Source organism: Strix uralensis, chromosome 3 (assembly GCF_047716275.1).
Source record: "Strix uralensis isolate ZFMK-TIS-50842 chromosome 3, bStrUra1, whole genome shotgun sequence".
Taxonomy (NCBI): Eukaryota; Metazoa; Chordata; class Aves; order Strigiformes; family Strigidae; genus Strix; species Strix uralensis.
Window position 1 is genome coordinate 13,465,195 of NC_133974.1, and position 144,179 is coordinate 13,609,373.

Here is a 144,179-nt window from a genome sequence, read left to right on the forward strand (position 1 = left end):
ACTGGCAAGCTCAAAAGAGGAACAAAAAAGACTTGGAGTCCACTGAGAATGAACTGCTTCCCTACCTCTGATCCAGAGTAGGGCAAAAACACACTAGTGGTGTGCTTGCTGCTATGAAAAGGTTAATCCACCTAGGACATCCCCAGATAAGTCTGTCAGAATATAAGCCTTAATAGCAACTGATTCTTGATCAAAACTTCAGTTGAAAGAAACACTTCTATGATCAGCATTTCAGCAAATAATACCCTTTAAGCTACATCTGATGTGATGCTGAGATTTGCAAACTCATCTCTCATCACTGTTTGAATGAGTAGAGAAAGACACGATTTAAACTTCTTTATGAAAGTCAAGGAAGAGAACAAGGAAGCGGGATATTAAAAAGCAGCTCAAGGTACTGAGGTGATCAGACTTCAATTGTCAATATTAGAGCTTCTTTTGAGGCATTCAAAAATCCAATGAAATTCCTACATGTGATTAGTCAAACTCTTCTAGAAAGTAGAGATGGAAAGCGCACCTCTTCTTTTTGAGAGAAAATGCTTTTCTTTTGTATAGGTCTTGTCTGACCTGATTTCTATATTTGACAACTGTTTGTTTTTTGGCTCTGAGGGGGTTGCATTTTGAAAGGAGAGAGGTGTACAACTTTATGGCTCTGTCTCAACTGTAGGGTTAGATTTTAGCTACCTTAGCTATCACTCTGGCAAATCTACATTTCATCCAGAGCTTCCACTGAGAACCATGATTGGATTTTCTAATATAGGCCTTGAAATGTCTATGTGTTGCATCATGTGGCCTTTATTTGTGGGTTTGTGTAATAAAATGCTTTTAAAGACCACAAAGTACAACTATAATTACTCATTTTAATTTTTTTTTTTTTAATTTTAAACTTTAGTAGAAATCAATTTCTTTAGGCTTAAATAGCTTTTTGGCGCAACTGTAGTATTTCTGTAACTGATGACATTGCATGTTGCAAACTGTCTGTGCAGTGCTGACACCGGCAAGTCCAAATGCCAGCCAATAGTATGCACAGTAGTAGCCCTAGGACAAGGATAGCAAATGAGTATGTATCTAATTAAAGTTCTCTAATAGGATTAATCAGTTGACATTTTGCCACATAAATCAATAGTTGGATTTTCCTCCCATCACAAAGCCTCCTTTTTGCTGAAGAAGCTATTCACTCTTAGCTAGAAAGTCAATGTTTTAGGCAGATGATTGATTTGCCCTACATTTTATGCATTCGGATTCAAAATGAAAACAACAGATGGCTTTCTCTACAGTCCTAAACCTAGATTTGATTGGTGTAATCCACTCAACACTGCTGGAATTCAAACCCTGTAAACCTAGAATGACCTATGGATCTCTCTTCTGCCCCATCTCAAACATATCCTGTCCAATTTAGCAGGTACAATATCAACTGATTTAGACCTCCAGGAGGAGTATGGTAAGACAAGGACTATTCTGTCACTCTTAATAGCTGCCACGACACTGAAGCAATGGGCAAAGTAACCTCACACTGGGTAGAATCTCATTAAGAATGACCAGAAGAAACCAGGCCACTCTCCAGATTACAGCCTTCATCAGCTGGACCCTCCAATTAGTGCACGTTACTCGGAGCTGTTACTTGTTTGAATGGAAACTCTTGGGCTGGGCCTGAGAGGATTTGGCTTTTAATTAGGTAATTATAAATCCCTAATTGTAGGCTGATAATCTTTCCAATATCTCTTCTTAACTTTGGCGCCAACTAGACCAGATGACTCGGATTTATCCTCATCCTTGAGAAGAATGAGATTTTTCTTCCAGAGATAAGAGTTGTTGTCTGTAGATCATGAGTGATTGGGTGTAAAGATTACTAGTATTTCTTAAGCTGCTTAGACAAGGCATTAAAGTTCGTTTTTTCTTAACTGTAAATAGTGAACATATTATAATGTGTTTTCTATAGGTGAATCTGAATCTGTACAACTGCAATACCAAAATTTGTAGAAACATTAGTATCCATGTATAGTAACTGTTACATTAAACAACATGATTTTTCCATGTAGAATATATAATTTCACAAAATGCAATAAAAATCTATTCTAAACAAGAGGAAAATTGTACACTTTATATATATAATTGAAATATCCTGCTGTTTCTTTAGTGAAATCTGGCACTAGTGAAAGATAACAGACTGTTACACTTACTCAGGGAAACTGCTCACAGGAGTGAGCTTCAGGAGTCAGTAAATTCAGAACATCATCATAGAAAATTAAAAAAACACCAATTTCACCTCAAAATTGAGTTTAAGGAATATCAAACCTACTTAAGAATCAGCAAAATTCAGGGAATAATCATGGAAATAAAAAGGAGAGGTAAGAGTGATTTTGCAAATAATATTAAGGATTACTGCTTAGAAAAAGTGACATAAAGAGAACTCATATTGAACAATTGGGCTAAATAAACCTAAAAGTAAATGAAATGTTTATTTTTTGGTCACATGAACTATATTTGTTTGCATAAAAACTATAAATATTTGTTTGGTTTTGAAAAGCCTTTTGCGTTTTTTCCTGTTCAGTTTTTTTCTTCAACCAATAGCTGAAAACCTCATGATTTGGCTTGGTGAATACTTTCTGATGCAAACCTGATGTTGTTGCTGCTGTAGCATACAGTAACTTTAGATTTATACAAATTTATAGGACATAGATCTTATATGCAAGGCCTCTGTGTCAATCTCTATGGCTAATCTGAGGACTTGACCAATTTCAGCATAAATACACCCCAACAGATTATGCTTTTTAATTGTTCTCTCAAATACACAAAAAAAGTGCTTTCAAATGCTGAGGAGCCTAATAGGAAAAAAGATTTTACAGTCATCTCCAGATGAAAGCTGGAGTAGGGAATGTGAACATCATAAACTGTACATGAAGAAAAGAAAAGGCATAAACAAGAGAGAAGATAGAAGTGTATGTGGAATTTACTTCCTCTAAATCAGTTGTGTACCTTGAAATTGGGAAATCCAGCTCCTAAAAGATATTACAGTTTTACAACCATTTTTGAACTATGGGATGAAAATGCAGAGTTAAGGTCAGTAAACAAAATAAAAAATATTGCAGAATTAATTCACATACACTGTGGGTGTTATTTCATGTTTATGACCTCTCTTTGGAAGCTCATCCAAATCACCAGGAAATCATTCAAATGAGGGAGTCAAATTTTTCATAGCAGCTCCCTTTGGATTTAATTGAATGTATGGGAATGAATTTGAAGGCAAAGTCTGGTTATAAAAACTGCATTGCATTGGTGTATGCAGATATAATTCTTATTAATATGGATAGAAAGCTATAGTTGTTTCATAGACAACCTAAAAAAATTCACAGGTCCCCAGAATGAATCAATTTTGGGAATAAGAATTTTTAAATGGTTAAGATTCTTTTATTAGTTAGGCTTGAGCTAGGTTTCTGGGTGCCTGAATTCACCAAAACTCACTATCTAAGTGCCATGTATATGACTTTTTAAAACCATCTGTAAAGAAATGTTATGAACAGAAAGGTAAACAGAAGATACCTTTTCACACTTGGAAGAATCTACACAGAATGCTTTGGGTTGGAAGGGACTTTTAAAGGTCATCTAGTCCAAACATCACAAGGTACATAAGGGGTCACCAGTTAAAAGTTTACATTACATTTGTAATATCTACTTTTTTCATACCTCTTCATGCACTGTTTTAGATTAGCATTTTATTCTGCAGAATTCTTAGAAGAACTAGAACATAAAATAACGACTGGATAGGTGCAGTCTACATGCCTCATTTTTTGTAATTATGTTCATTGACCGATTCTTCTGTATAAAACCTTTTCTTTCTGAAAATAGAAAATAGTTTTAAATAGGTGGGAAAGATTATGAAGTGCTAAATTCTTTTGTAACTCTTTTGATATCCACCCTGATAGCCAGCTTACAGTAGCCAAGAAGCTGGCCCATAATTAAGAAGATGCAAAATCTACAACAGTTCTCACCAAATTATTAAATGTGTTATGTGCAAGGTTGTTTCCTGATCATTTCAGAAGCTTTATTTTATTCTTTTTCTTTTTTTTTTTTTTTTTTAATCAGTTTTGGACACAATTTCCTCTGGTTAACCTGCCTCTTAGTAGAATGAAAAAGGCATTGTCCTCTGCTGGAAGAATTATGTGATGAGGAAACCACTTCTGCAGGAGACAAGCTTGTGGTCAATTTTCTCCCTGTGTACAGAGCAAAGAAAAAGCTTTCTGTAAAGAAGAATTTAAAATAGGGCTTTCATGAATCATTGTTTGCTGGACATGCCAGGGAAATCTAAATTAAGGAAGACATCCTTTCACTTAGTTAGGGAAAACCACAGTTCATAATTCTTTCAGAAACATACAATGGCAAACTTTGTACTATTTAGATACTGAAAGCCAAACCAGATTAGATTAAAAACTGGCTAGCTATATTTTATAATTCTCCAGGAAGTGCTTTTTATGAGAATTGGAGGGGAAAAAACTTAACTGCAGTAGAACTTATCAGGAATTTTTGACTACATGGATTTTCATTGGAAAAGATTAATGTTCAAAACCTAACTTTTTATAGAAAAGGGAAGGTTTGGAAGGAATTACTTTTGGAAAGCTTCACGGTGTCAAAAAGAGATTTCAGGCTTTATTACAATTAGACAAAAACTGCAGAGATCAAGAGCCTGGATGATGTCCCATAGTCCTGAGGCACGGGAAAACAGACTTACAGTGTAAAACATGTATGGCATGAAACATGAACACAGATCTGCTATATTCCAGGTGAATGTCCTACTAAAAGGGTACATATTCTATGTTTTGTTTGCTCAAACAATGTTATTTTTACAGTAGTAGTTCCCTGATCTGAGAAGGCCAGAACAGTAACTTTCTCTCTGCTGTTTCATAAAAAGAGAGGAAAGTAACCTAATTAATCAAATCATCATCATTATTAACTATTAGTAATAGTATAGCTGAAGTTGTTAACTATGTCCAAGGCTTCTCTAAACTGTAATACTTCACTAGCTTACATCTTCCTACAATTAACTGGTCTTTCACCATTCCTGCCACTTTAACCTGGGAAATTATTTATTTCTTTGTTTATGCTGTGAAGTTTGAAATGCAAGAAAGATGAACATAGTTGTCTGAGGGAAAGATGTTTACCAATATTAGCCCAAAATAAAACCAAGATCCGAAGGAATACATCATGAGAATTTACATCTAGATCTGGAACCAAACTTTACAGAGGCTCCTGGAGGAACAAATTATAAAGCTCTTGATTAATTAGAAGTCCTCAAACTAGAGTTGTTTTAAATTTGAATCAATATTATAGCAATGCAATCATAAGTCTTAGAAATTTTTGAAACATAATAAAACCATGAAATAAAGTTAAACTTTTTTTTTTATTGATAGTCTTCAAATTTATTATTATTTTACTTACATTTGAACTTCATAGTCTGAATCAGAAACAAGTATTCAGAAAGGACTGGCAGGACATGAAAAAGACATATGTATCCCATTATTAAATTTTGATGATTCATTATAATTTTTTATTAGCTCATCCATCCCTTAACTCCAACCTTTAGTATTGTTCTCTGAATTGGCATAAAATTCTGCAAAACTTGGAAATATTACTAGATTTTTACTTAAAGGCAGGCAAACTTTGGAACGCATTTTATTTTCATTGCATATGTTGAGTTCATTCATGGCTATGACTAAAATTTTGATAAGATGCAAGTCCATATGGATGAGAAACTAAGGGGTCAGATACTTGCAATTTCATTACTCAGCTTTAAAAATACTATACATCTCTAATTACTTTCCTTTGAACATTCTTGCTTGGCAAACAGTCCCCTACACAGAATGAGTCAAGTATAAGAATTGTATTATTACATCCACAGTAGTATTAGGGTGTAAGAGAAAAAACGTTTGCAGAGAAAATTAATTGAACTGTTGCTACAGAGGGGAAAAATGAGGGCTTTGAGCAAGCTCTTTTTTAATGCTCACATAGAAGCAAGTTAAATATGTTCTAAGAATAATAACATCTCTATTTTAAACTTAACTGTGGTAGTCAATTAGCCAGTTGGAGAGAAAAGGGCAGTTATTATCAGCAGGAATATCAGCAGAAAGATAGTGATAAAAGCTGTCAGCTCTGTGAGTTACAGATGGTGACATAAGAGTTCTCTCTTGCAGAACTACAATGCAGGGAACATAAAAATGTTTGCATATGCCATGAAAATAACATCTCTTTTTTAGTCCATAATTTTTAGAGACATCACAAGCATTAATGCCAAAAGCCATCTTTTGTAGATGTTTTAAGTATTAAGAGGTTAAAGAAAGACTAGTTATTTTGGAAAGGTTTTCTTCCATGGTCCTTCACTAACTGTCTTTGTGAGCTTATTTAAATGTTAGCTGTAGTTTCACACATGATTTTAGATGTATTAGCTGATGGATGTTACATTCTGGTATGCACAGGTTTAAGTTTGCTGGATTTAAATAGTTCTTTCAGTGCTGGGGGCATTTTTTTGGTGTCTATAGACAGGTAATGGTAGGATTTGCTAATACAGAAACTAAGAAATGATCCTGAGAGATCATAAGGTAAGACTGTCATCACGCAGATTGAGCTCTTTACTAGGAAATCGTGAGTTTCCAAATTCTTTTAGTCATTATGGTAAGCATTGGATTTCTCTGTGGAAACACTCAACAGCCAAACCACAGAAGCTTTCCTTAAATTCCACCAAAGCCAGTTCACAGTACTGAATCAGGTCTCAAATTGGACCTAGATATAATCATCATAATTAAAAGCTGAATTCATAAACAAGGGACAGAACATAACAAATAAAGGCCAGAGAAACCATGATGAAGCAATAGAAAAGTGTGTTCTCAGTGCAGCAGTCCTGTTTCTGACATGCTTTTCCTACTGGTTTATATCATCCAGCTCCTGGGAAATCAGGTGCTTCCTGCCAATTGAAGATCATTAACACTCTGAAAACAAACACATGGTTTTCTGTAGATTCTTGTTAGCATATTAAGGCTCTTGCTGTATGGGAATACATTTTGATCTAACCACAGGCAGGCACTTCAATGTGTCTTTTTAGCTTGAAAGAGACAAATGCTTAGTTTATATCAGATTGTAAAGAATCGGAATAACATGGAAAAGAAGAAGAGGGACAATAATGAAATTAATCTGATATAGCTTTGGACATCTGTAGTAGGTGATGTCTATATATAAGCTAATATCCTCCATGAATCCTTTTATCATAAATGAAGAGGAAATAGGCACTTTTGGTACTCTAAACAGTTAGCTCAGATGTCAATTCTTACAGTGTAAATGTTTACATTTATTCAGGTGAATCCAACTCTGACATTATAACATGTAACCTTTAAATTATGATGTCATGCTGTTAAGTCTGAGCTGATTTCTAGAGCTTCAAATCAGTAATGTACTTAAGCAATAGCCTAATTTTAAGCATATGAATAGTCCTATTGAAGTTGGTGGGATATTCACATATTAAAGATACACTTCAGCACTTTGCTGAATCAAGGCCTATGTGAGTAATGTGCCACATGTGGTTTTTCTTGCAGTAACTCTGTTACATCACTTTACCTTTAGGCAGTAATTTCACTGTACAGTGGAATGAATGTTTTCAGAAAGCTCTCTTAAATTTTTAAGATTTTGGCATTTTTAGAGCAGATGCTAGTAAATTAGTAAGACTTGTATTCTTTCTTATGCTTCATAATAGCACTAAAATCTAATAAAATATAATTCAATGTTTTGGCTACCGCATTAATTGAACACTAAAGCTGTTTCCATCTCTTAGTAAGGGCTCAAAATATCATTAGAGACATGCTAACTTTTTTTTCCATGTTTCATGTAAAAATACCAAAGTAATAAAGATCTTTTCAACCATTTTGACAGCTCAACATACCCATCACTCATCTATGTCATTGCTAATCCTTGAAACCGTAGATGGCCCTAACAAGTCCCAAGTGTATCTAAATTTTTCAATGGTTTTGTAACTGTCCTTCACATACAATTTATACAATCTCATTGAAGAGACCCTAAAACTGGAGTGTATCTTAAACTGCAGATTTTTTACCTGGATCAGTCTCCCGGCTCAGCTGAAAGGCGTGCTTGGTTATAGTGAACTGCAACCTGAAGTCAGAAACTGCAAAGAAGGAAATCCTGCCGCTGAGGTGTTTGATTCTCTGTTTTGATCTCAGTGGACATCTGAGCAGAACAGAATATTCTGGGCTCAGCAGCATACCTGGCCCCTTGGATCAGGATGGAGGAGCACTACCAAGAACAGGTCATCCTAGCCCCACTGCTGCAAGGGAGGTGCAGGCTGTTCAGCCAGACACAAATGAAACGCAAGCCTTAGATTTCTGACAAATTCCCAACATGGCCTTTGATAGGGTAAAACCTTGGCCTCTTCTCCAGCAGGTAAGAAACACTGTTTTGGTTGTAGTTAACATCAATATCAGTCAGCTGCCCAGTATATTAAGATCTTCTCAAACAGGCCTCACTGTGAACTATTTTTATACCAGGTATCCTGTAGCAGTCTTTATAAAAATAAATGAACTAGTGACATTAAGCTGAAAGGTAAGCAAAGGTGCTGAGTGTTAAACATATTAAGAGGGGAAAAAAATCTGTTAATCGTTTTATTAATGTTTTCTTTTCTGCAGAAATCCTTGAAAATGCTTGTAATTCTTTGCAGCTGACAGGCTGTTGATTTTGCAGAAAGAAGAGCTTTTTGAGTCCCTTAACTCCAAGTCACAGTTGTTCCTTGTTTTGACTGTTGGAGAATTAGTTCAATAACCTCCCAAATAGTAAGTGCCTATGCTCTTATAATTACATAAGAAGGTCTGCATCTGAGAAAAATTACAGTCAAACAACTACTACATTGAAACACAAGCTTAATGAGTTACACTGAAGCTGTGTAAGGGACTGTCAAATTCATTTTGCTGCCATATGAATTTTTACAATGCTGTTACTTCACTTGTTTCAATAGATTTAGTCCCTATTTGAAGGATTCACCTCTTTCACACACTAAGTGGCACTCAAGCATTCCCAGGCTCATGGGAAGTGGCAGCCATGGGTGAGGCTTTGGGTCTGTGATCTACTCTGTCCTTTTACTGTGTCCACAACAAAGTCTATGAGGCCCAGTCCCCAACTGTCCACTTGGTCTAGCACTAGTGCTGTCTTGAGGACTGTCATGGTGGTACCTTTTTGAAACTCTGGTGGGGAACTTCCAACTTCTATGCATGCCTCTGATGCTCATCTCCAAGCAGACTGGATATTCTCTACTTTGGGTGTGTACCTACCAACCACAGACTCCTGGTCCCCAAGTCCACCAAACGTGTCACGGACCAGCAGCTTTTTGAGTTAAGCCTGCCTGTTCCTGTGCCCTTGCTCACTCTTCAGAGCACATGGGGCGCCAGGATGTCTCACCCAACCCTACTGCCTACACCACAACATGACACCTGCTAGGGGAAATACAAGCTCTCAGGGAAGAGATGTGTTTCAGACCACAGGTGGAAACAGGAGCACATTCCCTCTGCAATAATGAATAGAAAGTTATCCAGGGACACCATTCCTACCAAATTCCTGAGGCTTTTTGGCTTTCCTAAACAGTGTGTGGAAACACCTGATGCTCCTGCTCTTGCCAGACACCAAGACTGGGCTTAACTAGCAGTTGGCTTCATGTGATCTGCAAGTAACAAGAGCCAGTCACCATTTTGCATGGTCGACCAGCTCCCCACCACTGAGTCTTTTCCCCTTGCTCTGATGATTTTATCTTCTCCTTTCTCTTCACCTTCCAAGGCAGTGAAAGGTGTACTGACAGCTCAAAAGTGAGTAAGAGAATTTATCTTTCCCTTCCCACCAAGAGTCATTGCTTGGCAGAACAGGCAATTGCATCTAATATTCTCACAGTAAAAATGAATGTGATAAATTTAGGTTATATTTTTAAATACTTTCAATCTTGTTCTTGTTGTCTTTACATTTATATCTTACTAAATACATCTCCAAATTTTGGCATGAGTGTTTTTGTTGAAGTGCTAGACAGGCTGAGGTTCCTGTATGAAAACACCTATGACATTTTTCACCGGTTTATGTTGACAGAATCATTGGCAGCTTTTTTTCTGTGGACCAACTTCTTCTAGAGACACTGAAAGAACAGACTCCAGGGTTTCAGGTTACAGAGGTCATATCACACAAACAGCTTTCATACGTGTCCTAGGTTGTCTGAAAAGCAGTGGCCCTTAACATACTGCTCTTGAATGAAAAAGGCTAGATAAGCCTCAGCCTTCCTGGTGATAAAACAAACAAACAAAATTTAAAAAGCACCATCAAATCATGTTTATTGTGCAGTGTGAGTGTGCTTTTTGTGTTTATCTGAAGACAATGTTAAACTTCCATAGTGAATTGTGTTAAGAAAACTTTTTAAAGGTAAGCTATCCCCATAAGGTCAAGTAGTTAGAAAAATCAGATATGTTATTTTATCCTCTAATTTCTATGAACCACATACAATAGTCAATCTTTCAAATGTACTATGGTCTTACATGCATTTTCCTTGGCTCTGTCCTCATTCTTGTTATCTGATCATTATATTATTCTGTGAATCAGCTGTGGATAGGCCCTATTATCAGAGGCCATGATCTTGACTTGATGAAATAAATTATGAAAAGGATGATAAGATTGAAACAGACTTGTACGATCATGAAATTCAACAAGGCCAAGTGCAAGGTCCTACACATGGGTTGGGGAAATCCTATGCACAAATACAGGCTGGGTGATGAGTGGATTGAGAGCACCCCTGCAGAGAAGGACTTGGGGGCATTTGTGGATGGAGGATTGACTATGACCCAGCAATGTGCACTCGCAGACCAGAAAGACAACCATATCCTGGGCTGCATCAAGAGAAATGTGGCCAGCAGGTCGAGGGAGGTGATTCTCCCCCTCTACTCTGCTCTCGTAAGACCTCACCTGCAGTACTGTGTCCAGCTCTGGGGCCCTCAGTTTAACAAGGACATGAACCTGTTGGAGCGAGTCCAGAGAAGGCCACAAAGACAATCATGAGGCTGCAGCATCTCCCTTATGAGGACAGGCTGAGAGAGTTGGGGTTCTTCAGCCTGGAGAAGACAAGGCTCCAGGGAGACCTTATAGCAGCCTTCCGGTACTTAAAGGGGGCTACAGAAAAGGTGGGGAGGGACTCTTTATCAGCGAATGTAGGGATAGGACAAGGGGTAATGATTTTAAACTGAAAGAGGGCAGATTTAAATTAGATGTAAGGAAGAAATTCTTTCCTATGAGGGTGGTGAGACACTGGAACAGGTTGCCCAGAGAAGTTGTGGATGTCCCGTCTCTGGAAGTGTTCAAGGTCAGGTTGGACGGGGCTTTGAGCAACCTGATCTAGTGGAAGGTGTCTCTGCCTATGGCACAGGGGTTGGAACTAGATGATGTTTAAGGTCCCTCCCAACTCAAACCGTTGTATGATTCTGTTCTATGTTTCTATGATCTTTCTTTTTTCTATTTCCCTAACTTTTCTACTGTAGATCCTTTTTATTTGTTCTGAATTGAGCATCATTATGTATTATTCAGTCTCAGTTAAAAATATACATTATACCAGAAGAAAAGTATTTTCAAAAAATCCTTCTTTTGCTACTTAAAGTATAATTACCTGGTCAGTCTTAAATCCTATATTCACCATAATCTCTTCTACACTCCCAAATTTCAGAGAAATTATTGGGTTAATTCAGGTCACTGCCTTTATAAATTAAATCTGAGAGGAACAGGAGCAGTAAAGGAGTAAACAGGAATAAAGTACAGAGCAGACAGTTACAGCAACATATAGGAATTATGGAGGGTTTGCCAGAAATACCAATCTCATGTGGAGACAGGAAGAATTACCACAGGGTACATATCCTCACATGGAGAAGAATGGAAGAAAGACTTCTTATTTCCAGCAAAGAAGAGTGGAAGACAGAATATTAAAAAAAAAAAAAAAAAAATCTAATTTTAACCCAGGGTTGAACAAGGAGATGCTCAAAGCTGCCAGCAGCCCTGAGGTAGTAACTGCATGGTTTTAAGATCATGCCACCATATCAGTACTACACCTGTTTTAACCCCCAACTCCCTTATCCCCATATCTCCCCGTGCTCTGTGGAATTCATGTTTTCATGGCTAGTGGGCATGGTTAAAAGCCAAACTCTGCTTCAGTTTATGTTGGCATCTCTCCACTTCACAATGAGAATGCAAAATCACTAATAATCCTCCTATGACCTTTCTGTAGTTCACTGGACTTTTGCAGTTGAGATCTTCTGCAACTGGCACTATGGACTGAGAAGGATTTAGACATTTTAACTGCTTCTGGTAACTGAGGACAAATGAAGGTGAGAATTCCCTGTGGAAATCATCATACTTAGGGTGGTTAACCTTGACATAAAACCAAAACAAAAATGTGGATGGTGGTGATATAAAAGATATGAGCTGTGAGATGAGGCTAGCTTAGAAAGCATAATTCCTTTGGGGAGAGATTGGGCTCAGTTTCTGCTTAGATAATAGAGATCCACTCTAAACATGGCATTAGTGGCATTCAGAAATCGAACACTGCCAAAACGAATGTAAAATGCTCTCAACATACAGTTAGAATATTTTTTAAATTAAATTCAGCACAGCATTACCTCACTAGTTACAGGATATTTTGGGGCTACACATTATCTGTACTTAGTTATACCAGGTTCAAAGTGAGATATGCAATGTATTTTATGGTCCTTCTAGAACTTACACAGTATGTACTGATGGCTGGAAATGGCATTCAATCTGTTTAGAGAGGGCTATGCCTTTTTGATAACCACTGCAAAAACTTTAGTGAGTGCTTTGTTTCTCAAATACAGACTGAATTTGGAATTTAGAAAGTGATCCCTGTTGTGTTAACTCTATTTTATTTTCAGTGAATTCAGGCAGCTTTGAGTAAAGCTTCAGAGGGGAAACGTTGACTATTCTCTTGAATCTGAAGAAATACAAGAAACAGGTAAGAGAATCAGAAAAAGAGATAAAATCTGTTGAAATTGAAGGGGATAAAAATGCCTTTCTAGTATCAACAATGGGTTTTGTTGTGAGCTGAACCTGAATGCAGGATGCAACCACATCTATTTTGGACAGTGAGCTTTAAATGACCCAGGTATCAAGACTACAAGTGTCACCCAATTGTGTTAATGCTTTCTTTGCCTGCCATTTGTTTACACAGGTTCCTTCTAACTTTACCACTGTTATTGGTCATGTATTCTTACACAGCCACAGAATGCAAACTCTTTGATAGATGGTTCTCATGGTGCTTAGGATGAGAATACAATGGGCTTTATCTCTCCTCAGTGTTCTCTTTTCTAGACTAAATCTAATGGCTATATTTTCCCTAATATTATTTGATTCTAAGTATCTTTTTATCTCTCTTCTGTTTTTGACTCTATCCAATTGGTCTACCTTGTTTTTATAGCAGGGTAGTCAAAACTGGACTCCAGCTGAGGCCTTATGTGTGCCGGATAAAGAATAATTACCTCCTCTGTGTTACTTGCCACAGCCTGTTACTTGTTAATAGCATCACATTTTTCACCTGGATTTAGTTTGTGATCGACTCTAACCTCCCTTCCTCAACAGTTTCTTTTTTCTAGCATGCTGCCTAGCTAGTTTTTCCTGATTTTCTATTTGCGTATTCAATTTCCTCTCTCAACTGTTGTCCTTTTTTCCTCCATTTCATAGTGTTGCTTTTGGACCATTTCTCTAATTTGTCAGGATTGATTTGAACAGCAACCACAGGCTCCAATATGCTTTCAGCTCTGTGTGACTTACAAATGGCATGGGTAGTCTCTCTACTGTCATTCACATATTTAATGAAAATAAGGAATAGAAGAGGGTGCCGCAGAAATATGTTGTCAATTTGTGAGAGAAATGTTGATGACAACTCTTTGAGTATGTTTTTTTCAATCAGTTGTGCATTTATCATAGAGTCATTTCTTCGAGATATTTCCTTCTTTGGCTTAGGAGAGTGACATGCAAAGCAATGTCATAAAAACTTACTAAACTCAATTGGAATATGTTACTGCTTTCAGTTTATCTGGCAGATGTTTCCAAAAGGGAAGGAGGTAATATATATGTGGTTTTTACCTTCTCTTTGCTCTCCATTTCTTTCTATTTTTTCTCATTTATGCCATCTCTCTGTTTCCCTTCCTCCTCAAACTCATAACCCAGTGGGTTTTGGTGAACTGGCTCAAAGAGAAGTGATATTAAATGCAGTGAAGGAGATAACGCATACCATAACACAATGTAGCACTTCCATAATGAACAAGAGGAGATGAATTCAGCTGATTTGTTCAAAATAACATTGAATTCAGAGGCAAACTCTGCCACCTTTAATCATAGTACTCCGTACTTCAAATAGTCCTATTGACTTCAGGGAGATGGGTATCTTAGCATGCTTTGCAAGAGCCTTGAGCAAACTCTGATACGAAGAATCCTGAGTAAGTAACTTCTGCATTTGCCCAGAGAACTGTGGCTGTGCAAGTGTTTAAAGGGAAAGCAGAATAAGAAAAAGACACTATGTAAAACAAATGTTTCTTGATATTCAGGAATACTTGCTTTTGATTTTTGCCTTATTGTGTGGCATGTTTACATTTTGTCCCATATATCATGTTTAGTACTGATTTACCTATCTCATAAAAGAAATGCTTTCTGCAGAATGCAAGATGATTCTGTGGAAATGCTGCTACAGATGATCACAGTGACCAAGACTTTTGTAGGTGATGGGACACACAGATGAATAATGAGACCAACTTACAATGAATGATGATAGTTTTGAAAAAAACTATTTAATTTAATGTCTCAAGATTTGGAAAAAGGGCTAGTCTGAGAATTAATGAAAAGGACAGGCTAATGCCAACTGCAAGAGTTTTCAAACTGTAGCTCTAGTTTAGATGGACTTTGTATCTGAGCTGGTATGACAATTCTGCTTCAATGTCCCCACATTAAGCACTATGAAGAATATTATTAACAAAACCATAAATGCCGTATTTTCTCTCCAGTGTACAAAAACAGTAGCCTAGAACTAAACTAGTTTGCGTGACATAGGATAAGCCAGTCACCTGAGCCTCAGGGTCTGGATCCTAGCTTTGTTATTTCCTTGCAAATAGCCATGCTAGCTACGGGCTCTGTGCTGGACAGCTGTGTGTGCAATTGCAGCCCCAGCCCCAGCACTTCTGCTTAGCTGTAGCAGCTGCACAGGCTGTTGGAGCAGCTGTGTATGATTCCTGAATAGGAGTCCGGTTCCCTGCTTTCTTGAAGAGAACAGTTCAAAACTGACCAGCAGTTCATCAGGTAAACTAGAGATAATATGGAATGATTAGCTTCCCTCATCCTCAGAAATTTTCAAGAAGAAAACGAGCAAGAAAACAGTTCAATAAATCAAGACATGTGACTTCTCTGAGGTTTCAGTAGTATAACTAATATCAGATTATGGCTTGGTCTTTGTTGATAAAGGAACTTTTTTTAATTTCCAAGGTTATCAGTGTTTTAAATGTTGTGGAAAGGAAAGGGCCAAGGTAGCTGCATAAGTATTGTCCCACATTTTGACCAGATATATTTTAAAACAGAGTCTAAAAAAGACTTGCATATTTAGTCTCTGTGAATAAACTTTATTTTCTACATGGCAATAACAGAAATGAATTCAAGGGAAATTACTCACATATGTCAAGAAGGTAATGTGCCCCTTCACTTTCAAAGGGTTGGCATCAGTGTAAATTATTGCTTACAGGTGTTAAGTAACCTCTTTGATGTTTTTTTTTTATTGGCTGACTCACATTTCTTAGGAAGATAAAAAGCCACTGTAATAGAGCAGTTATTTAATTAAAAAGAACTAAGGATTTTTACAGTAAAGAAATGGGTGTGGATAGGTGATTTTTGTTGAATATGCTTGGGCCAAGACTGAAAACATTTTACCGGGTATTCTCTTTACCTTTCATTTCCACATTACTATTTGTATCACGTGCTTGAATGTAAATTTTGTTTGAATAAAGAATATTACACTAACTTTTTTTGTCATTCGGTTAACACAAATAGTGATATTTAGAAATTATGTAGGCACTTTCTTATGATTTTAAGCTCCTCGTGCAACGTAGTCCTTCAGACTTACTGGTTTGAATCGTGTCCTAGATACTTTGCTTTCTGCAAGTTCAATGAAAATGAAACTTCAGTCAAATGTAATACACATGGACAAATTCCAAGAAGATTCTTGCTGCTGTATTCTCAAAGTGATCATCAAAAAGGCCCAATTTAAATAACTTCCTTTTCCTCCAAGCCCAAAATTTGTTAACACATTTGAAAGTGAAAAAGGCAAAAGTTAATTCTGTCTTCTTTAAATACCAGTAATTTCCCTTTGAATTAATTGCTTTCCTTTGTAGTGAAGTAAAGTTAGATAAGAAAATCTCTTCTTGAATTTCATACCTCCAAAATATATTTGCAACAATGCCTGTGATTCTTTGTAAGAAACTTTACGATGGAAAACTATAACAAAAATAAGTTTTTCTCTCCCCTTCTCTAAGATAATATCCTCCTTACCCCAAAAAAGGAACATATAAAGTCCTGCTGCTGGTTTGCACTGCAATAAAGCACCCAGACACATAGTTTTATCAACTGCTAGTATGCCTTTAACAAATCACAATTAAATATTAACAGCCGTGGAGCAGCATGGAGGGCTCTGCAATCCTTTGAAGGCATATTTGCCAATTAAACAAAGTCTGACATTAGAGTAAAGGTGGCAGGGATCCAAACCAGAGAAATGAAAGTCAACCACTTCAGTGGCATTCATTAGCTCAACAGACATTCTTTGTGTGGCCTGTTTCTTTACTACTGCCAAATCCACACCCTGTTCAGGAACTTACCCAGGCTCAGATAAGCTTATTATGGAAATAACACTTTGTCACCCTTTACAACTTGCTTCTTGTTAAATTATCTTTTATCTTCTTTGTAGTATTTGTCACCTCTCCTTGGGTGCCCCCTGTGTGGCCAAATGGTATTGTGTTTGATTTGGAATAATCAGGTTCCAAAGGTTAATTGAAGTTAATAGGATAATATTTTAAAGATTCCCTCTTCAGTATCATCACACAAGAGTGGTTATGGAGAGATATTTGGGCATATAAACCATGTTTTTTTGTTTGGCAGTGTGTGAATGTTTAAGTGGTCATTTGGGTCATCTGGTAATAGGCACTGATGGGGGTGAGAAGGAAAATTTGGATGGGAATTCTTTAGCCTGTACACGGCCTTCCCAAAATTTTGTTGTGACTTCAAACCCTGTGCTGAAACAGCAAAATGCTTAGTGTTGCCTCTGCATACTGAGAACATGAGGGGGGAAGAAGGACCCTTTCCACTACTCCTTTTTCTGCTAGCTGAGAGAAAAGCTGGAAGACCTTGGTGTCAGATGCTGAGCACCCTGGAGTCATGTGAACCTGAAGTGTAGATCACCCATGATACCTGCAGACTGCACACAAGCTTGTGTCCCCTTTTCTTCATTCTGCACCTTCATAGTTACCTCACTAACAGGCTCTCCTTCAAAGAGTTGGTCTAGCTATTATCTGTGCCTGGAAGAATATCCACACAGAGAAAGTGATTTCTGGTTTTATGCCATGAAGAGATAAAGATGTAGCAAGAAAGAGTGGAATTTAGTCTCCTCAGAAACAGTTAAAAGTGGTAAAAGCAAAACTGAGTATTACCATCCCCACCAGATCAAGACAAGTCTTGGGCTATCACGGCAGGGAGTAGGAAGAGGGATGGTGCTAGGATGGTGAAAGAAAGGAGGAGAACACAGGGCTTGTTGCTCCTAGCAGAAGGTACAGAAGCAGCCCATAAAAAGACTTTCTCCAGAAGTGGTCCTACTTCTGCAGCAATAGCTAGCTGTGCACAAACCCTGACCCCAGCTTTAGCACAGACACCAAGAGACCTGACCTGTGTCCGTGGGTGACAAAACAGGCACCAGGGCTGTTTTTCTGCATCCATATGCATATTTTACCTATGCATATCCCTGTCTGTTGTTGAGATCTACACTTCAATACAGAGTTGTCCAATCTTGCTGTGCTATACACACATCTTTGCCAACATTCTCATCTGCAGTTAAATACCTTTTTTGTTTTCTGGGTTGAAACACTGCATTTCATTTCACTCATCCTCCCACACAGACACAGGGAAACAAGATATTTATCAGTAACTACAAAAGACTATAGACCCAAGTGAAGAGAGAAAAGCAATTTCTTGGGCAGATACTTACTTAAATGACCATCATATTTTGAATGGTTCTTTGTATTTGTCATATTTAAGCTGATGCCTTAGTCTGTGTTATAATATGTATCTGTTGGTTCCCAGGATTTATAATGACATGGAACCTTACTGACAGAGAAATTTAGAGATTTTATTTCTATATTCTATATTTATTCGTGTATATACATCATGAATATTCACTGTAGTCACACTAACTGCATTTTCCATAGACACATAGAAATGCAGTTTTCACTGAAGCAAGAAAGAACATCTCAGAGTTGTACTGGTGTGCTTAGGCTTCATAAGCAACACTGAAACATGTCTCATTCAACGATATTACTGCTCATATCTCACATACAACTTCAGATTCTCTTTCACTGTTGTAAAAAAAGGCCCTATTTAGCATAGCATACACTGGAAAATTCCTCTCCTAGAATACTCACTTAAGAGTATTCTTCTCCTCACATATTTCTCACCAATACTCACATAGGAGTATTCTTCTGCCTGAGACAGATATGAGAGAAAGGGAATTAAAAAATGAGATTTCTTTGTCAACATCAGGAAGAAAACATCTTTCTTCCTTGCTCCAGTAATGTAGGCTTCCTCCGAAGTTGCTGAACCAGTGCCTCAGCAGGTGTCTATCTGCCTTGAAGCTGCTGGTGTTGTGCAAATTTGCAATAGTGAGGGGTTTTGCTTCTAATCTGCTGATTTTGACATCACCCTTACTGCTGATTTAATGAGCCTAGTGTCATAAATAGGATTACAGACCCCAGAGGTCTAATTCTCAGCTCCTGAATACACTGAAGAGTAACAGTAACTATGGTAAATAATTACCTCAAATCAAATCAAAATTACAGCTTTAAAATTTGAATACCGGAAATGTTTGTTCAGTGATCTGTATGGTGGGAATCACTCATCTTTTAGCTCCCAAAGGAACAAAATGGCACCCAACGAACAAACATCAACATACAAACCTTTGCAAACACAGTATAGAAGGCAACACTGAAATCAGCTGGAACCAGCTGAAACCAGTGGTTTTGCAGTGGGAACGTGGTTGAACTGTGACTATTCTGTTCCCGCAATAGCTTTTTTTTTTTATCTTTTGGACTCGGGTAAAGTCAGAACCTGATTCTCAAAGTATAGATGTACCATGCAGTTCTCAGAATGTGATGGGAATTAAATAAATGCTTCAAGAAGCTAATCTTTATCAGGAGAGTTAAGTCTTGTTCTGTGCTTGCTTTATGACTAATTTTCAGATACTGCCTGATTACCAGGATGCCCACAAGGTGTATTTGGTCACCTGGACAATTATAATAAATATTCTGCTTTTATGTCACTATTCACATGTATATTTTAAATCACTGTTTGTAAAGGAGGATATTTTATAAAAGTGGAGAGCCAGTGAAGTAATTTGCTAGTAACCTGCGGAGGTTAGTAGAAGACCAAAAGATGGGACTCAGACCTCCTGTCTCTTATCTGGTATCTTCAACCCCATTGTCTCTTACAATCACCAGCCAGTTTTCACCTGTTGTAGATTGGGCTGACATTAGTGAATGCAATCTGCTTTAGGATACATACATGTAAATTATTCAGGGTATTTTCTAGTATTTATCAGCAATGCTAAGTAAATGACGTTCCTAGATGTGATTAGCTCTGCATATCCCCAGATACCAATGCACATATGTAAAATAGATGCAGCTATATATTTTAGCATACACAAACATGCAGTCATGAGTGCATAAAAACACTTCCTCTCTCACACAGATATGCATACGCATATACCGCTTGTGGCAGATAAAAATAAATATGCCATAGGGAGGCTTTTTAGATGAGCATGTATTGTGCTTGCCTTATCAAATTGATGAATATGATTATAATTTGTGCAGTACTACAGAACTGTATTCTAAATGAGATTAAATACCATAAAGATGCTTACAAAGATTCTATATAAGACCAGTTTCCCATGCAGAACAGCAGAGTTAAACCAAAGGAGGCAGGAAGTAGCCAAGCAGGAGAGGGAAAAAATGCACAGTTAAGCAAAAGAGTTGAAAAATTAGGCAGCAAAGGAAAGAGAAAATTGAAAGCTGCTTATATTTACTGTAGCTGTTATATGTGTTCTGCTTATTTACATAAGGTCTATGTGATTATCTTCTCTGCTGTTCAGTAAGAACAGTCCTTACTGTAGTATCTGCCACAACACATGGTACTTTTTTGTTATCTCGTATATGCAGCCCTCTTATTAAAGAAACACACTAACCAATATGTAATGTGAACTTTTGACCATTCACAATGTTTGGAGACGAAGAATTTATTCCACCATTAGCAGCTGCAAAGGGCCAAGTTTGTATTCCCAAGTATGCAGATTGCTCTGTTTTTATGTTAGGCTTTGCAAAATTTTTGTTTGTTCTTTTTTTGTTGCTCTCTGTTGTGTTTGAAAATACAGGTTCTCCATTCTGGACTTTAATGCAGTTCTGAGACCAAATATTACACTCTATTACTTGCAAACCAAGGCCTTTTCATGAAAATGATGGACTCTCTTCTGGGCCTTAATTTCCTCAAACGTTGTTTACTCACCCTGCATGCCTAAATCTCCACCTTAAATGTTCTCCAAGTATCAGCCTTCAATATTCACTTGCTATGGAAGAAGCTGTCCACTTTGCCCTCTTTCTGTTGTACTGGTAAATGGGATGTATAGCCGATTCTCCTCATCTATCAGGGTGGGTGTCATTAAATCCCATTTATATTGTATCTGGTATTTTGCTCACCTACAGGAAATCCAGCACCATACTCGAACTTCTAATCCTGAGAGTGATAGCTCTTTGATGACCCATCTTTCATTTTATTCATAGCAGGCTCTGCCCAGTGCTGTAGACAGAAGAGGACAGGAGTCAGCGCCTCTGCAACAGCGGTCTCACACAGCACTGGGTCAGTTCTGGGTCAAATAACTATTTGTCGTTCCACTGAATCTTATTATTTATACCTGTGTTATACTGGGACTATTAAATCCTTGTTCGTTCTTTACAGAAGCATCAATTTGACTTCAGATAAATGGTTTCACCCCAAAGGAAAATATCTGTCAGATATTGGGTTCTTCCTCATTCATTGTTTCTAACTTTTACCGTAGGTAGGAATGTATAGTATGGCATGACTCATATAAGCACTTCTAAATAAAACATGGATTTTTGTCTGGTAAGGTGGCTTCATAGCTTTCAGTTTTCAGTTGATCTAATTTTCTGAGATTTTTGTAAACAAGACAAAGCTGAAATTAGCTGGGAAGAAACTTTTTCATAGTCCAACAAAGAAAATTATGTTCTTCTATTTGACAAGACAACTTGTTAGAAAGAAAAGCTAAACTTCTTAGTAGTGACTCACCCCTTTATTGTTTGTCTCTAGTCCCTTTTTAATTACCATTCACATCAGGGTACTTTAAATGCCTTTTTTTTTTTTTTTTTAACATTTCAAAATCTTGGTGTGTCTGGACTTCTAAGGAGGGATCAGTCAAATTATATTTTTCTAGTAATTTGACCAGCTAAATACCAAATACAAGCACACGAATAGCTATTAAAAGAAGGAAATGTGAGCCATTGCTCTGGAGTTAAAATCTTTTAAGTCAAACTGATTTTGTAGTCACTAAAGACAATGGTATTGCTTCAAGATCAGAAACTAGTGAAAACACAGAGAAACATTTTCCTGGTCAAGGTTTTTTTAAGGTTTTTTGCCTTTAAATATTCACAAGTTCTCTAAATAGCTTACGAAGTTCCCATTAAAAATCAAATCCTTGACATAATTACCAGACATGTGCTCCCATAGAATCTAGCTTTAAGATGTGACCTAAAAAGGTGCAGGTGTTTGTTATTTTTTCCCTAATCAACAGCTGATTAAACACTTGTTATTGTACCTGGGCACTAATTCCCAAAACAGGGTTCTACCTAACCATCTAGTCCATATCATAATCATTATCATTCACCTGAGCTTTCCTTGCGTAATGACACCTACATGTACAATTTTGATTTGAAAAGTACAACTGTATAGCAGTAGTCTGTGCTCATTCAGTTACCACCAACTTTTACCCACAGAAAGGAGAATGAGTGTGTGCACTTCTAGATATGTTAAAAATAACATGTACATTTGGTGAGAACAGCAGCATCATATGCTTCTAGGTGGGTACTCAGTTACAGATTCATACAGAGAAAATAGTGCTCTATCTTTCAAACCATTTGTGCTTTGTTTACTCAAAAGGGCTTTCTAATTTCTTTTTTTAAGTTTGGCATAGTTGTCACTTGAAATATACAGGAATTGTGGCTCAGATCCCATAGGGAATACATAAAAGACTCCAACACATCCTGTGGTGGCAGAAGACTCTAAAGCTGGTTTAAGGATTTCTTCTTGGCAAAGCAATTCACACAGATATTTTAAAACAAAACCAAGTGCTAGTCTTAAACCATCTTAAGACCTTCATGCTACATCAGATGAAGGAATTTTGAATTCACCAGTGACAGAAAATTATTAATAGGTTATCCGTCATTCCATCATGAGCAAGAGCTCTTTGTACTGTCTCTTAGACTGCTCTATGTGGGAGAAGAAACATTTCACACTTTCATGATTTCTTCTCGTTTATTTCCCTTCCTAGAATGCCAGGACCACACTGGCAAAATGGTACTGAGGCACTAGAAATTAAACAGTCCATTGTTTGAAAATGGGGTTGGAAAAAACAGAGCAAGATATGGTTTAGTAATTAGGTGCGGGAAATATTTTATCAACAGTGCAAGAAAAAAGGAAAGATTTTACCAGGAAAGATAATAGGGTAATTTTTATCACACATATGACAAAGCAATGTGGGATAACCCTGGGAGATGTGAAGCACTGCAAAAACACACAAGTGTAAGCACTGAAAATCTGCATTTGAGAGGTCTCAGTTATGAGGTCATTAGTAACTCAAAATGAAGAACTCATAAAAGCTTTGGGTAAATGTTTACTATTTAACTAGCCTGTACCTGGGCTGGTCTTCATCACATGTGTCTGACCACATATGCATTATTAAATTGTCTTTTCCTCCTGATGGCCATCTTCATGCTTTCTGTAAGGGGCTAAATCTATATATCTTTTCTGGTATCAAACACAATAGAAGAATTAACCAGACTAATTGCTCCATTAGCTAAGAATGGCTGTGTATCACTATCCAAGAAATCAAGAAAAAGCTCACTACCCAAGAAATCAAGAAAAAGCTAATATTCCTTCAGTCCTGTCCATGTCTGAACAGGCAAGTTTTCCTATGTTGACTCAAAACTAGTCTCAGTCTCCTGGTAGTGCCCTTATAACCAACTTCCCCCCAGAATCCAAAGACTTGGGTGTCCTGCAAGCTGCCTAGCAGGTGATGGGAGTAACGCCACCAGATAGCGAGTTGTCCACAATCCTCCAGCTTTTGTTCTCGATTAATGAAAACATTCTTGGCAAAAGTTTTTGCTTTAGTTCACTTGCGCTCATCCAAGAATTCCAGTTCATGTGGCACAATGTGAATGCCCCCAGCCATTGCTCTTAATCATGGCCTTGCTTCCAAAAAACAACAAAATAAAGCCAGAGTCCTATTCTGTTATTCCTGGCTGGAGTGTACTGTTGGTTAGCCAGCTTTGAACACTGATTTTTTCAGAAAAATGTATCAAACTTCTCAATGAGTGCACTCTAAAGCATTGGGTTTTGTGGATTTGGGGTTTTTTTAAGTAGTAGTAGTAATAGTACTATTTTCACTGGAGGCTATTCCATCAGAAAGAACAGTCTGGACAACAGTGTTTTCCTACAGTTTCTATGACTGACCTTGTTCTAACTAGCTTGAGCAAGGGCAGCTCTAGATTGACAGTGAGAAGGGTTGTTTTTTCTTCAAAGCTTTCTTTCTAAACAACAGTGTAAAAAACGCCCAGTTCTGTTCCTTTTCTGCCTCAGTTTACCTCAACTATAAAATGGAAGTGATCATTTCTGTTGTAAAATACTTACAACTGTGGATGGAAGGCATTACAGAAGAACTAATTACTGTTATGCTTAAACATTCCAGCATTGTGATTAAGTGATTTTTATGCCTTGATAATTATATTTCACTAGGGAAGAGTGGGCAACCATCCATCAAACTTCCTGGCTGTGACTGAAATTCTAAGCTGACAGAAATTTTGTGGTACAGTCATTGATAACCATGGTTATGAATAGCTCTGAAACAAAGCTGTGAAAGAATTCACAGCCTCTTCAGACTGACATTATTTATAGCACACCCCAGGATGAGGTAAATTTCAGTCACGTACAGCTTGTTTAAAAGCTGAGTAAATTTTTATCAGTCTCCTGAATGCTAACAGATGAAAGACTGTGTTCAAATCTTTAGGCCTTATACAGTAGATAGCATAGCAAGAGCTAATTGGTGCTGCTGGCATTCAGTGTCAAGGTTAACATGAAATAAAGCTGTTTTACAAAATTATTATTTATTGTTTTGTACAGATGGATTTGATTTGTAGTTTGGAAGTTTCACAAAGCATCTGTAGTACCCAGAAGAAAGTAAAAAGAGTAGAATAAATAGAAAATGTAATAGGTACACAGCATGGTTGTAGAAATACATCCACTTCAGACAGCTTAATTTTAAGAACAGCTTCTGAAGTCCTTATTTGGCATTCCTTCTTACTAAATCAATGTTGAGCAAGGGCCACATGATTTTACTCATAATTAGGTAAGAGCAGTTTGTTCCAGGTTTGTAAGGAACATAGGCTCATTTTACAACTTCTTCCTTTCATGTCACTGGGATTTTTGAAGAGCGAAGATCTCAGTAAGCCAGAATTAGCAAAATGTTGGCCAAGGAGTAGTCATATCTTGGTCTGACCACAATATGGCTAAAATAGGCACTAGTCCTGACACCCCAACTTCCATCCATGCACATGTACACTGTTGTCCTTTGCTGTGTCATGACAATATCAGACAACATCCCATCTCATCCAGAAAGCCCTTTTGTTGACCTTGATTGTCTTGTGGCAGAATAACACCTTTGAAAGTCTCTTTGGCAGAAAATAGAGCACATTTTGGTTCCCAGGAGGACAGATGCAAAAACCAGGTTAACCACTGACGATAGCAGCAGTCAAACCAGCTATTGCATATTGGTGTGAAGTAGAAAGACAAAACACTGTTCTTGCAAACCAATGCCACAGCAATGTGGCACTGAAGTTGACTTCAATATGACTAAATCTGCAGTGGAGGAGTGCATAACCTTTTACAAATGTACAGAGTTGTAGCTTTCTGTGCAATAAATAATGAATGACTCAGGCCCGAACTTAGCCATTGTAACACAAGCACTCTGTTGTTGAAAGATTGGGAAACCTCCACTCCAGTGGCATTAAGATTATTTCATAAAGCATCTAAGTTCCCTAGATATTGAAGAGGAAGACCTAGATGTCTAAAAATAGGATTCACCATGACTAGCACACATAAAGAAGTGGAGCCTCAACTAGCAAATAGAAAATGCCTGAGAGAAAAAAAGCTCTGTTTATTCACCTCCTCTCCACACTTTGCCACTGGCAGCTCTGTGGTAGGTACTTATGTGAAACAAGGATTCAGAGCCAAAAGCTGTCTTCAGGTTCCAGGTATCAGCTTCAAACATTTCCACAGAAATTACTGTCTCACTTTCTTTCGAAATAGGCAATCAGTTCATCCTACTCTTTCCAAACTAATCTAATGGTTAAAACATTTACCTCCTCAGCCTAAAGCATTCAGAGCTGCACCTCCTGCTCCCCTACCCAGCAGGTGATGGGTAAACACTAGGGTGAGGGGAGCTGTGTTTGCCAGTTCTCCTCCTGCATCTGGGCCACTCTGCATCGTGGGGCAGAGGCCCCACGGTGAGAGCTGCTTCTGTAAGCCCACAGATAGAGGACAAGGCCTGAGCAGAGTTGAAAGGCCAGGGCTTCCTTCTTTATCAGGAGTGCCCTATCCACAACCTTTAGACTCAGTTGTGTATTGAAGCCCTGTCTAGTTCACGTGGGTTATTAATATGGGCAGCATGTAACTCTTAAACATTAAGTTAAGTGAACTAAGATATTTATTGCTATCCTTTATATGTGAGCATTTGTCATTCTATACCTCTGACTAACTTTAACAAGAGTTGAGGGATTCACATTGAGAGAAGAATTAAACATTTTCCAATTAATGACATCAATGCAGCCCTTGGCACATTTTCACAAATCACTTTTCTGTGCTACATAGTAGTACTGTATGGAGAAATAAGGGCAAGCTTTACTCCTGGAGTTCAGCTGGCTGCCCTCAAGACTGCTTGGAAATGAGCTGGATAATCCATCTCAAGAAAGAGTGCATGAAATAATAGCTTCTATAGACAGTGAAGTTATAAAAGTTATTTATTTCTCTTATAATAACCCTAGTTCATTGGAGGGGGGTGGAGGAAAAAAAAACCACAACTGAAAAAACCCCAATCCTGTACAATAAAAGGCTCACATTGTGGATTGCTGTAATTTCATTTAACATCTAGACACCCATATGCATTTACTGCTTTGCTGGGAGGTTTTAAATACCCTGAGCTAATTATAGGACAATATTTTCCAACTTACAAGGGTTAAATTGAAAGCACTGCTAATGAGATACTATTCCTGGCTATTAAACTGAAAGAAGAAGGGTCTATTTAATTATAAAGTATGTTAAAAAAGCATAATCATCTTGTAATGTAACAGCTCTCATCTGGTTTATTATTTTTGTGCACATTTATAAACACTGCCTGGCACATTATTGAATTGTTTAACATTTATGTGAAAGTGGTTATTCTACAGAATAACACTATTCATACCATGAGTCAGTCTTTATTTCACCAAGAATATTTCATATCTACAAGACATATTTTGTCTTTTATCAGAAGTAGAAAATAACAAAATGTGAAGGAAGTGGGAAAGACAGGCGGAACTATTAATCTTGTCTGCCAATACCTCTTTATGTTTTCATGTGGCCATTTAAAATACTAATTCATTTCACTTTAAAGAGCTATGAAGAGTACTGCAACTAGCAATTCTCAACAACCTATGAAATGAACTAAAAAGTAAATTATGTTCTTTTTCTCATTCTTAGTTACAAAACCATTTATAGTACAGGTTGCTCTTCCAGAATGACTTGTTCAGTAAAACTCACGTTTCTAAAAAACTGAAATGTGAACAACTTTGAGAACTAATTACTGAAAATATGCCAAGAGTTGCTTGGATGTCAGTTATTGGAAAGCTTTTAGTCCTCTTTTCACAGCAGCCACATGACTTTTGTTAATTCTTTGCCTTCCTTCAGCTGGCAAGAGCTGCTGGGAGTTGTCAGGTGGCTGTACCCAATGCAAGGTCACTGTGAATGGAAAGGTTAGCTGTGATTGAGATTAAGGCAACTGAGATGAGCCATGGAAAGGAAGAAGGTGGTCTCTGTTGTTTGGCTGATATGCAGGTACCATGTGGTTAAAGGCAAGGCACAATAACTTGAAAGTTTCAGAGCACATCACTGTGTAGGGTCTCTGGCAGACTGCTGGGGACTTCTTGCTGTGGCAGTTGTCAGCAGATAAATTGGAGATGTTTATGCCTATGGGTTTAAGGACTAGTTTGTTAAGTTAATTGCAAACTTAACAGAGGCCTTTCTTGAACTTCTTGAACACCCTGAACTCTGAAGTAAGCAAAGCTTTTGACTGAAGGGAAACTGTACACATCTTGCAGTAGATCAAGGACAGACTAAAGTATATATGTTACAGTGGGTACTGGGGCATTATATATCACTTCAAGAGGGTGAAGTATCTTAACTCTTTATCTCCTGGATTTAGAAACTGAGGTTTTATTAAACTAGATGTTCTGAAAGGTCACAAGTAATTACCAGCTGTCATTGGCTCTCTCAACAGCTTTTTGTCATAGAATTTCCTTGACTGTATAATGGAAAAAGAATGCAAATATAAGAAGTAATTGTTCATAGTTATCTTATGGGCCTACAGTTTGAACCACTATTCTGACCAGATATAACTGGAAGATACTATTTATCTTATTGGAGCAGAACAGAGATAAGGGCCATAATTTCATGTATGTAGTTGCTCATAAACATGCTGGGAGGAATTATAAACAGTTGTGACTATTCCATTATCTGGAAGTCAAGCGTTTGAAAGAGAATTGATGTGTTCCTCTCCTGTCTTCCAGCATCTCCTAAACCATACAGGTCCATATCTTTTTATCACTATTTTCCAGCTGACTTTCATTGATTTCTTCTCTTATTAAGCCACTAATTACCATTTTAGTAGCTATTGGCATACAAGATCTTGCTCCTTCATGTCTGAGGCTCTTTGATGCTGTCCACATCTGTTACTTGCAGCAACTGACTAGTCACTTGGAGATGGGATAATTCTTTGATCATCTTGTCTGAACTTGCATATTAAGAAAGAAGAAAAATCTCCCTAAAAAGCCTGTCCTGTGAACAGAAACACAAGGAAGTGTTACTCTAGATTAGCAAGTCTAGATGTTCATGTGGGGAGACTGGAAGAAGAGCTAGCTCTTGCTAGATACAGTCCAAGCTTTCCAGATCCCACTTTATGCAAGGAAAAAGAGGATGCCTAGGACTTCCTGGCAGCTGCCTCATTTTAAAAAAACCCTCTTTTATGGAAGAATAAGAAATGGAGCAAGTTGCAGCACAGTCCTCATATACTTTTAATTACATGGGAAAGGAGAATATATGGTTAATATTTCCACTTGAAATCCTTTTACTTATTCTATTTCCAACATATGTCATTTGCTTTAGTGCTCCTTACCTTGGTTTTTCATTTCTCTCAAGCTGTTCCTGCTGTCTGAACTGTCTCCCATCTTCTTGCATCTTTTGCCTCTAACCTAGCCCACAGGTTTGTATCCTTTTGTGTGATCCCCATCTTGAAAGTATTTGCATGTGGATTGTAGTCTCTTTTTGAACATAATTTGGGCAGTTTTATGCTATAGAGTGATTACATTTCCCCATGAGGAAAAGAAAACAAAAAAAAAAAGTGCTAGAGGCACAGAATATATCTACATTGAGCAAGTGGTAGGACAAAACTTAATAGATGTGTATCTGTGGAACGAAATAGTACCGAGGACCAGATGTCAGCAGTGAATGTATTTCAGGGCCTTTATTTTGGACTAGTTCTAGTCTGACTGTACAGTTTAAATACTTGTTACCTGTTGAAGCGCATTGCACGTTCTCTTGCAGTACATCTTCCAGTTTAGTTTCACCCAAAAAGAGCACAGTTTGCACACTCTGAGACCACTCAGTAATGCAAACCAAAGCACAATAACGGGGAAGATGAGGAGGGTCACTTCAAAAGCATGTTCCTCATCCAAGCTAAAACACTAATGCACCTGCACCTGTACTGAGGCAAGATATTTCCTCTCCCTTCCCTCTTCTCCCCTAAACTCTGCTTTAGTAGTCAGATGAACCTGACACAGCCTGCTCCTATTCCGTTGATATTGCATATTCCAGTGGAGCACCCATCTCTTAGGGAAAAGGATAGTATATATTTCTTTTGGCAACTCTGCCTATGAACATTCAATGTAATATGTTTTGTTTTGCCTAGTCTTGTTCCTGTATGGAAATGTGGGGGTTTTTGTCAATATCATTTTTAGTTTGGCTCATATTTCAGTGAAATAGAGAAAATACATGATCCTGTTAAAGCACTTCTCTGGGAATCATGGAACCATGGCTTTTTTCCCATGTGCTCGAGTAAGTTGCTTTATTCATTTGGGTAAAGGCATTAAAATCATTTATAAATTTAGGTACTATTTCAGTAATACTAAGACACATTGTTGATTACAAAATCATTATTATTATGACTGGTCAGAAAAGATGAATGGTGTTTTGCAAAATATGTCATGTTTTGACATTTGTTATAATTGCATATTCCCTAGAATTTTGCATTCCCCTTTGAATTATGAGAATTTGCTTCAGGTCTGAGTTTCCTCCTATGGCTTTTTGAGTGATATCACTGGCTTCAAAGATATCTTCCCAATGAGACAGATATGTTTCTGTGACAGTGTGAGCATTTTAAGATTAAAAAAAAAGTTCATTACAAAATCAGCAACGAGGATACATACAAGGGGACTTCTGGGACCACTGAGTTTATTTTCATGTTTCTGCAGACAAGCATTTTAGCAATAATCGTTTTCCTAAACCAATTTAGCATTATATGTGGTTCAGCTTTTTGTTCCCATTACTGGCATTGGAAAACTGCTCTAGACTCTCATTTATTTCTGGGTGAATTAATTTTTAATCATTTATATCTAGTCATTCTCATGCCACACTGTTCTTCCCAACTTGATATTGAATTGCTTGATATATTAATGGAAAACTTTGTTATTTTCTTGCAGCCTGTCAGCCTTCATTTTGACAGAATGACACAGCAAACCAGCAAATGAGGAAGAACATACTGTATCATTTTATAAAACAGCACAAGTACTTACCTATCTTAGCTGATTTAACTGAAGATCTAGCTTACCTTTTTCACAGGAACAGCTTGTTGGTGATGTAATCCTTTTGTAATAAATGTATGTCTGAGTCTTTCTCCTCAGTCATTTCTAGTTGATGAATATCTGGTTTATAACAGAGACGCTTTTTATTAGTCCCTACAATAACTTAAGCTGCAACCTGGACTATTGAATTTAATCTATTACTCTGATCCTTGACACCATTCTGCTATTCATCCTCCCTGGTACTAATCATTAACTCACCTACTTCTTGGGCACTGAACCTTTTGATGATGCTTCTTTCAGCACCACCCACTGTCATCTTTCTTTTAAACAATTCATGTTCTATTTTATAAACCCTTATCTTCTTCTTTACTTCAATCTCTTCCATTATACTTTAAAAAATTGCTTACAGGAGTAGTAGAAATGTTCATTTTTTTAATGCACTGTTTGATCACAGAAAGCTAGAAGAACAGTAAGGCATAGACAAGCCTTAGCAAATCCATGTTGCATTTGATATGATTTTTCCATTTATATTTAACTACAAACATATCCAAAGCAAGGTCAGGTTTGATCTTGTACTGGGTACAGAACTTTCCTCTACTTAAATACTAAGTGCTAACTTGTTCTCCAGTACTACTGTCAAAGACTTAAAAAAATTATTAAAAATACTTGCTACCAGATCAGCAACTTCAGAGTTCTGGAAGCTGTTCACACATTGTTGTACTAATCTCCTTGATTTCTGCTTTTAAATCAATATTATAATTTCTACTATTTCCATGCCAATTTCTATACTTTCATTCACATTAAACCATCAGACCTCTGATTCCATATTCAGCAGAACTGTGAATGTTAAAAATTAAGAGGTAACATTCATTTAGTTTTTCAGCCACACCTTGAACTATCTCTACCTTTTAACCAATACTCACTTCATAAAGAATTTAATTTTTTAATTACCTTCTCTTAGTTATTTTCTCCTGTTTTAACTGCAGTTTTTTAACTGGGTTTGATTCCTGACAGTTGTCATTATGCTCCTTCATGCTTTAGCTTCAAAATATTCATAGAAATGAATCATAGAATGGTTTGGGTTGGAAGGGACCTTAAAGAACATCTAGTTCTAATCCCTGTGCCATGGGCAGGGACACCTTCCACTAGACCAGGTTGCTTAAAGCCCCGTCCAACCTGGCCTTGAACACTTCCAGGGAGGGGACATCCACAGCCTCTCTGGGCAACCTGTTCCAGTGTCTCACCACCCTCACAGTAAAGAATTTCTGCTTTATATCTAACCTAAATCTACCCTCTTTCAGTTTAAAGCCATTACCTCTTGTCCTATCACTACATGCCCCTTGTAAAAAATCCCTCCCTGTCATTCCTGTAGGCCCCCTTTACGTATTAGGAGGATGGTATAAGGTCTCCCTGGAGCCTTCTCTTCTCCAGGCTGAACAACCCCAACTCTCTCAGCCTGTCCTCATAGGGGAGGTGCTCCAGCCTCATGATCATCTTCATGGCCTCCTCTGGAGTCACTTCAACAGGTCTATGTCCTTCTTATGTTGGGGACCTCAGAGCTGGACACAGTACTGCAGGTGGGGTCTCACGAGAGCAGAGTAGAATGGGAAAATCACCTCCTTCGATATGCTGGTGTGGTGGTTTAGCCCCTGCCGGGGTCTGAGACAACGCGGCCGCTGCCCCTCCCCCACAAAGGGAGTGAAATACAAAGCCCCAAGACTGAAATAAGGAAAGGTTTAATACAACAGTGCAATAGCAACACAACAAATAACAACAATAACAATAACAGTAATAGTGATAGCAGTGAACAGAGCAAAATAGCTACCAAATACAGCAGTGGGAAGCACGATGTACAAAACCACGAGTGCACCGCGCTCTGCGCCAGGAAAATGTGACCTGCCAGGATGTGACATCCGAATGGTATCTGAATAACCCGGCTAGAGCTCCCCCCCACTGCTGGGGAAACTTAACCCTATCCTGGTTAAACCAGGACAGCTGGTCACAATTTTCTGATGGTATAGTTGTCTTTCTGGGCTGTGAACGCACATTGCCAGGTCATGTTGAGTTTCTTGTTAACTAAAACCTCAAAGTCCTTCTCCATAGGACTGCTCTAAATCCACTCATCGCCCAGCCTGTGCTTATGCTTGGGATTGTCCCAACCCAGGTTTAGGACCTTGTACTTGGTCTTGTCAAACTTAATGAGGTTCACATAGGCCCAGCTCTCAGGCCTGTCAAGGTCCCTCTGGATGTCATCCCTTCCCTCCAGCGTGTCAACCACACCACACAGCTTGGTGGCGTAGGCAAACTTGCTGAGGGTGCACTCAATCCTACCTTTGTCACTGACAAAGATGTTAAACAGTACTGGTCCCAATACCGACCCCTGAGGAACGCCACTTGTCACTGCTCTCCATTTGGTCTTTATGCTGCTGACTGAAACTCTTTAAGTGAGACCATCCACTCTTTTCTTTACAAAGCAGTCCTTATTTTATTTTGTTTTGTTTTATTTTTCCATTTCTTATAGAATCTCTACTTATTCTTAAATATCTTTTGTGATTTTGTAAAGCCCAGGTTTAAAAGCTTAGAAATTAATCTTCTATACCTAGGATAGGATTACTTTGTAGATTTTGTACCTTTACTAGAGAAAATTCCCAAGCTTGCAGTACAGTGAAGTTTATATGCTCATTACTACAGTTGACTTAGTTAACTAGATAACTTAATTTGTCCTTTTGAAATTGAGAACACTAGTTACAACTATACCCATGAGTATCTTTCCATTTAATTTATATCAATCAGACCAGGATTGGCTAATTTTTAATAATTTCCTGTGACTATTTCTGAAGACCATGAACTTTCAAAAACTAAAGCTAAAGTAATCTTACTGTTGTCTTTGTGCTTATTTGTTTTTCTTGTAAAGTAAAGGGCTCAGAAACAGTTGAGTCTTGTCATCATTAACACCATTTGTCTTCCTTGCTATACGTGGAAAGAGAAGTCATTTATGCTACAATTCCAAATACTATTTAATGACTTTATACATTATTCAAGTTCATCATTAGGTTTAGAGGCACAGAACTTGTGCTACAGCTCTCTCCAAGAATGATGCTGACACAGGCAGGTTTTACTGTCTTCTCAGTGTATGTAGTTATATTAATATTTCATTAGTCTAAGTCAATATAAGAATGTGAATATGTTGATCTACCTCTTCTTGCTTTAGTTATAGCTTTCATGAGCAACACATATCCTTAAATACCTCTGTTTCAGTCATGTTTCCTACTTAACAATGTCTTTCCTGTCCTATAATATTTGCTGTCAGTTCTTCTTTAGTATTTCAAGTTTCTCCACTGGCTTCTACAAACATTTCTATTATTTCCTACTGATCACACCAGTTTCTCAAGGAGATGAGGTAAATTCTTTTGCTAATGATATTGCCTCAGATGAGCACTTTTCCAGCAATATTAATAGTGTTGTTTGGGTTTTTTTTCTGTTTGATATTTGTCCCCCACTTTCTGGCATTCTTTTATAAAAAGCCGTAACATTGACCAGCTCCATTACATACATTAATGGAAAACTCATTGAGTTGTAGTTTCTAGACTGTTTGAAAAACATGCAGATAGAATATATGACAGGGAGGCTATAGAAAATTGCAGTTCTTAATATAAAGGAAGCCAAGCCTAGGGCAAAGCCTGAAGCTGCCCAAATATATGCCAAGAACCCTGACATGTGCTGAACACAGTCCTTTCTCCTAGTCTACAAGTTGTGGAGGGGGCTTGGAGGAGGATTAGCTGTCCGGGGAGAATGGTGATGACCACCCTGAACAGAGGGACTTCACCATTTCCAGTCTCGTTGGCCTGAAGGTACTGTTCCTGCTCAGCAGTGCTCTGTGACCTTAGTGGATCACAGAATCTGGACAAGATACCTGATTTAAATAGCTGCTTGCTGCATACTGTACTTCAGCATACATGGTATGAAATACAATACCCAGAGAAATGTTAGAGAAGAAAAATGAAATCAAAAGCTAGAGGCACAATCTGCCACTGCAGCCAGTCCAGTGCCCAGAGTACGGGTAGATATATTAACTTTTTCCTCTGCTTACTCAGTGGTAAAATACAAGTAGCTACTATGGCAACATCACATGGTACATTTGTTATCTCTGAACGAGAATGTGTTGAAGGAAGTAGCAGATCAGTATGCCATGTGTGCTTTCATTTTCTGGAATGTTTTCAAGGGAAAACATCTGTTCAGATATTTTTCCTGGGATTATAGCTTTAGTTAAAAAAAATGTGAAGAGGAAGGGATGCAATCCTCTCTTTCTCTGCACTCTTACCCTCTATAAAATTGCAATCTTTCTAAGAAAGTATAGCCCTTGTATCCTATGCCATGCTGCTTTCCCTGAGTGGACTCTATTATTTGGATCTTCAGTAGTTTCTTTAAATGAGTAAAAAGCTAAATAGTCCTTTGAACACTTATGTAGGGATGTTGTGGGTAAGTGGGAATGAAAGGTATGGCTGGGAGGTTAGCCAGAATCTTTCTGTACTAGCTGGAAGTATTATTTTAAGATGCAAAAATTTTTATATACCTACTTACAACATTTCACAGAAAAGATGATCTGTGGTTAAAGTATTGACCTGGAATTCAAGAAATATGTATTCCATTCTTGGCATGGCTACTCAGGTGTCATCTATGATGCTAGGCATGCTCTTTATTATTTGTATGGTTCAGACCTTTCCCATACAATAAACACATTCTTATTTTTGGATGGTAAACTCTCTGGGTTCTTTCCACTTAACTTCAGACATCTGCAGTATAGACATTTACATCTGAACAAGCTGTCTAGACTTCCTTTATAGTCAACGGAAGAATGTAGAGACTTAGGATGCCATTCATCTGGACAGTTTTAGGCATCTAGGTTAGACTAAGATAAATTGCATCCTAAAAGTGCCTTTTTCTTTCCACTAATCAAGTCACAAGCAGAAATTCAGATTTCATGTATCAAAATTTGGACAGATAAATCCTACCTTTGCAAAAAGTATTATCTGTTTACGTGTATTAGGAAGTATCTTCACTGACGTGCCTCTGTCGCGGCTGTGGTTTCTGTGTGATACTTGAACACAAGCTACAATCAAAAAGTAAACTGTAGGAGGCCCCAGTGTTCTTTCTTTCTTAGACACCAAGGCAAATTTCAATCAAACAGGCACACAGAAGAGAAAACTGGTTGAGAGAGAAAAAAAAAATGTTGGCCCGAATCCCAAGCATTATTTTTTTTAAATACTAAAAAATAATATTTTTATAATTGCAAAATATTTTTAGAAATTGTTGTTTGAAATAATAGCTGTAGCACTGGTCAAGTATTTTAAAGGAGAAAAAAAAAAACAACACAGTTTTCTTTACTAGAAGATGCCTGTTATTAGAAACTGAAATGTCTTCTGCTGTGAAAGGTTTTCAGTTTCATGCCAGGATGTCTAGCTGAAAGGCAATTGACAGAATCTGATTGACAGGAGAGAAATGTTCAATTAGTTTCTCCATTTATGGGTACATACTGCTATCTGAGAAGACATAGTGTCCAAGATGACCTGATGGGGCAGGCAGTCAGTACAATACAGGACCTATGAGAACTCGTGTCCATCTGGGAGAGCACCTGGAAACCAGGTGAAACACACTAGACATCTAAGGACTGAAATGCTTAAGTATTCACAACTGAGCTGGGCACACAGAGAAGGGATAGTCACAGTTCCTACGTTAAGAATTGTTTTTTAGATGCTAAAGTAAAGTAATTCATCTCTCTAAAATCCAGACACATACTGTCAGAATATTATTCAGAAGAGAAAGCTAGGTGGGAGGTTCTGAGTTGCCTTATCTAGGTTTTATCTCTTCCAGGCAACTGTAGCAAGTTAAAAGGGCAAGATCTGGAAATCCTGCACTTTGAAAGACCAAAGTTAGGATATGACTCATTTTGCACTTCCACTGAAGTCAATGGGTAGAGGTACTTCTAACATGAAATACAAAGCTTATATAGGCAGAGGAAGATGTCCTACTCTGGAATTTCATTTATTTTTCTTTCTGTGTCTAAGGTTAAGGTGACATCATTCCATACCTATGTTAGTAAGAACCCTCTCACAAATAAAAACACACCAGATAAGTAAGGGGTAAGAATCTGAGGTGAATCTAAGACAAGCTTAGGACAAACTCTATCCATTTCTTTCAAGTTTTTAATCAAAAGCTAAAATGTCATCCAGAAGCAAAATTTAAAATTTTCTGAAATCTCAATAATTATGAGATACATCAAACATTTGCTTGCACAGTTTTGGCACAAATATGCAGTAACAAAGGCCAATTTTGTGATCGTTTGTAACTAATTTTCAGGCTAAGGAGCTTCAAGTTTCACTGGAGATTTGCATCTCAGGTTAACTACATCCATATCTGCACTACAAGAATTTCGATGCCTTTAACTGAAGAAACCGAAATAGAATTAGTGAACAAAACCAAAAGCATAACTTAAATTCCCAGCCTTTAACTTTAGTCACAATGGTTTAGAGAGTGCATCTGCATGGTATCTCCATTGACTTGAAAGGTATTGTAATGTAAACAATCTATGAAGAAGCCAAAGGAGTTATCTTCTAAAATACGTAGGTTCAGTTTAATAGTAATTAGGACAAGAGACAGTGAAATAAACCTGAAATAAACCTGAAATAATAAATAATATAAATACAAAGAAAAACAGTTTTAAGGAGAAAAAATAAACTAGAAAAGCAGGAAAGCATAGAATGGCTCTGCCCTTGACTACATTCTCAAAGCATTTAAGATGTTACGGGACAAAAAGACTCAAGATTTTTCATTACTGTATGAGCTGAAGGAATCTGGAAATACATGCTTACTGTCCCTAAAATGTAGGAGATAAAGAGACATTAACTGTTGCTACTGGGAAGGACCACTGCCCTCACAGCAGTAGATGCTTCTCTGACTTCTCCCTTTGGGACAGTAGCAGCTAAGTTTGGCTTTTCAGGTTCTGGCACAGGAAAAGCTGGAAATGAGACTGTGGCTGTTTTGCCACTGTCGATAACCCTCTTCCTTAAATGACTGCCTGCTTTGCCTCTGCACAGAGCCAGTCCTGGTGGGAGGGTTTAGTTTAGTCTCAGTACAGGAAATACTTCAAAAGTCCCTTGTTAGTCTTCTGCCTTTGATGTCAATCTCAAAATTCCTACCTTTCCTGAGGACTGTCACATGCTGCTGCACATTAAAAGCTTAACTTTCTGTCAGCCTGTGAATATCTGCAGGATCAGATCTTTCCCTGGTAAATGTTAAAAGAGGAATTTTCTCCTGAATCATTTTACGTTTTTGCATACTGTGCATTGAAAGAATCAGGAAAGATTTGTTGATGGCAACGAGGCTTTAGCTGAAAGATGCTACGTTACCCTTTGCAAAGCTTCTGGAGTGGGTTGACATACAGAGATTCAATGCAGACTGAAGTTTCATGTCAGACAGAGATACTGTGAATCAGGTGAAAATTGGGATGGAACCTAGACAGAACAAGCATAAACTGCCTGAAAAAATGGGAGAGCTGTTCTCTGTAACTCATCCCTATTCAGTTCTATAGATGGACTGTATAGCCTATAATAGACTTCTTTTATGGGATCATGTAAAAATATCCCTGACAACAGATGGACTTTGAGTCAATGAAAGCTAATTACATTTTACAATTCTATAGACTTGCAAATTTGTTAGGATGAGGAAGGATTTTGGAACCCTGTGCAATGTTGTTATTGAATCTATATTTTGAATAGCAACCTGTCAAATTATCAGACTTATGTAAAAGCTAATATTATGATTGTGTTCTTCCTTGAGAAATTCACTTTCTTCCTAACCTGTAATCAACACATGCCTGTAATTCCCATTTAAACAATGATATGCAGTATTACAAGTCTTAAAAGTCAGAGTGTCCATTTCTGGGGAGGTAATATTGTGTATATGGCATATTTAGTCTCTATTAGTTTAATTAGGATAAGTGTCCAACACTGGAAAAAAATGTCAGAATATAAGAAATGCTCTAATGGGTCAGATCAACAGTCCTTCTAACTGAGTATTCTGCTTCTGACAGTGGCAATATGACACACTGTTTTGGGAAAGCACATGAGCCTAGTCACACACTAGTCCATCTCCCATCAAAATTCATTTATAAGGAATGGAGAAGACACATCTATGCTTGATCCTGTCACCACTGATTTATGAATCTGTTGTCTATGAATTTATCTAATCTACTCTAAACCTGTCAAAACTGTCCTCTCCCACAACCTCCTATGGCCATAAGTTTTAGAAGTTTAATTAGCTATTGCATAAATACTTTCTGGATAACAGTTCTACATGCCATCAGGATTTTGCAGAAGTTTATTATATCCCTTCCAGCCTTTTCCTCTTCAAACAAAAGTGTTCCAACCTTTCCAAGGTTTTCTTGTTAGACAGCTCTTCCATCACCTGCTTTTCTCTGTACTCTTTCTAATTCTACTATGTCCTTCCTGAGGTCGCAAAATGACATACAGCACCGAGGAGGTAGGTGCACCTGAGATATGCAAAATGATGGTATCTGGGTGGTTTCCTTCCAACGATATCTGATGTCTTGCTGGATATTTTTAACTGCAGCTGATCACACAAGATCTATTCGAACTATTCGAAAGATCTTAATTTCATCATCAGATTTGGAGATTTTCTTGTTCACTCATGTTTTCAGGTCATTGATGAAGAAGTTGAATAAAGCAGGTTCTAGAACTCATCTCTGAGGGACCATACTGTTTACTCTTCTCCAACCTGAAAAGTAACCATTAAGCCTTAAGTCTTGCTTCCTATCTTTCAATTCACTTTCAGTCCTGAAAAGAGCTCCACCCTCACGGCAAATGAATTTTCTAATTAGCTTTAAGTTTCTTTAATAGTTTTTTGTCAAAACCGTTTTGAAATTTCAAATATATATTGTCCATTTCATTCCCTTTATAGATTAACACCCTCATAGACATGTTAATTCCCTGGCTGCATGCTCTGAAAAGCTTCCAGTCTAAAGAAAAACATAGCTGTAACTGTTACCTTAAGAAGCTGAAACACAATGCTTCTCTTTAAAATTTCCTACTTGCTCATTTGTGACTCAGTCGGGACCATTTAATTATAGTAAGTTCTTCAAGGCAGAGCCAGGCTTTGTGCTCCCTGTTCCTACAGAACCAAAGACAAAGTTCCAACTCCCAGTTGGGACTCTTAGGAACAGCAATAGTACAACAATATCTAAATTTCATGTTAGGCTTTTTGACAGCTGATCTCAAAGCATTCATCATTTCCCTTTCCAGGGAAGGAAAACCAAAGGGGGCAAAGCACTCAAGTGGAAGAAGCAGGAGTTCAACCCAGGTCACCCAAATCCTAGCTGCACTACCCCCCTGGACTGTCTCCTAAACTCAGGGATCCTAAATGTAAAGGTGCATTACCATTTTGACCACATCTCCTCTCTTCTCTTTCCATTAGCGGTGAGCTGAATTAAATTCCTGCACTTGAAGAATTAAAATACTCAAATTTTGAGGAAATTCAGGTTTACATGCATTTCATAATTTTTTTCAGTTTAAGTTCATCCCATAATTTAAAGACATTTTGTTACTTAACAAGTTCCCAATCTTTACATTTTCCCCATCCTCAAGCTTCCTGTTTACTTGGCAAGCCTTCTCACCCCCAACACTGAACAAGCTTTTGACTGCTTCACACTTAATCAGCATTCCTTTATTAAAAAGCTATTAATTAGCTTCTCAGTGGCCCAATCTACTAACTATTGTGATAATTGTAAGACTTTTAGAGCTTTTCCCCCCACTTTGTTGACAGATCAGTGAACTTAGAAACAGCACCACGAGGAATGCGGGCTCATCTTTGTTTCAACATACTTAAGGTGCTTTTATCTGAAGGTTTGCCTTGAACAAAATCCTGTTCAAATTGTTTTAAGCCCCAGATAAACCTCTCTTTCAGATTATGGTTTCCAACTGAACTCCCGTGCACTGAAGAGAGGGCACCGAATTCTTGATTGTTTCAAGAAAACCTTTGAGTAATCCCTTGAGCTTGCCTACAGGGCTTGGATTTCCTAATGGATGCTTTGATGACAGGAGATAAGAGCCAAAGGTACCTTTATTCTCTTAGAAATTGCTCCAAACAAACAACCTCGATGATTAAAGCTAATAGAAATACCTGGAAGATTGATAGCTTGCAAAGCACTGCTGAGTGAATGAATAACTTCCCCTTTAGTTCCAAAAGCTAATATTTGTCCACATTTGCTGCCTTTTAAGAAAGTGCAACGTTTTTTGTATGCAGAGTGTTGATCAGGAACAAACAGACACCATTCAGCTATTATTTGAATTTTAAACAAAACCTCCCTACTTCAACTATTGAGGCAGCATTCTGCATGGGCCCAGTTATAATAATTCAAACATGGCACGGGGAGGGTCGCTGGAGTAAAGTACATATAAGTGTGAACATGATACTCTTGTAAAAGTCTTTAATGATGTGAATGGGCAGTGCACTATGGTATTCTATACAGGGGTTTTAAATTGCACAAAGGGCCTGTAAAACTTCTATATCTGTTCCCAAGCAATACACCTAGCAGAGAGTTGAACAAATGGAAACCAAACTCTGCAGCAAATAAAAGTCTTAAATTTACAATGCTGGATTATAAAACGGCGTCTTTCAACAGCAGCTCTGACTTATTTCATGTTCTGATGAAATCATTGCTTGCGAATGCCAAGAAATTCAGCTGTAAACTTTTGGCAATAAGTAGACTCTCCTTGGAACTGCTGGTTTTGAAAACATCTGTAAGTAAGGAATCCACTGCAGAACCAATAAAAGTGGCTGAAGAGACCAAAACTTTCACTAACACCTCGTAAGACAGGCAGTGCACTGAGTGCCACCAAGCCCTGCTCCCTGGTATGTGGGTTATGAACATACCAGAGTTCATTTCCAAAATGGGGGTTTTATGGTTCCTAGTGTCACAGAGCATGCAGTCAGGGAGTGTATCACATAACAAAGCAATCTAACAATAGAGCTGCAAATAGTTGAACATTTGGTTTTGAAGTGATGTAGCCCAGGGGTGGGGTGTTCCGATATTGAAAATTCCTCAGCTTTCTTTCAGACAACAAAACCAAAACCTGAAAAGGATCTGCTCTGAGTGAGTGGTTTAAGGAACTTCCCCTTTTTAACCACATTGAGGAAGGATCCGAATTATTTTAATTTTCCTTAAAGGATAATGTAGTATGGGGTTAGGAGTCACAAGAGAAGCCAGGAGGTTTCAGGGAAAGGAGGGTATGGGTATGTTTTGACAGTTGAAAAGGAAATTGTGAGCCGCTGTTGACTCAGAGCTTCCTTCCCTTAGCCCAGCTCATCATCTGGCCTTTTCAGTTCAGCTAAAAGGACCTAGTGAAATGGAAACAGAAGTGTGAAGTCAGATTTAAAATTATGTTCAATCCTCTGACTGAGGCTTGGGTTTTCAATAGCCTTTAACATGTCTTCTCCAGAATCATCCTTGGAAGAAATTCTGATATGGAGAAGGCAGAGATTTAATTTAACTCCCCCTTGTTCCACTTGTCCTCCATCCTCCCGACTACTTCAATACAATCTGTGGTCCCTTCAGAGGACGAGGGTTCCTAGACAAGCCAAGAGGGGAGCTTGAGATCCTGTGCTCTGAGCTGTGCTGCTCTGATTACATCTGAAATTTAGTGATCAAATCCTTTCTCCGTCCTCTGCATTGCAGGGAGGGCAAAGGCTGCCTGTCTTCTCTTGTCTCTCCCATTTGCCTGATCCCTAGCAAACCATAAGTCCCCTGCAATTGGAAACAATGCAGAGTGCAGCTTGTTCACTGATGCCTACCCAGCAGGAGGGCAACCATGGTTCTTTCTGCCCTCATGTCAGTGCTTGGCAGAGAGGTGAATGAAATCCATTTTTTCATTACTGTTCTCACCATTTAATAAAACATGATGAAAACAAATTAAAGATCTTATTCAAGGGAGTCAAAATAAATTTTTTCATACTATTTTGATGACTGGATTGATGGGGCCACTGCATGAGAATTTTTTTTTTCTGAAACAGCTTTGATTTCATGCTGAGGGACACAATTGCACTTTTAAAGAGTTCTTTTTCACATAGAAATAAAGGTAATGTTTCATTTACAGCTTCCGGGAGATCAGGTTTAGGTAATTCTTCTCTTCTACCAGCATGTCTTCACAGAGAAGGTGTTATGGCTTGTAACAAAGACTGTCGACTTGGTAACATCTGAGGTTATTATGTGGGACTTGTGGGATGATGATAGCCTGGATGATCAACAAGACCTTTTTCCTTTCACAGCCCCTTAGAGTACTGGGACACAGAACTCACAGCCATCTGCAAAGCTTCTGAGAGCACAATTCACCAGCCAGGCTACAGACAGAGAAGCTGGTGGAGAATGGGGGTATGACCTCCACGCAGGTTTTAGGGAGTTCTAGGTAAGGCAAGTCTCAGGCCAGTTGTCCTGGGTTGGGGGGGGGGGGGGGGGTCTTGGTAGCGGGGAAGGGGGCTACAGCAGTGGCCCCTGTGAGAAGCTTCTCGAAGCTCCCCTGGCTCCAAGTCGGATCCACCTCTGGCCAAGGCCAGGCCAATCAGCAACAGTGGCTATACTGCTGCAATAACATATTTAGGAAGGGAAACCTGGGAGGAGTTGGAGTTTTGAGGAGGAGTTGAGAGGAGGACACCTGTGTGAACACTGAGGTCAGTGGAAGAAAGGAGGAAGGGGAGGGGAGGTGAGGTATGCTGGTGCACCCCCTCTGCAGCCCATGGTGAGAGGGCAGGGCTGCCCCTCCCTGCCACCCATGGAGGTCACCAGAGGAGCAGATGGCAACTTGCAGCCCATGGAGGACCTCACTCTTCATCAGGTGTCTGTGCCCAATGGAGGCTGGGACTCTGTGGGAAGAAGAAGCCCCCACTGTTGTAGTTCGGCACTGGGAGGATTACAACACGTGGGAGGGACGCACTCTAAAGCATCTTAGGAAGAATGCAATCTGTGGGAAGGACTCACATCTGAGAAAGATCATGGAAGACTCTCATATGAGAGAGGAATCATGCTGGAGCAGAAGAAGAATGTGAAACGTTCACACACATCCCCCTCCCGAGGAGGAAGAAGTGTCAAGACTGACTGTAACCCCCCCATTCCCTGCCTCCTGTGCCACTGTGGGGTAAAGAGGTAGAGAAATTGGGAGCAAAGCTGAGCCTGGGAAGAAGAGAGGGTGGAAGAAGGTGTCTTTAAGATGTGATAATGCTTCTCACTACCCTACTCTGTCTGTTGTGTTGTTGTTGTTAGTGTTTGAATGAAAGTGATGTTCTTTTTCTTCCCCTAAGGTATCTGTCTTTTGCCCTGACTTTAATGGGTGAGTCATCCCTCTCTGTTCTTATTTCAATTCCTGAGCTTTTTGTTTTATTTTCTCCTTCCCATTCCTGAGGGGGAAGGGGTGAGTGAGCAGCTGTGTGGTGTTCAGTTGCCCTCTGAGCTCAAACTCCAACAGTGCAGAAGTGCTCTTCTCCCTTGTGTTATGCTAAAACATGGCAATTCCTTGACTTTGGAGGATGCTCAACATGACAAAACAAATCTTACCCCTCTGAATTTATGCCCCTCCAAAGGCTTGTGCTGGAGACATCTGAAGTAATATCTGTGGTGGTCTTTCAATCAGGCACTGGGTCATACCAGGTTAATCTGACCCATGACTCCCTTCATCCCCAGAGGGGAAAAAATTAAAAGTCTATCATGATATACAGTATTCAGTCAGTAATTAAACTTTTCATAAGAAATCCTAATATAAGTATCACAGAATCACAGAATCATCTACGTTGGAAAGGACCTTGAAGATCATCCAGTCCAACCATTAACCTAGCACTGACAGTTCCCAACTACACCATATCCCTCAGCGCTATGTCGACCCTACTCTTAAACACCTCCAGGGATGGGGACTCCATCACCTCCCTGGGCAGCCCATTCCAATGTCTAACAACCCGTTCTGTAAAGAAATACTTCTAATATCCAGTCTAAACCTTCTCCGACACAACTTGAGGCCATTACCTCTTGTCCTATCACTTATTACTTGGTTAAAGAGACTCATCCCCAGTTCTCTGCAACCTCCTTTCAGGTAGTTGTAGAGGGCGATGAGGTCTCCCCTCAGCCTCCTCTTCTCCAGACTAAACAACCCCAGTTCCCTCAGCCGCTCCTCATACAACATGTGCTCCAGACCCTGCACCAGCTTCGTTACCCTTCTCTGGACACGCTCGAGTAATTCAATGTCCTTTTTGTAGTGAGGGGCCCAAAACTAAACACAGTAATCGAGGTGCATACACTGTTCAGTGACAACAGAAGTATTAAAATATTACTTGGCTGGCAAGACTTTATTGTGATATGCTTTAACTTGTGAATTCTGTTTGTTTCCAGTCTCCTGTCTTCACTTATGTAGTGAGCTAGGAGCAGCCACGCTGACCCACTGCCAGTATTTCTTAATTCTTCTTAATGAGGACAACCTCCCCATCAAGTCTGATCCTGAAAACCTACATAGTTTGTGAGTGTGAAGAAGATTAGACTAGTGTTTTAGAGCTGTTATTATCAATATGAAATACAAATGAATATGGTTTCTCAACCCAAATGCTTGTGCTGTGTAAATGTTTTTCAAAACCTGCATCTCAAAAAACCTTAACATTGATTGAAATAAAAAGTTATTTATAAAGGAGCAAGCTGAAAAACAAAAACTCAAACCAGAAGTATTTTTTGTTAGCATACTTCATCATGTAAGTAAATACAGAAATAAGGATATGATTTTGTGTCTCATGGAAATTAACAAGTGCTAGTCAGAATGTAATTATTCAATTTAATTTTATCATACATTTTTAGAATTCAGCATCCTCTTTCTGTTTCACATAAACAATAAACAAAATTGCTTGTGATACCTCAGAAACTTGACACAAAAATCATTCCACGTACCAACAACCACACTAAAGAAAGTGAGAAAGAAAAAGCTGCATTCTGGAATAATCTATAGCTTCCTGGTTTGGTTACTCTTCTAAAACTGGTGGCTCAAATCCTTGATCTGCCCCTTTCAAACCCTAATGTAAATGCTGATTTCCTGCATCAGGGTACTGTGTCTGAAATCATTGCCTTGCTGGTTCTTCCAGGAGCAGAGAAACAGAATCTTTTTTGAAGCATGTCTGTAAAAAATAGTATATTCTCAACATCAGCAAAAGTGCAACAGCTCTGTAGCTACAGCTAAGCTTGGGAAAGGGCTGAAGGACCCTCTGGAGCTTGGGATTTCTAAATATGAGTTTTTCAGCCTTTGAAGACCCTGACTGTTATTTGTGATGATAGCCCGCTCTCTCTGGACATACACACCCAGTCTCCTCCTTAGACAGAAAGATGAAAGGTGAAAGCTAATGTTCCTTGATATCACAGATACTTTTGCAGTGGTGCTTGTCACACACACTTACAAAGAAGTATCCTTGCTTCTCTGACTAGTCAAGTTCCTAGACAACTCTTGCAAGTACTTTGCATTCACAGCTCATCTCTTTTCTAGTTTTGCATCACACTGTACGTAGTGTTGCTGTCATGCTGTGGTCTGTAGGGTGAAGTGGATGGCCAGAGCTCACTCACTTCCTGTTCCAGGCCAGAAGTGTTTCCTGCACCCCAGATAATCCTGTACTCCTTGCAGAAACCAATTAAGGAGGCATTGCTGGGAGGGAAAGGCCTTTGACACTCAGTTGATTTCCCGCATTTAAAGCCACCAGAGACAAGTAGGTAGGGAAGAAAGTATAGCAATAAATCTGTGTTATCCCATACAGAGAATTCTTGATGAAACCCCAGTCCATCACAAAGAGAAGGCATGAGAGATGAATAATAAAAGAATAAGCGTTATTCTTTATCATAATCATTATTCCAGTTTATGCGTGGGGACATACTAAGTCCTCAGCTTTTGACACTACTGATGTCAACTCTTGGGAGCTGAGGTAGGCCACTGCTGAGGGCGCTTGAAAAATCCCACCCTATGAGTCAAACAAACTATATTAGTCTAGTGACCTGCGTTTGAACCCCCTTGCCTTTTAAAAATAAACCCCTGTACAAATCCCAAAAGCAGCATATGGTTAGTTCACATCATGGACTAATAATAGCTTACATCATCTTATTTTTAAAATCAGTCCTTTTTTGAATTATGGGAACGCCAAAAATAGTGTTGGAAAATTCCAGAGCCTACCAATCCTATAACTTAAAAGTGGCCAATCCTTTTTTTGAACCTATCTTTTTTTTAAAAAAAAAGGTAAAGAAAAGAAAATACAAAAAAAAATCCCAACCTCTAAAACTACAACATTTGTCTGCCAAGTTTCAGCCTGGAACACATTTTTACAGCACTTATAATCCCCTGAACAAACTAGGTTTATAATGGAAGTGCTGACAGACCTTTAGCTATTCCAGCTATCTTAATAGCTCAGCTGTATTTATTTTTCATTACATTTAAATATAATTGGTTGAGGTTTAACTCTAGTTCAATTTGATGAGAACTTTTTCATTTAAATATCAGTTCTGGGAAATAGGTCCTTTCTCGGGTGCCTTTTGGGGTTATTATGAACATAATTTGGGGTTGCTGTTTAGATTTTTCTTACTACCCCATTTGTGTGGATTTCCTTTTAATTCAAAGTGCAAGGGAAAAATAAACATTCTCATGGAGCATAAGGTACTCAGTTATGGTTTGAATCCAAGTGTGAGGAAGTTTCACACATTCTGTTTCGGTCTCAATTAAGAATTATTTCATCTGGTTCGGCATATCAGTGGAAAAGCAATGTACTGATGTGCATGGATCCTTGATGCTGTCCTGAACTTCTTTTGATAAATCTGAGTGTGGGCAAAGGGAAAAGGGGCAAGATGTGAAAAAAATGTGGAAAACTGTGTGTCAGAGATTGCTGGTGGGATAACTGTGGGATTATCTTAAATATGAGGCGACTGTGCTCTCCAGATTGAAAAATATTTTTTTCTGGGTGAAATATGACCAAGATAGAAGACCTCTGAAATTGAGAAGTAGGAAGCAGGGAAAACAAACTCAGCAGAATGACTTTAAAATACCAAATCTAGCCAACTATTATCCCATAAGGAAAAATATCTTCTGAAGTGAGAAATGTAGGGTTTGAACTTTGTTTAACTATTGTCATACATAAAAGGTGACGGCAGTGGAGATGGAGTTAATATCACTGAATATTAAGTAGAGGGTAGAAGTGTAAATTTAAGGGGGAAACAGTACAATATATCATTTAGAGGAAGCATTGCAATGACTCAGTCCAATATTTTTCATAATACAGGATAAAGAACCACATCCACTCTTCCCCAAATGAAGACTTTAGCCTTTGTTTGACTGTAGTCTTTTCCTAAAAGATTTTATTTAGAGAAGGAGATGGATAATCTACTGGGGAATTTGTTCCAATTGGTCTCCTTATAGTGAAAAGAGTATTCCTAGGTTTTTTATCTTTTTATGTCTTTGTCTGCATGAGTACAGAGTCTTCAGTATTTCTTTTCCTTATGATTACATGATTAGTGATTAAATGCAAACAACATTTTATTTGTTAGTTTACTGTTCTATAAAGTAAATAGACTAAACTCCTTAAATCTCTTGCCAACAAAGACATTTTTCCAAGCCTTGAATAATTTCTTAGGGCAAGGACTAAGGTGACTTTCTTAGCTATATTATTGCATCAGATGTTCATATTGATTTGGTTATATCAGTGATTTGTAAAGCTTTTTCAGAAACACTGCTCCCAAAGACACAATTTTGCATTTTGTGGTAATGGCACCATTCTTTGCTCTTTGAACATGAATCTTCCAGTTGCCTGTACTATGTCAAGAAAAATGCTTGCCTACAGTAACTTTATCAAGCAATCTAGATAGTGTGGTACATAGTGGTTTTTCATTACCAATTTCTGAATTATCGGCAATAATCAAGAAGAATGTTTTCTTTCAGATAATTGGAAAAATATTGACTTGCAACTGGATTAGGAACAAATCTCTATAGAAACTAACACTTTCATAATTACCCATTCAGAGTTAAAATGGAATATATTTGTCTACAATTTAACTTTTCTTCACGTGTTAGGTGTAGGGACTTGTAGGGACAAGTAGTATATCCTAGAATGTGAAATGAGAGAGGCCATTGGGAGCTGGGTTGGTTAGGTAAATCAAGGGAGAGAAACCAACAGTATCTGGGTAAAAACAAACAAACGAGTATTCTTGTATTTACTCATACAATTCCAAAGCTTGCAGAACCTTTCTGCTCAAGAATAATGACAGTATTTGGTGACAAACTGATATTCCTCTTAGTGACAGTGACTTTACTTTCAGAGTGGCAGTGTGATTTGAGAGTAAGAACAAATGAAATGCTAGGGTTCTTCAGCTTGGAACAGAGGTGATGGGGAGCATGAGAAAGATGTAAAAATCACAAGCAATATGAAAAGGTGAACACAGATCAACAACTGCTAAGCATTTGAAGAATATGAAAGCTGATAGGTGAAGGGGAATTGCAGAATAACTGAACAGAAACAATAAGTCAAAAAGAAATATTTTATCAATAGTACATGAGCAAACTATGGGATGCATTGCCATAGAAGGGTGGTTGTGGAGGCCAAGAGTTTAAAAACATTAAAAATTTGATATTAACAGAAGCAGTTATTAAAAACAAATAAATTTTCCACTCAGAAGTGTCTGGTAAGAAATTTTAGGGAAAGAGTTTCCTTCTACTCCTCTTTTCTTACATCTGCCAGAGATGAGATGGCTAGATGGTCTCTTAGTATGACCCACTGTGTCAATTTTTGAAGTCTTATGTATGAGAACTTGGTACTTAACCTTTGATGAAATCTCTTGCACTTCGATACATCAGTGAAACACATACTATACCTGACAGACAGACAGAAACAGAGCCAGCTGTTCCCTAGTAATCACTAAGGTTCTGTGTTATCTAATGGAGTTCAGTAAGATCTGACTCATGAACAAAATCTATTGCAAATCAGGATATATATGAGTCTGTAACCAGATAAATTAAGCCTGGGCATCTAACATATACTGTGCAGCTGACCAGAATGCGAAATAAAGTTAAACTACAGAGCTTCCAGAGTACACTATATGTTTGGTACAGGAAAAAAAACCCACCTTAAAGCTAGTCAATAATACATAAGATACAATTTTTTACAACACTTACTATCACTTTGTTGGCAGGAAGCAGAAAAGAGACATTAAATCATGGGCAAAAGAGGAAAGAAAATAAAGAGATGTTGAAAAGAAAATAATGAATGGAAGAATTGGTGTTAAAACAGAATGAGTCTGTATTGCATCCACTACGCTTATATCAGCCACTTGGTAGCCACACAAAGAGTGAATTTAAGCAATTACTAGAGTCCCCTTTCCTTGGCTGGATTTACTATGTTTGTGTTCTGCTTATTAACACACCCAAGATTTAGCCCGGGACCTTTGTGATCTGCAGTCAGCAGTTCTGCCTGGAAAGCCAAAAATTAGCCTATGCCTTGCCAAGCCAGGAGGAGCTTTGTTAAACTGATCTCAGCTGGTAGTTCCTTTTTTCGTCTGTGCTGATGCTTGCCTGACATCAGCTCTCAGAAAACAGCAGAAGAATCAGCAGAGTTGCATGTGGCTGGGCTGATCCAGCAAGCAGATTTCTGAGCTGGGTAGTGATGGGAGCTGTGCCTGACTCACCACCCATCCGTCAATGGGGTACTGAGGCTGCCAGAGAAAGCCAGAGCCTAGGGCAAGATATGACAGATTTCCAGAACTGGAAAAGAAATTTTAAGTCTTGATGTAGTTCAAAAAGACCATTCAGCTTAACTGGGTTTTTTTGTTTGTTTTGGTGTTCTTTTTTTTTTTTTCTTTTTTTCATGGTTATTAAGACAAACATTAAGTCCAAGATTGTTTTATTGTTAGGAATTTTTTTTTTTTTTTTAAGTCAGCTTGTTTCTGGAGCCAAGAAGTATTTTTAAATGTGCTTCTCATTTCCTATCTGGAATATAGTCAGTCACAGTATTATCACTACTTGATAACACATTAGTAGAGCTGTTTGAAGCTTATAATTTCTTGCATTGTGATAGTTGGCAATATTCTGACTAAAAAAATAAACCACTTTTTTTTTTTCTTTCTCAAAATATACCTCCCTGTGGCACCAGCAAATTACTGTCCAAATAGACGTCAGGGCTTTTTTTTTTCCATTTTAAGAGCTTCCCATTGTTAGAGAGTCACACTAACATCCATGATGCCAAATACTTCACTCAACAGAACTACTTGTGCAGAGTTTATGGCTGCAGGGCAAGTGCAGTGTCTGGATTCTCCCAGGGATTCCAGGTCTGCCAGGTTCATAAGCAACTGACTCCTCATCCTAAGAAATTCTTCCCCTCCAGAATCTTTTACATCCTCAAATACATATTTTGAAACATCCAGGAGAACACCTGGGATAGTTGCGTAGAACTGTGAAATCCATAGTACATCTCCATTGCATTTTGAGTGACCCTGTCTAAGGCCAAATTTCCACTCCAGCCAGCCAGTCACCTGTGCCAGCGTTGTTCATGCTGGAGCTGGCAGAACTGCAGGGCTCCTGCCACCTTTAGCTGTGGAAATCAAATACCTCAGGCAGGCAAGTGCAGAATGTTGGCATTCTTCAGTGTCACTGATGCTCGAGCAAATGATGACACAGTTACTAATTCAGACCATTTGACTGTAGCTTACTTTCCTTTCTAATGCAATTCTGATGCAATTTCATAGCTTTCTGGGAACTAGCCAAGCAAAGCTGGATTATGGCCCTCACAGCAATATAGCACTAAAAAAATTTTCGCAAACATTTTAGTATTTTCATGTTTTCAGGCATCAGATACTGCAGAGGAAAAATATATCACTTTATTTGTAGCACTCTCAGTTGAAAAAAAAGCTAATAGAGTACTGACTACACAAAGCTACTATGTTTTTCATACTAAAATGTATCATTTTAGCTGTGGCTGAATCTTGAAACACATTAGTTAATTTATCAATTATATGTTGATCTATTTAGATAGTATTATAGTATGCTTTAATTTTTCTGCAGTGATCACCATGCTGTTTTGTGTATCTTCATATTTTTAATTATGAGAACTTTCAAAGATTTTTTTTTCTTAGATCCCATGTAAGATTATTTTAAAATAATTTGATCTACTTCCATGCTGATGCTCCTGACAGCCCATTATAAGTAAAAGAGAAATTCCTTCTGTAAAATGTACATTAAGTCTTACTGTCAATCACTATTATCTTTTAGAATCTATATCAAATCATTTTCCTGTTCAAATGGGAAAACTTTTAGTGAAGATTTTGACTTGTGTTCAGACTATTACTGTTAGCAACTTGAACAAGTGAATGTACTAAGTTATATTTAGATCATATGTTACGTCATCTGCTGAGTCAACAGATTATTCAGATGTATCCAGGTATATTCAGGTATATCCCATTCTTAGCTTTCAATAAATATATAGGATAAAATAATCTGTAGCTACCAAAATGTTGTATATCTTACCTGCAGTCTGTAAGCACAGCTTTATGGAAATACATTTCAATTTATCTTTTTCCATTTTAGTGGCACTAGGACTCATTCCATACAAAATGTATAGAAAAATTGTTTTCCAAGGGCTGTACCTTTATGCTAGCATACACAACGTTGGCTTGGGGATATGAGGCAGAATTCAGCAAAGATAGCTCTAATGCAAACATTCACAAGTCCCACTAGAGGACTGAGCGTTCATAATAGATCTTCAGTTCATAGTTCTTTGCCTCATGCTTGCCATATTCTTCAGTCTTCCAACACTATTTTTAATGTAGAATTTGAGGCAATTTCCATCACTATCCACCACTATCAAGGAATTTTCTACTTTATTACTACTCTCTTATCAAGGAATTTCATACTTCTCTCTGTCTTTGTCCCAAGCTCACAAGGAGTCCATTTCACGTTCCAGTTTCAGCACATGCTTTGAAGCCGCATTACAACTCACCAGCAGATTCTAAAAGCTTCAGTCCTGTAACTATGGACTTCTGGAATTGGATGAACATTTTCAAAGATCTCCATTAATGCCTCCACCTAGAAAGTGCGGATCCTTACAAAAACAAGTGGTTCAAGTCTGTTTTCCTGGAGTCCTACATGCAGAATGCACTCAACTTTTAGTATGCCCTTTTAGAAAAACTCTGCTGAATGAAATTAATTGCACTGTTGCCTTAATGAAACTTTCTATATTGTTCTTTCTTTTATGTTTTTTACCTGTTTTATAGATGTCAAAACAAAAGCTGAAGACAATTTCACATTTTAAGTTATGAAGTCTCAAACAGGAAACTGCATCCAGGCTGTTTATTTCAGCTACATAATTCCATCATTTCTAGGATACATGCAAAGAACATTTTGTTGCTGCAGTGATGGTGGGTTTGTTTGTTTGTTTGCTTGCTTGTTGTTGTTGGTTTTTAAATTTTGTATTTCCTGAAAACATCTGTTTTTATTCCACATTCATTCTTTCAGTTAAGGAGTTAATCAGCAGGCTTAATGTTTAGGTTTGATGGAATGATGCAAACACCTTTTTTTCATGAGAAAAATTAATGAAGTAAAGGCTGTCTGAAAAAGAAGGAAAAAAAAAGGGATGTGTGGTCATTTTTTCTTCTAATAGTCTTCAGTTACACAGAAAGCTGTTGCAGAGAGGAAAGGAATAAACACTTTTCTATGTCCAAGTAGCTATAGTGAGAAGTAATGAACTTACAGTGCCAGCAAGGGAGTTAAACTGGATAGAAGGAAAAATATTTTCTAATGGTAAGGCTAATTAAGCATTAGATGGTCTAGGAAGCCCACAAAACATGAATTATTGGACATTTAGAGAACATATTGGGCAAAGTGTGATATGGCTACCATTCCTTCTAATTTCAGCACAGAGAGATCTGATAAATGACCCCTTAAAATTCCTTTCAACTCCATTTTCTATTATCCTATCTTTTTTTATATTTTGTTCACATTTTATATATTATTTTCCAAGCTTTTGTATTGACAGTGCTTTGAATTTATTCCCAGATTGCCCAACATGAAATGGCTTTTTCGCTTACCTTAACAGATGAACCAACTGTAAGCTGAATAACTCAATTATACTATAAATGTATAATACTTTCAAGTAACACTCAACTTCCTGTATGATTTTGCAGCCTATAATCCAGCATCAGATATTTGGGCAGAGTGAAGTGAATCAGTTCACCTTTATTTCCCTTTCTGCAAAATAAATAGCACAGCAATGCTTTCATCGTTTTGAGAAATTTTCAAGGTGTGAATTTTCTTTTTAAATCTGAAGTGAAGGTGAAGAAACAAATTCAATATCATGTGGCAGCATTCAAGAAACAGTTCTGCCACTTATCAGCCTTGAGAGGCCTTAGACAACCCTTTTTTTCTTCTTTTATCTTGTAGACTGCAAGCTTGCTGGGGCAAGAAGAGTCTTACGTTGTTTACACTATACCCAACACAAAGCAACCTAATTCTGGGATTCTGTTGCCCATTTTTCCAATGCACTTTTGCACTATGGAAATAAATGCTTAACGACATAGTATCAAGCAACCTGAGATGAAACATATTCAAAATGCAGCATGTTGCCAATATATCGCATTCTCAGAACAGCAGTAAAAAATAACATCTCTTTCTCTCCTTTTCCTAGAATTTAATGCATTCACTGACTGTGTGAAGCAGCTGTACAAGGATTTGAGTGTTCCCATAAAAACTGCCAGGAAAGCCCCCTGTATGGTTCGCAAAGAGCAGTGCTGAACAACTGCTGCTCTGCTGACTGATGTGCTCTGTGCTATGCCATACACACAGGCCTGCGGACACAGGTTTTAAATCTGATGTAAGCAGAAATCTCTGTGACATGAAAAACCTCTATCGAACAAAGCCTGCGTGAAAGCAAGTTACCACTAACTTTTGCTTTGCCATCTTCTGATTCATGAAAGCAGAATAGCAACAAACAGCTTTGTGTCATTACTTGTTATATCATGCAAACGCCTTCAGCACTACAAAGGACAAGAGAAGGCAATCTAGAAGAGACATGAGATAGCTATAACACACTAGGAAAACTTGAGAGTTCATTTAGGCCCTGATCCAAATATCAGAAAAGTCATTAGGAATCTTTCCACTAAATTTTCTCACAGTCTTTTGAACATGTGTATTTTAAGGTATATTTGCCTTTCCTTCCCTAGCCAAACATAGAGTGCTGTTGGACTCTGCAGGGAAAATTATTAATCACTTTTCTAAAGATGATAACACAAAGCTAAAGGAATTCTGACCGTTATACCATTGTTCTAACAGCAACATAATGAATTAATGTAACTCATTAATTATTGTAACTCATTAAGAGTCATTAACATGTTGTGACACAAATTTGGATCCACATTACTGCATAAGATATAGAATAATTTGAGTTAATTCATTCTTTGGTCCAACTGAGATAAAAATCAAGACCACCAAGAGATTAGAAAACTTTCCGAGTATTAAAAAAATTATTTCTATTTTGTTTTTATAGTTCTTTGAATTTTTGCACATCATCTGCCTCTAGTTGGGTGGTCATTTTCTTCACTGCCTCCCTACTCAACTGCTGCTTCATGCTAAGGAACTTGCTAGTGGTGCACTCTTCCCTCAGGCACAAGGGTCAGGCAGCTAGGCAACAGATATATTTGTAGAGAAGGCTGCTAGTTTGTTGCTCTTTTGTTCCAGCATAAACCAAACATAAATATTTAAATTTAATTAGAACTTTTTTGAGGGAGGAGCAGAAGAGAAAGCTATATTATTCCACCAGCGTTCACTTCAAACTGAAAGTAAAAAATTTTGTCAACTGAAAAATTCCTAGGAGTTTTGAGTTGGAAATATCAAAGAAGAGAAAATAGATTTTAAATTTAATTGAAGTAGTCAGCATAATAAAAACATATTAAATATAGAATTTTTTTGTTTGTTTAGATTCTCTTGAGCAGGAAAAATAGTCCAAAAAAATGTTAAAGCAGCATGACCATCTTTTCCAAGACTAATATTATTTTAGTGTTGGAAAAATTTATTAACATTAATAATACTTTATTATTGATTTAAAATAGCTTTTAACCCCCTATTTACAAGTCTAGCATTATCAGATAATTCTCTCCAAAGAATTCCACTGACTGAAAACTAAACATTTCTTCCTGTTTCTCCTTCAATCTTCAAACTTCTGTCCAAGAAAATCATCAAATTCAGGCTATTTTATACTAAAGGAAAAACCAAGTTCAAGGGTTGAAAATTTTTTTATCTAATTTAATTTTTTAAATTAATTTTTAATTTTTTATCTAATTTGAGGGATCAGTTCATGTGTTGAGGTGGGAGGGAAGGGACTAATGACCACAGTTCTGATAAGATAGCACTGAAAGAGCTGATAACTTTCAGGTAAGATAGACCCAAACTTTCCATCTGCAGGAAGAATTTCTGGTCATTTACTGAAAAGTAGTTGAACTTATTTTCCCTATTTCATACACAATAAGATGAGGCAAGGTTAAGCATTTACTTAAAACCCTGGGAGGTCAATAGAAAGCATTGGATCTACAAACTAATACAAGACCACAAAGGTGGATTTACAAGACATTTTCTTCTCTATATTAGCTGTCTATTTGCAGTCTTACTCTAAGGAAATATGATGCAGCCTATGGTGCTTTCTTCAAGACATAACCTCTTTTGCACTGACTGTAAGGGAGAGTATGTAGGAAGTAATTTACTGAAGAATAACTAACGAATGGGAAGTTTATAAGGTATTTTACCATACAGACTTATTTGTCTGCAAGATCTTCATAACCTGAACCAAAAGGAAAGTCTCCAAAGACCAATTGCTCAAACATTAAGGTCAAAAGCTGGAGTTAAATTAAACCTTTGCAAAAATATTTTCATTTTAACTCCAGTTTGTTAACTAAAAGGGCTGAAAACATGAAGAGGTAATTATCAGTGATTCAAAAGCTATTGCTAATGTGGTAATTTATAGTTGTGTTCAAGTGTCTCTTTACCTTCTTTGCTACACAAATAAGGTTATTTCCAGAATCCTTCTAACCTAATTAAATCTCCTATTATCTCTCAGCCAAGCATAATTCACAGCCCATTTTACCAACATCAACCCTGGCAAGCATTACAAGGATTGTGCAGTGGAAAACCTTTCAGTGGAAAAACTGGAGAATCTCAGCTTTCTACATTCAATTATCTGATATTTTGATGAATTTAAGGAGAGAGAGGTAGAGACAGAGATCACTACGTGATAGGAGGTGGTTGGATATATTGTTAATCAGTCAAAGACAATTACGTTCAGTAAAGGTTGACACAGGTAAAAGATAAAGGCAAAAAATGAGGTAATGTGAGAAGAAGAAGTAAGGAATAGACTTTCAAACCAGGATTGTCACTTAGTCTTTGTTCTGGTTATTGTTTGGATCCTATATGTATGCAAATTGCTACTATCTAGGGATCTATACAGGATATTTTATTACTGATGCTTGAGAGAGACACAGCAAAAAGTGCGTACCTCCACAGAAATGGAATGAACATCTTCCACATCATAGGCATTTCGTGTACCAACTGCCATTTCTTTTTCCTGTCTATGCAAAACTAACCAAAAGGTGTAATCCTTCTGCTAGCTGGTATTAGCAGCAGCCAGGAAAAACTGTGTTTACTTTCAGAATCCCATCTCAAGAATACCCCATTATGGGAAATGAAAAACAAATAGCCTTTTCTTTTCCTAAGTGGTTCTTCCCTGCATAGAAGCACACTTGAGTATATTGGAAAGAAGAACTAGACTGAAAAGAAAGAACAGAAACAAAAAACTGTGGGGAGCTCAAGTTTATTTATGTAGTCAAGAAACCTCAAAATAGTTCACAAGGACTCCATTTGATGCCCATCCTATCAGTACCTCCTTGAAGCCCTGGTGTACAGTAATTCAAGAGCCATTCTCCATGCCCATCTTAGCTACCCCTCTCACAGCTGCCCTCCCTGTTCTCCTAAACATGGCTTCAGAGTCATCAGACCTCTAGGTCTTTATACCCTTTGTTTAAACAGACACATCATCCCTTCTACCTGCTTATCAGTCCGGCTGAATCTACTGGTTGCTGCTAATTCTAAAGAATGAGAGATATAAATTAGGCAGATGTCCTTGTACTTTCAGAGTATTGCACAGGGATTGTATTATATGTCAAAATGAGACCCAAGGACTACACTGTGAAACCAATTTTGAAAACCTGACAGACCAAGTCACTTCTCCACAAGGTTTGGCCGTGAGCAGCTGTGCATTTTTAAGAGCTTTTTATTAAGTAATTGTCATTGCATTTAGTACATTTTAGACATATATCTGAAGAAGCAGCAGCAAAGTTCAAATCATCTTTGGTTATGTAAGAACTTTCAATGATTTGGACCTTAGAGCCTGGAGCAGGACCAAAGTGAGGGAGGGAGGAAGGCTAGATGGAAGGACCCACTCCTTAGTTCAACCTTTTCGCTACTGCCACACAATCAACAAAATAGTATTCAAAAAGGAGAGCATCCTTCAGGCATTCAAAGAGCTGTTTCTGGGAGTACTGGTGAGGACCCATCTTTCCGTATGGTCTCTGTGCTGAGGCAGGCATTGATTCTCATTAATTTTAAAGTATGTATTTTGTAGGGTTTTTTTCCAGAATTCTTTCAAACTAGAGTACGCTTTCTTAAAATGGTTGGTGGAGAGGAAAAAGAGGGAGTACAGAGCATCAAGCTGTCAAAATGACATGTGGACAGGGAGAGGACTTAGCTTACCAGTGCAACTAGTTCTGTAGCCAAAGGGAGAAAGATCGAGATAAAGGATCTTTTTCCTCGCTGGCCTGAGGCCCTGGAAGTATGCTAGGAATGCTGCTCTCCTTCCAGAGGAGCTGATTCAGTTTCACTTGTGGTGGTTTAGTTCCCACTGTCATCACTCTCGCAGTGACAGTTGCTATAGTGAGTGAGAAAGTGCCTTGCCTGGTTTGGGGTACTAACACAAAAGGCTGCCTGTCTCCTCTGCAATTTGGCAGGAGACCCTTTAGTGCAGGATGATGTGTAACTGTGCACTTACTTGCTGCAGACCTCACTGGAGCTTACCAGCACATTCCTGGAGAGAGCAAGCAAATACAAGCAGTGCTGACTGACTATTTTCCTTAGAGGAAACCTACCACAATATCTGCACTTGACCTGTGTGTTTTACCAGCTGTTTCTCCAGCATTTTATAGACTTCACACCTGTTTTGCAAAAAGAGAAAATATTCGTTCATCTGAAGGAAGCATAAAATGACTCAGCTGGCCACCAAAGGTCCCCTTGCTTGAAACTTGACCCATATTTAAGAAGTCAGCAGTACAGAATGGCCCTTGGGATGCAATTCAGTAGAAGACTGCACTGATCTTTTTTTGGGATCCCATCTCCCAAAGTGGAATCTAGGACACTTTATTTTACACCATTAATTTCTCTGTACAGCAAGAAACCTAAAAAAAGGCAATCTAAAAAGATACAGATTTTAAAAAGGGCTACACAAAGACTTCATGCAACCATTTTGCCCTAGCTAAGGATAGAGACTTCCCCTCTGCTGTGAGGTTAGATGCATCCATCTACTCAGAAGCCAAAAAGTGCAGAAAGTTACTCCAAAACATATAATAAGAATTTTTATTTCATGTAAGTAATTTGTGCTTTTCCTTTCAAAATACAGTACACTAGCCCTGCGTAATATAGTGTTTTAGAGACTGGGCCACTTCCACCTACCATGAAACCCCAGTTTCTATTCCTTCCTTAGACAGGCGAGTTCAAACCTGTATTCTCCCACTACCAGAGTAGCACAACCACCAAAATAAAGGTTTCTCATGGGAGGAAATAGGGATACTTTCTCAAAAGATGAATCATTTACCTGTAACGCTGTGGTCAAGGCCAAGATGCACAGATTCAAACATTCTGAGATGGACACCAAACCTGAAGTTAAAAAGCTGATACTTCTTTTCACAGTGGAAATGAAAGGATTGGCCACCACTGCTTTTTCTGAGTCTGCATCTTAGTATGTTCTGAGAACGTCTCCACATTAAGCATTTCAGAGAATTTAAACTAAAGAATATTTTGTTTCTAGCCTCTGAAAAGACACAGGTGCCAGCCCTGAGTCAAATACTCAAACCTGAGGTGTTGAAGCATTTTTAAGTATATATAAAGTGCAATTCCAAGAAAGTCAGATTTTTTTGTTCTTGTTGCAAATTGAAGTGCTATTAACATTTATTTACCTCTGGATTTGGGCAACAACTAGACAAAGGTGTTATTATTCTCCAAGGGAGACGTTAGTTGAAAAGAACTTGAAAGCTACTTTAACACCATTTTTTGCAAATGGAGTCCTGTCAAGCTTGACTCATTTTGGAACACCTAACACAGGTGCTCCTGAAAATATTCTGCTTTTCTGGTTTTGTGTAGATTGCTTCAAAGAAAAAAAAAAAAAAGTAGAAAAAGCAGAAATATACACCTTAATTTTACAAATACCTGACCCAAAATGGAACAAAAGAATGACCTCATGCTTAAGGCACTGAACTGTTATTCAGGAATGACCTGGAGCAAGTCATTTAATCTGTCTATGCCATGTTTCCATAGCGAAGGTGTCTTTTTCTTCCCCAGCAATTTAAGCAGTAAATTCTTCACTAGAGAGTTTTACTTTGTGCCTTTGCATCTATATTACAGCAGATAGCTTCCTTCTGCAAGAGCTTCAAAGCAGAACTTCAATATAAAGATATATCAATAGAATATAAACATAAACATAAACAAAACTTCATAATTTTTATGATCAATTCTGGGGACAACAGTTTAGATTTTGGAAAAACAGGTTTTCCTCTGAATATATTTTTGGAGATGCTGCTTTAGATATATCAAATACTGTAGGATACAGTTTCATTTGCACACATCTCAGTTTCCTCCAGTCTTAAATGAACACTGCATAATCTAGAAGGATGATCTAATGTCATCCTCATTTGGTGACAGTTTATCATGGGCTATATTCCCTGAAAGCATCATTATTGGAGATGTTATTATTACTGCTTTAGAAATTAAATTATTTCCAAGAAGAAGCTATACATATAAAATGGAATCAAAGCCCCCTTATCTTCAGCATTATTTATGTCATAAATTATCTCAGGGACCCAAATTAGAATGTCAAAGGAATTTGGTAGTGGAAAACAAAGGAAGTGCATGAACCTCCCTTAGGACAAATCTGATAGCTCATACTTGCATGTCAAATAGACACTGCCCTTACCATGTAACAATCAAACCCCGGATCCTCAGCTGGTGTAAATTATCCTCTCTCTACCAGTGGAGGCCTGGCAGGTTACACCATCTGAAGATCTGGCTCACTTGTAATTTATAACAAGCTGCCATGCCTCAGACTATGCAGCACAGTGTCTTTATCCTGGGGTTGTCACGACAGTCAAGATAGCTTTTATTGAAATATGGCAATTAGGATTTTTGTGCTTGGAAACAAAATTTAGTTGTTTAGCTTATGTCAATAGCAAGTAAATAGACACTTTAGAAGTTTCATGGTTTAGCATAAAGAGCAAAAATAAGGTAAGTGGGCAGGAAGGTCATAAAACACTTTCTTCTCTTAAGGAAAGATTATTATTTCTGACCATACTGAAGCAAACTCCATTGTGGATCAAGTCCTCTGCCAGTGTATCATCTAAGAGGAACTGCATTGAATATTTTATTAATAAAATCAAAACTCAAACAAAAATTTTGTGACATAAATTTGGCAACATTTCTATTTCCACATTGTTTCACAGTGAGTCAACTGGAAATTATGCACAAAGTATGGTATTTGTGAGAGCAAAGGAAGAATGAGATAGGCAGCCTGGCATGCTTTATATATCTGCTATTACCAATAAGAACAGAACATGCTGCAGAATAGGCAGGACTTGTAAATCTTGTTTGCCATGCAAGAATGGGGAAAAATAGGGAAAGGTAGCAAGAGGCATTGAACCTTATTCTGAGCAGCTATATTCTATCATTTTCACTAGAGAGAATTAAACATTCAACATAGTGGCTTGCAGGGTATTATGGTGCCTATGAGCTATGTGCCCAGCTCTGAACTCCAAGGGTTAACATGGTCATGTTAGCTCTGTACAGGTAAGTTAAGGAAGGCAAAGCCCACAACAGCCTGTGTGTTGTGTGCTAGAACACATCAACCAGCCAACAGAAATTGACAAAGGGAAGAGTAAATCTGAATTCTGCTTCTTAGAGGTACTCACTTCCCTTTCTTGGCTCTGAGTTTATCTCTGAACTTAAGATTTGGAACCTGAAACCCTCCTAGAATGTCTTCATTTGGAGAAATATCATGATGTGGCCTTTTGCTCAGTAGTCTAAAGGTCAATGTCTTTGCCATAAAAGTGGGATATTTGACATCCATGTCCTCTTCAACTTGAGTGGGTTTGAAGTTCTTGTCAGGTGAGTACTGCCACCAGCTGGCTATGCAGTTCCCTGGACAAAAATGCTCTCCTCACCCTCCAGTTGAAGATGGACCACTCTGTGTACCCTAGAAAGATTTCCTGAATGCTATAAGTAGAAACAGGTGATATCCATCTGTCCCAAAATGAAGCAAACTCTTCACCTCTGATTCTAATACTCACTATGGAATCAAAGGAAAGCAGACTGCTAGGAGCAAATGTGTAAGAATGAAAAATTGATACTGTGAAAAGGAAACCAAAATTCAGAACTGTGAACTGATGAAGTTGGGAAATCCAAGCAACTGGAACCCCATTTCAAAATTCTGCAGGAAGATTCCTATGGAATTATAAACCTGGTAAGAGGATTTCATGAAATGCTACTGTACAAGGCAGCAGAAGGCAGTGGTGTCTGGAGCATCGAGTAGAGTTCTAGTTCCACAGGTACAAAACAGATAAATTCAGAAAGAAAAAGACACAACGAAGAGCTACCAAGATGTAAAATTAGAACACCTTGCTCTGGCTGATTTGGGAAAAAGGTATAAGACTGTTGGTTCTCTAGACATGTCAATAAAGTGAATACTGGGAGGAGGAAAGAGGGATTTTAAGCTAACAGTGTTGGCACAGGAACAGATGGATATAAACTGCCTAGAAATAAATTATGCTGAAAACTTCACTACTGCATCAAAGGAGCGAGGTTCTGGAACAGCTATCCAGCAGCAGTCGTAGAGGCAACTCCCCCAAATCAAAATAACAACAACAAAATTAGTTTTTAAGAGGACTTTGATCACTTCATAAAAGGATTACCCACCATAGTTGCCTCAGGTAACAGGGCATGGGTTTCCTTGATCCAAGAGGTCCCGTTCAGTCTTGTGTTACTCTGAATTTAGAAGTTGTTACTAAAATAACGTAAATACCTTAAGGTAATTTGAGTATTTAAGCAAATAGGTAGATACTGTTCCATGTATTTAAGACCATTCATTAGCAGCACAATGGTTATCCCTTATCTGTATTTAAAAGGAAAGGGTTTTCCATTTCCCACTGTTAGTCTTTCCTCACTGTATTAATTATTAATGTCTGTGTTTTAATTCTTTTTCACTTTTCTTAAATGTGTTGGATGCCAGCTTGGTTTGCTCAAGAGAGATGGATGAATTAGCTGCTACAATTTCAGCTAGAAAGCATGTTCTGTAACAGATTTGTATTTTCTGTGGATCAAATGCACAGAGCTCAACTTGCAACAACAACAAAAAATCAGTGGCCAGCAAGTTACATCTGAATCTCTTGTCCGCCATATAGAACTGGCATATTTTCTTTTGTCAGCAAACTGTTTTTCAAGCCTGTAACACCAATAGGCACAAATTACTTTTGAGCTTAGAGAAAGCTCTACCCTTCTGCACCCTGTTAGTGCCTAAAGGCTTCAGTAACAGCTTTATGACAGTGGAAATACATCAGTAAAAAATGACCCAAACCCAGCAGTGTATATACTGGGTGGCTGCTACACATGCTTACCAATACCTTTTATCTGAAAGTCACTGATTACCAGCAGAAACAATGTGGGAAGCACACAGAATGTAATTAGATTACAATGCTTCCTTGTAGTTGGAGTTTCTTGCAACCCCTTACCATTTTTTGTCTTCAGCAGCAAGCTCACTGGAATCACATTACTGTGTAACATAGACACAGTTCACTTCAGTCATAAGCAGCTGGATCTTAAAACCTCACATTGGCCTATATGTCCACAGTCCGTAACCATATTTATTTATTTGTTTGTACTAGAAACTTATCAGCCACTTTTCTAAGATTTTCTCGAGCTTCAGAAAGCTAAACATAATGGGAAAATGCATGAAGTCTACTACCGGGTTAATTTTACTTCAAACTGCAGTAAACTCACCTCCATGTGAAGAAAGATATGATAATGGTAGTCATCTCCTCTCACTTATGTATTGCATTTCAGTTTTACAGCAAGAAATTACAACCATAATGGAAGGGAATGGAGGTTGTCAGGACTGTGAAGAGAGGGAAAATGACTGATTCATAGGCCTTCTAAAAAACTGGCAGCAACATACCACTGGTGAGCCTATGTTGTGCTTTAAAACCAGTACAGCCTATGAAGCTTCTCTTCTTATTTCACACATTTAGCACCCTTTTGTAATGTTTACACATTCATAGGTTAATGCTAGGTTGGAGGAAAATATTATAACTTTTCTGTATTTTTAAAGATATTTCTATTTGTCTGCATTCTTCTCAGAACCAGTTATTCATATAATTTGTAATGTTATTTTCCAGCAGACAAAAAAATAAAACAGAAATCCCATAAGAATATTTCTGTCTCATTAGAGAAATTGATATGAACAGACACATGACCAAAACTGAGCTAACATTCTATATAATATTTTTGAATAGTTGATCCTTAAGTGATCCTTAAGATCCTTAAGTTTGAATTCCAGGTTTTCAAGCAAAAATCAACATATGTTTATCAAAAATCCTGAGCTGGTGTAGAAGGCCATATTCAGAGCCTCTAGCTACCTTCAAGCCAGCTTCCACAAATAACAACTTTACACTGGTTTCATTTGTGCTAATTTGTCAGGGCTGTCTTAATTTAATTTTATTTATGTAATTTTAATTTTATTGTCTATATTTTGTACAAGTTTCTTAGTGATTAAGAAATACTGGTAACTATTCTGAATTTCCTTGTAACAACAGATTGCTATCTACAACTTTCTAGAAGAAATTATTGAAATTTCCTAGGTCACAGGAGGTAACTCTGTCCTTTAACCTTTTATATAAAGGGTCAAATGCCATTCTTGAAATTCAGGATTGTTGTATCAGCTATTCCTATCAGAAAGATGTGTTGGGCAACTCTGCTTTGATGATTTTAAAGTATTTCTTGCCTCTTGGCTGATGTATATTCATTTTTTCTTGTGACAGCACTGCCCTTTAATTGAAATAGTTTCATTCCCCCAGTTGCTGCATTTATGATTCTGTTGAATCAACAGTTACATTACCTTTTCTTTTCCTTAATTTTATTTAATGGAACAAACCAATTTTCTCCAATAACTACCTATCCTTCAAGGAATCATTCCCTTAAGATTTTTACAAGACCTGCTTATGTCAGTGAAAAGTAGTATTTGACCATTAACCACAGAACAAAGCCAAAGTTTTCTCTCAGAGAAAGATTTCCGGTCATGTTACAGAATCACAGAATCATCTAGGTTGGAAAAGACCTTGAAGAGCATCTAGTCCAACCATTAACCTAACACTGACCGATCTCAACTATACCGTATCCTTAAGCGCTATGTCAAACTGACTCTTAAACACCTCCAGGGATGGGGACTCCACCACCTCCCTGGGCAGCCCATTCCAATGCCTAACAACCTGTTCTGTAAAGAAATACTTCCTAATATCCAGTCTAAACCTTCCCTGGCGCAACTTGAGGCCATGAGCTAGGAGATGGAGAGGGTAAGCAGAATGAGGTCAGCACAATTAAAGAGGAAGTGGTCAGAGACCTGCTACACCACTTGGATGCACACAAGTCTGTGGGACCGGATGGGTTACACCCAAGGGTGCTGAAAGAGTTGGCAGATGTGCTCGTCAAGCCGCTTTCCATGATTTACTTGAAATCATGGCTAACTGGGGAGGTCCCATTGGACTGGAGGGTGGCAAATGTGACACCCATCTACAAGAGAGGCAGAAAGGAGGATCCAGGAAACTATAGATCTGTCAGTCTGACCTCGGTGCCAGGGAAGGTCATGGAGCAGGTCATCTCGAGTGCCATTAAAAGTCATATAATGGACAACCAGGGGATCAGGCCTAGTCAGCATGGGTTTATGAAAGGCAGGTCCTACCTGACAAACCTGATCTCCTTCTATGACAAAATGACCCGACTATTGGAAAAGCTGTGAGTACTATCTACCTGGATTTTCGAAAAGCATTTGACACAGTTCCCCATAGGATTCTCATAGAAAAACTGGCTGCCCATGGCCTGGATGAGCAAACGGTCTGCTGGGTCAAGCACTGGCTGGATAGACGGTCCCAGAGAGTGGTGGTCAATGGAGCTAAATCCAGCTGGCGGTCGGTCACAAGTGGTGTTCCTCAGGGCTTGTTTCCATTTAACATCTTTATTGATGATCTTGATAAGGGTAGAGTGTATCATCAGTAAATTCGCAGATGACACCAAGTTAAGCGGGAATGTCAATCTGCATGAGGATAGGGAGGCACTACGGAGAGACTTGGATAGGTTGGATCGGTGGGCCAACGTTAACGGGATGAGCTTCAATAAGGCCAAATGCCAGGTCCTGCACTTGGGCCACAACAACCCCATGCATCGCTACAGGCTTGGGGAGGTGTGGCTGGAGAGCTGTCTGGAAGAAAAGGATCTCGGGGTTCTAATTGACAAGCAGCTGAACATGAGCCGGCAGTGTGCCCAGGTAGCCAAGAAAACCAACGGCATCCTGGCTTGTATTAGAAATAGTGTGACCAGCAGAAGTAGGGAGGTGATAGTCCCCCTGTACGCTGCACTGGTGAGGCCACACCTGGAGTATTGTGTCCAGTTTTGGGCACCTCAATACGAGAGAGATATCGAGGTGCTGGAGCGAGTGCAGAGGAGGGCAACGAAGCTGGTGAAGAGCCTGGAGAACAGATCCTATGAGGAGTGACTGAAGGAGCTGGGACTGTTTAGTCTGAGGAAGAGAAGGCTGAGGGGAGACCTCATCACTCTCTACAACTACCTGAAAGGACATTGTAGAGAGGTTGGTGCTGGTCTCTTCTCACAGGTGATTAGTGACAGAACAAGAGGGAATGGCTTTAAACCCCAACAGGGGAGGTTTAGACTGGACATTAGGAAAACATTTTTCACAGAGAGAGTGGTTAGACAGTGAATAGGTAGCCCAGGGAGGTGGTGGAGTCACCATCCCTGGATGTGTTTAAGGGTCATTTAGATGAGATGTTGGGGGATATGGTGTAGGGGAGAACTTTGTAGAGTAGGGCTGTGGTGGTGCAATTCTTACCCCTCCCTGCCCCTCCTTGTTGGGCTGCTTGGTGCTACGTGTGATTCCACCCACATCCCCTGAGCTATACACCAGTCTGTGGAGATAAGGACTGATAACATTAACGAGCCTGGCTCCTGCCCCTCCCGATTGCTCAGAAACAGTTAAAATGGCCCATCATCTCCTAAGGGCCTGGCACACCTGTGCCTGGGATGTGGTCAAATGGGAACAATAACAGAGTTGCACATTCATGAAGTTCTTGTGCAACTGCTGGAAGGCACCAGATGGTATCTGACAGAAGTCAATTATCTTGGACCCTATAAATGGCGACCACAAGGGAGACCCTTTGAGCTCTCCTGGATCACAGCGGGCCTGTGACCAGCATCTCCCCTGAGCTGGGATGCCTCTCAGGTACCAAAACCCTTAAGGTATTGTCTGCTGCCAGAGCTGATGGAAGGCCAGGGCGAAGTCCACCCGCTCAAGTCTCAATTATTGCCCGTTGAGGAATGCCAAGGCATTGTGAGTATTTACTCTAAACTTGAGAGGGAAATTTTCCTTTGAGCTAGCTTCTCTTTCACCTGTTCTTTCTCTGTTTATTTGTGTGTGGGTACGTACTTCATTCTACTGGATCCAGATACTTTTGTTTCTTTGTGTGTGTTTGTACGTTTTGTGTTCATTCTACTGGATCCAAATACTTTTGTCTGTGTGTGTGTGTTTGTATGTTTTGTGTATGTGCATGTATATATGTATAAATTAAGGTACCATTAAGTAAGTTAGTGTGAATCTTGTCATTTTAGAATCTGTGAATAAGTCGCTTTCCTTTCTTTTGGCATTTCTGTATTAATTTTTAATAATAATAAATTGCTGTTAGTTATTAATAAATCTAGATTTATTACTAAATCATTACCGTGTCAATACTTTCATCCGCGACAAGGGCTGATGGTTGGATTCAATGATCCCAAGGGTCTTTTCCAACCTGAATGATTCTATGATCTCCCCTCAGCCTCCTCTTCTCCAGACTAAACATCCTCAGTTCTCTCAGCCGCTCCTCGTACGACATGTGCTCCAGACCCTGCACCAGCTTCGTTGCCCTTCTCTGGACACGCTCGAGTCATTCAATGTCCTTTTTGTAGTGAGGGGCCCAAAACTGAACACAGTAATCGAGGTGCGGCCTCACCAGTGCCGAGTACAGGGGTAAGATCACTTCCCTGTCCCTGCTGGCCACGCTATTTCTGATACAGGCCAGTATGCCATTGGCCTTCTTGGCCACCTGGGCACACTGCTGGCTCATGTTCAGCCGGCTGTCAATCAACACCCCCAGGTCTCTCTCTGACTGGCAGCTCTCCAGCCACTCCTCCCCAACCCTGTAGCGCTGCTGGGGGTTGTTGTGGCCCAAGTGCGACACCCGGCATCTGGCCTTATTGAAACTCCTACAGTTGGCCTTAGCCCATCGCTCCAGCCTGTCCAGGTCTCTCTGCAGAGCCTCCCTACCCTCGAGCAGATCAACACTCCCACCCAATTTGGTCTCATCTGCAAATTTACTGAGGGTGCACTCGATCCCCTCGTCTAGATCATCAATAAAGATGTTAAACAGGAGTGGCCCCAAAACCGAGCCCTGGGGGACACCACTCGTAACCGGCCACCAACTGGATTTAACTCCATTCACCACAACTCTTTGGGCCTGGACATCCAGCCAGTTTTTTATGCAGCAAAGCGTGTGCCCATCCAAGCCACGAGCAGTCAGTTTTGCCAGGAGAATGCTGTGGGAAACGGTGTCAAAGGCCTTACTGAAGTCAAGGTAGACAACATCCACAGCCTTTCCCTCATCCAATAAGCAGGTCACCCTGTCGTAGAAGGAGATCAGGTTTGTCAAGCAGGACCTGCCTTTCATAAACCCAATCTGACTGGGCCTGATCATCTGGTTGTCCCGCATGTGTTGTATGATGGTACTCAGGATGAGCTGCTCCATCAGCTTCCCGGGCACCGAAGTCAAGCTAACAGGCCTGTAATTTCCTGGATCATCCTTCCGTCCCTTCTTATAAATGGGCGTCACATTGGCCAATTTCCAAACTGTTGGGACTCCCCGGTCAGCCAGAACTGCTGGTAAATGATGGAAAGAGGCTTGGCGAGCACCACAGCCAGCTCCTTCAGCACCCTCGGGTGTATCCCATCTGGTCCCATAGACTTGTGTCTATGTGATGCAGTAGGTCACTGACTATCTCCTCCTGGATTGTGGGGGGGTCATTCTCCCAGTCTCTGTCTTCTGGCTGAGGAGGCTTGATTCCCTCATTATGCTTGATTCCCTCAGTACAACTAGTCTTCTTATTAAAGACTGAGGTGAAGAAGGCATTAAACACCTCAGCCTTTTCAATATCGCTCATTGCCATGTTTCTTCCTGCATCAAGCAGGAGATGGAGGCTCCCCCTGGTCTTTCTTTTGCTGTTGACGTACTTATAGAAACATTTCTTGTTATCCTTGACTGCTGAAGCCAGATTAATTTCTAGCTGGGCTTTAGACCTCCCAATTTCCGCCCTGCATAACTTCACAGCATCTCTGTAATCATTGTGAGTGGCTAGGCCCTTCTTCCAAAGGCTGTAAACTTTCCTTTTCTCCCTGAGTTGCAGCCAAAGCTCCCTGTTTACTAGGGTGGTGCCTGTTTAGCCAGGGTGGTTCTCCCAATGCTTTCCAAGCATCAGGTTAATGACCATGTAGAGGAGGTGAAAAAGTGTTTTCAGTTGATATACACTTCAGGATTGCCTCAAAAATGAATTTATGAATACTGAGAACTACCCCTAGAAACCCAATGACACGTGAAGCAAACCAGGATAATGGAGTGTATTCAATTTTGTAGATGGCATCGAACTGAGTTGGAACAACTGATGTGCTGGAGGGCAGGACTGTCTCAGGTTCGGATGGATCTTGTGTACTGGTGCAGGTTAGCCAGAGAGACTGTGAAATCCCCATCTTTAGGGTTTTTTACATGTGACTGACTAGAGCACTGAGCAACCTCTTCTGACTTTAAGAATGAGGTTGGTCTATATGATATTCTGCGTGCCCTTCCACCTGAAACTATTCTATAACCACATTATTAACTTGGTGGGATAAGATCAGAAGTTGTGCTGGGTTTGTGTGTGTGGTGGGGTTTTTGTAACAGGAGAGGGGACTACAGCAGTGGCCCCTGTGAGAAGCTTCTTGAAGCTTCCCTGGCTCCAGGTCAGACCATCCTCTGGCCAAGGCCAGGCCAATTAAAGACAGTGGCTGTACTGCTGCGATAATGTATTTAAGAAGGGAACCTGGGAGGAGGAGTTGGATTTGTAAGGAGGACACCTGTGTGAACACTGAGGTCAGTGGAAGGAAGGAGGAGGAAGTGGGGGAGGTGTTGTCACGTCCCAGTTTCTCGGGATGATGACTCAGATTTGCCAGTTCCCAGGTCAGGATTAAGGTGAAACTACACCAAGGATTCTTCAATTTGCAAAGCTCAATTTTTATTTGCTCACAACAGGTAATTGGCATGAAACTTTGTCAGTAATCTTTGCAACCTCTGCAACAGACATTAAATTTATATCAACTAGTGGCAGATCTTATAACATGCCCCAAAAAGCCTTAAACATGCTCCAGCAAGCCTTGCTTTATATGAGGGCATACAGAATAAGAATGGGAGAGAAAAGGGGAGAGAAAAAAAGAGAGAGAAAGACAAAAAGGAAGATTTCACCAGTCCTGGTTCCATTGTTGGTCCAGCCAGCCCAGGGGTCCAGTTCTGGTGAGGCACAGCCAGGCAGGGCTTTGACTTGTGTCCTTTTATAATTCCTTGCCCCTCCTCCAGGTGAGCAGTTGGGAGTCGTCTGACTAATTAGGCATCATGCGCAGTGTATGCTTCTAGAATTTCCTTGCTTTTGGTACATGCACAGTTTGTACCTTCAGATTCTTCTGAAAATGAATGGGTGGGCTTGGGGATCGTTGGGGAGTTACTCCCCCCTCCCTGCAGGTGTGACCATTGTTTTGACCTTTCCTTTTGGCACAGGCATTGTGAAAACAGCTTCTCTACTGGTTCTTCACAGAGTCACCCTAGATAGGGAAGTTCAGCCTCCAAAAAGTGTGGTCCCACCTCCGGAGGACCCCGTCCTCTTGCCACACCTCCCTGCCATTGCCTGCACAGCCCCAGTGTTTCCATAGAAAGCGTTTCCTTTGCCAGTGTTCTTTACCAATTGGTTGAGACGTTAACTGATGGTTTCATCAGATCGCCACAGGTGTGCCAGAGTGGAGATGAGACACTCCCTTGCGGCCTGTGGTGAGGTGGCAGGGCTGCCCCCCTGCCACCCATGGAGGTCCATGGTGGAGCAGATGTCAACAAGGAGCCCATGGAGGACCCCATGTTAGAGCAGGTGACTGCACCTGAAAGCGGCCAAGATTCTGTGGGAAGAAGCCTCCGCTGTTTTAGCTGGGCTCTGGGAGGATTGCAATGGGAGGGACCCACATCAGGGCAGCTCAGGAAGAGCGCAACCTGTGGGGAGGACTCATGTTGGAGAAAGATTGTGGAGGACTGTCTCTGGTGATAGGGACACCATGCTGGAGCAGGGGAAGAATGTGAGGAGTTCCCACCCAGAGGAGGAAGAAGTGGCAGGACTGACCATAACCCTCTATTCCCCGTCCCCTGTGCCACTTGGGGGGAAGAGATAGAGAAATTTAGAGGAAAGCTGAGTCTGGGAGGAAGACAGGGTGAGGGGAAGGTGTTTTTAAGATGTGGTAAGGCTTCTCACTGTCCTACTCTCTCTGTTAAGTGTTGTTGTTGTTAGTGTCTGAATTAAATTTACATTCTTTTTCTTTCCCTAATGAGTCTTTTGCCCATGACCGTAATGGGTGAGTCATCCCTCTCTCTCCTTATCTTGATTCCTGAGACTTTTGCTTTATTTTCTCCTCTCATTCCTGAGGAAGGGGTGAGTGTGTGTTCTTAGTTGCCCTCTGAGCTCAAACCACAACACAAGTCTAAACATATTCTGATTTTTTTTACTTTGGGTTTTGTGAATTTCTGGAAGAATTTTTTTTTATGGATCTGCCAAACACACAACAGAAACAACTTAGTTTTCACTGAAACAAGTTGGAAAACCTGAAATAGATAAAAGCTAGATGAACTAGAAAAGGCATAGTTTTTGCCGAAGGAACTGGCTGAACTGGATTTTAGAAAAACTCTCCCAGTCCTGTAAATCAAATTCAGAATGGAACCTTTCTTCATAGAATCATAGGATATTTCAAGTTACAAGGGACCCATAAGGATCATGAAGTCCAACTCCCCACTCCTTGCAGGACTACCTTAGTCATATTAATAAGAACATCCGCACGCTCCTCGAACTCTGACAGACTTCCCTACTGTGACCACTTCCCTGGGGAGCCTGTTCCAGTGACTGACCATCCTCCCAACGAAGAACCTTTTCCTAATGTCCAATCTGAACTTCCCCTGATGCAGCTTCATTCCATTTCCTCATGTCCTACCGCTGGTCACCAGAGAGAGGAGATCAGCACTTTGAAGTTTGACTGAATATGACTAGCTCCTAGACCTCTTTCTTAGCACACCTTCACAGGCAACAGCTAGTTTTCATGCTATTTCAACCCATCTCTTAAATTAAAAGGTATTGATAAAAACAGATGAATTGCATAGCCTGTATTTGACAATCAAAGAAGTTTTGTGCAAATGTAAGTACCTTATAAGCACTTAGGCTTTGGGGTGATTCTATGAATTATATCTTTGTATAATTCGTAGTTTGTTATCACTAGTCTGTTTGATCTCTCTGTGTGGAAGTTTACCAGTAACTCCCTGAAATGCAAAATGCAAATGAGCTCCATTTTAAGAAGAAATGCAACTGAAGCAGCGCATTATGACTTTCCTAGAAAGTAAAATATTCTGGAGGTAGTTTTGATTCTGAAAATGCAACCAGGTAATCATAAATTATAGAACTTTCAAAAACTTCCCCTTTCATTTGCAGTTCTTTTTATTTGTAGTGTTGCAAGCCTGCATATGTCAGTACAGCAAAAACCAAGAAGCCTCTGAGGATTTAAGCAGTATAGTATATTCAACAACAGTATTTCAATGTGGGGAAAAAACAGGCACTTTTTACTATGGTACAAAGGAATAGAGTGTGAATGAAATAAAACCACCTTAGAAATAAGAAACTCTAAAGACAGAAAGGAAAACCATTACTTTTGAATAAAAAAAAATTCTAAGTAATCTTTAATTTTAAAAGCCCTGGCATCTATGCACAAGGGTTCTCTGTTCCCACATTTGCCTAGAATTTATTTGCAGTGGGAACACTGCAATTCATTAGTATTATCACACCACTATCCTAACTAATGAGAAATTTTGATTTTCCTATGACAAGGACTGCAAATAAAAAGTCAGAAGATTGTGAACTAAGTCTCGTTAGTCAGATAAAAACATGAATTAAGGCTTCTTACTTAACTTTAATCAGAGCTAGAAAACTATTAGCCTAAACTGTCAGAAATCATGTGTTTTTTGTTTGTAATTTGATTGCACTTCATATATTACTTAAACTAAGACAGCCTCAACTTCATATAATTTGCTGGAGCCACACTGCAGTATGCAGCAGGAAAAAATATACAGAGACGAACAAAAGAAAGAGGACTACAAAAGACTACCAAAGTGGAGAATGTTTGAACAAGTTAAATGTAAACCAACACTACAGAAAAACATAAGGCTAATATGTTCAAATATAGGTGAAGTAAATATCTGGTATCATGAGCCATCAGATGTGTAAGGTTCTCTTTCTGTAGTTGGGGCCTGTGTCTGCAAGAAAATTTTTTCCACTGATTACTTATATTTGAATTACTCTTGAACTAGGAAAACGTGACACTCATTCTTTTTACAGCCCACACCAGTACTATTAGTTTTGTGCATTTTAGCATAACTTCTGGGGGCAACAACCAAGGCTCTTAGCACTTACTGTAAAGTAAGTCATCCCATGCATTATTGCCTTGAAACCTGAGGCAGTCTTTTCAATATACAAACACAGAAAGAGCAAAACCATGAGATGTCACCAACTCGGAAGGCATGCAGAAATGTGCCCTGAAAAGATCACTGAAAGATTGTGTTAGAAAGTCAAGCAAATTTTTATGTGTAGCCTCTCTAAAGCCAATCTGTATGAGCTACATAAATATCAGATACGGTCAAACACATTAGAAAAATACTTACTGTGAGAGACAAGTCAACAGGCAAAGACACCTACCTTGTGTAACACATTCAAAATTCAAAGAGGAGATTTCAAACCCAAACTGCATCAGTTAGTCCAATAGTAGATATACTGACTTTTAAAAAATCTTTGTTGCAGGCCTAGTTATCCCCAAAACGTTTTTATTTTCTCTCCTGCTTGCCCATCTTTGCCCAGCATAGAGATGGAATAGGCAAAGCCGCTGCTGGCCAAGTAGTGAGGACACATGAGGAAGCTCTGAGCCAACTCCAGACCTGAAATGAGCTACAGGGTCCTGGCAGCATGGAAGCAGCTACAGTTGAAGTCCTCCTGCTTATTCGTCCCATTCCCTTGAAGCCATTTTGGTAAGCTGAAATTGTAAGGTATGATTTTCTGCTAGGAAAATATTTGTATTAAATATACAGAATTCTTAAAGAATTTGGCATATATTTACACAGAATTAAGAAGTGTGATGTCTGCTCTGTGCTCTGTTGCATGTTGTGTCATTTTAACTTAGAAAAACAGAATTTCTACCTAAAATTGCAGATTCTGTTAAATGATTAGAACCAGTTCATTTTCTGCTATTGTAGATTATCCCTCCTAGAGAGATCTATGTGCAGTTAGTGTCCGGAGCAAATATGTGGCTTCTTTGTAGAATTCCTGTGACCTTGAGGAAGTATTTTGTTTTATCACACAACACAATGCTCTGAGCACATGCTAATAAAACTTCCTCATAGACAGACTGTGGGAATCAACAGCATTAAATACCCGAGGCACTCAGTAGTCTGGTGATTAGGGCCATATAAGTAATACATAGTCAATCTCCCTATGGTTAGAATGTTGTCAAAGTGTGTGCTCCGTGTATCTGTGTCAGATGTGACATTTTCCTAGTACCAAATTATCTGGAGACATTACAAGCAGAATTGTGGAAGGATCAAAAACAGCTCGAGTGGCTCACCCAGTCCCTTGTTGCAAGATAAAATGGCATGCAGCTGACACAAAACATCTCAAAGCCCTTGATTTGCTTTAGTGCCTTTTAAAGTACTTCTTCTGAAGAAGGAATATGTGTGTGCACACAGGAGTTATTACCAGCTAAAAACTCTGTCTGCTGATATCCCACATTAGAACACTGCATGTATCTATTCTAAAATCAGATGCGACATTGAAAAAATATTTGACAGAGGTATGGTTGTCTTTTGATCTTTATGAATTCCTGACATACTTCTGCTGATCATGACCTTCCTACTACTTTCAGAGGTGTGCAGAAATGAGAACCATCCCTTATGTGCTGCCAATTTTTATCTTACCAGTGAATTGTGATAATTTTTTTGTTTTTGTACATTTACAGGGGGTCTCTCATAGGCTTGCATGGGATTTTTGACTACATCAACTAGGATAAAACAATAATATAATAATGATTATTAATGTAACACACAATAGCTGGTCCTATAAAACATAGTTAAGAGGCTTGCTGTCTTGTACATTAATATTGATCTCGAGATGAGATCAGTTTCCACAGAATTTAATGCAGCTTTGGTTTTAATTGCAAGTAAAATTCTTAGAGCATGTCCTGTTTTTAAGAATAGGACCTTTCAGCTGCGAGAAAGTTCCTCAGTGGCTGATCTAAACCGGTTCACACAGTAAATATGGGATCACTGGATCTCTTCCAGTTTTGTGATGATGATGAGTCTGATGAGCAGATGGGAGGCACATTTGTAGATGCTCTTCATTGCTTCTCTGTGAAAGCTTTTAATTTGTTCACTTACTCTTATGCTTGCTGCTTCTGAACAGAGGTTCAACCCCAAATGAAAATCATGAGAATTTCTGACTGAGGTAGCAGCTCATGTTTAAAAAACTAAACAATATGGCTGATGGATACATATTTTGTCTGTTTACACTCCTTTATGTTAAGAACTGAAATGCTCTGATATGTCTTTCATATAAGTTGTGAGTCCATCAATATTTGATGAAAATCATCTGCTGTCTTTCCTAGCAAAGATTCTTCTGTGTTCTTTTAGATCTTTGACAAAGGTGTTATATAGCATGAGCAAATCTGATCGCTGCATGACCCATTAAAACATATTCACTCTGTTATACCTCCTTGTGTCTAAACTAACTAGGTTTTAACCCACTCATCTGATGACAAGTTACTGATTTTTTTTAATCACCATAACGTCTTAACTGAAATGTTGACTAGTTCCAAATTCAATACTTGTTGAAGTCCATTATAACAGCAGTCTTGCTTGTAACAATCAAACATTCAAACTTGGGTTTTATTTTTAGCTGCTCAGATAGGATTTAGGCTTTTTTGCTTCTCTCTGCTCATTTTCTTCTAATTCTGTATTAAACAAATAATCATCAGCCACTCTATTTTGCCCCAGGGCTGATGTCAGGCTAATGGACTCCTTGTTACTCATCCAAGTTAGCTGAAATGTTAACAAAATGTTAGTTGGCTTCTAGTCTCCAGAACTTCTTCAGTTATCTTAGAGTCAGTGAAAACCACCACCAAGTATCCTAAGGGCTCCTTTTCTAGTGCTTCAGCTTGCTGTAGACAAATTATCCATACTTGCTGACATAAAAAACTCTAACACAAGTAGCTGCCCTTTACCATCTTCTGAAGTTTCTAATTGGAAAATGCCTAAAAAGCAAAATGTAGTTGCCTTTCCATTTCCTTGTCTTTTTATTCCTTCTTCCCAACAACACAAAAGAGAAATTACATATAAAATAAAATAAATATGCAAACTTTCAGAAGGCCTTAACTTCCTTAAGTTTGGTGGTCAAGAATTCTACCTGTGCCTTTCTTATCAGTTCGAAAATTCTAGGATATGAATACCAAATTAATTACTGTTATTAATCATATCTTCTTTTTTATATTCTGTAAACACTCGGTTTGCTTATATGTGCATACAGGTGTGAGAGAACTTTGCATAGATGTGTGTGGAACTGCTTTCACTTCCTATGAAAGTCAGTTTGTGGTTTCAGCCACTGTGGCCTTTCACAGATGTGAGAGTGTGGATTTCTGAATACCTATTATAGTGTTCTTAAACAATTTCTGATTATTATTCATATGTTTTTAATTAAATTCTGCCTCCTGACTGCTCTGGTGCATAATTGTTTTCAGCTTTTTGAAACTGGTCCTTTGAAAGTATCAAGTGTATGTATCACTGGTATGGACTTTCTTCTTTTTAATCATTGCAAATATAATTAAAATAAAATCACTTCTCTCCCAGGCTTCTCTATGAATAACTAATATCAAGTAAATTGTTTCATATCCTCGAAATTTTTGCATTTGCATTCTTATCCCTGATTGATTTATGTGAATGCTTTTGAGAAGAATTAGAATCTTATAGTGCCAAGTAGAACCATGTAAGCAGCAGCAGGACCCAAGTTATTTCTGATGTGAAAACTCAAGACCAGTCTTTTTCCTAGAAGACCTGTCTTTTTCTCAGTTAGGATTAGTGGTGTTGGCTAAGTGCCACACTGACTACCTGCATGGGGTAGAAAGAACTTTGGGTCATTTTCCTGCCCTCCACACTCATGTGCCACCAGCATGCAGTTCTGTTACCTACATGTTTTAAAAGTTGTGAAGTTTTAAAAGTTGTGATGTTTTAAAAGTTACAATGTTTTAAAAGTTTTTCCCTAAATACTGTAATACCTATATAATCCTCAGCATCAAATGAAGAAATTGTATTTAGACTTTTAAAATGATACATCAAGTCAGATATTAAAGAGTTGGTTTGGGTTTTTTTTAACCAAGTCCATGAAAGCTGGAAACTTGGATGAGGAGGACAGTCTTGTGATATCATAATTATACAATTATTTTAGTTCCTTCTGCTTTAGGACAAATACAACAGCTCTCACAATTTTATCTTATAGTGATAACTGACAACTATGGTGTGCTAGGACCATTCTGCAGGAATCTGACATATGTAGAAAGCAATGGAATACAAAAAGTAGGGTTATCTTTTCCTCTGAAACATCTGCGTGTTGGGTAGATCTTTTGATTATTTACTGAACTCTGAAAGGCAGAAACTAATGGTACTGTAGACCTAAATAAACCCAGAAACATCAGTGCTTGCTAGAAAGCTTTCACAGAAAATCCACACTTCCTTCTTACACCTGACTGCAGGTTGCATTAATTTCCATCAGTCCCCTCAGCAGGTCAGACACAGGCAGATCTCCAGGTCATACTGACAGTACAGTCTGATCTCCTCTACTCTTCACCTGATCTCCTCTACTCTTCACCCAAAGGACCTTGGGCCTCAGAGGCATGAAGTCTTTGGCATCTGCTGGTAAAGATGTCATCAGCTCACCTTCTTACCCATCTGGTTGTGGTCTCACAATTGCTTGCTACTGAAAGACCTCTATCATCTTCCACCAAAATCTCTCCCTCACAGTACAAACATGACAAAATGAAGCCCACAATTGTAAAGGAAGCTACAGTGGAGGAAACAGGTTGGTTCAACAGATATCAATGTTTTTTTGCCACGCTTCTGTGTCTTCTGGGTATCCTTGTGGTGTCTCAGGTGCAAGGCAGAGGAGAAATTTTGATCACAAACCTCACACAGTGGATGCCTAAAGTAGGTTTACCTGCTCAGCAGTGCTTGTGAGCAAAAAGGGTATATATATGCTTAAACCTGTATTCCTGTCTTTTGTGCTTCTGCCTATCTGACTTGTGTGCTGTTGAACTGATCACGTGGGTGACCAGTGTGGGAAATGCAGGTAAGGTGGGGAGCCTGGCTCTGTCGGGCATCACAGCTCTTGCAAAGTGTCACAGGAGGTGAAGGGAGCAAAAGTGAACTCGGAAATGAAACTCTTGATCTCTGTCACATAAAAAAAAAACCCAGAAAACAAACCCAAACCACATTATGATATCATTTGAAATGAAAGGTTTTGCTTCAACTTTCTTGAGACAAAATTAAAGCATTAAATTTTGCAGAAAAATGTAAGATCTTCCCACAGAAAAATCCTCACTCATCTGTAATGAAGTTATTTCCCAGTTTCTTCCATCTCTGCTACAGCTTTCTGTACTTTGTCTGTGACTTAATATTTTGAGAGGAAAAGAAACCCACACAGTAAACCTGTGGCTTACTGAGTCACTTACTGGCACAGGGCCTTGTTTAAATATCTTCCTGAAGTAGTTGGCTTGGCGCTCCCTATCTCTGAGGATTTCTAATGGATCGTTCTGCCTGAAATTAGGCCAAGCAGTTTCCTCAAAAGAATTGAAGCTTTTTAAATGGTTACTACCATTCCTTTTCAGTTTAAATTTATCAGTTGATTTCATCCATGGATTTGTAATGCTCTTCCCTTCCCCCCATCCAAAATAACTGATTTCTGCTTGTGCCATATTACATTGTCTCTGTTCTGAAAGCAGCTGAGAACTCCAGGTCCTTTTCTACACTTATGGATCTGGCATTTACCCAAGAAACAGGTGACTGCTCCCTCAGTAACAGTATTAATTTAATAAACCAACATTTTCAGCAAGAAGATAATTCCCTGAAGGATGATCAAGCGGTGAAGCAGGCTGCCCAGAGAGGCTGTGCAGGCTCCTTGGAGGTTTTCCAAACCCTGCACAACATGGTCTGATGCCATAGCTGCTCCTGCTGTAAGCAGGAGATTGGACCAGACACCTCTGGAGGTCCATTCCAGCCTGCATGATCCCATAATCCTTTCCTGACTGTCTGTTCAGCAATTGGTTTTGTTTCTCTTAAGTACAATATTAGAATTCATTTCTAGTTAAAGGTCTTTGTCCAAATCCTTAAATTCACTCATGGCTTCCAAAATACACAGCTATGTAAGCATACATCACTGCATCTTCCAATTGCACTTTGGGGTTTTCTTCATATAAAATTAATTATTAATCGGAGTTATCTTAACAACTGTTGTCATGACATGCAGTGTTTTTTCCTTCTCTTAGTAACTGTAACTCAAGTCAGTCTCCAGCTTTCCCACTCACCTCTCATCTTTTCTACCTACATGGTCCTGCTGATAAACAGCAGTAGCACATAATGCTATCATATAAATTGCTGTTGAGTTGAAACTGTGTTTTCCCACAATGAAAATATTCCTCCACTTTTGCAGATTCACTCTTACCTTTGAACCTAATACTTTCTGGCACTGTTTGGGTGAGTCTAACTAAATATGTTTCTGTAGATTTTTTGTGTTCAAAGTGAGTGTCAAATTTTTTTGTGACAACTTCTCACCTCAAAAACATAAAGTAGCCCATCTCATAAAGGTATTCACAAGAATGAACACATTTTCCAGGAATATTTGCCTTAACATGTGCCATGAATTAATATTTTTCTGGGAAACTGAAAAGATTTGATTTCCACTTGAAATGTTCCTAAACAATTACCTTTATAGCCTTATTGAGAGTAGGGACATTAAATAAATTCTAAAGGGCCCAGCACCAAAGCCCTTGCTAAGGACTTGATTTCACAGTAATGGCAGTACTGCATAGCATAATGTACAGACCTGTCCAAGGGGAGGTTTTGTAGGAGTTCCACCTCTGTTTTTAAGTTCAGTATTATATATGGAAACACTATTCCTAAGAAAACTCTCACTCTTTGAAATTTTCAGAGATAAGTTGCTAGGAATTCTGTTCTAGGAAAGAAGTATACATATCCAATACTGTGAGGATTTTGATAAAATCAGTTTCTGCTGTTTATTTGAATTTCACTACTTCTCATAATTTATTTTACAAATTCATTTTAGTATATCCTCCCAGGAGAGGTCAGTGAGATGTTTGTATCTTTAGTGTTTGCTACAAAATTGCATTTACTTAGTTTAGGCAAGCTAGAAAAATAACTGGTGATGCTGCAAAGTTGATGCTGAATTTTACTGGAAAATACAAAGTAAATGTGATTGGAAAACACAAGTGTAGTGACGGTATCCGTGTAATATTTGTTAAAAATAGTTCTGAAGTTTGTGCAAGACCAGTCTGAGTTCTATACGGAACATCTAACACATTTATATTAATTAAGTTAATGTGCCATTGTCTATAAAACCATAACAAAATCCTGGACATGTGAAATTGATACGATTTTTGGCATTCATTTCAGAGAACCAAAATTTCATTCAGTATGAATTTCCAAAAATAATACAATAACCTTTTAAAAGTGATAACATACAAGTTCTTAACAAATTAACCAGTACTTCAAAATATACCGTAGAAGGGGGAAAAGGTCTGTAGTAGGTTTCTGTGTCTATTTGGTGTGTCAACAGCAAATGTTCTAAACTGTAAATTATTTAAAAGTGTAGCACACTATGACATCTCTCTAGGCTCAGATCACTGAATTTGTAATGCAGTCAGCTCTGTAGACAGAGACATTTCTATGTAATGCATGCAAAACATTTCTTTACCAAACTAAATAATGTAGAAAATTGTATGAAGCCCAATGGGACCACATATTAGGCTAATCTAAGCTGTCATGGAGTCATGGACTAATGAAGAAAGGATTGAAAGAATTAGCCCAGTTTCCCTCATCTTATCAACTGTCACTGGAAGAGTGTGAGTCAGGAGAAGGTACTCAGTTCTTGATTCTGCCAAACCTACAGAAATGTTTAACATCATTATTACTTGCCTTTTAAATAGTATATGTGAATATTGTGTAGCTTTTATTCCTTTTGGTTTATCTCAAAACACTTTGCAAATGGGACAAGTATCATTATTCTTTTTACATAAAGAAAATATTTATTTTGTTATTATTTCTTGTTACTTTTATCTTACATTGTAAAATATATAAAGAAATTACTTTATAAAAGGAAAATAAATAAAGCCAGAGAGAGGAAAGGTGTCAGAGTTCTCCTTTTGATGATGGGACTATTCATATTATTACAGTTCAATATTTCTCTAAACTGGGCAGAATCAAAGGTGTGATTTGCTTCCATTGAGGCACTGGGGTTGTGGTGGTGACATGTTTCCACCAGGAAAACCCAGCACCATCTTGAAGGAATGAGCACATTTGCATCACATTGCTACAGTGAAAAGTGTTAGAGGATCCATCTCTTTTTTTTTTTTTTTTGAGATATTAATAACCCTCCTCCTATTGGGGTAGCAGCAGGTTAGCAAGAATAACAAAAGCTTTTCAATGTGTTGAAAGAAAAAACCTTACCCAGTCAGTAGCTCTCCTTTGCAGCCGTCCCTCATGGCACTTAAATGTCATTTCAAACTTCACTTCATCACCTTGGTGAGCTAATGCACCCCACGGCCTCACCAGATGCGTTTCTCTCAGATGCAGTAAGTACTTCATCCTCCCACCCCTCTCCTGGGAAACTCTCTTGAGAGGATGTTTATATGTTAAATTGCAAGAGAACTATGGATGAGAAATATCAATTCTGCTATAGCCTATGAACTGATGTATATTTCTTTCAACTCACTGAAATGGGGTCACATAGTTAGAGACACACAAACCAGGGAGGAAAAAACAGTGGATTGCCTATTGTAAAACTGGAGCCAGATGCCAAGGATATACTTGACAGACAAGCAAGAGAGTAAGCAGCAGATTTATTCTTGTAAAGCTATATATAACATACACCCCTCTCTCCAGATATATCTGCGGTCAAGACTTGATTCTCTTCCAAAACATATTACCTACTAGTATAAAACCATTGACTTTAATTGCCTTTATTTCTGCTTTTTACCAATCTGATGGGTGATGCAGGTTCATCTAATGGTGCCCAATCATTGCCTCTTCTTCTAAGATCGGTACTGCCTTTCTGCTAAGTAAAGTAGGTTCTTGGGCACTTTGAGGTTGACTTCTCATAGAATCAGAATTATTTAGGTTGGAGAAGACCTTTAAGGTAATCAAGTCCAACTGTTAACCTAACACTGCCAAGTCTACCACTAATCATAGAATCATAGAATCACAGAATGGTTTGGGTTGGTTTGGGTTAAAGATCATCCAGTTCCAACCTCCCTACCATGGGCAGGGACACCTTCCACTAGATCAGGTTGCTCAAAGCCCCATCCAACCTGACCTTGAACACTTCCAGGGAGGGGACATCCACAACCTCTCTGGGAAACCTGTTCCAGTGTCTCACCATCCTCACAGTAAAGAATTTCTTCCTTATATCTGATCTAAATCTACCCTCTTTCAGATTAAAAATATTATCCCTCATCTATCATTACACTCCCTGAGTCCTTTCCCATCTTTCCTGCAGGTGCCATTTAAGTACTAGAAGGCCACTTATATAAGGTCTTCCCAGACCCTTCTCTTCTCTAGGCTGAACAACTCCAACTCTCTCAGCCTGTCTTCATAGGAGAGGTACCCAAATGCATAGGAGGGTGACCCAAGTGCAGGACCCAGCACTAAGCCTTGTTGAACCTCATACAATTGGCCTTGACCCATCAATCCAGCCTGTCCATATCCCTCTGTAGAGCCTTACTACCCTCAAGCAGACTAACACTCCCACCCAACTTGGTGTCCTCTGCAAACTTACTCAGGGTGCACTCGATCTCCTTGTCCAGATCATTAATAAAGATATTAAACAGAACTGGACCCAGTACTGATCCCTGGGGAACACCACTTGTGACTGGCTGCCAACTGGATTCAACTCCATTCACCACCACTTTTTGCGCCTGGCCATCCCCCCAGTTTTTACCCAGGGAAGAGTAGGCCCATCCAAGTCTTGAGCAGCCAGTTTCTCCAGGAGAATGCCGTGGGAAATGGTGTCAAAGGCCTTACTAAAGTCTAGGTAGACAACATCCACAGCCTTTCCCTCATCCACTAAGTGGTTCACCTTGTCATAGGAGATCAGATTAGTCGAGACGGACCTGCCTTTCATAAACCCATGCTGACAGAGCCTGGTCATCTGGTTGTCCTGTACGTGCTGTGTGATGGCACTCAAGATGGTCTGCTCCATAACTTTCCCTGACACTGAGGTCAGACTGACAGGCCTGTAGTTCCCCGGATCATCCTTCTGGCCCTTCTTGTAGATGGATGTCACATTTGATAACTTCCAGTCAACTGGAACCTCCCTGGTTAGTCAGGACTGCTGACAAATGATGGAAAGTGGCTTGGTGAGCACTCCTGCCAGCTCTCTCAGTACCCTTGGGTGGATCCCATCTGGCCCTGTAGATGTGTGTGTGTCTAAGTGGTGTACCAGGTTGCTAACCATTTCCCCTTGGATTATGGGGGCTTTATTCTGCTCCCCATCCCTGTTTTCCAGCTCAGGGGACTGGGTACCCACAGAACAACTGGTCTTACTTACTGAGGCAAAGAAGGCTTTAAGTACTTCAACCTTTTCCTCAGACTTTGTCACTATGTTTCCGCCCACATCCAATAAAGGATGGAGATTGCCCTCAGCCCTCGTTTTGTTGTTAACGTATCTATAGAAACATTTTTTATTGTCTTTTATGGCAGTAGTCAGATTAAGTTCGGCTCTGGTCCTTCTAATTTTCTTCCTCCATAACCTCACGACACCTTTGTAGTCCTCCTGAGTTGCCTGCCCCTTCTTCCAAAGGTCATAAACTCTTCATTTTTTCCTGAGTTTCAGCCAAAGCTCTCTGTTCAGCCAGGTTTGTCTTCTTCCCCACTGGCTCATTTTTCAGCAGATGGAGACAGCCTGCTCCTGTACCTTTAAGATTTCCTCCTTGAAGAATGTCCTCAGTAGGGTACAGTCATGGTCTTGGTAGTTTCTGAGCATAGCTTAATTGAATTGCATGTATACATGGAAGGTGAGAATTACTAAGCAACTATTACAGCCCAAATCAGGCCAGATTTCCAAAGTGCAACACCACCTGGGAACAACTCCAATCAAATCTAACACAAGCACTTCTGGCGTTGACACTATACTTTCTCTACAGGATCTGTACATGGGAAGCAAGCAAGCAACCAACCAAAAAAATCCCCAATTTTTGAATTTAAATTTTCAGAATATTGTACAATACTATAGGTACTCTCATAACAGTATGCTATGTCAGCATGCCATTTCACTATCAGAAAATGTTTTAAACATATAAAAATGCACTTCCTCAAAAATGTTGAACATGAACTCTTTATTATTTTCATTATTCTTGAAACATACTTTTATAAAAGCTCTTGGAGTGGCCACCAAACATTCCTTTGCTGAGGCAATTTTGAGAAAACTTATGAAAAAATATTTTAAAAATCCCCTCTCTTCAAGATCACTGGACAATAAGTGTTGACTTTGCTGACAAAAATTGTGTTTTGGCATCAATCCACATGCCTGGAGTCAGATTCTTTCATGGATTTGAGATGGAATTGTTCCATTGCTATCTCCATTCAAACCAGCCAGGGGCCTGGACCACAGTTAAACTTCAGATTTACCTATCTAGCTGGCTATTAGCTGACTACCTAAAGTTTGTCATAACTATGAAGTTATGTACAGTTCTTTATACCATGCTCATAATTACTGAAAGAAGCAGCACAGGAAACAATGTTTATTAGAAACTTCTGTAAGCTAGTCGCATTCTTAACATCTGGAGTATAATGTATTATTAACAAATAAGTAAATGAGTAACAGAATACAGGAAGATTATAACAATTATAACGTGTTACCAAAGCAAGATTAAATAGTCTAAAGAATGTAGCATAGTGTGAAGCTTAGCTGATTTATTCACAAGCTCAAGTAGTTTAGAGTAATGTCCTTAAAGGGCAGGGAGGGAAGTCAAGTATTGCTTTCTTTTCTGTTTGCTTTCATTGTTCTGCCTGTTTTCTTTCACGTTTTATCAGAGCTATTCTGACAGCAAAAAGTTGTAAAAACTCTCATAGTACTTTACTTTTCCTGCATGATCTGATGTGTGCATCCCACTGTCCAGGTCACTGTCACATGTTACCACTGGCACATACCCCACATGTGGTGTCTGGCAGGTTTAGAAGGGAAGCTGGAATCAAAGCCACTGACCACAACTCTCACTGTCTTTAAACTGCCAAGCTGGATAATGCTTTCATTTCACTTCCTAAACTGAGCTGGAAGGAAAGCATTTTTGCTTGCTCGTCCCTCAGATGACTTGGACAAAAGATATCTATTTGTCTGTCAGCACTTCTGAGACACTCATTAAAATCTGTCCTTGAACACAGGCGTTCCCATTAATTTTACTGGAATCCCAAGGCAAGATTCTCAGTGAGGGTACATCATAATTTCATGGAAACTGGTAGTATTATACTCATTTACACTATCTAAAGAGATAAGCTATATATCTGAGGTTAAAATGTGGCAATTTGGTTTTGAAGCACTAAGAAAAATCAAGGCCAAATTCTGAGTTTGGTTGGATATTTGAGCCTTTGACCAACTTCTGTGTGAGCAGAATGGTGGAAATAATGTTCCAGCTCCCGGAGTGGAACACAAACATGTCAGTAAGTATTTACTGCCAGAGGGAAAAAATTGACAAAGATGTTTGCAGCATTTCCTATTCTATGCATGGGAAATACTGCAAAGGTAGAGAGGGATCTGGGGGTGCTGGTCAGTATGAGTGAGGAGTGTGCCCTTACAGCCAAGAGAACAAACCGCATCCTGGGGTGCATCAAACACAGCATAACCAGCTGGTCAAAGAGGTAACTATCCCACTGTACTCAGTGTTGGTGAAGCCTTACCTTGAGTACTGTGTGCACTTCTGGGCCCCACAAATTAAGAAGGATGTGAAGGTATTTGAATGTGTCCAGAGAAGGGCAGCAAAGCTGGTGAAAATGTTGGAAGACATGTTCTATGAGGAGCAGCTAAGGACTTTGGACTTGTCTAGTTTGGAGAAAAGGAGGCTGAGGGGCGACCTCATCGCTCTCTACAGCTTCCTGATGAGGGGACAAGGAGAGGGAGATGCTGATCTCTTCTCCCTGGTATTCAGTGATAGGATGCGTGGGAATGGTTCAAAGCCGTGCCAGGAGAGATTTAAACTGGACATTAGGAAGCATGTCTTTTCTGAGAGGGTGGTCAAACACTGCAACAGGCTTCCTAGAGAGGTGGTCGATGCTCCAAGCCTCTCTGCATTTAAGATGCATTTGGACAATGCCCTTAATAACATGCTTTAACTTTTGGTCAGCCCCGAAGTGGTCAGGCAGTTGCACTAAACGATCATTGCAAGTCCCTTCCAACTGAAATTCTTCTTCTCTTCTCTTCTCTTCTCTTCTCTTCTCTTCTCTTCTCTTCTCTTCTCTTCTCTTCTCTTCTCTTCTCTTCTCTTCTCTTCTCTTCTCTTCTCTTCTCTTCTCTTCTCTTCTCTTCTCTTCTCTTCTCTTCTCTTCTCTTCTCTTCTCTTCTCTTCTCTTCTCTTCTCTTCTCTTCTCTTCTCTTCTCTTCTCTTCTCTTCTCTTCTCTTCATCTCTGTGTTGTAAATTATCATTTTCTTATGGCTTACTGTATATATGCATCAGTTTTTACTTTTTCATTCATTGCAGTGCCACAGAATGCTGTTACAAAACTTTATTCAAGATAAAAAGCCAGTGTTTCTGAAAACATGATGAATGTAACCATGGCTGCAAGAGCATTCCATTCAGATATAATTTAAGTACAACAAACTGCATTAAGCATCAAAAAGGGCACTCCGCATCTTCTGATTGGCACTTATAGTAGTTTATAATATGGCAAACCTGACACCACAGAACAGGATAAAATATTATAAGAAAACTGATTGATTACTTAATGTCTGCACAGCACTGTTAAATATGAAGCACTTAATGTTAAGAAAGCATTCAGATCAGCATGACGTGTATAAGCTGAGATCGAAAACTACCCTTCTGATGAAGTAATGTATTTGTTAGACTGTGGCATTTAGAATTCTTTTGTGTTCATTCCAGTTGTTATTATGGTCAAGCATTTTCTAGTGATCCATTGAATAAATGGTCAATTATCCTGTTGTATAAAATACAGAGAATCTGATACTACAATTGCAGTCTATGTAGAGCAAGCTTTATTCATTAGCTAAACAAAACATTATTCTTTAGAAAGCCATCCATGTCTCTCCTTGAAGAAAGCATGTAGGAAATGACATCTCACAGCAACAACTTTCTCCTTTCAAGTAGATGGCTAGAGTGATGGGAAGCTTTACGGGAATCCTTTACTCTGGATCCAAAGAAGTTTATTCTGTTTAATGGGGTGAATTCTATTTGACAGAGTAAATATCAAGTCAATGCATAAACATCCTTTAAAATATTTAATTTGCAAGAAAATGGAAGGGGCAGGGGATGAAAGTAGAAATAATGTAAAAGTTTCTTGATCAGATGATTTTAAGAATCTGAATGATACAGACAAGGAGCAGTGACCTTCAGGATGTTTCCAGACTAGCGGATTAGCAGCTTTCCATGAAGTATTGAAATCTCTAAATTCAAGCAAATATTTGCCATATTCTGCACTTAGACATTGCTAGCATGATGGCAGCAGCAACAGGAAAGAAAGGCAGATTTTGCAGTACCATAAAAGTTTTTATAAGAGTCAAAAAAATTAACATTATGGCATATATTTTTTTGTTACACTATGCAGCTAATCCGATTGAAAGTCTTGCTTTTTATTTTTGTTTATAGTAAATTATGGGCAGAACTGATGGCACTGCCTTTATTACAGCTGTCGAACTCTTTGCACTACAAGAAGATATTATCAGATCTCCATACTTTCCAAACTAATCCATTGTTTAATGCTCCATGCTGGGTTTCCTCCTCAGGCTGGCTATTTCTGGGAAATTTCAGGCAAAATTGTTTTCTCCTTATTATGTTCTGGTTAAGTTTTCTTTCAAAAACTGTGTGGCCCTTTTTTCTGGATGAAGGTTTGGCAATTTCACAAGCTGTTTACTACTATCCCACAAAAATAAGCATGAATGAATCCAAGGTAGAAGGCTTTGTAACAGCTCTTTCTTCTCAGAAAGGACATGGTTGAGTGCAGTGGGCAGCTTTTCAGAAGACTCAGTCCTTGCTGTGTGCGTCTCACAGCTGGCAGTGCTGACCAGGCTCTACATGTGCCAGATGCAGCCCAGATGCAGTGAGAGGTGGAATTGCTGCTGGCTTTCATCTTCGGTGTCAGTAATGCAGAGGCCAGGTCACGGAGGTACAACCTGGAGCACGTTGCCTCCAGCATACAGCCGTACCGGGCTCCCTGAGACTGCAAAGCTCATGCTGAAATTGGGCTGAGTTCGGGCTCTCATAATATCATTTTTATCCAGATAGCTGTGGTTAATCCAGCACAGGTATGCCAATCATGCATAACCACACTCATACTTTCTGGCTGCAAGGAAGACATGCTCCCAGTGACTAAGCACTGATGTAACTCTCTGCCTGTTCACCAACCTTCTCAGAGTTGACTTCATAGGTATATTTGAGATTTATCTTCATTTTGGAAATTAGAGCTGTTTGCAGTTTAATAGCAAGGATATCTTGAAAGGAATTATATATATGCCTGTTCTGATCTCCTCTTTAATGTGGCTTAAGTTATGACCCAGTCCGATATAAGCTTTAGCGTCAGTGTCTTCCAGATGGGCAGTAAATCTGAACACAAGGGAGAAGTTCTCAGCTGCTCTAAGTCAGCACATATCCAGATGAAGTAGCTTGTGCTAAGGGTTATGTACTTCAGGGATTATAAAGTCATAGTTTCTGTAAATGATATACACAATCATGGTGGTTACTTGGCAGTGTGGCAGGCTGGGGAAAATCAAAGGCAAGGAAAATCAAGCTGGAATGCAGTAATGGACAATTCAGGACAGTGCAGAGAAATTATCATCTATTTCTTTACCTGGTATTTAGTCATTAATAATCACGCCTAAGAAGACGCATTACAGATTTATACTGGTGTGTACCAGCTAAGATTTTGTCTCAGGAGTAGATTTTGAAAGATGGAAAAATAAGTGGGTATAAATGTAAAAAGGAATAGAATTTCACCTCAACTTTCTGTAGCCACATCACTAATCTACTTCTTTTTCTGATAAGAGAGTAATTTTTTTGACATAAAAGAAATGTGTAGGTTCGAGATGTCTGGACTTCACTAAGGCATTCAGTATTGAAAATATGGGATAATTATGAGCTGGACTGGAGGAGATAGTACATAAGTTACACACAAAGTGCAGAAGGAATTAGCCAAAGAGATAGATCATGACAAAGGTGTCCTGAAAGGGGAATGATTATCAGAGGAAGATTATTTGTGAAGTTCTCTGTGGATCACTCTGAAATTGTGTTTAATTTAATATTTTCCACAGTGACCTATGTTTCTCTAGTGACATTTACTAATGACACAAACATGGGAGGTATTGTGCCTATATAGGCATATAACAGTGGTATTTGAGCACAGCTGGGAGCCTGGTATATGCTCTCCACTTTTGAAATACCACAGGCAGTGACTTGTAAATGCTTCTTGTTGCTTACTCAAACACAAATCATATGTGTTTGAAAAAGTAGCCATATGAATAAAACAACATTTTGGTTTCCAGGCTCCTATTCTGTGAAAAGTCCAAACCGTATCAATATCTGATGTCAGGAGAGAACAAAACTAATGACAGTAAACCAAATTAAACTATGATTCTCATTCAGAATAATGCAAAAAGTGTGCAGTCATTAGCTCTTGCACCCCGACTTGCGGACATCTGGACTGGGTGGAAGAGGATAGTTGAGAGGATTTTTTTAATGACCTCAGACAGCTAACTGACCTTCATCCTAGAAGCAGACATATTTGATAAAGTGCCATGGATATTTTTGAAGCCTGAATATATAAATAGTGAGCAAGCATACTAGACTGAAAGAAAAAATTGCTTGGACCTGATTGCTTAAGCTATCAAAGAAAAAAATATTTTTTCCAATTAAAAAAAGCAGAGTCATCAGAATAATTATGAAGTGTGAAACCCTACAATATTTAATGATAAAAGACTGGACATTCAGAGATGGGAATGACTTACGAAAGGGCATTATGTTGATGAGATCACTAAAAAGAAACAGTGGAGGGAAATTTAAAGAAGTTGTTGCAATAGACATAACTCATGACACATCCAAAAGCAGATAAAAGTGCAGCCAAACCAAGCATGAGGTAAAATAAGAGATCTGACTAGCAAACCCTTGCATGAAAAAGAGATAATTGTGCATGAACAGGGTCATATTCAGCCAGGAAAGAGACATGAATAGTAAGGGCACAGATGCATTAGATTTGCTTTCATATGGATATCATCTTGCAAAGCAAAAGGAATGCTCAGTATTATGGAAGATATGCATGAAATGCCACAGGTAATTTGTTTGCATAAGATTGCCACCAGGCAAATAGAAATGGAGAAAACTGTAGAACAGAAATATTTACACTGGTGGTACAGCATTTCTTTAGGCTCATATTGTAAACTAAGAAACAGAGCAGATGTGATGATATGACTACTTTCATAATTCCAATTGCATTAGCAATTCAGAAATTTCCTTTCAGGTAGTTATTTTATACTATTTCACAGATTTTCTTCACTGTGGCATTTTGGATGCTACTGACAACTTGAAGAATAGAAATTACATAGAATTCAACTTTGCATAATCCTGGAAGGAGTTTAGTCACATCCCTGTAAGACTTTGACTCTAGTCAACTCTCACCTTGGATTAGTTGGATATGCCCAGGAAAGAAACAGTCCATCCTTCTGTTTGGGTACCCAATCTGTAATGCAAGAAAACACTAGTAGTTAAGAGAGAAGCAACACATTTGTAGATTTTAGCTAATTTAATGTAAGTAAATACTATAAATTAAGCATGTAATAAAGCCTGGACCTGGACTGAGGCTTTAGAACTAAGCCATCTTCCAGAAATGGTTGGGTTTTAATGTTACTTATTGTAAGGACACCTTTCTGAGAGGTCACTTTCCTGGGAGGAAAATCACCACAGAATTAGGTATTCCACAGCCAAACAGCAGAGAGGTAGGTCACACTAGGCATGCAATAGCTGGGTTTGAATCAGGGCTGTAATATGAAGCCTGAGACCTTACAGCTTACACCAGTTATCCCTCACATTCCTACTAATAGGACCTGATGTGCTGTAGGCAATAGAAAGATGGAGGCTCTGAAAGGGAAAAGGTGAAGATAAAAGGAAAGAAATATCAAGGAACTCCATGTATATTAAATTTTGGGGGAGGTTGTTAGACAGATGCAAAGTTTAAACATTTTAACAAAAAACAGGCCACTCCGTGCTCTCTTTGCACTGGTGTGAGAACTTCAGTGTTCTGATAACTCTTAAAGTATTTGATGAGAGACTAATAGCCTGACAGGCTAACACTTCACTTCCTTCCAATTAGGAGACTTTAACATCAAAGCCAAGGTCCTCCACTCAGCAAGGGCTTACTTGAATGAATTATAGAGGAGAATAAGTCCAGTAGTTTCTTGGGCTTTCCCTTGTGGAGACACAGTCCGGCATAGGCTTTAATAAGATGTTTGAGGTCAAAAGGTTTAGGTTCCTCACTGTGAGTGCTAGGAAGCTGCCAGAGTGTTTCAATATGTGTGGTGTTTGTAATGCAATCAGACAAAGCTGAAAACTCTATTACACAGTGTCATGTGGCTGACTTCCTTTTGGAGTGCTCTCGTCTATAGTTAACAGCAAAGAGTATGGGACTTTCAGTACACTATGAATCTTCCATGTTGCCATTTCAGCCTGCTGAAAGAAATAATGCCTTTGACACCACTAGTTTTTGGCTGGCAGGAGGGGTGCGACAGTGGCTTCCTCCGGGGTATTGTGTCAGTTGTTTAGGTATCGACTGGTAAGAGATCTCCGGGACTCAGAGGTCTTCAGTGTGAAATGATGACTATGTTTGACGTATGATGTTCTTTGACTTGTTAAGCTGAAATTTCTGGCAGAGTCTAAAAATACTACCATAAAGTCTTCTACCCCTATTTATGTCATCAGCAAAGCAAAAAATATTTAAATCCCTTTGAGATAAGCATAGAAGATGCTTTGTCCTTCTTTTGGTCAAAAAGATTTTTAGATGCAGGATATTTTTTCCTGTGCATAATATCTAGCTTTACTTCTTATTTTTGAATGGTTCCTACTGTCAGGACTGAATCTCTCCACCTTTCAGCAACAGCTTTTGTTCTGAAGGAGTTTAGAAAGTACATGTATCATTTATTTTAATACTGATTTCACACAGAACAGCCACACAACTGATTGTAATATAGCAATTGTTTACCGTAATATTACAATGGAATGAAAAAAAAAAAAAAAGAAAAATAGATGAAGGAAATGTCTTCTGTTTAATCACACAAGATGAGGATTCTCCTCACCTTGCTTTAAGTCCTTTGTGGTCAAAGGAGAGAGATCAATATCCACTGAAGAGTAGTTAACATCAAAGTTTCCTTCCATGCGAAACAACTGAAGTATAACAAAGACCAAAGACCACTGCAGAGGTAAAGTCAAAGAACTGGGAGACACAAGATATTTATCAGACATGAAGATCTCATAATGAACACCTTGGGAAGAGTTTCTACAGTATAAGGTCCCTTTCTCAATAATCCACAAATGTTTAGATGAAAATGATTTATGTAGCAGTTCACTAATCTCCAAGAGAAATTCTTCGTTGTATCGAGGTATTAGTTTCCCAACCATGGTATCTAACTTCATGCACCCTTACAGCCTGCAAAAACAAACCCATCAAAGAGAAGTGCTTCTGATTCCCCCACTGACCCTCAAATACCCAGGTAAATTTCTCTCTATATTTTTTTGAGTTGGTGTTGGATTTTTAGTTATTTTTCTGTTTATATTTTTCTCCAGGTACTCCTAACCTTTGTCTGCACAAAAAAAAATTAACTGAGCTAGGCAAATTGATGCAGGATATAACTCTCTATCACCAAAAGCAAATCCAACTGCAGTGATGTAAGTTTATTTAAACCATGTTTATTACATGTGGGAGGAACAAAAATGAGCTTCAGTGTGAGGCACATCCATAGCAATATAGTTGTAGCCATGCAAGTTTTGGAAAAGTACTACTATTTTCATTCATTCTGGTTTTGTTTGGAAATTACAGTTCCTAACTGAAATGCCATTACCGATAAAATGAGTTCTATGTATATTCTGTGCCTTGTGTTTGTCCTCCAGTAATCCCCAACATCCCCTAATTACTGAAACTAACTGAAAAATACTAAGCTTTACAGAACTTTTTGCTCAGTAGAAATAATTAAGTGCTTTTAGACTTTCTCACTCCTGTAAAACAAAAATAATAAACCCAAATCCTTTAAAAAATTTGTTTTCTCAGAGTTTCTTTCTGCCTCTGTTCATTTTGTTTCTTTCAAATTTTTCCTTTTTTTCCAACCTCCTTTCCCTTTCCCAACATATTTGTTTTTCTTTCTTTCTTCCTTAAATTTTTATGTGAAGAAGAGAAATGAAACAATTTTTTTTTTTTTTTTTTAATTTACAGTTTAGGATAGTGGTTGAAGCCAGTTAAAAGAGTAAGCTATTCCTGAAGGATAGACCTTCAACACGAAGACTTTAGCCTTGAAAAGATGCCTGGTAGTGCATGTCTCATTCAGTGTTGACACATTCATAGCAGCCACAAAAATTAACTTCCAGAAAGATGCATCACAGATTGTCTCAGTGATAGATATGTCAGGCCAAGCCCACGGAAAACCTTAATGATTATGGTTGAATATTGGAAATAATACCTGGTGTACACAGAAGAGAACAGGAAGATGAACTCAGCTTTTTTGTTGTTGTTAGGAAAAAAATAGCTTCTGTATTCTTATTGAAATTTAAGTTCTTGAGAGTCTGTTTCTTTGTTACTAAATAAAAATGACTGTGTGTAATTCATAGGAATTCACGGCATGTGTGACTTCCCCATAAGGGCCCAGCTTCCAATTCTTCTAAAACCATTTTTGATGGAGGAAAACACTGACAAAGTTCCAGCTGTCTGAAATTCAAAATTCATCTAGTCATGAGGTGGTCTAAATACAGATATTTTGTATTGTACAGTATCATGAAAACATGAGGTGATGGGAGTACATAAGTCCTTAAAGATTTCCCTTTTTCCACTCAGATTTCTTCAAAGTTTCTTGGTGCAAACATGAATGAAGTTCCAGTGACACTTCTATATTTTTCATCAATCTTTAAATAGTATATCTTGAGTCTCCTGACTTATTCTTCACACACAGAGACATTTTCAGTTTATAGCTAATTCATAAAAAAAGAAATGTAGATAAAGGAAATGTGCTCAATGATAAGGAATTAAAGAAGGCGCCCATATGTAGTTTAAGAAAAATGTATGCATTGCAGAGAATTAAATCTAATTAACATCAACATCGTATACTTTTTGCTGTAAAAGTAAATAAATCTTACCAAAAAAATTCTTATTAGTCATCCATTACTGGACTAATTGTTGTTTTTTAATAACTATAAAGTAATAAAACACAATTTCAAGGCAAAATAAGAAAAGCTTGTGTTTTCAGTTTTTGCTTTTTGAAATCAAAAAGAAATTTCCATAGGTAGATTTTTGAATTAAGAATTCTGAATTAAGATTTTCATGTGCTTTCGCAGTGTTATATGAACATAGATATGACTCACACTGATTTTGCCATATATATACTTTTTCTGCAAAGTAAAGATTAGTTGACAGTACAGTAATCAGATAATGTTTATCTGATAACCATTAATTTTCATGTGTAAGTGTGTCTACAAAGTTTTCACTTTAATTCAACAAAAATTAACCAGATAAATTGAAAGTATATTACCAATAAATCTTCTATAGGAACGACTTTAAGCTGATCACGCACATGGTAAAAGCCTCTGTAGAAATACTTTTGCCTGTTTTCAGTACACCATGGAAGTCAGTCTTAGCAAGCTTTTGTTTGATTCCTTGATGTGGCTGAACAAAAGATCATCCTGAGTATTATTTACAGTCCGTTTCCATTTCCATACTAATCACATTATTCCAGAAACTCAGTCTATATTCACTTGCCAGTCCCCTCTGGTGAAAGACAATCTTTATTATGTAAAAAAATGGACATCAGAATATTGTTTTTGAAGTGTAATGAAGTGATTTCATAACAATGTATCTTCATATTTCCTAAATGATTTTAAAACCTTAATGCACTGCAGGGGTCTGCCTCAGTGGCATAATGAAATGGGACAGTTCAGATTGCAACCTGCTGTGTGAGGTTCCCTCGTGTACAGAGCAGCATGATAGCTCTGTCTCCTTTCCTTTTTATCTTTCTTTTCCTCACCAAGTGCTGGGTAATATTCTTGAAGAGGGGGATGCCACTCAGTATCTCACACATCCAGCTGGTGATTAATTTACACAGAGTAAAGATGAGGTACTTCTTAGAACTAAATCTACTGCTACAGTTTGATCATGAAAGTTGCCAAAAGGTTCAATATACAGCTCTGGTAACTATTGGATGTTAGTAGAAATGTTAGCCATTTACTTTCTATAACCAACAAATTGGCCTCTACACACACACCCCAGACGTACAGATATAAACATATAGCTAGGCACATAGATAAACATATATTTAGAGAGAAAGTGGGAGAAAAAGAGACGTGCACACACATGCTTACATATACACTGCTGACATGATGATTTTACACTGTCTAAGACTACAGACAGCTGCAAAGGAAAAATGCATGCAAAAAAAAAAAAAAGCTGTAAGCAGCATGAAATAATTTCACAAGAATTTGAGCAACTCTTACAACTATGAACCTTCAGGCTGATCTTTGTACATTTAAATGATCTGATACTCACTGTATTACAACTATTTTTCTTTATGTCCTTTGGGTATAACCCTGGAGGCTTCTTTTAGCTGTGGCTGTGGCCTAGACAGAGAAAAAGTAATATCCTAAATAGAAATAAATATACTGATTGCTGCTGCAATCTCCTAGAGAGAATGTTTGCAGTTCAATAACAATCATAAAGGGAGAAAGCAAGAGCAGTTGTGTCTGTAAAGAAGTTTAGCAGGGAGGGTGAAGGGGTAATACTGGCTGACTATGCCTGTTTACCAAATTGTCTCGTTGTAACTTTGACTTGGGGCAAAAGTCCATCTGAATCTACCGGAAAAGCAACAGCATTGAATTCGAGGTATTGTTTTGCTGAAGTGAGCTGAAGCACCAGTCCTGTGTTAAGTCTTCAGCTAAGATCTACTAGGTGCTGCACAAACTCAAAATGGAAGGAAAATTTTACTTCCAAACTGTAGGTAGTCTTGACCAGACATTCAGGGTAAAAATCATTTCACCTAACTTTATGGCATAAATTTCTCATTCTCCTAGGCTCCTGTTTGAATCAGATGGGCACTTCTGGGCATTTCTCAGACCTATTTTAGATGTCTACTTAAAGATAAAATGGATTGCACCCTAGAAGTACCAATTTCTCTTCATTGATAGAGAAGGAGCCTGGGGTGACTGCCTTGTGTGTAGATGGATGAATCCCTACCCCTGTGTTCCTAGAACATGCTGCAGCTGAATTAATGTCTCCGGTGGCATACTCTCTAACAGAGTTGCATTACTGTATGAGTATTAATAATGTAGGTGATCCTACTCTGTGGAGGATGAATACATGTCTTTGCAAATAGATGGATTACTTTACCTGAAGATGAGCTAAAAGTTATTTTACGCCACATCCTATTTTGTATTTAATAGTAACAGTCTAATGTGTAATTTTGCTCTGCATGCATTGTGTAGTTAGCTTTTAGTGTCTTTGAATTGACACATCACAACACACAAATACTTCAGTCTATAATGGGCTTGACAAGGAGGGAATAACCTGACCATCATCAGCTCACCTGTGAGCTAGTGACATTTAAAATAGTACAGGCTTTTTATTACCACCCTGCCCTTCCTGCCCTAAATTGCATCTAATTTCATCATCATCTTTAACACTGGATTTCGTTGCTTTCAGGGTTGCACTTTGCAAAAACTGTTTAAACAGTGACACATACTACTTTTTTGTCAAGTAGGTGGCAAAAAAGGGCATCCACTCCGGATCATTTGACTCTTTTGCCAGCTAATTTCCTATGAAATTTTCCTGATCCAAAGGGCATGAAACCAGTCTTTCCATATATTTGAAACAACCCTAACTCAGTCCTCTAATGGTAACCCTGGATGATTATAGATATTCCATTATATATTCTTTGCAAGTCTTTTGTATATTGTTCCTTTTATAGGACTAAGAGCTATCTGTGCCTGAACTATAAATGTGAAGATATTGTTTCTTCATAAACTTCTACAGCCCTGTAGACTAGTAGGTAGCTGCTTTCCTTTATGTGAAAGTACTCGCTTTTAAGGGTAATACATTTTCTAATGTTAATTGCCGGTAGGCAGAGATCAGAAGGAATGTGACCCATATTGGCTCATTTCAATTTTGCTGTTGCCTAATCTTTATTTTCCTTTCAATCGCTTCCTGGGCTATGGAAACAAGAAGAAATAACACACACACACCCCCACCCCCACCCCCCCCCCCGAGATAGATCTATTAAAGTACACGTAATAGAAAGCTTGAGCTTGACCATAATCTAACTACTAATAGCAACACCATGAGTAAAGATAAACTGTCCCCAAACTGTCATCTGAAGACCTGATTTCTTCTCACATGCATATTTGCAGAGATGAGCAAGAAGTTTGCTTGTAATCAGCTACTTCTTTCTATACAGCATGACCTGAATAACATTTTTTTTGGTCTGAGGGCTAACAGAAGACAAAATGCCTGAATTTGCAATGTTGTGCAGACATGTATACAGACGACTTCAGCCATCAGGAGCTGGATTCCTTCTAATTAGCTGGGCCACTGATTGAGATGCCTGACTTGCAAATGTAGACATAGCATGCTTCCTCAGTATTTAACGAGAAAGAAATGAAAACCCGTAGAAGGGGATTCACCCCACTTAAGATGTCAACTGCCCTTTAGAAGTGCTGGCTTGCTTCTACCATACTAAAGCAGATGAAGGTGACTGTGCCCTCCAGATGGGTGTCCGCATTTACACAGAATAACCTTGGGCCAGTGTTTTGAAGCAGAGAAAATAAAATCAACCCCCTCAAGCTGCTGACATCACCCTGGTTAACAATGCCGCACATTATAGCAGAATTGGGCTAGGTGGATCGTACAATAGCTGACTTCTGCAGACTTGGCAGGTAAAGGGGTTTGTCAGAGGAGGCAGCTGTCGATTTACTAGAGGGTACGAAAGCAATTCTCTGCTCTGCTCAGGTCCAACGTGTTCAGGCAGCATCAGATAAGGAAGCAATCGGTATGTTCACACCTGCTTACATTCAAACTATCTGCTAACTGCTGACACAAAGCTTCTATCTTCCTACAGAGACACCAAGATAAATTCAGAGGAAATGGAGCTGTACAGGAAAAAGAAGCTACTCTTTGCTAAATTGAGTGATTCCTCTAGGCTCTGACCAACAGTTTGAGGTCAACGTAAGCAGGAAAGACAAAAGAGAGTCCCTCAGGGATTATTCAGAAGCTAAAATAAAAAATTTGCTCAGCTGTTTATCACCTGGATTTGACCTCCCAAGACATTTTTTTTCTCGTTTTACAATAAGAAGGCAATGAAGGATTTGGCAGTGAATGAAAGAGAATTAATCTTCCCAACATTTTGTTAGTGACACTCTGGGGCTCTGTTTCTGACTTGCATTTCCTTTGGAGTTAGATCCTTAGGCTCGTTGGTTTTGGTGTTGGTTTGTTTGGGGTTTTTTGGGTTGGGTTTTTTTGGTGGTTTTTGTTTTTTGGGGGGTTTGTTGGGGTTTTTTTGTTTGGTTGGTTGTTTTTGGTTTTGGGGTTTTTTTGTATTGCACTACACCCATGAGCAGGAGGTGTCAGATACTGTGTATGTTTGTAAAGTATAACTGGGGCCAGGTTTCACCTGTGATTTTTTTTTTTTTTCACAGTTCCTTCCAAATAAGCACATCAAAAGCTTTTTTTTTCTTTTTCTTTAGCAAATCTGTTGTCATTGAAATGACTGATCTTGTAAGATGTCTTGAATCCTCCTCTCCCATACATACTGCCACAGAAGCAGGTGCTTGGCATCTCTCAGGATCAAACCCTAAAATGCTAGTTGCCATGGCGACTGAATGTGAAAGAACAATAAAGAGCTGTTTACCAGAGAAACTTATCAGCAGGGCTCGACAAAGCACCACAAAACTGTAATTAGGGTTGCGTTGAAACACAGCTTTATTTCTGCAGCTAAAACTCAAAGGCAACAGCCTTTGCCTTTGATTTCTTCCTGATATTATCCCTTGTATATCCCTTGCATACCCCTTGCATCCCTTGTGTAAGATCCCACCCAAACTCTAAGTAGATTATAGCAGAGTAGGCAAAAATTAGCATTTTGAAAAATCCATTAAAAACAAGTCTGCAAAACTGCATGCAGATGACTGTATGAAAAATGACGCTTTGAGAAGCAAAGTGCTTTGAAGTATCCTACACGCCCAGAAGTTGCTATACTCCATAGCAATCTGGATAGTTTAGCATAACGTTTTTGGATGCAAGGACTGTTTTCGTATTTGATTGAAAGAGCAATACCCCAAACAGCACATAGAGTGCTTTGTTTTTTTCGTATTAAATTTTGTTTAATTTTTTGCTTCTTAGGATTCTGGTTTCCTATGTTGTTAGTAATAGTGTTATCATAGCTGACAAGTTAAAACAGATATTGTTGATAGTAGTAATCAATGTTGGCTTGGCAGCTCTGTGTCCTGAATGAATTCAGAGGTGCACTGTGAAAAGCATTTCACAAATGCCTGTGAAGGGAAGGTCTTTACAGTGAAAAGCTTTCTCTTTAATTAAGCAAAACAGATGGTGCTGGAAGAGAAACAAAGACACACAGAGGTGAAGCATCTTGCTCACAGCTGATCAGTGGCAGCTCTCAAACAGTTATTCGCAAATCGTTAGGACTCTGCCCCAATGGCAGTTATCAGCACAAATCACTGTGCACCTTTAGCATTCAGCTGAAACACCGTGTCTGTGACCTGGGGTGATGGTGTGGATCACCACCGGCCCACAGGCAGCAGTTTGAGAGCCTCTGCATTAGACTGAAACAAAGAAATTGACTCATCAGTAAAGTTTTTTTAATTATAATTATATATTATTTATTTTATTATATTTATTATATTTTTATATATTTAAATATAAAAATATATTATAATTATAATTAATATTATTATATATAATATATGATTTTTTTTTTTTTTTTTTTACTGTTAAGCAGGTATTCTTTATTAGCAACGCTGAGCCCTTTCAAGACGCCCATCAATACTCCCCTTTCTGCATGCAGGAATTGCACACTAAAGAAAGTTTCAGTCTTCCGTGACAGCATTCAGGAGGGTATTGGCAGATTTTGGCAGCTCAGCAGGAGATGTTGGGAAGCCTCATGTAGTAGTGTGTCATTTATGTACTGGGTTATATAATGAGAAAAGTGATGGTAAAATAAAATAAATTTCTTTATTAAGGGTGACAGTGATACTGCAGCATTCATCCTCACTGCTCTCCCACAAGGTGTTTTTGTGATCCCTCTGTTGTGCTTTTTTCTGCAGATTGTGTTGCTTCTTCAAGCTTTCATGCAAGTTGTTCACCATATGACTCCCAGGCATGGGGAAGAAATGAGGAATTCATAGCACTGTTTCTGTTAGTGCAGTGTTTGAATCGGTTAAAAACTGAAACACTAACGCTGCTATTTTTAGGTTTCGGTAGCAATAGATGCCTAATACGTTCACTTGAGAATAATTCTGCTGAACGTGTGAAAGGCATCTATTGTGTATCTTCTAAACCCTGCTTTTATGTATGTAGAAGAAATGAATCATCTGTGCTTCCAGGCAGCACCCCTCAGCAATAGATAGGGAATGATTTTCTAAGAAGGAAAAACTATTCCCTTTGAACATTCAAATCTCTGAACTGATTTCTCTTCCATCTCAATGTAAATCCATTCCTTTGCTTCGGCATGTTGCAGCTGGATGACACAGGGGAAGGTCAAACTCTTTGAAGTGATATAACCTGAATTACAAACCAGGTCTTGAAGAGAGCTAGTGGGTGGGAAGTACACAAGCCAGGGCTGATCTCTGTATAAACTGCAGCTGCTGTCAGTATCAGGAACACTGAAATTTGTACCAGTGGTCTCTGCTAATTAGCTGCTACAAGAAGTAGAATGTCTTGTGTGCCCCAGGTAACTGTTGTTGTTGTGAAAAACTAGGAAAGATAATGGTATCTGTTTCCTGCAATCATTTCTAATGTTCCCTCATCTCCATTACTCACATTTTGTAATCAACAGGAGATCTCAGATGCATTCCTCAGCCCCAGGCCCAGGGGTGCTGGTTCTCCCGGGCAGGACATGGAGAGAGCTGCCCTGCAGCAGCTGGCAGAACACAGTTGCTGCTCATTTCCTGGCAGAAAGTTCCGAGAGACTTCAGTAGTGTGAAAGGGAGGAAAACGTAGGTCCTGGAGCAGAAAGATTTGCCAAGACATCATGAGTAGGAAATAAGAGAAAGAAATGAAATGCTGTATCAGAGAGCTGCAAATGTTTGTCCTCTGTAATGTGCTGCTGTCTTCTAAGATACTACTTTTGCCACCGATTACCTTTTTTTTTATAAAATATGGGACTCCATGCCTAAGTGCCCAAGTTTTCCTTGCAGTGAAAGCAAAGTGCTACCTCTAAGATCTCAAATACATGGGACTTGGGTGCTGCTGCAGTTTCACTGCTTTGTACACAGAGACTGCCTTGGTCTGATACAGGTATTCAGACATTTCTTCACCACAGGTGAGGTCCTGCCGTATTGGCCCATATGAGACTTGAAAGGACACAGAGATCCTTCTGTTAGTCTTCTCATAATGAATTTCACCCATAATGAGGATGATTTCTTATGTCATTTAACTACACAGAATCTGAAATTAACTTCATGAGAGCAAGGAAGTTGTTTTCTCACTAGGTCCCATGGGGCTCCAGGAGCTGGACACGAGCTGTTAGCTATCAGGGGCATACCAAAACAGCACCCAAGCAAAAAGAGTTTGGTGAAAAGAGAAAATTTTGTGCTTAAGAACAAGAGCTAACACTCATTTTGGTGGGAGGTATCTCATACTGTTATAGATGTTTTAAGTTAGTCTTCTGATGGAGAGGAAATGTTCAAGCTCCCCCTACAATCAATGGGAATTGGCAGACGTCCCAGACAGTTCACTCCACTGATTTTAAAGGCACTTTCAATGAAGATATTTCTTGTCCTCTATGAGTTATAAAGTAAGCTTACATGACTATCTTAAATTAGAGGCCTAATTTTGAAGGGTGAGATGAATCTCATCACATAGAAGAGGCATAGTAAGTTCTCATGAATTAGATATGTCAGATGCAGTAACTAGAAAACACAAGTCAGTGAGAGCTTACCAACTTAACATGATAGGTGAAGCACAAAGCCTCATTATGAATCCTTCCCCAATATATACACATACTAAACCTTTTCACCATTTTTTTTTTCCCCTTAAAAATTGCATTTTCCTGCTAAGGTCAGGAGTTTCATGAAAATGCATCTGGTTGAGAAGTCATTAAGTTCCATTAAACTGGATGGCCAGCTGAGCCAGATTGTACCTGAGTGTCTCTGAACTCTATCTCTGAAAACTGTACATAGGGATGGATATTCCAGCAGTGCCAGAAATAAAGTACTTCACCCACCTACTAGGAACTTGGGATTTTGCTCATATGTCCATTTCTTTGCAGTCATCATATTTACACCCATGACCAAGAAAAAATAGCATTTCTGAAACCAGAAAAATAACATAGAAAGAAGTAAAAAGTTACAAATATGTGTTGCAGTATGTTGAGTGTCAGCTTGTAAAATGGATGCTATTACTTCTTGGGGAAAACAATCCAAAACACAAATATTCCATGGTATATAGAAGTCTGTGAAAGTAAGGGCAGTACTGATGGACTAAGGCTGGTAGTAGACAGGAAATTAAACATAAGTTTACAGTGCATCCTAAAAAGATAGCTGTCTGGGGCTCCATTCAGAAACACGTTACTTCCTCACAAAAAAAAAAAAAAAAAAGGTCAGAATTTGGTAATTTTCCTGAAATACTGTTTTTAGTTATTGACACATGGTTAACAGATAAAAGCAGGAAAAGACATAGAAATGGTTGTGGTAGAGGAGAAACCATTGGAAAAAAATGAAACACAATATGTAGTTTCTTTCAGCTGCACATTAACTGTGAAAGGGTACCCCCACTGAATATCAGTTGCAAAACGTCTGGTCAGCCTGAGTAGAAAGTCAACCCTGGTATAGGGGAGCCAGTGCAGAAACTCTGTTAATATTTGTTGGAAATACAATATAGGGTGTAGTAAAAGGACAAAAGAGAAAGGAGCAGCACAAGGAGAGTGTGTCAAAGGAGAAATTCAGAGATTTGCGTTATTTCCCAGATTTGCATAGACTTTCTGTATGATATTGGCCAGAATCACCAAATTTGTTTTTCTCAACCTCGTTCCTCTAAATAGGTATGCTGTTGTCTTTTATTTTGCCTGTTAAGATTACAAGTATCATCAGTCGCTAAGTACACTGCTTCCTATAATGGGACCTGGTCCATACTACTGCTGTAACTTCTATTACTACTTAATCACTTTCCCTAAGACATGGGGGAATGTAGGACAGAGGAAATGAATGTGTTCTTGTGGTCCCCAGGGTTGCTGGAGGACTTGTTGCTAGCTTTGTTTAAAACTGGACTCAATGAAATACTGCAAAATTTTCTGTTAAGAGCTCTCTGGCAATAGGAAATAGGAGGCAAGTCATACAAAACATACATACAACATATGAGTCTTTCACTCTCTTTAAACACACACTTACAAATACACTCTCAGTAATCTGGATGATAGAGTGCTAGCAATCAATCTATGCAGGTGGTTTTTAAAGCAATTTAGAATTATTATTTCTTAATAGGACAGAAATAACTGCTATTCTATTTTTTTATATTTTTTTCACTTCACTACGAAAAGAAATCCATAAATGACAGCTCAGATTGTCATATTTGTCTGGTTTACATTTACTATCAAATAACATTTAAACTGAAGGCTGCTAGGTAAGAAAGCTAGTTGTAATTAATACACTATCAAGGAAAATTCATCAAAGCTCCTTTTCAGACTCCTGGATAAATCCTGAAACTTTTCCTGTCAGTGGTTCTGTTACAGATTTCTAGGTGGAATTACCTGGCAAGAATTTAGCTCACAATCAAACATAAAGTTAGATTCAAACTTCTGAGATCCTTGTTTGTTGTCTTTCCCCTTCTTTCACTTATGTCAAGATAAGAAGACAGAGCTAAACTCAGAACTCTTTTCTTCTAGAGGAACACTGTTTTAACATGTGCATTGACCTCCAGGGTAAAAAACCCATATATGCACACACAGAAAAAAACAAAAATACATCCCCCAGCTACCCCCTTACTAAAGCACTAATTCCAGTTTTAATCTGGCTCACATTATTTTCCTGAGCATTCAATCTTCTACAATAAAGTAATTTACAGAGTAAGCAGTTTTATTGTTGCACTAAGCACACTATGCTGTATGGTCTGTATGCTTTCAGTGAGCCTAGAGACAACAGTGCAAGAAAATACTAGATTATTAGGTTATACTCCACAATTTGTGTCAACAAATAGCTTCTACTTTTCTAGCTATGCTACCTGTCTTTCTCTGTCAGCTGTCAATGGCTTGCTTCTTTTTAATGAATGCTGGGGCCTCCAAAGTTCCCCCAGGCACACATACATCAAGAAAAATGCTGAGATTTGTCAATTCCCCTAACATCCATTTAGGATTATTGTCAACATTTATAAATCTATAAGCAAAACATTCCCTTGAGACTAATTCTTTTTGACGGTTAGTTGAGGTAGGTCACCCAGCAGGGAAAATCTTGGTGTAGAGTAAGGATGTGCTGTCTTTAATGCCTTCTTTTTATCAGTGATCTCTGAGTCTTTTGACTGCTTCTAGGATAGAATTTATCATTTCTATATGTGCCAAAAAGCTTGGTTTTGTAATGGTGTCTGTGCATTTATACAGAAGTGCATTTTTGGGTTTAGACTTGGGATGGGAATGAAGTACAGAAAAGCATAGAAATACCTCTGTCCTTAAAAATAATGTAGGGGATTTTTTTTTTTTTTTTTTTTTGCTTAGTTTGCTCAGAAAAAGAATTATCGAGTAGCTAGGAAATTGCTATAGTTTAAATCAATTCATAAATTTGTAAGCTCTTTAAAAAAAGGGAGAGTACTATTCTATTACACAGGGTAAGAAAAACAGGTACACAGTGAGGAACTGATATTTTCAGGACATCAGTTATGGTAGGCTATATTAACATCTAACATCTAATATCAAGAAATCAGTTTGGTGTAAACAATCCCTAATGTGCATCAGAATTATTCTCAGAGACATCTATCTCTACTTTCTTAATTGCTCAGACATATATGACTTTGCTAGGTTTACTAGGACAGTCTCATGTCATTTCAGTCAATGAACAAATGTGCTTATTAACAAATATTCTTAGGAAGTCCATTTAAGATCTATACATAGATCTATAGGGAGAATCAACACTAGGAAGCTAATTCAAATGCTTTCCAGTCTCCCTGAACGTCCTTGTCAATGCAAAGTAGCTGGAAACTGGTTGAAAGACACATGAAGATTTCCAGTGTGTAGAGGAGTCCTGCACAGCTCAAAGCTTCAGAATATAAATGGGTTTGTAATCGTTCAGGTCAAAAGTTCATTTAGCTCAGTACTCTACCTGCCACAATAGGAAGAATATAAAGACTGGGCAACATAGAGTAATTTGTCATCTGCATATGTTCCCAGCCTCCACAGCCTGAGGTTCATGGGCTTCCTGAGCTGGAGATGTGGGTGTAACTGCTCATTTCTCACATGAAGAACTGTCCAGCTCAGTTCAGAACCCCTGTGAACTGATAATGTCAGTGTCCTGTGTTTAATTTCATATCATGTGAAGTAGAATTCTGTGAATCACTGCTATGTGAACCTACAATCTACTTGCTACCTACTTCCTGGGGAGTCTCGATGAACTTGATATGTTTGCTTTTAAGGAGTCTTAAGACTGGCAAAAGGAGAATTGTGCATCAGTTCATAGACTGAGAAGACCATGAAGAATTAAATGAACAAACAAACAAAAAAAAGAGTACAAGCACTCAAAGACTTGTTTTAGCTGAATCTGGATGCTTGTTACTAGGAAAAGCAAGCCTCACGCCTACAAAATTAAAATTTTTTTGAAAGTTTGATGAGTTGGGAAAGAAACACAAACATGTTCTGATACTCGATGCAGTGCAGTAAACGGTGGGTTATATCTGTTTCTTCTTCTCTTAAGATATGCACACTTTTGAGTTCTGGTTCTGAATGTGGATGCCCTGTGCGCCTGTTATTTTCATGCCTGTCCAGGTTGGTCTTCAAGCATTCTGTCATTCTCAGGCTTTCTGAAAATCAGTGAATGCCAGAAAAGGGAAGAATTTTGTGCAATTGGCAAAGCTTGTTTAAGAGTACAACATTTACCCACAGATAGAACTGAACTCAGTATGCAATTTCTAGTATTTGAAGTGTGCAATTTGACTTCATGATTTTTACCAACAGTTCTAAGTGAACGTAATAACAACTATGAGAAATGCCTGGTTACTAGAGATAAGGAAGCTACCAAACCCAGCGTTGTAAGAGGAATTTAATGAAAGCTCATATTTGATTGCGAGGCAGCAGGATTTGAGTACTAGTGGAATTTCTCTGCCTCATCCAACTAATTAAAATTTGTGCCAAAGGCAAATGACTAACAGTGGCATGAAAGTCCAGCACCTCAGTGAAGAAAGCTGGACTACAGTGGAGAAAATTGCAGTATTTGATTTTGGCACTATCAGAGTTTATACTTTGTGTTGGAGTATACTGCCATCTCCTTAAGGAAGTTCTCAGCAGTACCCTGGTAAAGTGCTCAGGCAGCATGGTCATGTCTCTGCACCAGAGAGAAGGGGGAATTGAAGCAGAAAGTAAGGGAAAGAGACTTCAGAGCATGGAGAGAAAGAAAAGAGGAGCCTTAGTGTACAGGGAAGGAAAAGCAAATAGAAAAGCATGAAGAAAAATGACCCATGAAAGGTTAGAGCTCACAAAGAAAGGGATCGTGTGTATGGCAATCAGGGGAGCAGAAAGTCCTCCTAGGTTGACTAAGCAGAGCCAGTTAAAAGGCATTCAGACATACTAGTGATTATTAGTTCTTTGAAACCTATTAATCCTATTACGAGGCTGTGGAGCAATTTTAGAATTTAAACAGACAAGAAACTGTATTTAAATTTTTTTTGCCATTTTTTTTCTTTTGCCTTCTTTCTTTCCTTTCTGTATTTATTTCTTTCCAGTTTCTTGGTTTTGTTTTTGTGGGGTTTTTTGTCTTTTGCATCTTTCCATTTCTGTCTTTTTGTTTCCTCTTCTCTTTCTTCCTATATTTTATTTAACTGGAGATTAAAGGGGAAAGGCTGAGTGCCCTTTACTACCAGCATTCCTACATTAGGAGGATAGGGAGGCAAAAGAAAGCTCCTAGAATCTTTCAAACAAAACAGAGTATTACTGCATACACAGTAAATAGTTCATAAAAGGAGTTTAGAAAGGATACAGTAAACATCAGCATAAGCAGCAGAGTTTGGCCTCGGCCCACAAGCTCTGCCAGGCAGTTGAATGCTCATCAGGCAAAACGGTAATGTAGCCAAACAGCTGTGTGTTCCTCAGAGAAGCTGTAGAAACACATGGTCTTAAAAGAAAATGGGATCTTTCTCTTCTTTAGGTTCACAGACATTCTGTATAAGAGGCAAATTTTTAGTTTTGCCTTAACAAGATCTTTGTTTTGCACCTGGACAACTGTGGGGGTACTTGGTGCATGGACTCTAAGTTTTAGATAGTTATGATCCACATGTAATGTTGAACCTGTGTTTACTTGCTGAATTGTAGTGAGGGACATTTTGTCAGCCGGGACACATCCCATTTCCTAACTGCCTTGGCTATTGCCATCCCAACGCAGAATGATCCTTCCCTGGGCAACAGGAATAGCCACCGTATCTTGTCCACATTTGCTTCCAGTTTGGAGGCCAAAGTTGCAAGGCACATAGGAAATTGTTCTGGATCAATTTTAGCCCATGGGTATATAAACAGACAGCTGCTTGCATACCGCTTTATAAATCAGAGTGGGCATAGCAAAGGCATTCACAATGAAGAATCAAGGGTGCTGTGAAATGCAAGAGCAGTACACACTGTCATCTTCTAGGTTGAAGGACAGCTTGCCAATTTACTATGAGATCTCTATGATCTAAGTGGATGATTGAGTCAAGGTGTCCCCAGCCTGTTAGATGTAAGGTGAAGCCACAAAAGGCTCAGGGACATTTCCCTTGCAGTCTGCAAAAAATATACAGCCACGGGGTTAGAAAACCAGCCAAGCAGCATTTGTGGAATTCACAAAGGGCAGAGTGCTATTCTCCATAGCATGCATATTTATTTTGATGTGGTTGTCTGTGGGCAGCAGGGTATGAAATCAAACCACACAACTGACATTTACACTATGGCAACTTCACTGCGGTCTGGCAAGGGGGAGAGACCTGAGTGCAAATATAACTAAGTTTGCTCTCATGGATGTTCCTTCTTACTACTAGGTGTAAATGAGAACAAGAGCCAAGCAATTGTATTAAGATCCTTGCTGTAACTATTGGAGAATTAATTGTTTTCTCATCCACTCCTTTTTTTGCAATGACAAAAGGATAAATCCTTCTGGTAGGCTGATTAGTGTAAAAACCCTCAGTTTCTTAGGGCCTTGTGTTTGAGGGAAGAATACGATGTGAAATGTGTGTGACACTTTCCCCATGCTAATGAATGTCTATAAAGTCTACATACGAGTGGTGGTCTCTATAAGGTAAGTTCATACCTGCTGTTCATCGGTGCCTATAGTGCTGAAAATGTAGACAATGGATATGTATGTCAGGTGGTGTTACTAGCATTTCCTAGACCTCATTATCCACATGATCCATTCTCTTCCTATTAATTCATTAATCATTTTCTAGTGTAAAAGACTGTTTCATAGGCAAAAATAATCCTTTCTACACCACTTGTTCTCATGCAGTCTACATTTTAAGAAGACAGAATTTAGGTTTCATTTTTTTACACACCTAAAAAAAACATTTTCTAACTCAATGAGTACTGGATTTTGCCATAATAATAGGCTATGTCAGCTCTTCTGCATGTGTTAATACTTTTCATATGAGAAAGAAGGCACATTTCTGACAGGATGGTTAACCTTTGGAACAAACTGCTAGTGGATTCCGTGTTTTCTGAGTTCTTCAAATAAGGTCTGTAAACCTTGCCAAGAGATGAGCTTTATTCAGATACAAGTTATTGGTCTCTACAGTAATAACTAGAAAATATTATTTGACTAGATCATTTGATTGCCTCTTATAGTCTTAAAATAAATTAATGTATGAGATCAGGATTTGAACAGAGGAAAGAAAAGATTCCTGTTTCTCTTTTATAGACTAAATTCTACATATGAATTCTATATATGAAGATGTGTGATAATACCAATACAATTTGTTAGGCATTTTCCAAAGGGATGTAATGTTTTTGCAAGAAATGTTGTATTGTAGAATAGTACAAGTTTCAACAAATATGAAAAGGGAGAAAATAGGAAAAGCATGGAATTTGATTAAAACAAAAAATAATAAACTCACTGTTAATCAGTAGATAATTGACACATATCTATAAAAATGAGATGATTCTTTATTATTTAATCAAAGGGGGTTTTAATGTTTTTTCACTAAAGTTTATCATAAATATTTCACTGGTATATGCCAGTGTTTAAATATTTATAGAAGGAGAAGAGCTCTAACACAAGGAATTGGGATTGTACTTAAAGCACTCAGACAGGATATTGGGGATCTAGGTTTAAATATCTGGTCTGAATGATGGTTAAATAACCTCGTCACTCTTTGAAAGTTCTTGATTTTCTTCCACTTCAAAACCAGGGAAGAAGTTGGAAGTTCAATAAATGAAAACTATTTCCTGCCTTTAAAAAATTCATGGCAAAATCAAAATAGTTTATTTCACAAACCTATGGAGTTTCATTTTGTTAACATAGCCATTGTGTAGCTACTGTTTTTCTTTGCTATAGAAGTATCTATTTAAGAAGAAAAATATGTTTTACTCTACTTGCTGTATTTTATTGCCAAAGTAATGATCAAACTGATTGAGGTCTACTTAGCCTAACATCTCTTCTCTGATAGTGACAAATGCTTAATGCTTCAGACAAAGGTACAAGAAAATCAATGGTCAATTATACCACACCCTTTCCAGAATGAAAGATTTTTTTCCTCTAATTCTTATTAGTTAGTAGTTAGCATACAGCCTGTAGCTTGTGCTTTTGCATCCCTTATGCATTACTTGTCTGATGCACATGTGCTGTTCCTAGTCACCATTCAGATGTTTAATCTTCTTAAAAATCCTGTTATGTACCCAGTCCTGACATCTTGTGGCAATGAGTTCCACAGATAACTCCTATTTCCTAAAAGTGAAATATTTCCTTTTTATCAAGCAAAAAAAAAAAGTTACATTTCAATTTATGTGCATTCCCCTTTTATTCTTATGATGTAGGAAAGAACACAGAGAAAATACAATGCTGGCAGAGGCAATAGTGGTAGATCTGGATTTGATTTACACCTTTGCTCCTGATTTAGGAGGCTTTAGCCATTCACTAGACCAGAAACACTGGTTCCCACTAACTTTTTGGGTGTTTTGAACATTGTGATCGCTCCTTTTCTGTATGGCCAAATTATACGAACTTCAGGTGCAGACAGCAGAGTCCTTTGGTAGCCATGTTTAAAGGAGGAAGGCGATACTTCAATAAAAAGAGGTTCCTTAAGTCCTTTAGTACTGTACTGCTTGGGCAGCCTCAAAGAGTGTGTTATGAGAGCATATATTTGGTATGCAAATACAGAAAGTAACATTTAAATATGACTTCGGTTCCTACATAATTTTATGGATGAAGGTCCAGACCCTGAAATGCATTAAGATTCATAACCCCTATTTAGACTTTAAATGTTGAACAAAGCTAAAGCTAAATTTGTTGGTTTTCCCTTAACACTTATAATTTCCATCATTAAATGAAAACATTATCATACATCTACCTTATAGAGATAGTGTGGAGGTACAGTAATGTATATTTCCAATGGATGACTCCCTTACAGACCAGTATACCATGGATGAAGAGTGCATTTTGAATGCACAATAACACAGAATCATGGAATCATAGAATGGTTTGGGTTGGAAGGGAAGTCATCCAGTTCCAACCCCCTGCCATGGGCAGGGACACCATCCACTAGACCAGGTGCTAAAAGCCCCATCCAACCTGACCTTGAACACTTCCAGGGAGGGGGCATCCACAACTTCTCTGAGCAACCTGTTCCAGTGTCTCACCACCCTCACAGGAAAGAATTTCTTGCTTACATCTAATCCAAATCTTCCCTCTTTCAGTTTAAAATCATTACCCCTCATCCTATCACTGCACTCTCTGATAGAGTCCCTCCCCATCTTTCCTGTAGGCCCCCTTTAAGTCCTGGGAGGCCTCTCTAAGGTCTCCCTGGAGCCCTCTCTTCTCCAGACTGAAGAACCCCAACTCTTTCAGCCTGTCCTCATAAGGGAGGTGCTCCAGCCCCCTGATCATCTTCATGGCCTCCTCTGGACCCGCTCAAGCAGGTCCATGTCCTTCTTATGTTGGGGGCTCCAGAGCTGAACATGGTACTCCAGGTGGGGTCTCATGAGAGTAAAGTAGAGGGGGAGAATCCCCTCCCTCAACTTGCTGGCCACACTTCTCTTGAAGCAGCCCAGGATATGGTTGGCTTTCTGGGCTGCAAGCGCACATTGCTGGGTCATAGTCAATCCTCCATCCACAAATGCCCCCAAGTCCTTTTCTGCAAGGCTGCTCTCAATCCACTCATCACCCAGCTTGTATTTGTGCATAGGATTGTCTCGACCCATGTGCAGGACTTTGCACTTGGCCTTGTTGAACTTCACGAGGTTTGCACGGACCCACCTCTCAAGACTGTCAAGGTCCCTCTAGATGGCACATCCCTTCCCTCCAGCGTGTCGACCACACCACACAGCTTGGTGTCGTCAGCAAACTTGTTGAGGGTGCACTCAATCTTGCTGTGCATGTCTCCCACAAAGATGTTAAACAGCGCTGGTCCCAATATTGACCCCTGAGGGACACCACTGGTAACTCCCCTTCACGTATGATCACTTATGATCAATGGCATAACAATGGTGTCTGTTTTCTTGTGCATTTTTACATGTATAGTCTTTATAGGCACACAGATGTCTTTATAATCTCAGAAGTGGTGAGAACAAAAGCAATTTGAGAGTCTCAGGTCTGTAGAAGGTATTCTGTAGTTCTGCTCTGGTACTGACAGGAGGGAGATTTGCTTTCTTACTAAGCTCTTAAGGGGAGCATTGTCTGAGATTTTGAAAGGCCAAGCACTTCTCCTCTATTCACATGGTTTTGTTTTGTGGGGGTTTCTTGGGGGGGAAAAAGAGGAAATGTCGAAATAGTTAAACTGACTAGATACAAAGAGACAGATTTGCAGGATTCAGATCCCATTTAGCCACCTAAATAAGTGGCCAGATTCTTAAAAATCTTGGAATCCGGCAGGTCCCGCTAAGACCAGTTTGCTGGGAACAATGGCAACCGCTGCATGCCGAGCCCTTTTCAGAACCTGGCCTTTGTGACGGACTAGTTTCAGTTCTCCTCTTGTATGGTCAGTCAACGAGTTAATTTCCCCTGGTATTTGTATGGGCCTTTTATACCTCAATGAGGGAAAAAAGAAATATTTCCTCAGAGGAATTACAGTAATCACTGGCAAAGGCTTAGGAACAGCAATACTACTTGATCCAACTTTGAACGTACTATTCATGCTACTAAAAATATTTGTTGGGCCTTTTATATAACCTTCTGTTGGTTTCCAGTCTCCAGATCTGAGTGAGCATCCCCTGATGCTGGTCTGAGTTACTGGTCCTGTATGAAATCAATGTACATAATACCGGTCCCTGTTCATAACAGAGCCATTGCTTATATAGGGCGGACCAATGCACCTTCCTCTGAGAAAAGCAAAGCTCCTTTGAGCTCTGCATTTAAGCTTCATAAAGGAGGGGCCTAGCCACCATCAGTGGATTCCTGTTACAATAAGGTTAGACAAAAAGCTACTACAAAAGATTCAGAATATAATGATACTCCTGATGCTTTCACTTTTGATGTCTTAAAAGCTGTCTTTGCACTCTATGCTGCTGGCTCCATTGCAGACTCTGGGGCATTAAGGTAAGTGAACATGCAAGAAAAAGGAAAATCAATCTCCAGCCTCAGATAATGGAACTACTGGTGCAGATGGTCACTAAACACCAGTGGTTTATAGGCTTCACTCTAGGGCTTGAGTTGCCAAGAAGATTCCCGGTGGAAAAGAAAGAGGAAACTTATGAAAAAATAAGAAATGTCCTTTTCCTTATTGGGATCATATGCACTTCATTGCACTGACTTTTAGTATTTGATTGTAGCCTGCTCTGCATTCACAGCTTGGTGCAATTTTGGGGAGGGCTCAGTTTTGTTTGTTTTAATTCCATGTTCAGTCTCTGCCTCTTTTAGGTCTCAGATATCACAGTTTATACTGGAAAGTGTCAAATGCATGGTCAATATCCATGATGATGAATTGCAATGTTGTGCGAGTTACACAGGAGAGCGCCATTGTGTGCAGTTTTTCATGTAATTAGCCAGGAAATAGAAGTTGTTGGGCACATACAGCCTTTGAAAACAGAATTTTTATACTTACACCTGACCCTTTCTAGGGGTCTCACTGAGGTTTCATTATCAACAGCAATAATAAATGCTGATATTCTTATGTATAGGAAAAAGATCAGAGCTTAATAAACACGATTCCATGTGTTTTAAACAAGTAAAATATATATTTAAGAAATAAATAAAATAATTGAAAAAACTTCTACTTCGCCGCTTAGCTAAAGTGACAATTCAGGTCCTCATGAATAAAATTCATGTCCAAATTCCGTTGGGCTTCCAATGACTTTTTATTTACTCAGATGTGTGTATGTATTAATAAATCCAAGGTTTGCAACCTGATTTTTAGAATGACATTTTCAAAACCACTTAGTTATTTTATTCATAGCAGAGTTGGCTCTTCAGTGAACATCTTTGAAAATCCCATCTTATATGAACTTCCTGAAAGTAACAAAATCTCAAGCTAGACAACTTGTGTGCCTAGAATTTAGGGGAAAGGAAAAAAAAGGGATAAGAAAATTACTAAGATTTAAAGAAAGTATAGGAAGTCATATTCAGAGGAAATCTTACTGCAGACTTTTTAGCTTCTAAACTTTTTTTAACTTTTAAAAAGATTACGTACATGTATTTTTATATACTGTGGATATAGAGGAAACTGATGGATAACACAAGAATAACTGGATTAAATGAACTACTATTTTGTGGATGACATCAGTGGAATTTCTCTATCTTTAGTCATATCACATGATGTATTAATGAGGACCAGAACAATAGCTACAGAGCTATGCTAGTTTGTATTTTCAATTTCAAGTGGGATTTCTGTGGAACAAAATTATTTGCTAAATTATTTTGCTACTTGCTATGTAATTTTCATTTATTTTAATACAGTCTACTTAGGCTTGTTTAATTTTTACAGACTTTTAAAATTAAATTATCTTTTATTAATGCATATATTCTGCATGGTTTTCTTTTATTTGCTCTTAATAATGATATGTTAAAATATGCAATAATAAATTTATATACATATGTTTCATTACTTTTAATTGGAGTTTATAGATGCACAACTCTTGGCAGGGCCTAGCTAATTCAGCCTGGCATTTTTGGAAAGCTTTTCTGGTTTTTATATTCTGCCATTATGGTTTTTTGGACATAATTTTCACAGATCAATATAAACCTCTGCTCACATACAGCCATAGGGAAGAAAGCTCATGAGATGTCAGTATGGTTTCCTACATAGTCGATGGAGAAAGAAAGGGTCCTCCAGGGAGTAATTCAAAAGCTAGGCTCTCTTCTCTTCCTGTCTTTCTCCTCTGTCTCCAAAATATTACTGCAAAATTAAGGGATTCTAAGGAAAATCAATAGTAATGTTCAAGAACCTGAAAAAATACTTCTCACAAAAAATAATAGAAAGGTTAGGTATTTTAAATAGACACAAATCAGGGGCAACATCATGGAAAGGTGCGAACTGAAAATCAGAATGGTCGGAAAACAAAGAAAAGTCCAGGGAAGATGAATAGGAACTTTTCTTCTGTGTTTCCTGGAATAAGAACAAGGAGATATAAAAGATGGGAAATTCAAAACAGAAACAGCACAATGTTTTTCCATGCAGCTTTGTGATGAAACTGTGGAACTTAGGAAGCAGATGAGAGCAAACTCTTGGACAGGTTAAAAAATGGATGTGCATTATACAACTGCCAGGACCTCAGTTAAGAAAAATAAATACTTCCAAAGGGTTTTTAAACATTCAGGTCTTAAACCTGGTAGAAGAGAAAGTGAGTTTTCTGGAGCTGTTTTATTCCATATACGCTTGCTACGGGGTTTTGCTAGATCTAATGAAGCAACAGTTTTAGTCCTGATGGAAAAAGGTGCACTGCTGTAACCAGCTGGGCCTGGCACTGTGCCTGTGCTCCATTTCTAAATAAACACATAAAATTTCATGTACTTGTATTTGCTGAGATGTGAGTGTTGGCTCCAACATAACACAATGCTGTTTGTATGTTGGATTCCTCCAGTTTTCTCTGTTGCAGGGTTTCTCACATGCTGCTACTTCATTTAGAAGTTCGAGGAAGGAAAGGAAACATCTGGAGTAAAGGCAGAGGGTAGAGAGGTTAACGACTGGTGGAAAATACTGTACTTACCTCCAGTTCAGTAGCCACAAGGACTCCTCTAATTCTGTGTTCCTTTTCACAGAAAAACTCACACACATGTTCACAAAACTGTCAACGTTTGGTGTCGAAATGGCAGACCTCCTTCACTTTCTTGTAGTAATCTGGATGTTAAGACTTTTTTTCTGTGTTTAGGAGCAGGCTGAGTGACTACAAGGATGATGCACTGCTTAGTGAGTGGTAGAGGAATTCAGTTCTCAGTTTGATGTGAGAGTTCAGCAGTCTCAGGGGTACAAGGGTGATAAACTGGCAGAAACCCTCGCTTTGACTGCAGCCTCTGAAATGGGCAATAAGCATTCTGAAATCATCCAGTTTATAATACTAATTAATACTATAATACCAATTATCATACCAATTTATAATACTTTTTATCTGGGGGACTTCTGTGCTGGATCTCTACCAGTATTTGATTTCAGTAGTGAGAATAAACTCCCCTTGTGCTAGGTGATTTTAGAGGTAATGAACTGTGGTTTTTAGAGAAACTATGCAATCACTTTGGTTTCAAGTTGCTGCTTTCTCTGTTAAAGGAAGTTTTGTATTGTGCCTTTTTCATGTTCTTTAGGTTCTTAGTAAAAGTTGAAAATGATAGCGTAGCATAATTTAAAATGGAGATGAGCCTCTTTTTTGCCTTTTAGACAAACTACAGTGCATTATTGACTCATTTTCTCTCAGTTTTGATTCCCAAATTTCCCTCCTTTTAGCACATTAACTTTGGCAGCCCTGTGTTTTGCTAAGTCAGGCAGACTGCCCTGGATTTATATTCCCCTCTGAAATCAATAAAATAGTAATGAAGCAACAGAGGACACACTTGGGCTCTTACACTATAGATTCAGACCCCATGCTGGGTTAATGTACTAAAAGATTTTGCAGCAGCCAGATTTTCATTTAATGAATTTCCTCTTTCTTTCCCCTCTTTTTCCTGAACACCCCCACATATCAGTTTGCTGCCCTTGCTCTCGTCCGCTTGCTCCCTTTCATGTGACAGCAAGTTGAACTTTACCAGCTGTTGCAAAATCGGAGCTGTGCGAAAGCTTGTTAAGCCAGGAGGGGCAATGACTGGTTGTCCTGGCCCGTGGGGTCCGAGTGAGCAGGCCAGGAGGTGAGGTCACCTGTGTACATCTCCGCTGGGAAGTCACTGCCTGTCAGCCTGCAGAGGTGCATGGTACCAATAGCATGAGCCCCCCAATGCCAGCAGGGATTCAGCTTAGAGGAAAGGTCCCACCAATATTTTTGCATCTCAGGAGATGTCCCAGGACCAGTAATAAGAAGGGGTTGGGGAGTGGGGGCATTATGATGCCTCGCAGAGGGCAATGCAAGCAAATGCAGGGCACTTTGTGATTGATCAATAATCAACATGGTGTGAGAGTTATCAGTGCCAGAGAAGTTAAAGAGCTGCTAAAAAAAACCAGATTACAGTTCAAGTTCTGGTGTTTGAAAGTGTGACTTCAGGGCATTTAGTTGCAAACAGCAAAGGAGCACACAAGAGAAGAGGTGAAGGCTATGTCATAGTCTGTTTCTGAAGGCTTATTACTACAATACAAGAGTAGCAATCATTGCTGCAACACCTCAGGGTGAATACAGTTTTGTCTTCTCTCTCCTTGCCTGAAATGACTTCAAACTTTGTGAAAATATTGCTTCTCGGATTGAAAACCTCCTAAGAAGGGTTGCGTCTTAGGTGAATTTCATTTTGTTAGACATATTGGGGGTCAAAAACAGTCAAAGAATTTATGATCTTATATGACAATGAAACTTTCTATTTTGAAAAAGTGACATTTCTTCCCCTGAAAAAGGAGAAGAAAAGAAAAATTCCTGTTTCCAGAAATACTTAAAAGCTTCTGGTGTGTGATCTGCTACATGATTTTATTCTTGCCAACAGTATTACATTTGCATGTTTTCTCCCTACCTACTGAACATTGAATCGTGGGCGTAAGGCAGGTGTGCAAGCAAAGAGCAATCCTGTCTCATGTGTGCAGTGACTCTGATACATCAGGGTGTATTTGACTATGCAGCCTGCACATTGGCCAGTTTATCTGCACTTGCACAGCAAATCCAACACGATTCGGGTGTGTGTCAGAGTCGGTAGATATTTCTTTTTGCATAGGAAATGGCAGCTGGAGAGGCAGGGTCCACTTCTGAATTTTAAAAGTTGGCAGGCATGATAGATTTGCTGAAACATTGGAAAAGATTGCTGACTCGCAATGCCAAATGGTGTAAGCAGAGTATGGGTGACTGCAATGTGTTTGACAGTACATGTCTTTGCATCTTCTGCTAAATCTGTGTGCACCACTTCACCTGGCTGGGAGAGTCCAGCCACACTGCTCTGACACAGCCTGCACAAGCTCTTGGCATGTAAGCTCGTCCATGGAAACATAAAATATACTGCTCTCATAACAGGTCCATCTTAGATATTCCCAGCACTTGAAATACATTGTTAAAGCTGACTGCTGACCTTAAAAACAGCTTTGAAAGCACAGGACTAGTTTAATCGTCCAGGGCATATGAGTGTGTGTTCTTGACTGGTCTGTGAATAACCTTTCATATGGATCTATTTCTACAATCATGGAAAGAATATTTTCATTAAGATTAATCATTGTCGCACATGTTCCCTCGTGTAATCACCACAATGATGCTTAATGAAGCCTTAAATTCCTTTGTGCCATCTATTTTTCCCTATCATATTTCACACATGCTTTTGCAGTGCAATCCAGGAATATGCACTGGATTGTTAGTGAGGATGGGGAAATCTCACTGCTGAATCTTTAATTCTCTCATATGGTGTAGGACCAGAGAGAATTGGATTTGCAGAGAGGAGAGTTAAGAGATATACACCACCTTCTAAAAATACGTTTCTTTCCATTTACAATAAAGGAAGTCATTCTGGCAACTAACTTTTCTAAAAATGACACAAATAACAAACTGAGAGAGAGCCAGGAGAACAAAATTATGTTGGTAAACTCACTAGGTAGGTACCTGAACTCACCGTTTTCTTGTTAGCTATTTACTCACCAGTCTACATCAAACTGATTCCACATCAGAGACAGATGTCTAACAGGAGGAAAAATAATCTTTTCTCTAGGAAGTACGGTGATTGCCTGGGAAGTGCAAGATCTGGATTTGGCATCTTCTCTGCCCCTCCCACTGAAGCTTACAGCTGGCCAGAAAAGCATCAGGGAGAATCACTAAGTGAATGCGCATCTGACTGTAACACACAAAAAAGACTTCGCAGGGTGCTGTTCTTTATGCTGCTTATACTTTTTAGTCTATGATATTAAGATGAAAATGCATAAGGTGTCTCTTGAGGAAGACAAGAATCCAGCTTATTTTCCTCAGTTGAACTAGAGGAACCATAATAGTCTGTTGGGCTCACAGTTAAATATTCACAACTATGGAAATTAAAAAAAGCATCTGGGAAGTTATTCTTTCTGATGGCATTTAACTACATGTAATTTTATTTCATTTATGTCTCCCTATGTACATATGCAACACTGGAACCCAGAGATAAGTTTTAATAGTAGGTAAGGTAAATGACAGTTTAATAAAAGTTAAAGGTTGCCTAAGTACAAATAAAACGGGAAGTTGTACTATAAGATTATAGACCTTGTCTCTGAATTCTACTTGTGGCACAGCCCTCTGCTAACAAGTGAAATTCACTGTGCTGTGAGAAGCATTTACATGCATCCCTGTCTTATGATAGACATCAGACAGCTGCAGTAGAGCAAATCTGGATTTGACATCACTGGCATCTTATAATGGGAGGACAACTGCTCACTGTGATCAATAGGTGACTTTTACATTAAGCTACAAATTATTTAAGTTATTCTGACAGCTTTAAATGGAATGTAGTAATCAATATGTTTAAAACAGATTTTTTTCTTTTATTTCATCAGAGTAGAGAGTAGATAAAGTGTATATTTCAGGTTTTACTCAGGCAAAACTTCCATTATGCTTTAGATAATTTTGCCAAACTAAGGACTAGCAAAAGAAAGCAAAAATAACTCTGATGTAACTGAGATTTGCACACACGCTTAGAAAAAATGTAATGTGTAGTGTATACAATGTGTTTAACATAGGATACTGCTCACATGTTTAACGTTGTGCACATTCTCAAGTCTTTGTGAGAGCAAGGACATAAGGCTGAGACAAAAATCTCTGTCTACTTTTGTATATCATCTAATTATGTCATATAGAAATGCTTGGTATTACTAATCATACAAGTTTTCCATGTGCAAACCATAGAATTAAAAAAATCTCTGTGTCCTTTGGTCCTTTTCAGAAATGTGTTCCACAAAACACTGTCCTGGTTTTTTAGATAATAATAGTGGGCATATACAGATTTTTTTACTCCAACTTAGAATTCATTAAATTACCTTTTCATATTGGCATAAATATGTATATTTGCTCTTTAAAGCCTCATTTACTTTCTTGTTTTTTATATGAGAAAAAAAAAATTGTAGCTAAAGTTGCTTTTTTGGTACTGTTTGATTCAATCAGCTTTTAACTGTACTGACATTTACCGGATGGTCATAAAAAGAAAGCAAAGTGAAAATGACAAAAAGCCCCATGTTTTGCAGAAGTTCACATTCAGTGCATCCAATCTGCAGTCCCCAGAGACAAAAAGAGAAAAGAGCAGGTCTGTAATGCAGCTGCCAGTTTAGTGATCAAACCCAACAGATTGCGGTCTGGCCAGATCTGGTGTCCAGATAAAAATGGTATTCATGCTAACCATCTGCCTACAGGTCAGTAGGGACAAAAATTAAAAATAATTACCTCTAATGAATGAATAGACAATGACGGTCCTGTGTGAGGTATGGTATCATCTCTGTGCGTGAGCACACATACACACACTCATACACATATTGCTGAAGAGTACTTGGGTTAATTTTATTAGAATGCTGTCAGCTACAGTTTTCATTTATGTTTTACTTTAATTGTCTCACTCTGGCTTTGTGCTATGGTAGTTTTAAATTTCATATCTGTTTTTCTTGCAATTAAATTGTGTTAAGGATGATGATAATATTTAGTACTTTGATTATGTCCAGTGCAAGACTCAAAAGTCAGCTTCTTACTCCAAAAATCCAACTAAGTCTCAATAAGCAGAATTCTAGACTCAAAACCTCCAAAAAGTGATTTGGACTGTCTGCTTTCAGGTACAAACCATGTGGAGAACTAGAAGCCTCTAAAGAGCTAAGCTGAGTACTGACTACCATAGCTGGAGCTACATAGAGGGGGGAAAAGGAAAGGTCCTGGAGTGGGGTGTGAAGGTGCCTGGGGCTGTAGGATCTGGCTTTCAGAGTCACAGATCCAAATCCACCATTCAGAGCTGCAGCTGGCATATATGTGTCGCATATTCATTTTTTAAGAAAAGGAAAGGATTGTATGTGATGAAAAGTACAATAAATCACTGAGATTCATGAGCATCTCTTCTTAATAACCTCTGAAATGAGGCTGTTGTTGCTGCAGGGAAACTAGATAGTCAGTAGTCTAATTTCAAGAGATTACACTTTTTTGTTTGTTTGTTTCTACAGCTACAGTACAAGATTTATTTCTATATTAATAAATACATTATCCAACCAAAATTATTCTATTGTCTTCCGTACTGATCAACCACTACTAACTCATCTTTTTGTCCAACTATTCTGGAACCAAATGCACTTTGAAGATATACTCCAATTTAACCACTGTCTGCTGGAAATGTCTTCTTTGTACCTCTCCATATAAACAAATCTAAGTGTCCATGCAATTCGTTTAGCTGTAAGGGAGGCCAATAAGAAGTGCTTAAGCTTTACTTACGTCTTAATAGTGTTCCTTGGGTCTGCTTCCCCACTGTGTTATGCTGTGCTTAATCAGTTAGGTAGGAGGTCACTGCATAAAGGGTGAAAAATACTGCTGTTTGTTTGTACTCACTGTTCATGTGTGCAAATCTCAATGCAGAGTTCAAGAGTGTGAGGAATAATAAGCAGGAATTGTTCTCAGGTAGCCAGAAAGTTAGTAAAGTGGACAAAAAAACCACTAAAAAAAACCCAGAAAGAAACTAAAAGTGAGGAAGAATGGGAAAAAAACCTAAAACTGAAACAAAGTCAAAGCTCTGCATCAATTTCTTAGGTTATCACACGAGGATGAGACTGAATCAAGTTAAAGCACACCTGTCCCTAAAAGAAGCTCGTGAGACCTATTATGGGCTTTATCTAGATATAAATTATATCTCTTCTACATATATCTTTATTACTTAATGGCAAAAGATGAGTTAACCGATTGTAGAAGTCAGGAATGACAGAAAATGTATAAGGAATATGTATGCAGAAATGCATATTTCAGCTTTGATAGAAGAAGCCTAAATTTACTGACTTCCAAGAAATTGCAGTTTCTTGGAATCAGAGTGAACTTGGCTTCACTATTCAAATTTGCAGTATGCAAAAATTCAGCAAGAACTTCTAGGCTCAAGCAGGTTGTTTTAAATCAGGTCTTCACCAAAGAAAATGAACTTGTTTTTCTCAGCATCCAATATTCTCACCAAGTTGAGCACTCTGCCAGTGCACAAATTGCTCCCAGAGACTCTGTCCATAACAAGTCTCCTCTGAAAGATTCAGAGCTGTCTCTTCAGGCTCAGAAAAGCCCACATTTGCAGAAGGCACTGCATTATATAGTCAGCTCCTATTTTGTATCAGCTGAAGTTCAAGGCCAAGCCGTTCAAGAGGTTCTGGGCTCATCTTGTTGCCTACAGCTCTGCAAGAGCAGCACCGCTCATGTCTAACAGGAGTCAGTAGAGATTTCTTACCGAGGTGCAGCCAAACTACTGCTCTATGATTTTTGTCACAAGGCTGCTCAAACCATTTCTTTTTTTTATAGAACATTTTGCTATGGAAACCACAGAAATAAAATTATGCTCAATCAAATCTGTGAAACAAACAAAATTGCTATAACTCATAGAACTACAGATCAGTGCTAATTTCACAGGTGCCTTCAAATGCAAAGCTCACTTATTTGAACTAGTCTTCTCTGTACAGTCCAGGGAACATTTTCATATACCTACATAGACTTATACAGACACTTATATATAAATATAAGAAAAAACATTATGTATCAGAGTAAATCAGTGTTTATGCATGTGATAGTCCTTGGGACAGGATGAAAGAATTGCAGGTGACCAATACTATTACATTGTGTAATGCAGTACATACAGGAGGCACTCAGACACAATAGAAATTGAACTGTGATATGAGAATGTGTACATTATTAAGTAGAATACTTAACTGGCTTCTTAAAATAGTATTCAAAATATTATGTTGTACCTGTTACCATATAAGATCAGGATTCCAGAAATCCACAAGAAATATAGCTAAGCTGAAACAATTGTTTGCAAAACAGTGTGGTGAACATGTTCCTCTTTCTTAACATTTCTTCAAACAACTTAGGTTGATGACCAACCTAGCAACCAAATGTATTTGCACACAGACAGTCCTCACCAATTTCAGTAAAACTTTGCATCAACACAAAATCTAGTCTCCTGGATTCGGTTGCCATTTCTTGGACTGAAAGACAAACAGTATGCTTAGGTATAGCAATAGGTTAGCAGAGTTTTCTGGTATTCACAGAAAAGAAAAATCATGGAAACACAATAAAAGCTACAGCTAAACTTCTAGTAATTTAAAAGGTATAATTATCCACAAAGCATTTCAACATACTGACCATGTAGTTACACTAAGAATTATTTTTTTTCTTCTAGAAACATTGGTGTTATTGATCAGTTTTCCAGAGAAGAAATGTAAGAACATGCTCATGGTTAGGTAAGAGGCTTCAAACTTCTAAACTTTGAAACCAATATTCTGAAACAAATATTCAAAACTAAAATTCCAGTAAAAAGGATGTTATTTTTCTATATGACCGTTTACATTCAAAATTTTGCTTTCTCTCACAGAAGTTTGACAGATCAGTTTCTCAAATATGAAAAAAACTGGAGACTTTTAGAAGTTCAGAATTGGGATATTTTGATATGTATGCAGTGAATGAGTATGCATACACCTTGAAGAAGTTAAATAAAAATATATCCAACAAATTTGACTCAGAATCACAGTATTAATTTTTAGAAAATTTCCAGCATTTTTAATTCTGCCTCTCCTGGAAATATGGCACAGATTAACTTTCACTTCACATGTACTGAACAGATGTAAGAAGTACAGGAATTAAGAAAGGTACCTTGATAACTATTTAGAGCTCCGTAAATATGTTAGAGTGCAATTTATTTGCTTACTGCCTATAACGTGTTCTGATTTGTCCTTAATTATTACTCTATGGTTGCTGTAGAGGGTCTTTTCCTACTCTGTGGAGGAAGGAAAATATTATGTCTCCTTTAAGAGTGATAGAGTGTGCACAGACTGTTAAAGCTATGTTTCATTACCGAAATCTAGAACAAACTTCTAGAGAGTAAGAGATGGTAGGAATAAAGGCAGTGACAGCTTGCAAAAAGCCAGGGTTTGAGAGATTAAGACACCGCTGAGAAGAACAAAGGGCAGACAGCCAAGCATGGAGGAGATCGTGGCAAGGAGGAGACTGATAAACCTCCTCTCTGTAGAGTTTACTGTATCTCAGAAAAATGTTAAATGTATGTAGACTGAGAGCATGATTGCAGGAAAGAGCTCACCCTGCCTTACTCCATTTCTCTATTTCAAAAGCATCTACTTTAGATTTTGTTAAAATAAAACTAGCTTTAACATTTAATAGCTCTGCCCCATGGGTTTGTTGAAAGAGAAAAAGGCTTTGTAGTTGCATCTTAAAAAAGCTGGCATCACATCTACATGTGCTCTTCTTATTGTATTAGTGCTTTTAACTCATTCCTATCAAAACTATCTGCAAAGATCATCTATGCAGTGGGACAAGTTCTCTTCTTCTTTTGTTTTCTAGTTATTTCTCATGCAAATGTGGCATTTCTAAAAATTTCACATTACTGTCTCTCCATATTTTCACATCCCTTCAGCTTCTGACTAACCAGGTTCTGATCCTTTTGTAGACTGCACATTTTCCAGGAAATGAAGACCATTTGCCTGAGACAGCATCTGGCTCAGTGCTTCTAAAGTGGATTTCCCTGCTGTGTTGTTAGCATTTGTCCTTGCAAGTAGTGGCTATGACCATCTTGTCACACAGTGTGCTTCAGCCACAATATTCTTCTCTAACAAGGTAATCACTTTAAGCCCAACACCAACTTGTATGTGATGTAGTAGGGATCCCAGAACATGGACTGTTTAGGTAATATTTGCTTTTGGGGACTCAGTAATGCCACATGATATATGAGGAGACATTTGTTTCCAAGCTTCTGTGCCATGTTTGGCACAAAAAAGAAGCTTAAGACATTTCATATGCAGTGTTACGCATACTGCCCATCTAAACCTATTGTTGCTCAGTGTCAATACCCAAGGCAAAAGTTTTGGCCAGCTTCTGCCTGGGCGTCATGCCATCTTGACAGATGGGTATGAGTGTAGACAATCAAGAAAGTATGTTTGTTCATCAAATAAGAGTGGTTGGGGCATTTTTCCCAGCTGACACTCTGAAAACAGCTGTCTTCCTTGAGCATGCTTATTTCTGGTTAAAAGGTCTGTGATATTAGTAATTCTTCTCTGAACTATGCAAACTGTCAATAAATAAAAGAGTCATTTTACAATTAGCTATGGTTACTATGTTTGAGGCTACTTTTAAAGAGTGGACTCAAATAAGCATTTATTTTTGCTTCCAGAATTAGGAAGTGAGGACCAAGTGTCCATGAGTCATCTGAGTTGCAATTAAACAGAACTTAAAAATGTGTTCTCAGTTTTTATGCAACACTGCGCAACAGGCTGCCCTCTCTATTGATTACTGAGATGACTGGAAACTGTGATACCTGCACTCCTTTCTCAGCTCTGCTGTTGGCATACTCTCTAACCTTAAACAAGATGTTTGGTTTCAGTTACACAGAGAGAAGGGATTATGAAAGATTTACCTCTATTTTCCAATGAAGCAACTTGCTTGATTTCATTCAAAACTGGTGATAAAGTCCTTTATGGTCTATGGATGCATTTAAAAATATTTATTTTGTGTTAAACAGAGTAACTCACAAATTTTTGCATTTCATAATCTTCACACGTAGCCATGTGATATTTATATTCCTGGGAAAAAGATTTTATCCAGCAGCAGGAGGGAATGAACAACTCAACATTGACTCATCGACCAACACAACAGTGGTTATGCTGTTTCACAGAGTGTCATAATGATCTATATGCTCAAGATCTTTACTGTATAGCATACAGTGATTTATAGACATCACGTGTTTATACAACCACAAGTACAACGGCTCTTCATGAAATTATTTACTTGCCATTTTGCAACTCTTTTAACACAGCTGGTCAGAATTGTTCCTTCTGTAAATTGGTGATATTTTACTGAAGTCACTGGATTTACATGGGATTAAATAAATTATGAATGTATCCTAATATGCCTCAGACTACTACCACCATGGCACACAATGAGTGTTCTGAAGTCTGTATAATCCAAAATTGTTTTTGAAGGACACTCCAGAAGATGATTTGAGACATCAAATTTCATGGTTCAAATCTCAACAAGCATGTTTCGCTACAAAAAGTTCTGTGTCACAATACAAACACTGAGTACCAGGATACATAATATGTACATATACAAGAAAGAATTCATGGCACATTGTGGTTTCCCACACCAAAACCTTTGACAGCTGAAGTTATGTAGAATGGTTTTTTTTTCCCCAGTGCTTAGGAGAAGCTGCCCAAGCCCAAGAAGAAGTGGAATACATGGGGCCACTTGGCTGTCTTCTTGGGATGGCAGCACTCAGTTTTCTAAGGAAACATGCCGCTATATCTATCACACATCCACATTTGGACCAAAATCTCCTTCTCAAAGAGCTTGAATATTTACAGTGAGAACCCCTGGGAATCAAAGCATTAATTCACATGGCTATTTTCCCACAGGTTTAATGGGGAATATCTTTGCCCTTGAAAATCTGCCAGGTCTGAGCCAGACTCTGCAGTATTTACATACTACAGGGCACTCACTGAGTAATCGCAGGGATGAGCATGCTCCATTTGGTCCTTGCCAGCCCATTAACATACACAGTTATTGGCTTCACCTGTGGGAGGTAGGCATTCATCCTATCCCTTCTGCATGCAACAGTGTGTAGGGTGTCCACCAGGCTGTCCTTGTCCCCCTGGACTGCCACACTCGCAGCAGTGCTCTCACAGGGAAGATGCTGACCCACTCTCCATTGCAAGAAGCTCCTGATTTGTCTGAGAGCCCTGGAATGGGGGGAACACTGAAGAGGGAGAGCTCAGGTGAGTCTGGAAAGGATACTGGGTAGGAAAGGGACAGTGGGGCACTACTACCACCCTGGTGAGTGAGGCACAGGCATGCTGCAGTCATTTTGTGAATGGAAAAAAAATTCCCAGGAAAAGGAAATTAAACCTGTGGATATTTTTTTGCTGTTAGTCAATAAAATTTAAAACTTTTTTAGCAGGTTTGAGATGATATTATGTCACTGCACCACAATCATACCTTGGCAAAATGATGAAAGGCCAGCAATTAAAGCTCTTCCTTGTCTTTCTGTGATAGGTCTCTGATCCTGGACAAACATGGAAGGGGGAGCTTTTTCCAGCAAGTCCATTCCTGAATCATCTGAAGATATTTTAGAAGTCCCATGGAACATCCAGGAAGAAAGGTAGAGGAAAATGTTTATTTTACAAAGACAGAAAAACTTTATTCTCTAATCCTTCCCCCCCACCCCTCATTCACAACTATGCTTAAAAGGGGAACCTTCTCCCAGTTTCATGAGGAAACTAGCTTTAGGACCACCCAGAGAGCTCTATTCCCTTCCCCTTGTCTAAATCACACAAAGAAAAATAAACACATGAACACAACATTTGCCTTCTCATCCCTTCTTTTCACTAAAAGGTCAGGAGGGTCGGGGATCCTTCTTTTGCCATCTCTGGACACCCTCACCCTCTTCAACAACCAATCCAGATGGATCATGGCTTTTGAAATCTTAAATCCTTTAATCAGTTTCTCCAACTTTCTCTGTTGGCTCCTTCATGTCACATTCCTGGGCTAATTCAGGCACCTTCATACAGCGTAGGATTTGGATGACAGAAAACACATGGGGAAGTACAAGTCCAGAGATCTGTGCAAGTGGTGGGTTGATTATCCTTAGCTTCATTAAGGTTGCTCAGCAACATGAGCTTGTATTAATCATGTCAGAGCAGCCGCATCCTGACAAGCTATCTATCTGCATTGCCAGGATACAGACCCTTCCCGCACACTGCTGAGAAAACGTTCCCATGAACTGTCCCTCTGCTGTCAGTGAGGTAATGGGTGAATGAAAATTTAGACTTGTCAAAAATTTCATGAGGAATTATCCTCACTACAGTAATGAGTCGAACAGGAAAAGAACGTTGGATGTTGTACAAAACAGTTTTTCAGGGACCGCAAAAGAAAGACATGAAGAGCAGCAATTGAAATATTAAATAGTGTGGCTAGATGATCTAGGTAATTAAACAAGAGGTAAAGAATTCCCTGATAGACAGAGAGATCACTGGCTGCACAGTTTACAGCTTTGATATGCCTGAAAAGATGGAGACAACATATTCGTGAGAGTTTCATCACTAAGTCCGCAGTCATCATTTCCAGCTGGATTTTTTCCACTTGATAATTTTATACCGTTAATCAGAGCTCATCAGATACTGCAGAAATAGCATTCAAGAAGTTTGGTTTAAATTCCAATAGCTTCCTCGTGTCTTTCTATTTCTTATTAATATGATTATGTTGTGCTCACAAATGTGGTGGGTTTTTTTTGTCTCAGCTATTTAATGATTTCAAATTATCAGCCATTCAGTGGAGCAGCCACTGAAGTAGCATTATAGAACAAGGCTGAAGTCTTCCATGAACTACCCTTACGCTGTCAAACCAAACAAGAACTTCTTCAGACTTCCAGATATTTAGTATCAACAATATCAAGCTCGATCTGGGGCTTTAAATGTGGGCAGGGGTTACTGAAGAATTATTTGGTCAAGCATTACTGGATTCATATTTTAGCAATGGCATTTCTGGAAGTGGTTTCCCTTTAATGATATGTGAGTGAATTGAATGGGAGTGATGTCAGCCTTTTAAAATGATGTGAAAGTTTCTCAGACACCTTGTAGATGATTTTAGGACCTCATCTCTAAAAGTACCTGCAGATATCACTGTATCAAAGTCCCCCTAAAGTCAAATGGGATTCTGGAAAAGCCATAGGGTTTATTCCCTCACTACAAAAGCAGAGAACTTTGTATTGAAACACTCTAGAGAAGATATATACTCATGTCTGTATACACATCTACTTTTATTGTCTACCACCACTTCATTCTGTACAAAATGAGCTCTAATTATAAATTGAAGGATTGTGCCCCAAGCCGTGTATAACTGACACACTGGCTGCTACTGCATCAAAGGTGGAAAACTGTCAGGAATGACTTTCTTTTTTTTTAAAAAAAAAATATCTGTCACTTCATGTAACAGGGAAAAACAGCATGGAATTGCAAGGAGATTTACTTAAAATAAGCAAGCAAATAAAATAACTCAGACTTCAGAAGACAGTTTTGAAACCTTAGGAAAGATTTGCCTCCTATACTCTTTGCACAAAGAAAGGTTCCTCTTATTTTGTTCATACTTGAACATGTGAGTATGAAAGGAACACCTAAATCAGAGAGACAATTGAGGCAAGAAGGGTTTTGTTTGTTTGTTTGTGTATAGAATTTTGCTGAGGCTTCAAATATTTTTGCATAAAGAACACTTCAGGTCATTGAATACTATGTATACTCCTACACATATTTTTTAAGTCACACACACTGAAAGAAACTACTTACTTGGAAGAAAGACTACTCTTAGCCCACTGCTCTGCAGGACAAACTCCAGATCTCTGAATCTTCATTAGATTTAATAAGACACCTCATCTCTGTATCGTTGTCTATTTTTTTTTTCCCAACCACAAAACCAAAACAATGCAGTTTCATTTGGTAGTCACTATTTACAGTCCAGACTGTAAATTTGAGCAGTCAGGGACTGCCTCATAATATACATAGTATTAACATGATGGACTTCTACTCAGTTGAATTTTGTTTATGCAGCAAATAAATACTATTATTTCTAAAAGAACTTGTGGTAGCCAATAATTTCTAGCTGTTGAACATCTGAAATATTAAAATAAAAAAATGTAACTTCTGATAGTGATGTGGTTACTAGTTACATGGCTATGGATGAATCCATTAGGTCTGAAGAAATTCTGTGTTTTTAATAACTCTAAATGACACTTATTTCAACTTTAAAGAGTTGCTGTGTTGCCTGTTAAACACATCTGCAAATTTTTACGTTGAATTTTTTCTCTGCAACTTGAGCAAATGACTTTTAAGATGCAAATCTGAAAATTGTTACAATATATATATAGAGCATGTACCAATATTTTCAATTACTATTATGTTATTAATGCTTTATTCATCATAAAAGTAGAGTGTTACATCAATATAAGTATCAGTTGATATATGTATGTGGGTCAGTATATATATAGCATGAATAAATCTTTCATGTTCCATCTCAAAGGTATTTTCATACAGAAAAGTGGTCCATCTAGTTCTAAGAGTTCCTGTTTTTCCTGCTTTTATTTCAAGCAATCTTTAATCTTAGACATTAGGATAAGATTTTACTCAGAGGAGATCATCTGTGTCCACTGGCTACAGAAGCTCCTTACTTTCATCTGAAGAATGCATCAGTGGCTAATGTCAGAGTTAGGATACTCGAGTAGATGTATCTACCATCTTGTTATATTAGGAGAATTTTAAGTTGGAAAGGTATTTTGCTATTGACTTAAAGCATGTAGAAACTATCTAGCAGGATAAGTAAATAAGTTTATGATGTTCTCCTACGCTTCACTCAGTGACCAGCTCTGACACTCACAGGGGTCAGTCTTCAGCCAGCTCAGCTTGTTCTGCTCCTGTTCAAGGGCAACACGGACTTACTAAGGGCAGAGAGTTTTCACCTCCACACCCCACATCCAGGCAACAGACACTGCCCTCACTGCACACACAGTGGTTTAAGAAAAGTGAAACAAGAAAGAAGAGAAACAATTTAGGGAAACTATGGAAACTATGGGAAAGATTGAGTTAAAAAAAGAACCTTTGATGCACTGACTATGGACATGTGATGTAAGACATAGCTAGAGAAAATTCACAGGGCAGTGTCTCATTTTTATTTTCTCTTGTGTGGTCTATAAAAGAGTCAGCTTAGTACTAAGTGTAGGAAAAATCTGCAGGATAGGAGGAATGAAAGCAGAAAAAAAAAAAGCATTTGTCTTGCTGTAGGAGAGATAATGGAGTGCCAAAATCAGGAGGAAAAGCCATGCCAATCAGATCACAGATTTTGGAAGCTGAGAGAAGCTATAGACTGAAAACAGTTCTATTGATGGTTGGATAGATTGATGGTTGGATGGTAGCATTAGAAATGATGTGGGGACAGTTTTAGCTATTCCACAGTTGCACTTAAGCCTGGCAAAAACTCTGATTATTCATAAAGGGTTAAATTCGTCTGACATTTTATTCAATCTACCAGGTATAATGACCAACTTATCCTCTCAGTAAGATAGTAGAAATAGAATAACAAGTATTCACCCTAGGAAGGACACATATGCTTGTGGCTATGAAGAAAGGTGGATCCTGATTTTCAGTTGATGACATTATTCTTCTCATAGTTATTTGTAGTGGTTCCTCCATCCATTGCCCTTCAGGGGAAGCAACCTTTTCTGTTCTTATGTCTAACAGGTAAATCTCAGAAGATGGACTGAAGAGTTCAGAAAGACCAAGCTGTCCTGCCCTTTCCTGGGGTCATTGCTTCCGTCTGGAAGCTGCAGTACAGTAGTTGGATGGGAGAAAGAAGCTGGAATTATTGCTGCCCGTGTTCTTACTGAAATACCTCTCAGAGGCATTGGAAATGAAGATCACTGACTTTATAATACCCCAGAGAACTAGAGGACTCCTGAATGGGGAACTGAGGATTTAGTCCTCTGTCCAGAGTGATGTAAGAAGTGCAAATCAGTGCAGACAAGTTAGCTTGGGTGTCCTATAACTTTATCCCGCTGCCTTAGTAGGGACTATGGTTCTTTCTCTTCTCTGAGCAAGATGAGATTTCATTTCTTTCAGACTGACAGTATGACTTTGTGCAGAGGACTTGATTCTACACCTAAAATTTTCATGAAAAAACCCTACAGAGAGTCTGCACAGAAAATCTTTTTAAAATAATACAATCAAAGTGTCTTTTCTTCCCCTTCTTTCCTTCCATCTCACATACACACTTTAATAGGGAGTATTATACTGAAAATACTGATGTATAAATAATTTAATCCTTGAGTTACTCTGAGCTATGAATTATCTGTGACCTTCCTTCTAGTGCTTTCTTTTGGGTGGAGGAGCCTTTCCTCCCTTGCAACTGCTCTCATCGCAGAGGGAACTCTGTCAGATTTCCTGCCTCTCCATGTCCTCTGCAATCCTTTGCCTGCAGCTCTCACTGGAGAGCTCACCCCTGAGACATTCCCATGCTGGTGGGAGTGGAGGAGGGCAGTGCTCTCCAGCTCCACCCTCTTCCAGAGGAAATGTCATGAGAAAATGCTTTCTTGAGGTCTTTCCTGTTAACATGCTATGAGAATGCTTGCTATCAACTGTGCATTTTTATGGCATTTTGACTGGAAGTAATGTGAGAATGTTCTTTCTCACATTATTTCCAGTAGAAATACCCTGAGAACATTGTTGTTTGTGATATTTCTACAAAATGTACTTAGAGACTTGATGTGACTAAATTTGCCTTTATAATTGCAGTGATTTTTTTCTTTCTTCGAGCTGAAATTTGGGCAGCATCTAATGTCTCTCCATTTAAAACATTTCTTTTATCATTAAGCCCTGTCCAGATTTGTGCCAAATGAAGCCTTTAGCTGAAATAGCCGATTTGTTTCTTTTGTGCCCTAAGACCTATCCAAACTGAATCAAAGGTTAAGAAACCAGATTAAACTCCACAGCAATTACAGTATTTATAGGATTTCCCTCTGAGATGAAGTTGTTTCTACTGCCCTTTCTGTTTCAAAGTGGACCTACAATAGGGTTGAATAAAACTGTGGAGGAGTAGAGACCTGGAAGAACAAAGACCACATACTGTAAAAAAGCCATTCTAATTAAATCAGAATGAAAACACAAGAATGCCTTTGCTTTCAGAGAAACAACTAAGCGACCTATGACTTGGCAGTCTACACTTTTTTTTAAAAAAAAAAAGCAACTCACATCTTTAAAAGGAAATAAATCCTGGAAAAAATATAAGATGTGTCAAGTCAATCAGCTATTTATGCCATTTCCTCTGATCCTGATGTTTTCCTCATGAATTATGCACTTTCAGCTGCCACTACTTACATATGTGGGCCCTTGTGGCATGTTTCCCAGGACCAGCATGTGATTACGGATCATAAAAAATGAACATACACATTGCTCCTTCAATAAAGTCTGAGAAGCACAATTCCAACTGCTCCATGTTAGAAATCTCCCTTCTATTTGAAAAATAGCAGCTGTTATTAAAAACATCTATAGCTATGATAGCTGCAGCCATGAAAACTAATTACCATATTTTCATTTTAAATTGCAACAAAGGAATTAAGAAACAGATGACCATTAAAAATGAAAAAGGTAAAGTAGCCACTAAGAGTTTCTCAGTAGCCAGAAGGTGGTGCTACATTGTAATATAGTCGCAGGGGGTCAGGTTTGCATCTTTGATAACTTATGCTGTTTGATTCACATTTTAAAACGAAGCAGAAAGAGAGATTAAACCATCACAACTGCACTGCGGGGAAGTGTTCAGCAGAGGTAAAATGAAGTGTAGAATTTAGTTCCTGATGTATTGACATTCCGTGGTTGTGGTGATGTAAGATCACATCTTTTGGTGAAAACTTTATGTTAACTTTCTGTGTTTCTTAACTGCTGTTATATTAAACTCTCCTCTTCCTTAACTCTTCTGTTTCATCAGGATAGTCAACAATACAAAACAGAAAAATCCTATCCACCATCCTGCAATGTTTCCTTGAAGAAATCTTTCTTCTTGTAGTATTTCACATAATTTTTACTCAGAAACTTTCAGATTTTTCCTTTTGTTGAATAAAAGCCCAAATATTCAGCCCCAGGTGGACCCTGTTGACTTTCATGAAACTCTGCCAGGTTTTGCCAGCTGAAGTGGTGCAATCATCTTCTTTAATAGCAGAAGAGAAAGAGCAGAGCCACTACTGCGTTGTGTATATCTGCACAGTGAGAGCCATGTTGTGTGGAGGCAGAGGGCTGTATCCCAGTGATTTAGCTCAGGTAAAGCAGCATGGGTGCCTCATCTGCCTGGTTAGACTCCCTCAGTCATGCCGCTCCCCTGATCTGCATGGATGTGTCTGCATTACTGTTTTATTTAAGGCCATGAGTGAGCTTTTGAACCAAATATCTGGATTGCCCCCCACTTTCTGTGCCTTGCTCTGCATTTTGGAGTAGTCTTGGAGAGCAGGTGCTGGATGACAGTAAATGGGCAGACGTGCTCCAGCAGCTCACCCAGTGCACTGCAGCTCCAAGGGGCAGTCAGGACACAGGATCCCTCCCTCCCTCCCTCCCTTCCTCTCCCAAGTGCTGCAGGGAGGGCCTCGGCACCAAATGTTTCTCTCTTACAGATTCACTCTTATTGATCTGCTTTACTGGCTCATGTGGATATAGGCCACGGGTATCTCTGCATAGGTTTGGAGTTATATGGACAATTCCCTTGTGTTCTCCGATGAGAAAAATACTCCAATTTAATGTGATTTTTTTGGGAGGGGGTGGGGGATGGGGGGGAAAGGGTCAGTAAGAATCAGGCAGTTGCCTCATGGGGATAAAGTTTTGACTGGGAGGAAAATGACCCTGACCATCAGAACAAATATCTCAGGGACATGGAAAATTATTGCCAAGTAATGCCATTATTGTTGTTGTTTGCATTGCTGAGGCATATTGAAGTCATGGGCCAGCACCCAATTCTACTAGCTACTAACAAAAACATGATGTATTCCACAGCAAAGGAATGACTGGATGTTAAAATCTTGCACAGATTAAAGGAGAGACACTGCAAGTTCATGGAACTAAAATCCACTGAGAATTAATGAGTATGTAAAAACACATCCAGTTCAGGAAACAACTGGGCTGAAAGTAGCTGGGGGCTGGGAGAACAGTGAGGGGCATGTACAGATAGACCTGCCCTCTTCTTATTCTTTTCTTGACACTGCTTTGACCAGTTCTCAGATTGGTCTGGGGCAGAAAAAGAGTCCTCTTCCATGACAGCAACAGCAACCCCTTTACATGAGTTGGGCTTAGGGCTGAACACCTTCCTTCTCCGGATGCTTTTGGGGAGGTGCCTGTGCAGCTCCCCTGGGTTCAGCTGTAGCAGCCTCTCTGCCACTGGGAATCAAAAGAGGATCTGGTCCCCTGAACTTTCAGGAGAAAATTTTCCATCAACGCATTATTAATTGGGGCTAATTTATCCTTGGCATAACCTGAGTAACAGCTACTCTCACATCTGCACTGAACCTGTGAGTGTGCAGTGTGTGAGATATGCTTACCTCAGCCACGGATAGATTATCCAAAATGGAAATCAGAGAAGCCCTTCTTCACAGGAGATGCCACCTTTTCACTGTGCATATTCTTTATGGCAGGTTGTAGGATCTCTGTGGATCCACTGCAGATTTTTACCTAAATTTACAGTGCCAGAAAGCTGGTTCCAGTTTGGAGGAAATGTACCAGTTCTGCTCACTGAGGGAGATAATACATGTGCAAAAAGGACACAGACTTTGATCCAGGTGGAGAATAAAGAGTATTTTCTTTCCTATGACAGGATCATGTGGTCTGATCAGCTTTATGTGGAATAACTTCATGAAAACTTTGAGTTCCTGTAGAAATAGATATGGTTTCATTTTTGGTGATGTTTTTTCAATGTAAATATAACTATATATATCCACATAGTTATACAGTAGCTTTTAAATTCACCAGATGCTTAATGACTGCTTTCAGTCAGAAAAGTAGCCCATAGCAGATGGAATATGCCTAACCATTTCCAAAACCATGGAGTTTTATTGTCTTAAATAAAATGAATTTTGAACAATGAGGTGGAAAACTGAAACCTTTCTTTAATTTATGTAATGACAAAATAGTCAAGCTATTTAAATAAAATACTGTTTAAAGCATCTATAGATCTAAGACCTGTACAGGCAGACATCATATTCAGCTTGGGATAAGTGCTTGTGTGAGAGTTTCTTATTGCTGGAAACAGAGGCCCATAATGGAAGTGGTGACAGACCTTAAATTAGTGCAGTGCTACTGTACAATAATGTGTATTCTCAGTGCCATATGGTTATGATATGCAGCCGTTTTCCTATGCTGATTATAAATTTGGAGTGTCTGGCAGACATTACAGATGGGAAAGACATCATTGATCATTTTATCCATCCACTCTGGGTCAGCAAAAGATCATTCCTGACAGTGTCAATTTCTATTTTTTAATTATTTGCATTGCTGCAGTGCCCAAAATCCCCAGGCAGGTCAGTGTTCCCTTGTTCTGTGCATTATACATCAGGGTAAGTGTTGGCTTTGAAAATGCAGAGCAGCTAATGTACAGATGTAATCAGAGGCAAGTAGGAACTGAAGCTAAGGGGATGCCATACTTAATGTAGAGGCTACAAATTCCTAGCCTTTGCTGTTTCACTTTTAGTTCTTTTATTATAACCCAACTACATTGGTTTGCTTACCAGGTCACCTTAATTAGCTGAAGTTTCACAGGCATCATGGCAGACCTGGTGTGTGGAGAACCAGGTCCCCATGAACAAACATAAGAGGGATGTTCCAGAAACAAGGACTATCACGGACAAACTTGAGTCATTTGTCTGAGAAGTGAACAAGACAGAGTATCACAGGAAAAGCAGTAGAAAGGCAATGTTACAGGACTGAAGAGTGTTAAAAACATATGCAGAAACATGAAAGACCTCAATGTACAGAATTCCTGGAAATTTGTCTATGCCATAAAATGGACCCGTGGTAGAAATCCCACATCTAGTGGAAATTCATGCCATTCAGTCCAGACTATATGTAACACAGCACCATGCCACAGTGACCTGTCACCGTATTTGCTTGGCAGAGCTTATTAGCTTGGGCACAGCACTGTCTGATGTGGGAACAGTGCATCAGATGTGAACTGGCTCTGGTCCAGGCAGCTCAGTGCATCCGTGTATCACACGCCTCAGCACACCAGTTTTGCGATTAACTTGGACAGATCTCACTTGGTTCTCTTTTAATTGGTCCATACATGATAAGAAGCCCCCATTGCTTCTCTTATCCAACTAATCTCCAGTTTAATAAAGGAAGTTCTTTCTGATGATCAGACAGGTCTTTTCCTTTTATAAAAATATTTCATCCTAGTATAAATTAATTGCCTTCCAAAACCAGAACAGAGTCCTTTGAAAAAGAGGCATCCTGGCAAGCCAAGCAACCATGTGTTTTGTTGCCATTTGAGGGGACTTGTACTGAAATTCCAGCCTCTGCTGCCTTTCTCCTGCTAAGGAAGAAGTACCTCATATCACAAACCAGCAGCCCCTTCAGGCAATTGCCATTTAAAGAGTGGCATTGATGGACTCTGTAAGGAGTCCTATTCAGTGCTCTCTAGCTGGCAGCATGATGTCAGTGATGTGGGCGGCAAACCCCTGAATTTGCTTTGATGGTATTTGTGCTCTTTTTTTTTCATTTTTCACGAATGAGTGATTCATTTCTTTGAAACAATGTGTTTGGAAAGCCTGCCCCGCTAAGGAATTGTCTACACAGTGGGGGAGACTTGGAACATTGTATGTCCTCATGGAAGTACCAACAGGGGTTGTGCCAGATCCCCAGTGCAAGAGGTAACAGGGATGCTTGTATCAAAGCCAAAGCTTCATGAATCAAAGGCACTGACTCTTGAGCACAAGTGCCAGCATTTGGGCAGATAACTTAGCCTGTGCCAATTTAGGGTGAGAGGAATGCCCCAGACTAATCCTGTGGATTCAAAGAAGCACAACATATTCAATTTTAAGTATCCCATAGCCCCAAGAGTCTTCTTTTCATTTATAGATGTTAAAGGAAGAAATGAAGGTAATGATGTGGTCTCATTTTCCAAATAAGAAAAAGCAGAAAATTTTTTGCACCATTTTCTACTGAAAAACAATGTTATCTTGGGTGTTTTTTTCTAAAACGTAATGGGGTTGGGGGAAGCAGCACTGGAAGAAGAAACTGTGGATGTCAAATCACATGCTTTGTAAGTGGATCAAGTACAACTCAAATGTTCATGTGGCAGGTGACCAGAAGCAGACTTTGGCCGGTATGAGGGCTGTTGAATTACTCTGTGCCTTCTTCAGTGGTAAGCACCTGACACTTGACACTCACTATCAGGGTGATTCAGACTGCTTAGATTAGGCAATCTAAGGCAAAACCTTATGTGCAATGGAGAGAATGAGGTACCCATGAAAAATCATCAAATAGCCTACATGCAGAATGGAGCTGGAGGCAGCATTAGATTAAACTCTATAAACTGGGTCACACTTGACCTTCTGTCACTCTGTTGATGAGGTTCCTGAATCAGGCTGAAAATTATGTTTCTGTGTTCACTCAGAAAGAAACATGGAATCCCCTTCTGCTCAGAGGTGTGTAATCAAGTATTTCTCATTCCCTTAAAAAGGTAGCTAAAAGACAAGGTGACAGCCCAAGTTTTGCATGAACATAGCTTTGTAGCTTTGGACAAATACAAGGAATTTATTTAATTTAACTTTGCATTTCATATATAAAATGTTGAGTGGTTCATTGCAACAGCTGATCTCTACCTTATTGAAACAACAGACTTCCTCTCCTAACAAGCCCTGCATGGAGAAGTCCCCACAGGAAAACTGATCACCTGGTTCCACAGCACAACCAATCTCTGGTTCAAATGATTGATCCCAAACAGTAAGACAGAGGACTTCATGTTAGCAGAGTCCAATGCCATCATATATCTAATCAGTGTTTCCTTAACCTTTTCCATAATGGCAAAGTGTTTAGACTACTTGTTCAGGAAGACCTGACTCCATCCTATTCTGAAGTTTGAAACCGTAACTCCTACATTAGAGAAAAATGCTTTAATGCAACTCTGTAATATTCTGGATTGGACAGTCTTCACGACTTCTGTTAAGAGTAAGCCACAGTGGGGATGGCTTAAATTCAAGATTAATGTTGCTTTATTTCTGTTAAATGTGTACTGGATAGAAATGAATGCATAAGCATTTTGCAGCACAAAGAGCTTGACCCAAATCATTACTAAAATGGTCTGTACAGAAACCTAAAATTCAGTAAGTCAGTGCTCAGATTCCATCTCTGCAACACAGGATGAAATCAGTGAGTTTACAGAGACACTGAATTTAATGGACTCTCCAATCACAAAGAGCAGAAAATGTCCTGTTCTCCTCTGCCCCTGCATCCCTCTCCCAGAAGACAACATATGCAAGAAGATGCTATCCACAACAGCTGCAGCGCTCTAGTTTTTTAACTCAGTTTGTCTGTTGTTTTTCTTGAGCTCAGTGGTGCTCAATAAGAATAGAGAAAACACTGTTCTTCTTAAATGTTCTGAAGTAGGTCCCCATTTGTCCTGCAGTTCTGTACACACCATATAGTGAGTAAAGACAAGGAAATGCTTTGAAATCAGACCCATTTCTTATTTTTTGGCTCTGGAACTTGGTATTCCATATGCACTGAGTAGATTTTTTTCCTTCTGGTTTTGACAATAAATGACATTACAAGTCTGAGAAACCTGCCCAGTTGAAAGTGTTATCAAAATGGCACATATAAAAATTCAGCTTCTGACGATCATATTAGTAGGAAATCCCCAACCATTCCCCTTTGCTTACTTACAAAGTTATTTTGTAGTCTCTAATGTGTGGAGCATTGGATTTTTCAGTGCAAATAGTATAGATATTACTTTGAGTTGCAGAAGGAATATCTTTTCAAGAGAAAATGTTCCTGGAATCATGGTGTTCCATGTATTTTTCGTAATTTTGATGCAAAAGAAAAAAAATCCAAGTCTTTTGCAGAGCAGAAATTCTGAAAAAATTCAACCAAAATTGTAATTTCAATGATATTGAATTACTATAATGTTAAATATTAAGTATTAAACATTTAATGCTTATCTTTATATAAAACATTTTATTTTTTACCTGTGTTACACTATTAACATTATCAAATTAAAACCAAAAGGCTTTCTTTTTTTTTTTTTAAAAAAAAAAGAAATCTATATATGCCAGCATTGCCAGATTCCTGACAAATATTTTAGTTTTCATGGAACTGCATTTCCTGGTGGAAGTCAGCTTGGCTCAGAAATTTTTAACCAAGTCTAGAATTGTACATAAAGGAGAAGACAACTGAGGCTGTGATTTCAAAGCATTAGTGGAAATGAAAAGCATATGGATCCTATTGAAAGTTACTATGATTTGGGTACCACACTCCCAGCAGATCCTTTGAAAATCCTGAAAGAGTGTCTTAAGCGCAGTATGCACTCACTATTACTTGTTAAAAATAAGTGTCTGAGGCACATGTTTAAGAAAACTTGAAGCACTGTACACACTCTTTAACTTCTAAGTAGCTGTAGGACAATATTTTTTTTTGTCCTGATAGATAGTAGAACTTTCAATACTGTTATATGTTGGTTTTGGTGGCTTTTGGATATCTGTTATTCACTTGTATCTCAAAAAACCCCCAAGAAAAACAAATATGTTGTTCTAATATTAAGCAAAGACAAACAGACATCCAAACCAAAAATGTTTTAGAATTTTATTTTAAATCTATGAAATACTTTGAAATTTTTTTTGAAGTTCACAAAGTAATGTTAAATCATCAGATGAGATTCCCTGCATTAATATAACTGATTGCAATTCATTCTAAACTTCAGTTGTGTCTCCGTGCATACTAACTCCACAAACACAAAACTTCCCACTGCACTTTTATTCACAGGCTTGTCAATCAGGTGCTCACCGTTCCCTTAAAGTTTAAGCCTTATTAACCTACACACTGGATTTGACTGATGATAGGCCACAACAAACAAAGAGCTCCAACTCTCAGGTTCCAAATCCTGTCATCCTAGTTCAGAGGGTCCCTGCAAACCCCCTGGAAGAGATGAAAGGATCACTCAAATGTCTGATTATTCAAACACACAGGCAATGAGGGTACATTGTGGAAAAAAAAAAGTTAGCAAAGCCCCCTGCTGATTGAGATATCTTCTAAAAAAATAACTTGGTGTTGATCTCTGTACAGAGATAACGTTGGTTTTTAGCCCAGGTCTTCACGGGTTATGTCAAATGCACGCTGGGAACACCATGTGCAAGATCTGGATTGAACATATATTTGGCAAATATTGTTATATTGAAATCACCTCATGTCAGTGTTGCCCAGATACGGTAGGAAGCCAGCATGTTAGTTACTTCAGAGAACTGAAAAATCACCATAATTCTAGTAAGAAGAATTTTTATTTCATTCATTTTCATATTCAATTTCATAGTTTAGGGCTTCTGTATAGATGTATACTTATGCCCTGCTTTGGTATATAACAGAGATTATTTTATTATGAAAATTCTGCTCATTAATGGCCTGGCATGTTGGGCAAATGCAATTCCTGCTGACTAAGCCTCACTCTATTTATCAGGATTTTCATTACTGTTGATTGATATTACAGCTTTTCTCAAAGACACCACTCAGGCATAGGATCCTATATATATAAAGAAATGGTTCTTTTGTGTTCTAAAGTACAAATCTAAATAATAATTATGCATTGTAGAATGAAAAGTAGAAGAGATGGGGAGAAGAGAAGAATAATTACAGAAGAAATCTGGAAGGATTTTTTTTAAAAAAAACCCAACTTCTGGACTTTGATAGGAATTAAGTCAAGGGAACAAGAAGCAAAAAAGGGACATCTACCATGAAGACAGACTATAAAATAGAAGCTGACCTCAGGTTTTCCCCAAAATATTATCTTATATTCCCACTTTGCTTCTCTTTTTTATTTCAGTTTTCTCCTAAGTAAAGAATAATAACTGTGGAGGATATCAACAACTGTTGAGCATGCAAAAAGCATTCAGCTTATGACCGTGGTGGCTTGTTAGCTTCCCACTGAGGTAACTACAAGTTAGTAAAATGTAAATGACACAAAAAACAGAGCTGATGAGATTATCAGATCATAAGTAGAACAATTCCATACAATACTTTTTCATAAGGGGAAAACAAGCACAGGTTGTAGCTGAATAGCGCAGAGAACAAGTAGCAACAGTTCCTTCATTCTCTCTACCAAAGCAACCTTGTTTTTCTGGAGAAAAAAAGGTATAACAAACTGATAGGTGCAATACTTTTGTCACTGAAAAACTAGTTTTCCATTCCAAAGTGGCAGATTCAAAATCTACTTGGCTTTACTGACATGTCTCAAGACATTACATTCAAAAACATATGAAGAAAGAGAAAAATAAGGACAAATATCTCATCAGGGTGTGACTTTGTCATAATAAGTTGAGTATTTCACTTATACAGTATTAAGTCTTCTTTCCAAGCCGTATTGGTATAAACCAGATTATTTAAGAATATTTCATATTTTTTATGATGCTGTGTCAACTCTCAAAGCTATAAAAATGTTCATTTTACACTTGTTTTCTTTTGTCATTAGATATGTTTGACTATTTCTTTAGAAAATGATAACACTAAGATTTTAATCTGTTTTCTGTGTCAGCTACATCTTAATACTTCTATCCTTTGAGAAGATTCCTGCCCATTCAATAAGCATGTTAAATAAGGGGTA